At 50.1% G+C, this 121,896-nt stretch overlaps 4 protein-coding genes and 1 long non-coding RNA gene across 16 annotated transcripts in view; 3 read left to right on the top strand and 2 right to left on the bottom strand.

The window, feature by feature from the left end:
* Positions 1-20,790, top strand: part of DAP3 (death associated protein 3) — a 33,218-nt gene extending 12,428 nt beyond the window's left edge. For 2 of the 5 annotated variants that reach the window (XM_019431285.2, XM_053908792.1), the window contains exons 2-14: positions 5,081-5,159; positions 5,280-5,333; positions 8,768-8,890; positions 10,725-10,826; positions 12,865-12,973; positions 13,289-13,381; positions 14,357-14,487; positions 15,679-15,759; positions 15,848-16,006; positions 16,499-16,558; positions 17,352-17,441; positions 19,604-19,721; positions 20,467-20,790. In XM_019431285.2, the coding sequence (XP_019286830.1) occupies positions 5,082-5,159; positions 5,280-5,333; positions 8,768-8,890; positions 10,725-10,826; positions 12,865-12,973; positions 13,289-13,381; positions 14,357-14,487; positions 15,679-15,759; positions 15,848-16,006; positions 16,499-16,558; positions 17,352-17,441; positions 19,604-19,721; positions 20,467-20,552 (1,284 nt within the window). In that variant the 5' untranslated portion in view covers position 5,081 and the 3' untranslated portion in view covers positions 20,553-20,790. The remainder of the gene's footprint in view (positions 1-5,080; positions 5,160-5,279; positions 5,334-8,767; positions 8,891-10,724; positions 10,827-12,864; positions 12,974-13,288; positions 13,382-14,356; positions 14,488-15,678; positions 15,760-15,847; positions 16,007-16,498; positions 16,559-17,351; positions 17,442-19,603; positions 19,722-20,466) is intronic. The other 3 variants (XM_019431289.2, XM_019431287.2, XM_019431288.2) reach the window with 2 other exon arrangements.
* Positions 4,662-12,868, bottom strand: LOC128778799 (uncharacterized). Its single transcript, XR_008424500.1, has 2 exons — positions 12,292-12,868; positions 4,662-5,580 (listed from the first exon to the last, which is right to left on the bottom strand). It is a non-coding gene; the product is annotated as an uncharacterized LOC128778799 (long non-coding RNA).
* Positions 20,791-26,073: 5,283 nt separating the features above from the next.
* Positions 26,074-29,897, top strand: MSTO1 (misato mitochondrial distribution and morphology regulator 1). Its single transcript, XM_019431281.2, has 14 exons — positions 26,074-26,207; positions 26,296-26,431; positions 26,736-26,805; positions 26,918-26,993; positions 27,236-27,290; positions 27,372-27,510; positions 27,675-27,792; positions 27,865-27,999; positions 28,088-28,240; positions 28,464-28,595; positions 28,667-28,851; positions 29,088-29,192; positions 29,266-29,378; positions 29,628-29,897. The coding sequence occupies exons 1-14, from the start codon at positions 26,124-26,126 to the stop codon at positions 29,840-29,842; spliced, it is 1,716 nt and encodes a 571-aa protein (XP_019286826.2). The 5' UTR covers positions 26,074-26,123; the 3' UTR covers positions 29,843-29,897.
* Positions 29,450-104,133, bottom strand: GON4L (gon-4 like). 8 transcript variants are annotated; one of them, XM_019431271.2, is made up of 32 exons: positions 104,052-104,133; positions 98,665-99,195; positions 92,637-92,822; positions 76,602-76,795; positions 75,833-75,907; positions 75,599-75,649; positions 72,852-72,902; positions 72,434-72,529; positions 71,352-71,471; positions 70,609-70,779; positions 66,880-67,072; positions 58,872-58,973; positions 53,553-53,593; positions 52,938-53,041; positions 50,428-50,626; positions 49,840-49,926; positions 48,955-49,126; positions 47,415-47,559; positions 45,752-45,902; positions 41,114-41,230; positions 39,080-40,741; positions 38,350-38,605; positions 37,606-37,790; positions 36,662-36,859; positions 34,982-35,125; positions 34,350-34,493; positions 34,128-34,247; positions 32,975-33,088; positions 32,038-32,236; positions 30,976-31,591; positions 30,778-30,880; positions 29,450-30,397 (listed from the first exon to the last, which is right to left on the bottom strand). In XM_019431271.2, exons 2-32 carry the CDS (start codon positions 99,167-99,169, stop codon positions 30,248-30,250), a joined length of 6,651 nt encoding a protein of 2,216 aa, XP_019286816.2. In that variant the 5' UTR covers positions 99,170-99,195; positions 104,052-104,133; the 3' UTR covers positions 29,450-30,247. The 8 variants fall into 8 exon arrangements, with proteins under 8 accessions (XP_019286816.2, XP_019286817.2, XP_019286819.2 ...); XM_019431272.2 differs by lacking the exon at positions 104,052-104,133 and adding an exon at positions 102,862-102,975; XM_019431274.2 differs by lacking the exon at positions 104,052-104,133 and adding an exon at positions 101,361-101,449 and having other exon boundaries at positions 47,415-47,556.
* On the top strand, positions 103,081-121,605 carry SYT11 (synaptotagmin 11). The gene is made up of 4 exons (XM_019431290.2): positions 103,081-103,337; positions 109,152-109,978; positions 117,817-117,940; positions 118,492-121,605. The coding sequence occupies exons 1-4, from the start codon at positions 103,304-103,306 to the stop codon at positions 118,800-118,802; spliced, it is 1,296 nt and encodes a 431-aa protein (XP_019286835.1). The 5' UTR covers positions 103,081-103,303; the 3' UTR covers positions 118,803-121,605.
* Positions 121,606-121,896: the final 291 nt, after the last annotated feature.

Consider the following 121,896-nt stretch of genomic DNA (forward strand, 5'->3'; position numbering starts at 1 on the left):
CCCAGGCGCCCCATTGGCCTTACTGATTTTTTCCAGCTTATTATTATTTTTTTTAGTTGAAGTGTGGTTGATGCAATGTTACGTTGGTTTCAGGGGTACAACATCATGATTCAGCAAGTTTGTGCTGTGCTCTCCACAAGGGTAGCTGCCGCCTGTCACCGTAGCCATTAGTATCACGGACTGTCTTCCCCCCACTGTACGTTTTAGTCCCGTGATGTACTCATTCCATGACTGGAAGCCTGTACCTCCTGCTTCCCTTCACTCATTTTGCCCATCCCTTCACCCCACCCCCAGCAGACATCAGTTCTATTATTTATAGGTTTGTTTCTGCTTTTTGTTTATTCATTTTTGGTTTTGAGGTTCCATATATAAGTGAAATCATATGATGTTTCCGTCTTTCTCCTTCCACTTAGCATAATACACTTTAGGGTCCGTCCATGTTGTTGCAGATGACAAGATCGCATCCTATTTTGACTGACGGTCCGTTACACGTGCACACGCACGCGCACACACATGCCGCACATCTTCACCCGTCGGCCTATTGTCGGACTCTATCGTTGCTGCTGTAGTTGGCTGTTACAAGTAACGCTGCAGGAACCATGGGCAGTGCACGGATCTTGTCGTATTAATGCTTTTGTATTCTTTGGGTAAATACCCAGTTCAATTTAATTATTTTACATGGGATATCCGGCGGTCCCGGCACCGTTTGTTGAAAAGACTCTTCTTTCCCCCCACTGGATTGTCTTGGCACCTGTGTTCGGAGTCAGCTGTGCTGTAAGGGACTCTTTCTGAACTCTCGACTCTATCCCGTTGACTACAGACAGGCGTGTGGGTCAGACACGTGTAGTCTACAGACATATGCTAATAGCACACGGTCTTGCTCACTGTGGCTTTGTGGTAAGTTCTAAAGTCAGGATAACATGGACCCTCCAAGTTTGTTCCTTTTTTGCAAAGCTATTTGTGCTGTTACGGGTCCATTGCATTTCCATATGAATTTTGAGGTCAGCTTGACAATTTCTATAAAAATCGTTGCTGGGATTTTGACAGGAACAATATTTTTAAAGTTTTTGGTCATTTTAAGTAACTGCATTCTCAGTGAAACAGTGATGTGATGGAATTTTTTTGAATAGTTAATCTTAAACTCTAAAATCTAAAACTGATAGGTCAGGGGCGCCTGGGTGGCCCAGTCAGTCGAGCGTCCGCCTTCGGCTCAGGTCATGATCTCACGGTCCACGAGTTCGAGCCCCGCGTCGGGCTCTGTGCTGACAGCTCCGAGCCTGGAGCTCTCTGATTTTGGTACAGGCCTTTTCTGACTTCCTTCTCGTTACGCATTTGAGCTCTCCCTGTGAGAAGACTCAGAGAGGGGAAGAGGGCTCCAATGCTGGCGACAGAGGTGCCTCAGAACGTTGCATACGGGCGGTGAGGACGTGTCCCTTCCGGGTGCACCTGGGAGCTGAGATGGCTTAAAGAGTAAAGAAGTTCTTTGTCTCTGGGATTTGTTGTCACATTAAAACACAGAACAGGATTGGAGAGGGGACACTTCCACATTGGAAGAGCAGAAGTAGACAGTGCATGGGGTCTGGGAATGTCGGCAGTTGGACGATGCTAGGGACGTAGTTCTAGTTCAGTGATAACTTTCAGGACTTTTGTCTTCATTTTTGCTTCTAGAAGGCTTGAGATAATTACCATTTATCTTTGATTTTATCATCAGTCATTTGTGTGCATGTGTGTGGTAAAATACACAACATAAAATTCATCACCATTTTTTAAAGGTATTAAAAAAAATTTAAGTTTATTTATGTATTTTGAGAGGCAGCAAGCACAAGCAGGGGAGGGAGAGAGAGAATCCTAAGCAGGCTCCATGCTGCCAGCACGGAGCCCAACGCAGGGCTCAAACCCACAAACCGGGAGATCGTGACCTGAGCCAATATCGAGTCGGACGCTTAACCAACTGAGCCACCCAGGCAACCCCTGATTTACCATCATTTTTCAGTGCACAGTTCCGTGATCTCAAATACACTCACATGTTTGTGGGCCATCACGACCATCTAGCCACATAATTCTTTACGTTTGTATAATCAGTTGGTTTTAAAAGGAAATCTGCCCCTTACGTACTTTCCAGTCATAAGCAATGTGTTTAATTTGTGCTCATGCAGAAGACATGAAAAAAAAACTGAAAGGAGAAATCAGTACTCAAGTTTTTCATAGTACGAGTGGCTCTGAGCTTTTATCTTGCAACGCCCTGATTTGTGTATAACCTGAAAAGTAGAATGAGCAAATATTCCTCCCTTCTGCGTTCATTTGGCCTGTCGATAAAGAGTTTTGCTGCAAACAGGTATTTAAAAAGCTGGAAAATGTGGTTTAGTCCACGTTTGCTTTGAGATCAAACTTTTGAGATTCCCCATCCCCCCTTTTTAAGGCAACTTCTGTTATTCTTACCTAAGTCGTGTGTGTGTGTGTGTGTGTGTGTGTGTGTGTACGTACGTGTACATAGCCTTTTAAAAGCAGTGGGAAGGGGCACCTGGGTAGCTCAGTCAGTTAAGCACCTGACTCCTGATTTCAGCAAAGGTCATGATCTCACTGTCATGAGATTGAGCCCCGAGTCAGGCTTAGTGCAGAACCTGCTTGGGATATTCTCTCTCTCTCTCTCTCTCTCTCAATAAATAAACAAACAAACTTTAAAAAAAAGCGGTGGGGAAATACGGAAGGATTTTAAACAAGACTTCGGTGGAAAAAATGGATTGGAGAAGTTCATGGCTAGAAGCTGGTAAACCACTTGTTGTAATGTGGATACAAGATGACAGTGTCCTGGTATAGAGAGCTGGTCACATTTTCCTGACCAGCATTTCCCGTACTGTCTAAATCATGGTCAGACTAATGGCCCCAGTGACCACAGGCACACGTAGGGGAAGAACTGACCTCAGGACCATGTCATCTGCTCCTTTCTCTCCGGGACCCAGCCCCCCTCCAAAGCTGCAACCCACAGCTGTCCCTTATTGGTGGTTGTACCGGGACACATTGGGAAGACTGGGGAAGCAGGTGGCGTGGGCCAGACATTGTTGGAGTCATGTTGGGATCATAAGTGGTTTTGGAGTAGAGAAAGTCGAGGTTGAGCAGAGGGCTTAGGGCTGGGAATGAGCTGCTGTGGAAGGTTAGAATTGGCATGGAGGTTAGCTGGCATGGATGGGGGAAGGCGGTGCGAGAGGCGGACAGCTGAGGTAGTTTAGGGGAAGATCGAGGAGAGTTGAGGTTAAGAAAATGGAGCTGGTCAGAGGTGGCACTGGGTGGTGTTGGGTACCGGGTGGTGGCCAGTTGTTAGGGGGTGATGGATGCCGGGGGGTCGTAGCTGCCAAACCACTCCCAGTTTCCGATTCTCTAGGAGGACTTCAAAGTCAGCGCGTAGTAGTACTTACCGCTACGAGTTATGGCGGCGAAAGGACACAGCACTGAACGAGCAAAGGGAAAGGACGCCGGGCAAAGTGGAGGAAACCAGGCGCAGCCTCCCGGAGTCCTTTCCCAGTAGAATCACACAGGGCACGGTTACTTCCGCAACAAGGTGTGACAGCGGCGTGAGATGTTGCCGGCCAGGGACACTGATTAGATTCACAGTGCCTGGAACTTGGGGTCATGTAGCCCTTATTTTCTTAGCATTACTGAAATAACAGACTCCCAGAAGGAAAGCGGGTATTCAGCCTAAACCACGCGGGCTGTTTCTATAAATAGCGTAGACCTGGTGAGCCACTCTTAGCGTTTCTGGGGATGCTGGGGACTCTCCTGTAATCCAGGTTCCTGGATGGCCGCTCAGAGGCCAGCAGGTGAGCAGGCCTCTCTGGGGACAGCAGCCCGGGGCCTGCCCTTTCGCCCCTCTCTGTGGGGTCCTGGCCGGCAGCAGGTGGGCGGGGTGTGGGGCCGGGTGAGGCAGGGTCCAGAGCAGACAGGGTGCAGGGAACAGGGGGTGCCTCCCCTCTGCCTGTGGCGTAAACAGAACTTCGTCTTCAGGCCTGGGTGCTTGGTCACAGCCTCACTCCACCAGCATCCAGGACAGTGATACCAGTAATTTGCAACAAGATACTAAGGTTCGAAGACCAAGTGAATTTGGGTTAAAATGAAATATCTTTACCTAGTTTTTCTCAAAGACTTGAAATGTGAAATATGCTAATACGTGTTGTAATTATTCAAGAAATGAATAGCTGTTCAGCTTTTCTCCGATTTCTCAGCCATAAGAGCATCGGTGCATTTTCTGACTAGTGAGCATTCACCCAAACTCCTTTTGGGAACTGCTGCCGTACCGACCTGTGGTTTTCAGACACGGCCCAGGAGCCCTGGAACGCCACGGGTAAAAGGGACCCAAGTCAGTAGGGACCGTGCCCGTCTGGTTCGTCACAGTGCATTGTGCGCTGCGTGGGCGTGTGGCAGCACATCACATGTTTTTTGAATGACTGGATTAAAGAATGCATTGGCATCTTTATTAAACGGTAGACTTGAAACTCGTCTCTTTCCTGGGAAGCCTCCCCCCCCCCCCCCCCCGGGTCAGCTTATTCACGGGGCCTGACACACAGCAGGTGCTCTGTCTCGGTTGGATGATTGGAGCACTGCTGTGGCTTCAAAGATTTTGGCTGGAAGAAAGGTGAAAATTATTAGCCAAAAGGAAGCGAAGTGTTCCTGGAGATTCGATTTAATTATGTTATATTAAGAGTTGCATATAAGTATTTTAAATATCTTTCGGCTCCCAAGAGATTAGGGTTATTTTTCTGAGATATTTTCAACATACGATTGAATACAAAAAAACACAAGATACAAAAATAGTAAAACAGAACTCCTGTCCCCATTATCCAGATTAGAAGTAGATCATTCCCATTCTCTGTGCTTTGCACAGTCCTGCCCTTCACCTCCGCCCAGGAGTCAGCATTATTCCCAATGTGCTGATCCTTTCCCCTCCTCTGTCTCCCAGTGTCACCACGTATATGTATCTTCCCCAATGAATGAATGAACGAAGATAATTGTATCTGCTCCCGGTGACGGTGTGTCCCCAGGGCTTCCCAGCCTCTGTGACGCTCACTCTTGTCCTCCTTTTTCCCAGCATGCTGACTGAATGGCAGCTCTCTGTGCTGGTTTTACTTTACATTTCCCCGATTTGTAATGAGGATGAAAATCTTTCCGTGAGTTTAGTAGCCATTTGTTTTCCTTTGAAAAGTCTCCTGTGTCTTCTGCCCTTTCTGTACATATTCTGGGTACGGATCCATCACCCAGGTGACTTTTCCCTTTCCACTGTGTTTCAGGTCGCAGCGGCGATGCTGACCAGGACGTCGAGGCTCGTCCCTGGGGCCCGGCGGGTGAGTCCTGACTGAGCCGCAAGCTCTGTGCAGACTGTCTGTGGGAGGGTTTCTCATTTCGAGACGGGTTCGTTGTGTCCAGAACGAAGTCCTCTGGAGAGCTTCGGCCGGCCAGCGCTTCGGTGTCCAAGCTGACGCTCGGAGAGCAGCCACAATTCCTTTTCTCTGCCACGCGCTTCGCTGCAGGCCGCCCTGCCAGTCCGCAGGTAACCGGTCTCAGCAGAACGGCGGTGTTCCAGAATTCACCCTGTCGTTGGAGAATTAACATTAAAAAAATACAGATAAATAAGCTTGGTTGCGGTCCTTTAGTAACTTTTATTATTGTCTACCTGGATTAATGATTATGAAAAATAAGTTGCTGGGCGCCTGGGTGGCTCATTTGGTTGAGCATCTGACTCTTGATTTCGGTTCAGGTCATGATCTCCCCGTTCATGAGATTGAGCCCCACGTCAGGCTCTGTACTGGGTGTGGAGCCTGCTTGAGATTCTCCCTCCCTCCCTCCATCTCTCTCCCCCCCTTTCTCCTCCCCCCTCCTCCCCTCTCTCCCTCTCCCACTCCTCTTCCGCCTCTCCCCCACTCCCACTCTTTCTCTCAAAATAAATATTTTTTTAAAAGGGCCCAAGATTGGAGCGCCTGGGTGACTCAGTCGGTTAAGCGGCTGACTTCGGCTCAGGTCATGATCTCGCGGTCCGTGAGTTCGAGCCCCGCGTCGGGCTCTGTGCTGACAGCTCAGAGCCTGGAGCCTGTTTCAGATTCTGTGTCTCCCTCTCTCTGACCCTCCCCTGTTCATGCTCTGTCTCTCCCTGTCTCAAAAATAAATAAAACGTTAAAAAAAAAATTAAAAAAAAAAAAAAAAAGGGCCCAAGATGGAGTCACTTATAACAAAAATAAGTTGCTTATTTAGAGTTTCAGCATCTGATTGTTGAATAAAATAATCAATGAATCATATATAAAAAAGACCCATTATGTCGCTTTCCTCCATTCTTTCATTTATTGAGCACATATTTTCTCAGTACCTGCCATGGGGCAAGTGCACAGGACTCTAAGGGGACCCATTTCACCATCGATGGTTAATGCCGTGTTGGGCATGTCGTGTGCCGGGCACTGTGCTAAGTGCTTTATTTCTTGCGATCTTCACGGCCGGCCCGGGACGGAGAGAATATTGTTGCTTCACAGATGCAGAAATTGAGGGTTAGAAAGGCTAAGTAAGTTGCTTCAGGTGACACTGTGTGAAGCTGTGGAGCCCAGACCAGGTCCCCGGTCCGTCAGCTGCAAAGCCCGTGGCCTCAAGCGCTGTGCTGCGCCGCAGGTCGTGGCCCGTGCTCTCCGGGAGCTCAGGGCCCGGTGGCGGAGTCACGAATAGCCGGAGGCTGCGGGGCAGTGCTGGGACGCCCGGGCGGGATCAACGGGGCCCCCAGGGAGCTCCCGGGGGCGGGATCAACGGGGCCCCCAGGGAGCTCCCGGACCTGAGTGCTGATGGGTGCGAGCCGGGCCAGGAGGGCTCCACGCTTCCATCCGCCCTTTTAATTACAGCGTAGATGGTCCCGAGGGGGAGCCCTTCTTTCCGTAGGACTCCTTTTCCCAGGGGTTCGTGATGAAATGTGTGCAGGTAAAATAACCCATCGTTAGAAAATAAAATGAAAAACACAAAACCGAGGCTCAGAGGGATGGATTGTGGCCTCAGCTAATCACATTAAAGGGTAAAATTTGTTCTTCCTCAGTGGCCGACAAGAAAGACCTGAGGCTAGACTGCAGTGAGAGGTCAGTGAGTGGAATTCTGCGCTTTTTGTAGGTTGATTTCAAGTAACCTTGATCAGGGGCGTCTGTGTGGCTCAGTCGGTTGAGCGTCCGACTCTTGATTTCTGCTGGAGTCACGACCCAAGGGCCGTGGGATCGAGCCCCGTGTCCGGCTCCGGGCCGAGCATGGAGCCTGCTTGGGATTCTCTCTCTCTCCATCTGCCCCCCCTCCCCTGCTCGTGCGTGCTCCCTCTCAAAAACCGAATGTTGTTGTGCTCAGGAACCGCATGATGTTCATTCTGGAACATGCAGAGGTTGTTTTCCCTGCAAACACGACACTGTCTGGGCGGTGCCGTGTATAACATTGTAAGGAGTAAGGAATCCATTTTGCTAGGTTTTAATTTGCTGCAAAAAGCAGTTAACTAAAAAAAAAAAAAATCATAGGATTCTTGTAGAAATACCACCACCTTGTGGCCCTTGAATAGCTTTAATTTTCTATTTGCTCCTCTTAGAGACCTTGTGCTTTGTCTCCGGTTAGAATTGAGAAAACGGAGTAGTACCAATACCAGGGCGTATTATTCAGGTTGCTGTGCTGATGTAGCCGACCCTGAATTCTCATTGGCTTAACACCACACGATGCTGTTTGTGTCGTTACGTGTTTTGTTTGGTTCTTGCCGCCGCTGCGTCTCCAAGATGGTTTGCAGGCAAGTGCCGTGTGGGAAGCGGTCGCGTGGGGTGAAGGCGCCATCTCGGCACGCTGAGTTTAAGGCTGAAACGATTATTTTGTGCCACCTCATAAAAGTGGACTCATTTGGGTTCCCCGACAGCTTTCTAGCTGGTATTTTTGCCTCTAAATTGCCTCTTTGTCTTTCCTAGTCCCAAAGATCTGTCCTCCCAACGAAAATGTTTAACCTGCAGCTAATCAGAAAGCATGGCTGGTGCCCCGCCCATGTCGAATTAAGACTCAAAGCGTCTGCGTGCTGATCACGGCCACGGTGGGGGGGACTTCAGCCTACCCTTCTAGTCTCTTTCTGCGTAAACTCCATTTTCCAGCCCTACAGTGAATCTTTTCATTCCTACTAAGGCCTGTTACCCTTAAGCTCGGTTTTGGGGAGGGTTCTCCAGTCAGCATTTGCTCAGATCTGTCTCTGGAATATCACCCCCCAGCCTGACCTCTCCTCAGTTCGGGGGTGTCCGTGAGCCGTGTGCGAAGTTGCCGGCAGAGCGGATTCCTTCATTCCTCATTATACATCCTTAACCAGAGATGGTTCCAGGGCACGGCTGGCAAGAGAACTGCTGCGGAGAGTGGGATAATACCCCTCGCCCAGGAACGCTGCACTAACCCCGTCAATAACAGAGGCAACCCCGATTACTGGGCGAATGAGAAGGGGACGGTCCCGGCCGGGGCCGGGGGCACGAGGGCACCCTGCCCCTGGCCGGCTTTGGCCGTGCTGTGCTCCTGAACGGTCTCCAGATTTGTCCGCTTCCATGTGGGACAGGGCCCTGTCCCCACAACACGAGCCTCAACAGAGTCCGAGTATGAGTAACGGGCTTGGACTTGGAGAAGTATGAAAATAAGCGTTCTTTTGACGTAAAACTAAAATGTGTACCACGGTTTCCCTGTTGCGGACGTGGCTCGAAACCTCAGTTCTGTAGCAGGCATTAACTTCAAAACATGGAAACGGTTTCTTTTCTAGTTGGACCCTGGACGCCTTTTGCACACGGGGTCCCAGGCCCCCCAAAGCCTTGCCGCTCACCTGGACAACCCGGCCCCAGATGATAGTCCCAGAGCAGTTTCCCGCACCAGTGAGAAGGACCCGGTGAGTTGCTGGCGCGTATGTGGATTTTCTTCAAGTCTTACAATTTGTGTCGCTATCGTTCTGTGTATCGGGAAAACCGAAAGCGGGCGAGACCAGGCAGGTCTTTATGCGGTCACTCAAGACCGAATTCTGCGGCCCAGAGCGCCTCTTCCCCGTCCCGGGCTCTGGTGACCTAACACTCGGCTGGGCCCGTCCACACCTGTTCTGGCTTAATCCCTGCCGCAGAGGCCTGCTCGTGCCCAGGATTTTGCCGGCATAAGGCGGGTACACAGTACATGTACTGCGTGAATACTTAAGCCGGTAGTTGTCGATCTTGCTGTGCGGTGGGTCGGCAGACGTGGCCTTACGGACAAGTTAGTAAATATTTCAGGCTTATGAGCCAAAGTGGTCTCGGTCACAACTGCTTAGGTGTGCCGTAAACGAGGGGGTGTGGCTGTGTGCCAATAAAACTTTATTTACAAAAATGGGTACGCAGCCATAGTTTACCGACCCCGGTATGGAGAGTCCTAAAGAAATCAACTTGCTTGCCCAAGATCACGTAGTAGGGCACGTACAGAACGCAGTTTTCCCATTTGTCTGGTGCTATTTTCCACCTTCCTGAGTGGACTTCCTAGTGTCTGGAGGGAGAACTAACTTGATGTGCTGAGAAGAACACAGTGTGTTTGTACCCAGCAGTACCCAGGGTTGCATTTTCTGGCACGGGCCCCCTCAGGCCGGATGCTGATTTGTGCCCTTCCCCGGCGTTACGGTGGCCTCTCATAAATGCCATTAGTCGTGTGCTCTGTGCTTACATGTGAAGGGAACCACTAGCTTTTCTTCTCCGTTTTTGTACCTGGCCTGCCCCCGGAGTCTCCCCACCTTAACACACCCTGCGCACGTGGACGGGGTGGGGAAGAACTCATCACCCGAGACACCGTCTCAGTAGGGTGTTTTGTTTATGTCTCTAGCATTCACCTACTTTCAAAAGCAGAAAATAAACTGAAGAAGTGAATGAAGTCACTGAAGTGTTTTTGAGCTTTCCCTGTAACTGTAGTCCCTTTATCTCCAATTCCTCTGGGGTTTCTATGGAAACAGCGATATGCAGATGATCTTGTCACGTGACTGGAACATCTCCATACCCAGCACGGAAGAATCCAGATGGCAAGAATTGTCTCTTACCTCCACACGTAGGGTGTACGTTGCCGAGCAACTGGCTTCGTCATTTAGGCCGAGAGCAGCTTTATATACACGCTGTGGATTTGAGGACAACAGCCAGCCAGCACTTTTTGTCTAAGCTAAGAGATGAGAGACAGTGGGGTGCGTGGGGGGCTCAGTCAGTTAAGCGTCCACTGGCCCAGGTCATGATCTCACGGTTCGTTGAGTTCAAGCCCCGAATCGGGCTCCGTGCTGACAGCTCGGAGCCTGGAGCCTGCTTCGGATTCTGGGTCTCCCTCTCTCTCTGCCTCTCCCCTCCTCACACCGTCTCTCTCTCTCTCAAACACTAAAAACAATTTTAGAGGCTTCCGGGTGGCTCAGTCAGCTAAGCGTCCAACTCTTGATTTCAGCTCAGGGTATGATCTCGCAGTTCGTGCGTTCAAGCCCCACATCAGGCTCTGCGCTGACAGCGTGCAGGCCTGTTTGGGATTGTGTCTCCCGCTCAGTCTATCTCAAAAATAAATCTCTATTTCAAAAACTGAAAAAGATTTTTTTGATTCAAAAAAAAGAAGAAGAAATGAAAGCTCGTTCCCAGCCCTGAGAGATGAAGTTTCCCTAGTATGGTCTAGTGGGCCCTTTCCATTTAAGCGTCACTTTGTCTCTGGCCCCGTTCACACCTGTCTGCATTTTTGTTCCGCAGGCCAGGCATGGGGAGCAGCATGAAGGTCTCCACTACAACATCCCCCTCCAGGACATGAGGACCCTGTTCCCCCACAGCCTGCCTCCTCGCTTTTCCATGCAGGTGCTCAGGAGGGGAGGGGAAGGGAGCTGCCGGTGGCGGAGGGTGGGATTAAATGGGTAGAAAACTATAAAAGATGGAATTTGAATCTAAGACAGATGAATTCAGCTGTTGACTATCTTTTGTGAATAGTGCTGTGACTATCGTTATTTTAAGTCAGCGTTTTGTTTGCGGTTAATCATCGGGAGGGAGGCAAAAATGTTCTCAGATAAACCTGTCGCGCCGCTTTCGTGTTACCCACCTAACAGATTTCTAGAGACTTCGGCATTCAAATAACTATAATAAATTTAAAATCTGTCTTAGCAAAACACCATGAAAATGACCGCCATGCTCTAGAAAACAAAATCACGATGTAGAGCCAAACAGAAGTGATACTTGGAATAGATGCATCATTGTTCTTCGTTCTCCTGGGTTTTCAGAAAATGTAGTTTCGTGGTTGTAACTTCAACCCGAAGATGTAACCTTGGGTTGCTCTGCAGACACTGAGAGAATTCATGATTAACTGCAGGCGTGGTCTGTTGGCGTAACTGGTCCTTTGGACTAACTCCCGCTGAATTACTCTCAGCCCCAGAGATCGTTCCTTTCTGAAAAAGGCGGCTTGATGGTGCAGGTGATTTTTCGCTCAGGAGCCAGAGGACGGCTTTCCCTCTGTGTGCTCTGTTTCAAGAGAGGAGATGAGACACTAGTAAGGGAGCTCATTCTAGGCCACAGACAGCCTTGGCATCAAAACTCTTAAATGTGGAACTAGGGCACAGCCAGAAGAAGTGGCCTGTAATGGCACTTGAACCGTTTAAAGACCTTTGCCGGGAGGCCTCCAGCTGGAGGGCCGTGAGGGCCCAGCGCTAACCGTCTCCGGTTGCTCCCAGACCAGCGTGACCACCGGTGCCCTGCGGAGAATTACTCCTACGTTCTTTCCATAATTGCCATCTATGTGAAGGCCAACTCCCTCACCATTGTTTGTGTACTTTAGTTCTGTCATATTGCCTAATACGGCATTTCTGTTTTAATGTCTGTATCGTGTTCTTGAAGGTTTCACTTTCCGTTAAGTTTGAACTTGCCCGTCAAGTCCTTCTCCGGTCCAATTGCGTGGTTAGGATTTCTTCAGAAAACACCAACGCAGTTTTAATCCTTATCTGATACGCTTGTGAGTAGTACTTGTTAGATATTTGTTCTTGTCAGCAGACATCGTCGAATACTTTATGTGCACGGTGGTGTCACGCACACCTGTGCTTCCCAGATTTTTCCACCGAAGTACTCACTCCTGGTGACCAGACACAAGCAGGGACGGAACTTTCTGTGTCGGTTCTCTGGCACGTCTGTGTGCCGGTGTGTCCAGCATGGGCGGGGCAGCAGCTGGCCACACCTGCTCCTGAGCTGTCGCGTATGTATTTCCAGAGAAATGTCCAGATGGTTCCAGTAATAAGAATTAGCTAAAAATAGATTTAAAACAATTAACATTTAGAAGCACCTGGGTGGCTCGGTTTAGCGTCTGACTTCGGCTCAGGTCATGATCTTCTAGTTCGTGAATTCAAGCCCCACATCCGGGCTCTGTGCTGACGGCTCGGAGCCTGGAGCCCGCCTCGGAGTCTGTGTCTCCCTCTCTCTCTTTCCCTCTACTTGCACACCCGCTCTTTCTCTCTTAAATAGAAACATTAAAAAAAAAAAAAATAAAACAACGTTCGTTAAATACTTACCATGTGTCAGACACTTTGTTAAGGATTTTACATTCTTTTAATGCTTTTATTAATCCTAACTGGTATACATAGCTGTGTGACAAGATAGCTATAGACAGTTTGTAGATTTCAATTAACGATGTAGTATCTGCTTCACTAATAGAAATAATCAGAAGGTGACTATTGTGTTACATGGTGTGGGACGGTGCGTTTCAGATTTTAGCTAAATTATATGGGTAGATTTAAAAATTCAATACCAACCATCTCTTCAGTGACTAAATGAAAACTAGGCACTTGGATGCTCTGGCTGCTGCATCAGGCTCAGTGTGTTCCACACCCCACGCCCCCTCCTCTTCCTCATCCATTAGGTGAAAACATTCAGTGAAGCTTGTCTGATGGTAAGGAAGCCAGCCCTGGAGCTTCTGCATTACCTGAAAAACACCAATTTTGCCCACCCTGCTGTGCGGTATGTTCTCTGTATCCTTTCCGGCCTGCCCGAGCTGTCTTGGGCCAACGCGGGGAAAGAGGAAATCAAAAAGTGCTATTTGGGGGGCACCTGGGTGGCTCAGGCGGTTAAGTGTCCAACTTCAGCTCAGATCACGATCGCGCGGTTTGTGAGTTCGGGCCCCGCATCGGGCTCTGTGCTGACAGCTCGGAGCCTGGAGCCTGCTTCGGGTTCTGTGTCTCCCTCTCTCTGCCTCTCCCCTGCTCGTGTTCTCTCTCTCAAAAAGTGCCGTTTGTTGACAGAAGTGTCCTTTCCGATGACATTTTCCTTAACCACAGGTGCTTTAGACGGGGAGAAAGGGACAGGAAAAACCCTCAGTCTTTGCCATGTTATTCATTTCTGTGCAAAGCAGGACTGGCTGATCCTGCACGTTCCGGATGGTAAGAACTTCCTTTCCTCACTGTCGAGGTGGTCGGATGGGGCCCGGGGGCCACGGGGGCTCTGAAGAGGCCTCTGCTCCCGATGCAGGCCAGCGTGAGCTGCTCAGTCATGACCTCACGGTGGCCACAAGCGGGGTGCATGGTGAGGTCAGCGTAGCACCAGGAGGTTCAGTGAAAGCTTCCTGGCAACTTCTGAAGTAAGAATGGAGCATTCTGGCCCAGCAGTCCTCACTTTGATGTAGCGCCCAAGACCGTAAGCTCCCTCCTTCGAGGTCAGCACAGGCTCTGTTGCCATCAGTGAGCAGTTCTGATTAGCCGGGGGAACTCTGACACGGGCTGTTCATCAGCATTCCAGAGCCGTCAGCATGGGTCTTAGAACTCTCTTCCTTTGCATACACCCCACGTTTTATTTGGTGTTGTGTGAGCACCCGTGTTTTCTAACTACGTTTAAAAACTGCCAGGAAGCTACAGTGACCTTTCGTCCACGTGGTGTGCCTCGTGTCCCGACTGTAACCAGAAGGTCTGATCTCACATGGGCCAGCCCAAAAGTGACCCTTTGAAGCAAGGAGACTTCAAGAAATATGCAGTGGGTTCTTAAACAACACGGTTTAAACTGTGCCGGTCCACTTACACACAGAATTCTTGGAGTAAATAGTGTCTTATAGATGTACTTTCTCTTCCTTATGGTTCTCTTAGTCACATTTTCTTTTCTCCAGCTTGTTTCACTGTGAGAATACAGTTTGTAACACATATGGCATCCAAAATGTTTGTTAATCGACCCTGTGTTATCAGTAAGGCTTCTGGTCAGCAGTAGGCAATTAGTAGTTAAGTTTCGGGGGTCAGAAGTCATAGGCAGATGGTCAACTGTATACGGGAAGCTAAAGCCATTTCCCATCACTTAAAGAGGCAGAGAGGATTTTGAGTTGAATACAGTCAGCTCCTGCCTGCTTTGTTTCCACGTGTGTTTGTTTCCAGCTCATCTCTGGGTGAAGAGCTGCCGGGGTCTTCTGCCCTCCACCTACAACAAGCAGCGTTTGGACCAACCTGCAGAAGCTTCCATCTGGCTGAAGAATTTCAAAACTACAAATGAGCGTTTCTTGAGTCAGGTGACCAGATTCCCGGAAGCTTGATGCTGGACAGTCTTTATTTCATTCTGTTTTATTTTTCAGTGTACTTATTTGAGAGAGAGAATCTAAAGCAGGCTCCAGGCTCTGAGCTGTCAGCACAGCCCTATGTGGGGGTTGAACCCATGAGCCATGAGATTATGACCTGAGCTGAAGTTGGACATTTATCAACTGAGCCACCCAGGCACCCCTAATTTTTTTTATTGTTTATTTATGTTTGAGAGAGAAAGAGAGACAGAGTGCAAGTAGGAGAGAGGAAAGGAAAGAGGGAGACACAGAATCCGAAGCAGGCTCCGGGCTCCCAGCACAGAGCCCAAAGTGGGGCTCGAACCCCTGAACCGTGAGATGGTGAGCCAAGCCAAGGTCGGATGCTTAACCGACTGAGCCACCCAGGCGCCCCAATGCCGGACAGTCCTTAAATAGACTTTATCTTCTTCGTGTCTTGAGCACCAGACTATGGAAAACTAGCATTGTAGCTGGGATCGCTATGCCATTCTGTATTTCTTTCGTATGTTCTACTGGCAGCTCACAACCTGAAACCTGCTCGTCCGTGTGAAATAAAGAAGCGCCATGAGCTGTCCCCGTGCAGTCCAGATGGATTCATTGACTTTTCCAAAGCTACGGCCTCAAATTCTCTAAAGCACATTTTCAGCTACATAAGTTTCTCCAGATGAGGTCTTTCTTGAATCCAGAAATGTACTGGTAAAATGGTTCTTTGCTCTAGTGATTCTCGGATACAATCTCTAGGCCAAGAGTTTTCAACTCTGGTTATAAATCAGAGTCTCTTCGGAGCTTGTTATAAATGTGGATACCAAGGCCTCATCCCAGACCTTTTTGGTCAGAATCCCTTGTGGGTTTTGGTTTTAAGCTTTAGGCAGAAAAGGGCTAGAAAGCATTCCCTTCCATACTGAAGTCTCTTACAGGGCTTAAAATACAGGGATGCCTGGGTGGCTTGGTCGGTTAAGCCTCCAACTCTTGATCTGAGCTCAGGTCTTGATCTCAGGGTCCTGAGTTCAAGCCCTGTGCTGGGCATCGAGCCTACTTTTCAAAAAAAGAAGGAAAGAAAAATAGATTAAACCCGACTCTAAACAACCTTACCCTCCTCCCTTCTCGGATACAGATGGGTTCATCTTTAGGCTAAGGGGCCTTTTTTGGGTTTTTGTTTGCTTTTAGATAAAAGTTCAAGAGAAGTATGTCTGGAATAAGCGAGAGAGCACGGAGAAAGGCAGCCCTCTGGGAGAGGTGGTGGAACAGGTATGAAACAAGACAGCGGCCGCCCGTCCTCTGTCACAGCAGGGGAGGCCTCTTCTGGGACCGCCAGCCCCACCTCTCTCCCCTGCAGGGCATCACGCGGGTGAAGAACGCCACGGATGCAGTCGGGGTGGTTCTCAGAGAGCTCAAGGGTCAGAGTTCTTTGGGCGGGTTTCGCCTCCTGGTGGCGGTGGATGGAGTCAACGCTCTCTGGGGAAAGACCACACTGAAAAGAGAAGATAAAAGCCTGGTAGGAAAACTGGGTTTCTCTACTCAGGTTACTCTGACTCCGGCACTGGCACGCGGAGGCCGGGACTTGGCCTTGTAGCCCAGGCGGCATGTCGCCTCGCCTTAGGAGTATTTGAGTTAGGAGAGGGGTCCGCCGTCCATCGAAAAGGGAGAGCGTCTAGAAGGGCACGTCACGGCGGAAGCTGTTTTGTCAGCTTTTTCCTTCTCTTCTGTCTCCTCAGTGGGGCTGAGCGATGGCTTCTGTGTGCAGCGGTCAGACCATGCTTCCGCAGCCAAGAGCAGAAACATGGAGGGAGGCGGTGGTGTGGGCCCAGGCCGCTCTCTCCCTTGCTGACAGGTTTTAATCAGAAACCTGGCAGGGTGGGGCACGTGGCCGCAGGCACCGTGGTCACAGAGCAGTGCAGGATTTTGTAGTCATTGGTCTCGGGCGGGCACCCGCACAGAGCAAGGACTGACCTCGGCCCCGTCCCCCCCCTTCCCACTGACCCGGCAGGTGGCCCCCGAGGAGCTTGCGCTCGTGCACAACCTGAGGAAAATGGTGAAAAACGACTGGGTGAGTATGTGCGACGGCTGATAGTTTTCGGCTCCGATTTTACACCCAGAAAGTTCTTGTATCTTCCTTAATTGCCCTAGCAGTGCCGAAGTTTAAAATCTGGATATTTGGTTTCCTATCTTCCTGCTCGCCTTGGATACAAGCCACTGTACTTAAATCCTGGCATACTTTGACTCTGCAGTTGTTCAGAGTGGTTTTATATCTTACCAACTTCGGAAAAGATTTTGATAAATTGAAGATCACGTAGCAGTTTGCCGTCAGCGCCACACCAGAAGTGATAACCTACTTAGTTGCCATTCAGCTGTACTAAAAATCGACAGGTGATTAAAATGCACTTTTCTGGGGCGCCTGGGTGGCTCAGTTGGTTAAGCGTCCGACTCTTGATTTCAGCTCAGGTCGTGATCTCACGGTTCATGGGATAGAGCGCCACGTGGGGCTGAGCAAGGGGTGTGGAGCCTGCTTGGGATTCTCTCTCTCCGTCTCTCTGCCCCACCCCCATGCATGCTCACGCTCTCTAATTAAACTTCTAAAAAAATAAATAAAATGCATTTTTCTTCTTGGCATTTTTTAAAAATATTTTTTCACATCTTTATTTGAGAGACAGAGAGAGAAAGACACAGATTCCGAAGCAGGCTCCAGGCTTGGAGCTGTCAGCATAGAGCCGGACCCTGGGCTCAACCCACGAACAATGAGATCATGACCTGAGCTGATGTCCGTCGCTTAACCAGCTGAGCCACGCAGGCGCCCCACTTTTTCACCTGTTTCTGATTCAGCTTTTTGTCCTTTCTTTCAGCATGGAGGCACCATTGTGTTGACTTTGAGCCAGACTGGATCCCTCTTCAAGCCGCGGAAGGCCTATCTGCCTCAGGAGCTGCTGGGAAAGGTCCAATCTTTAGAAAATCTGGTTCCCCTTAGTCACTTTGTCAAAAGAGATCTCTTTTTCTTTTTGGACATAATTACAGACTTGGAGAACAACCATATTCACGTATGACTTCACCCAGATTCCTGAACGTTAACACTTTACCATATTGGCTTTCTTCTTCTCCATTTTTCCCCTGAATTATGTGACAGTAACCTGAGACACGATGCCTCTTTTTTCTTAAATAACATGTATTTCCTAAAATCAGAGACTTTCTAAATATAGAACCACAGCACGATTGTCAAAATCAGGAAACTGGCATCGATAGAACGCTGGTACCTAATCTGTAGGACTTCGAACTTTACCAGTCACCCCACATCCTTCACAGAGACAGAAAGTCCCGGATCGTGCGTTTGATGGTCTTGCTCTGTCGTCTCCTTCAAGGGGGGACAGTGCTTCAGTCTTTGAATATTTAGATCCGTGTGTTTGAAGCGTACTTGCCACCGTGGGTTATCTTACGGCTCGGCTGGTGTTGTCTCCTGATCATGTGCAATGGTAGCCGCAGGGCTGGGTCTCTATGGTATCCAGCCTCGGGAGGCGCCTGTGAGACCCAGTTCTCCCAGTGACTCCAGGGGTGAGGTTGGACACTTGGCTAAGGTGCTGTCCATCTGGGTTCTCGGCAGTAGTTACTATTTTCCTGGTGTAACAAGTAAGCACGAATAAATGGACACCTACTTTGAAACTAGGTAACTACCTGTCACTCCTCAAGCCTTCCCTTACTGGTTTGAGCATCCACTTGTGATTCTCCCCAGAGTCCAGCGGAGACATTTGCAAAACGGTGTTTTCTAGCTCTCTTGTGTCTTCTACACGGATCCCTTGGCTTCCTGTCACATGCAGGAACTTTCCTTCCTCACTCCTTTCTTTCCAGGTGGACATACAGGCTCCTCTTTCATGAGCTTCAAACCTTTACTGTCATTATTGATTTGGGTGCTTAATTGGTCCCAGATCTGGCCTGTAAAAGCCCCTTCAGGGTGGCTTCTGCGCCCTCTGCACATGCCCCCATCAGTCCGTAGGCCCCGATTTACTTCTTAGCAAGAAATAGGTTCCGCACTCCTCTCGTCCTTTCTATGCCCCCGTCCTAGCCATTCCTCCGGGCAGCCCTGATTCACGTTCGAGGAGAACGGTTATTTACTTACCAGGGCCCGGGAGGCGCCTGGCTGGCTGAGGTGGCGGAGCGTGCGACTCGGTCTCAGGCTCGTGGGTTCAAGCCCAACATCGTGTGTGGTGCCTGCTCTGCAGAAGTGTTTAAAATATGCTCCCTTTAAGAGGTGGACCCAAATTCCCCACCTCTTGAGCGTGAACTGGATTTTAGGTACCAAGATGTGAGTGCCAGGTGTGCTCAGAGCTGCTGGGGCATCACTGCCAGGAAGTGTGAAAAGAGACACACACGTGTGTACGATCCTCCTATCTGTCTCCGTACGGACACACCCGTACTTGTCTAACATTTGTTAGAAAACCACGTGTCCCGTGGATACGGGCTCGCATCACAGCGTCCCCTTCCCCCTTCCCGTATCCGGAACCCTCACCTCCAGCAGTAAGAAGGCTGCCCTCGGCATCCTGTGGACGTGTCCGCGCGGTCCGAGGCGGCAGAGTAAGCTGCGTGACCACTGCCCTGGACTCTGTGAGAACAGAGCCGCAGACTGGGGGCCGGTGTCTGCCCAGCGCTGCCGTGTCCGGCCGCGGGGCCCCCGGGCCAGGGCTCTGTTCGGAAGCCAGGGGAGTGTCCCTCCTCTGCCCGTGTTCGGCCTGAGATCTGGAATCCAGTTTGAGCTACTTGTTTCCGTTCACGTTCCATCGACTGGGTCTTTTTCCGCATCCTCCTCAATTCCGTTTCCTATTTTTGAACTTAAGAACAGTCAGAATGGTTGTTGACTACTGGAGTCAAAACCGTAAAAAAAATGTTTTAAATATGCACGTATATCCACATGTTGAATATCCATGTAAACCCACACGCAGAAGACTGCTGTCTTGTGCACACGGCCCAGTGGCCGTGAGCGGCCGGGCGGCCCGCGAGCGAGCAGAGGGCGGGAGAAAAACAGACCTCGCCGTCCGCAGTCCGAGTGCATTTGCTCTCTCCTCCGGCTCGTCACTTGACAGACACCGTCTTCATCCTTTTCCTTCTCCAGGAGGGATTTGATGCCTTGGATCCCTTTATTCCCATCCTGGTTTCCAACTACAGCCCGAAGGAGTTTGAAAGTTGTATTCAGTATTATCTGGAGAACAGTTGGCTTCAACATGAGAAAGGTAGGTGAATTTTTCGGGGTTTTATGTTCAGGGTCCCACTGAGTCAGAGCCATGACCTCTTCTTCCCTCGGCAGCAGCCTGTAACTTGTGTTTCCCTTTTTCCCTTTATCCTGACCCCTCTCTGGCTGGCTGCGGGGTGTGGAGAGGGGTGGGGGAGGGGAAGTTACAGTTTAATTTACAAAACAACAGGACATCTCTCCCCAGATTCTCATGGTCCAGAATCCGGTGCTCACGGAAAGAGGCGGCCAGGCCAAGGCCAGCCGGCGGGGGGGCGGGGGGCTGTCAGCTCTACCTGCTCTGTGCGCACGCACGCAAGCATTCAGCTGTTTGTTTCGGTCTTGCCCTCCCCTCTGGGCGCGGGGGGGGGGGGGTCCGGGGAGACGAAAGGCTGACCGCTCTCTAGGTGGTCGAGAACTGGCCGAGAAGGGGTGGGTTATCCGGGGAAGGGAGGGAAGGGTGTGGAGCGGCTCCCGCACGTGGCAGGCTGGGGGGCACGGCTGGGGAGATTTCCAAGGGGGTCAGCAGGTTTGACAAAGTGCTAGAGGCCAGATGTTCTTGGCTCAGAAGGAAGCAGATGCTGAGCCAGAGGAATAAACAGAAAAGGTGGTCGCTTACCGGGAGAAAGGCTCTGGAAGCGAGGCCTTGGGAGTGTCACGTGGCCGGTGCCGACAGAGTTTTTGGGGTAACAGTGCTGCAGGAGAGAACTGCCAGCTGTGTGTGTCCGCTCCCCGCCCCCCCACCTTAGCTCACACAGAAGAAGGGAAAAAGGAGCTTCTGTTCCTGAGTAACGCAAACCCTGGACAGCTGGAGCGGCTGTGCGCCCACCTTTGAGCCACGGTCGCGACGCGCGTGGACGACAGCGGACGTTTCCTTTCACAGACCCCGTCGGGCGGGGGGGCCACACGGTCCACGGACAGAGGGCCCTGCGCCGCAGCGGCTCCCCCGTGAAGTGACCATGTGGCAGTGAGGTGTCCTCTTGTTCCCGAAACTCGTGAGAGCTTTTCAGGGGTGGTTTTCGTTTTGTAAGTAATTATGGATCTGTCCTTAAAAATAAATGATCCTTCTCAAAGTGTCGCGTTAGATTTTTAAGATGGAAAGAGCCTTCCTGTGGCCAAATTGAATTTCCCCGAATTCTGCTTGTGAGGAGTCCGAAGAGACCAGATCCTACAGAAATTTCCAGGAGTTCTATCTTCCAGACTTGATGCGGCTCAGGAGCCCGAGATTCACACCGTAACTCCTCCCCCACAAGCACCTACACCGACTGCTCACGTCCTACTGACGCTGCCACCACTGCTCCCGGGAGCCTGACCGAGGCCCCTTTCTGCAGGTTCCGGACACGGTGTGGAGTGAGGAGGGAGCGCGGGGAGAGTGGTTCTGTCTACGCAGCCACCTTCAGGGGACCGGAGGACACGGTGACTCAGATCAGCCTCGGCACAGAATTCTCTGCCCCTGCCCACACCGGTGGTGTCAGAAGTTCGAGTCCCGGCTGCCACTTACTGGCGGTCTTAGGGCCTCGCAGCCGATCTGCTTCTCCAGTGTCCCCTGACCTCTGCTTCACCTGGTCTGAGGGCAAGAACGCCCCGCCGTCAGGGGGCCGTGAGGACTGAACCACACGGCATGTGGACGGGGCCTCACACGTGGCGGGCTGCTACCGTTCGGGACTTGGATTTGAGGCAGACAGTCTCCCCCTGGAGAGCCGGCTTCCCCTGCCTGACCCTCCTCCTCGAGGATTCCGTCAGAAGCGGAGCCTCACCCGACCCAGCCTCGGTCAGCGCGGCCAGACTCCGAGGCGAGTGCCCTACAGGCCTGCGGGGTCAGCCGCCACCACCGGAAGGCTCTAAGCCCTGTGACAAACCCCTTTAGTGTGGTTCTGCCCTCTGAACCCCGACTGACACCCCCCCCCGCCGGGGACGGTCACGGCCAGGTTTATCTAACCCTGAGCTCAAAGCCCTCGGCCTCTCCATCCGCTCCATCACTTCCCGCTCCAGCCCCTCTCGTCCTTTGTGCCGGCCTGCTCTCCACCCCCACCCCTGCCTCCTCTCTCCCAATGCTTCCGAGGCCCTAGTGAGCTGTGCTGCGGCCCGGGTCACCCAGGGGCCTCAGTCCACCTGTTCCTGTTGTTGCCCTGTGTGCGTTACAGTCCAAGCCACAAAAATAGATCTCATGGAAACCAGCCTCCTTCCTCTCGTTCCCCTTTTCTCGAAGCAACTTCTGTTACCAAATCCTAGACATAAAACTCTACACAAAAAACAGGCTTTTGGGGCACCTGGGTGGCTCATTCGGTTAAAAGTCCGACTTTGATTTCGGCTCAGGTCACGATCTCACGGTTAGTGGGTTCAAGCCCCGCGTCTGGGCTCTGTGCTGACAATGCAGAGCTTGCTTGGGGTTCTCTGTCTCTGCCCCTCCCCTCAAACAAATAAATTAAACTTTAAAAAAAAAATAGGCTTTTTTTTAAAGCCTTTTTTTTTTTTTTTAAGTTTATTGAGAGAGAAAATCCCAGACAGGTTCTGCGTTGTCAGCACAGAGCCCAACATGGGACTCAAACCCACGGAGCGCAAGATCATGACCTGAGCTGAAGCTGGACGTTTAACCGACTGAGCCACCCAGGCGCCCCTAAAGATTTTATTTTTAGTAAATTCTACACCCAGCGTGGGGCTTGAACGCACACATCCAATGTCCAGAGCCCCACTCTGCACCAACTGAGCCACCCCACTGCTGTAAACCCCCAGCCCCCGGCCTCTGCCACTGAGAGCAGCAACCCAGAGATGGCCGCAGCTCCTCTCCTCCCAGGGGGCGTCTGCACCCCACTGGCAGACCTGAGCCTTAGCCGCAAATGAGGCTGGGAACCCGGCTTCCATGTCTGGGTGGCTAAACCCCTCATCGATAGGCCTCATCTTCACTGACGAACGTGGAACAGTAAGCTGTACGGCTGTCCCACCCCACCACAGGTCCTACTGAAGAGTTCCCATCGTTCCTTCTGTCATTTGCTAAATGTAGACTCAATTTTTTTCCAAATCCTCTATCATAATCTGCCCCACCCGGTCCTCTTTTTCTTAAGAGCCTTCTACTATAGACTCAATCCTCATGCCCCGATTTCTACTGGCTCCTTGCTAAGCCTGCCGCATAGTCTCTTAGGGCTTCTCTTAATCACTCAATTGCATTGAGTCCAGATTCGAAAGTAAGAAGACTGTCTTAATTTTCAGATGACAGCCCTGTAGAGAGAAAATCTTAGGCTCAAAACATCTAAATATAAGTTCAGCAAGGCCACAATACAAGATGAACACACAAAAACCAATCCTATGTCTCTGTTACAGCAATGAAATAAAACTGCAATTAAGAAAGTAAATTCAAAGAGCAGGAATACAAGGTATTGGCAATTTTAACAGAGGAACTGCAAAATTATACACCAAAAACTATAAATTGTTACCGAGGGAAATTGAAGAGGATCTAAACTGGAAAGACGGTCTGTGTTCACAGGTTGGAAAACTCAATGGGGTTAAGATGTTAATTCTCCCCAGACTGGCCGATAAGTGCAATCAGTATTAAAATTTCAGCAGGCTCTTTTGCAAAAATTGGCAACTGACCCTAAAGTTCATACAGAAAAAAAAAACAAAAAACCTGGAGTAGTCAAAATGATTTTTTAAATAAGCAAACTGGGCAGACTTACTCTTCCTTTTTTCAAAACATCATCTAAAGCTACGGTAACATGGCAGCACGGTCCTGGTACAACCACAGACAACACTGAGTCCAGACAGAAGTCTCGCGTTTACGGTCAACTGATTTTTAACAAAGATGTGAAGGCAACATATTGAGGAAAATCCCCAAAAGACTGTGCTGGGATAGCTGGTTATGGACAAGCAAAATCATGGATTTGGACCACAGATTTACACACACACTCAAAATGTATCATGGGGCTAAGTGTAAGAAGTAAACTATAAAACATTGAAAAGTGGGGCGCCTGGATGGCTCAGTCGGTTAGGTGTCCGACTTTGGCTCAGGTTCACCGTTCATGAGTTCAAGCCCCACGTCGGGCTCTGTGCTGACAGCTCGGAGCCTGCAGCCTGCTTCGGATTCCGTGTCTCCCTCTCTCTCTGCTCTTCCCCCACTTGCACTGTCTCCCTCTCTCTCTCTGCTCCTCCCCTGCTCATACTCTCTCAAAAAAAAGTAAAACATTAAAAAAAATTTTTTTTAATTATAAATAAAAGAGAACAAAACCTTCATGACCTTACGTTGGACAACAATTTCTTATATATAACACCAAAGATACGGTCCATAGAAGAATACTTGATAAATTAGACTTCATGAAAATTTAAAATTTTCATTCCAGAAAAGATCCCATTGATTAAATTAAAAAAGAGGGGCGCCTGGGTGGCTCAGTTGGTTAAGCGTCTGACTTTCGTTCAGGTCATGATCTCACGGTTCGTGAGTTCGAGCCCCCGCGTTGGGCTATTTATTTACTTGCGTCACCATTTGAAAGGAAATTGCAGACAAGTCTTTTATCACATTTCTCCTAATAGGATATTCTCCTATATAATCAAAATTCCATTATCACACCAGAGAAACCCGTCATCGATATAATGTTCAATAACACTATGCTTTTTTAAATTTCTCCAGTCATCCCAACATCTTCATGGCTACCCACCAGCACCCCCCCCCACCCCCCGTTGCCAATTCGGGTTCCAATCAATGTTCACAAATCACATTAACAATGAAATATCTCTTAAGTGTCCTGTTACCTTCAGTAGACCCTCTGGGGTTTTGTTGGTGTTGTTATTTGACATTTTTGAAGACATCTGGCCAGTTGTACAGACTGTCCAACATTCTGGACTCGTCTAATTGTTCCTGCAGATACAGGTTAAAGGCTTTCGCGAGCACAGTGGGTGGGTGACGTGTTCTACTGGCCACACATCACATCACTTCGGTTGGTTCCATTACTGGTGATGCTAAATTTGATCACTTGGTTAATTTTGACATCCGTCATCATAAAAATACGCTCTCGCAATGGGATCAACAGCGTAAGTTCAGCTGTGGCATGCTTCTTTGAAATCCTGAAACCTTCCCGTTGACCAACAAATTACCACCCACTGATGATCTTCGTCTGAGTAAGTTCTTACATTGATACCTGCAATCGAAATCAAAATTCTATCCTTCCATCTACATTTACCAGCTGCTGTTCTTCTTTTTTTTTTTTTTTTTTTTTTTTTAAATCTCCTTGGGGACACTTTTTTGAAAATACGGTGTTTAAATACCCCGTGAAATTGGAACAGACCAACAGAACAGGATCGAGAGCCCGTAACATAACATAAAAAGCATTAATATTTGAAAAGGTCCATGAATGTGACTATGTTTTAAAAAGCAAAGCAAACACAAACTCTATTCTTCTAAAAACTTCCTTTAAGGCAGTGAAAAAGCAAACAGTGGTAGTAGATACTTTCAACACACACAACTGACAAACGGCTTGTATCCCGAATCCAGTACTGACTCCCACAGATCAGTAAGACAATCCAAAAGAAAGACGGGCCAGAAACTTGAACATGCACGTCACATAAATGGATGTCCAACTGGCCGATAAACGTACGAAAAAGTGCTCTCAGCCTCATTAGCAGTTAAAAGCAGTGATGAGGGCGACAATCTTTAAAGGTAACGGTGCATCAACTGAAAACGCGCCCGCACCGGTGGTGGAGGTTCACACCGGTCAAGAGTTTGAGAAGACAGGTTTGTGCTATTTACCAAGCTCGAGGACAGCCTCCACTCCGACCCAACGCGTCCACTCCAGGTGCGCGCCCCGCGGAAGCGCGTGCAGGTACAGCGGCGCAGGGGGGGCTCGGCGCACGCCCACCCGCCGCCAGCGGGGGCGACCTCGGCCCGCCGTCGGCGCACCCCTCGGCCGCGGCGCGCCCGCGCAACGGGGCCACGAGAGGAGCTGCAAGTACGCGCAAGGTTGGAGGAGAGTTTCTCAGACGACATCGAACAAAAGGCAGACGCAAAACACTGCCAAGGGCGCCTCATTCACGGGGCGTGACAGACAGGCAGTCGGGCCAGCCCGCACTACGGGAGGCGACGCCGACGCAGCGACCGCAGCCTCCTCCGCTCGGCCGCCGGCGGGACCCACGCGAGACGCCAGGCCCCGCCCACAGCGCGCCACGAGACGCCCGGCCCCCGCGCCGGCCACTTCCGGCCGCGCCGGGCCCCGCCCCCCAACGAGAGCTGGGCCCGCGCCGGCCTGGCCCGAGTGCAGGCGGGGCTTCCGAAGCCCGACGAATCGCTCGCCCTACGGGAAAGGACGTACGTGTGGACCAGTACTGCGCGGGGGCGGAGACCCCGCCCACGAGCCGACGATCCAATCGGCCCCGAGCGGCGAGTGGGCCGTCGCGCCTGCGCGACCCAGCGGAGCCGGGCGGCATGGCGGGCGGGGCCCGGGAGGTGCTCACGCTGCAGTTGGGCCACTTTGCGGGCTTCGTGGGAGCGCACTGGTGGAACCAGCAGGTGAGGCCCGCGGGCGCTGCCGCCGCGGGGCCGCCCGGGATCTCCAGCCGTCCCCGCTGAGGCCAGGCCTTCCCCTGTGCACCCCCAGGATGCTGCGCTGTGCGCCCCGACCGGTGCCGAGGAACCGCCGGGAGAGCTGTGTCCCGACGTCCTATACCGGACCGGCCGGACGCCCCACGGCCAGGAGACGTACACGCCGAGACTCATCCTCATGGATCTCAAGGGTGAGGCGGCGGCCGGGGTCGGCCAGCGCGCAGGAGCCCCCGGGCGTGCGGACCGGAGACAAGCAGCCGCAGGGACCCGGTGGACTGTGGCACTCTTGTGGGACCCCGCGGTGCTCCCCTGCTACGGCCGCACAGCTCACGCCCAGGCTGGGGATGGAGGAGAATCTGGATTCTCCCAGACGAGGGTTTTACCGGGCTCAAGTGTGTGCACGAAAGCTCGGTGGCAGCAGGCTGGCAGGAAGATCAGCCGGAGGCGGGGAGGAGCGAGGCCTCGACCCGACGCTGCCTGTTCTTTTTTGTACAGGTAGCCTGAGCTCCCTAAAACAAGAAGGTGGACTCTACAGGGACAGACAGCTGGATGCGGCAATAGCATGGTACTGGTGACGTTCGCAGTGGGAATGTGCACAGGAAGCTGGACAGCTGCGGGGAACCGTCACTGAAATCCTTCTCCGTTTTTTGTTTTTTTTGTTTTTTTTTTTTTTCCAGGCAGGGAAAGCTTACCACACACAGGGAGGAACTCTATCCCCAAATCCCTGGCCTCCAGGACCTTCTGAGTGCAGAGGTGAGGGCCTCTACTGCTAGAGCTAGAGTGGCCTCCACTGGGGCAGAGAAAAAGGATTTTGATCATTTTAAATACCTTGGGATGGCATTTTGGGAAGCAGCACTTTTTTTCCTACAGAATGTGACTGTTGGGTGAAGGCAGGCTGTAGACTTGGTCAGAATCCAAGAGAATCAGTCAACTTTTGCCTGTAGACTGCCTGGAACTAAATGCAGATTTCTCTCTGCCCCTCCCCTCCCCCCCAGGGAGTGTTGAGTAGTGATGGGATCTGGAGGGTCAAGTCCATTCCCAATGGCAAAGGTGAGACTTCACCAAGTACTACAGGGCAGGGAACCGGGCAGAACAGCAACAGGAAGAACACTTCTTTTCGTTTTCCTTCAGGTCCCCCACCGCTGACCACTGCTGCAGCCCCCAAACCATTCACCCCCACAGAGGACAGCATCAGAGTCTGGTCGGATTTCCTCCGGGTCCATCTACACCCCCGGAGCATCTGTATGATTCAGAAGTACAACCACGATGGGTACGTGGGCCCCAAAGGGTGTGAACCGAGAAACGGGATCCCCACCGACGTTGGTGAGGCTCCTGAGGCCACCTTCCCCGCCGTCCCTGCAAACGGGATCTTGCGGGGCCGGGGGGGTGAGGGCCGGGGCTCCTGCAAGTCCTGGTTGTGGTCACGTCCGGCAGGGAAGCAGGTCGCCTAGAGGCTTTCGGCCAAGGCGAGAGCATCCTGAAGGAGCCCCGGTGCCTGGAAGACGTGGAGGACAGGCTGCACTTCTACGTGGAGGAGTGTGATCACCTGCAGGTAGCCGTGTGGCCAGGCGGGGCCTAGGCAGGACCTCGGCCTGCCCCGTCTTCCATCACCGTCTCCTTCCAGGGCTTCCAGATCCTGTGCGACCTGCACAACGGCTTCTCTGGGCTGGGTGCCAAGGCCGCCGAGTTGCTACGAGACGAGTACTCAGGGCGGGGAATAATAACCTGGGGCCTGCTCCCTGGGCCCTACAGTCGTGGGGTGAGGACACCTTGGGGAAAAGTCCCGGGGCACGGAGCGAGACCGCCCAGGGAGAAAACCGCGTAACAGTCACTCTCCCTTCCCCCAGGACCCCCTGAAAAACATCTATCGTCTGCTGAACACAGCGTTGGGCCTGGTGCACATGTCCGCCCACAGCTCTCTGGTCTGCCCCTTATCCTTGGGCGGGGGCCTGGGGCTGCGACCGGAGCCACCCGTCACCTTCCCCCACCTGCACTATGACGTAAGGCTCGAGGTTCCTGTTGGGACTGCAGCCCCCCACCCCGGCCTTTCTTTGCCACCAGCCCTGTTCTCGAACCCTCCGCTTGTACTCACCCGTGACACAGCCCCTTTGGAACACACTGTCCTTTGTCAAAGCGCCTGGACGTCTCTGCCGTTAGGGTTCTGCCTTCACACTCTGCTTTCCAGACCCTGAAGGCTAAGTGCCCTTCTTGGTATCTTCACAGCCCGCCCTGCCTTTCCACTGTGGTGCCATCCTGGCCACAGCCCTGGACACCGTCACTGCTCCGTACCGCCTCCGTTCCTCGCCAGTCTTCATGGCTCACCTGGCAGACATGCTGAACTTCTCTGGGAAGAAGGTACGGAGCGCTGCACAGGTGCCGGTCGCAATGGAGAGAAAGCCGCTACTTGATCTCTCCCTTCTCTTTAGGTGGCGACCGCAGCGGCCACCATCCCCTTCCCCTTGGCCCCAGGCCAGTCCCTTCCCGACGCTCTGGTGCAGCTGGGAGGGGCTGCCGCGTGGACCCCCCTGTCTGCATGTGGGAGCCCTTCTGGAACGTGCTGCTTCGCCCAGTCCGTGGTGCTGAGGGGTCTGGACAGAGCGTGCCACACCAGGTGAGGGGGCAGGTTCAGGGAGCCTGTCGGACTTCGAACTCCCATCCTGGTCTTGCGCACACCTCTGGACATCCTGATGGCATCGCCCCACTCTTCCTTCTTCCGTCCCCCCCCCCCCCCCCCCCCCCCCCGCTTAAGAAAAGACCCTCAGTGTCCTTCCGCTGATGGCCTACAAACAGGAAAATCCCTAGTTCCCGGTCCACAGATTAATGGTGGTTTTGGCTCTGTTCCGGCAGCCACCTGGCCCCGGGGACCCCTCTGCCCTCGCCGCTGCACGCGTGCGCCACTGGGGAAGACGTCCTGGCCCAGTATTTACAACAGCAGCAGCCCACAGTCAGGAGGTCAGTGCGATGCCCACTTCCCGCGCCCAGACCTCCTTCAACTTCTCGCTCAACCCCTGCTCTTGCCCCACAGCTCTGCCCACTTGCTGCTGGCTCCCTGCATGGTGGCTCCCCCGTACCCCCAGCTCTTCTCCCCAGGCCTCAGCCAGCACGGTTTGATTGTGGATGGTCCCCCATCTGGGGCAGGTACGTGGGCAGTGAGGGTATGGGAGAGGTTTTACCGTATCCCTTCCTAGATGAAGGTTCTTAGCAAAGCCCACAGTTAAACATCCCTTTATTCACTTGGTGGCCCTGAGGGACGTGGCCTTCCTCTGGAGCACTGGTTTACCGAGGGGACGGCACACAATCCAGTGAGTTCACTCTCCCATCCAGTCTGCGCGGCAGAGCCCGGGGTAGAAAAACCATTTTCAGGCCTCCTTTTGTGTCCCTCCACAGCCGTAGAGAGCATCCCAGTGCTTGGGGCCCTCTGCTCCTCCTCGTCCTTGAACCGGACCCTGGGAGACCTGGCTAGAGAGCTCACCAAGCTCGATGTGCGGCGCTGGGCCAGCTTCCTGGCCGCCGGCGTGGAGCAGGGGGACCTGGACGAGGCCCTGCAGGAGCTGCGCAGCCTGGCCCAGTGCTACCGGAGTGGGGGTGGCCTCGTGGACTAAGGCTTCCCGAGAACAGGAAAGAGCTGGTTTACAATAAAAACTGCTGGGTATGGGAGCTCAATGTTCTGGGACTGGCTACACCGACACAAGCACTTCGTACGTCTAGAACCACTGTGGTGGGATCACAGAACAATAAATATGTGCCATCAGACCCGGGCGGGGAGGGGGGCGGGGGGAGAGGGGAGGTAGAAAGGGAGCCAAGCCCACTCCCTCGATGCTGTTCACGAGTACGTTCAGAAAGACCCAGAAGGACTCGTAGGCTAGCAGAGCCATCCGCCCCCAGTCGGCCTCAGCCCCCGCGCCTCCGGCCCTACAGCCTGAGCCCCGGGGGTGGGGCGCCAGCCAAGCACAAGCACCGCCGGCTGGGGCCAGCGGCTGACACCGCCACGCGCCCAGGGTCACGGGTCACGCGTCCAGCTCCTCCTCCGACAGGAGGTCCCCGCGGTCAGACAGCTGGTCTGTGTTGCTGGTGCTGGTCGCGTCCTCCTCCTCCTCAGAGCTGGCCTCACAGGCCGTGTGGAAGAGCCGCATGAGTTCCCGGAAGCGGTGGGAAACCTAAGGCCAGAGAGGAAGGTTCTGACGTTGACCGAGCAGTACGTGCCGATCGAGCAATCGGTCTGTCCCCCACAGGGAGGTCGGGAGGGCTGTGTCCTCCCCGCACGAGAGGGGACTCCGGTCGAGAGGCTTAGCAGCATCTGGCCCCAAATCATATGGCTCCCGAACACGACCTGGAACGTCTGTGGGCTCCTGACAGTCCACCGCCCTCTCTCGAACCAAAACCAGACTCCCTGACGAGTCGGGCCCCTCCTCGGGGCCCACCTGTACAGTCGCGCTTGGTGTCCTGTCTCTTGCTTGGCCGACCCAGCCTCTCCTCGCCAGTCCGTGTGCTTGGATCCCCTGGGGCCCGAAGCTCTGGCAGGGCTTTCGCCGCTTACCTCGGTCGGGGTCTTGTTTCCTAGCTGCTGGGAGATGACGCTGAAAGTCTGTGGCTGTGCCCCCCGCTCCTGGCACATGGTGAGAATCACGCGGTCAGCTTCCCTGGAACCCACATACCACGATTAACTCCAGATTAGCAAAATGGACACGTGCACTCATTTTCCAGATACACACGCGGCGGCCCCCCCTCCACCTACCTGGTCCACAGCACCACCTTCTCCCCGGTGGAGCTGACCTTGCTGTTGTTGGCACAAACAGTAGCTTCTGTGGTCTTCGGCTGCTGCTCTCCCACGGGGGCCTTGCCCTGCACTCCACAGTCCTTAACCAAACCTCCCCTGGGGGCTTTGGAAGAAGTCTCTGAGGTGTCCGTTCCCGACGACTCGTGGACGGGGGACATCCTGTGTGCGGTCTTCACCCCAGCTCTGCTCGACAGCAACCAGCTCCCCGGACTATCTGAGACCTCAGACAACCGTCTCCTCCCTAAGTCTCTGGTCCTTGAGGAAACGGGACTCAGAAAGGAAGCAGGGTTCTCCTCGGTTCCAGGCCGTTTCTCAGTTTCCGAAGCATCCCAGGCGGGCACGGAAGCCTCTGGCTCACCCACTGCCTCCTGGTCCTCCCCCTCATCCTGAAGTCTAGGGGACGCCTCAGGGCAGGGCAGGACCTCACGCTCAGCCTGGTTTCTCCTAACCACGCAGAGCACAACTCCAGGGCTGGAGGAAAGCTGAGGAGTCTCGGGTGAACAGGGCGGTGGGCCCCCCAGGACGAGCTGCTCTGTCAGGGTCACTTCCTGCGTGCTCCCCACTGCTGATCCTGCTTAGGAGGAAAATAAGGACCTAAGAGGACGGATGGGGTCAAGGTGCACCTGGGACGCCCAGTTACCACAGGGCCACACAGGTGGGATATTGTGATAGAGCCCCAATCTCAAAGAGTGCGGTGGGGCTGGCTGAAGTCACTTAAATGAAGACAAAAGCCCGACTGTCAAGGCCCAGAATGGCGGTCTTCAGGACGCAGATGACCAGGGTCCGGAGGGCAGGGAAGAGAATGCAGTCACGCTGCCTCGCACTCCCAATTCCTCGAGAGGACAGAGGCCACAGCAGACCAAGTTAAGGCCGGACAGAGGATCTCCTATTACTTGTCCGTAAGAGAGGGGGTTCTCCGTCCAAGAAGGACTTGCTCATCCTGGCTCAGAGACGTTCTTGGTTGAAGCACGTAAGGACATGGAAAAGGGGGGAAAGAGGCCGGGCTGGCAGAACACTCACCTGGAACAGGCAGAGCTCCCCTGCCGGCCGGGTCCTGGGCGGCCTCAACGCTTTCCCGCTCGTCTGGGACTTCCTCCTCCAGCAGGTCCTTGCCCTGCCCGGCCTCCTTAGCACCAGGCACAGGGCTGGCCTCGCGGTGGGGGCTGCCGCCCGCCGACTCATGGGGCTCCTTGCTCTTGTAGGATCTGCCGTCACAGACCTGCAGGAACAGCCTCCTTGGTCAGGGGTCTCCTGACTGCCTTTTTCTCTGGCGACCAAGCCCTGCCCCCACGTCCGGCAAGTACACCTGCTCCACCAACTTTAAACGACCTAGAAGGCGTCTGGTTCTACCCGCCGTTCTCCGAGCAAGGACCGTATCTTGGCTGCCAACCAACCCTACTCTAGAGACCCGGCATTACTTCGAGGGTCTGTTTTCTTGACACAAGTGTATCTCATTAAAAACAAGCAAGCAAGCAAGCTGAGAAATACTTGAAGCACCTCATTGTTATCCAATTCCAAAAGCTTTACCCACAGGACTTTTTTTTAAGGTGTATTTATTTTTGAGAGAGAGGAGAGTACGTGCACGTGAGCACGCAGGAGAGGGACAGAGAGGAGACAGAGGGTCTGAAGCAGGTTCCAGGCTCTGCAGTGACAACAGAGAGCCCGATGCGGGGCTCGAACTCACAAACCATGAGATTGTGACCTGAGCTGAAGTCAGACACTTAACCGACTGAGCCACCCAGGCGCCCCATCCACAGGACTGTCTTTAAAAAGCAAATCCATTGCACACGTGTACAAGATTCTATTTTGACTCAAATAGCGCGTGCACCGCCTATCGCGTGGGTGCCGTCCTTGCAGGAGCTCAGGGCGGTGCCCCGTGCGGGAGCGTACCTCACCCCAAACGGGGAGGCAATGCAGTCGCCCGCCCCTCGGTGCGGCCCGGCCCGGCCCGGCTCACCCTGCTGCTGCAGCGGCTACACCCTCTTCTCTTGCTTTTCTTCAGCTTGGGATCGGGGCCTCCTTCGTGGCAGGAGCAGGCACAGTCCCTGGCGCCATCCGGCCACTCGGCCTCCTAGGAGATACCGGGCTTGGTTAGCCGCCCAGCACGTCCGGGACCGAGAGAAAGCGGAGTCGTGAGGCCTCAGAACAGGTCGCCCCAGCACCCACACCGACCTCCTCTTTCATGAGCCCCCAACTCTCCACTCAGCCCAGGAACGCTCAATCCCAGCCTGTTCTAAATCCCCGAAACAACCCTTAAATGACCCAAAGATGGACCTCTCCCAGTTGCCCAGATGTTTCAAGAAATACTTAAGTCACATACAATCTGAGGCAAAGTCCCAAGAAAGGCCGTCACAAGGTGTGACCTGACTCGACCACCTTCGCTCCTGCCTCCCCGTGCCTTGAGCTCTGCCCCCTCCCAGCCCCATTGAGGGGGGCTTTCTTTGTGCTTTTGGAGGCCCCCACACGACACTGTGTTTAGTAATCTCGGATGCAAGTTATCCCAACCGACAAGGAAACTGAAACCGAGAGAGGTGAAGTAAGCTGCCCAAGGTCATCCAGCTAAGAAGCCGTTTTCCGCAAGGGAGAGTAAAAGACATTCAGGAAAACAGACTCCTTGGAGAGCAGCAGAGGGCAGGGGGTCTGTGCAGACCTATTCGCACCCCAGCACAGCCACTTATGGACACGAGGCCCTGGCGACAGCCTCGCCGCGAATGTCCGTTTCTGCCTCTGTGAAATGAAACGAGAGCAGTCTCTTGGGGGGACTGCCACGGGGCTCACCGAGAGAATGACCAGGTACGTGCCTCTAGGAGCCACGTGCACTTTGTCACCAATACTGCTAAAGTGGGGGCTCGCTTCTGGATCTTCATACCAACAGAAAGGAAGAAGACAAGACCCAAGAGAAATAGCTCCGAGCAAGAGAGAAGAGGGGGAAACCTCCTCCTGATGGGGCGGCTGGGGGGTGCTCTCCAGCATCCGCGCTCCTCCCGCCAGGAGCTCCGCGGCCTGACCTCGGGCTCCTGCAGCACGCATGGCACACTCGGCCAGAGAAATGCTCACGAAACTCAAGGCCTGATTCACGACCGACAGATCACGCCCAACAACCCAGGTACCTTATCGTGATTTTGGACCCCGATCTCTTTTCTCCTTTTGCTCTTTGAGGCCGTGGGCATCTTGGGGGGCTCCTCCTCCTCTTCCACATCAGGCAGGGCCACTTCTTCAAAGCCGTCAAACTGGGGGACGAGTGGGTGCTGCTCAACGCAGACCCTGGGCAGGCACCCCGCGCTCCCACGGCCATCCCGCTTCCCAAAGCCCCGCAGCCCCTGGCCCCGCACCTCGTACTCCTTCTCCTCTGTCCAGTTGATCTCTTCAAAGTCGCCCAGCCGGCTGGCCGCTGGGCGCAGGTGATCAAAGAAGACGGAGAACTCATCTTGCAGGTGGTCGTGGCCCTTGAGGAGCTGCCACATCTGTGTCTTGAGCTGAGAGGGTGTCAAGGGGCAGACACGTCCCCCGGGCTTCTCCAGGTGGCCATCCCACACCAGACCCACATACTCCCAAGGCCCACTTCCCTGGTGCCCTGAGGGACACACAGAAGCCTCTCTTTGAAGGCTAAGGGTTCTTCACTGCCCCCTCCCTGCTCGCGAGCCTGCGCTGGAAGGGTGCTAACAGTACGTACGACCCCCAATGACGACACAAATGATACGTGTGACCCCCAGCTCAGGCAGCATCACCTGCTCCCTGCACCTCCCTCCCAGGGCACTGAGGGCACCTTGAGGCAGTCAGGCTCAGGTTTCAAGGGACAAGCCCCCCCGATTCCAGGACCTTAGGCTTTAGAAAAGCCTACAAAGTCCTCCCCTTCTACGCCCCTCCAGACGTCCACGGTCCCGGCAGCCAGAGAACACGGCCCGGTCAGGGGACGGTGGGAGGCGCAGGTGCGCAGGGGGAGGAAGCAGGACGGGCAAGGTACCTCGCTGATCTCCTGGGGCAGGCAGTCCGCGCAGCTCTGCAGGACCTTGATGATCTTCTGGTGGTGCGAGGGGTTCTCTGCAAAGCAGATCTCCAGCTGCCGGAGAAACTTGCGGCTCTTCTCAAAAGCCTGCTGCTCCTCAAACTACCACAGGGGAAAGAAGGCGAGAGAGTCCCCTGCGCGGCTGAGCAAGACCAGAGTGCTCTGAGCAGAAGACAGGAAATGCGGGCCGGGGACTGAGGTTGACGGGGCTCCTTTACAACCGCGAGGTGGACTTTAAGACCTGGAGTCCAGGGCGCCCGGGTGGCTCCGTGGGTTGAGCGTCTGACTTCAGCTCATGATCTCACGGTTGGTGAGTTCGAGCCCCATATCGGGCTGTGATGACAGCATGGAACCTGCTTCGGATCCTGTATTACCCCTCCCCGCCCCACCCCCCACCGCCACCTCTCTCTGCCCCTCCCCTGCTCATTCTCTCTCAAAAATAAACATTAAAAAAAAAAAAAGAATATGCTAAAAGGGCCAGGCGTCCACCCGAGGGTTGCAATGTCAGCCAGCCCACGACACCGGGGACGTGAACAGACCCAAGAGAAGCGCACGCTGAGGTGCTGGGGTTTCATGGCCCGTGAAGTCACACACTCAAGGCCCTGTGGCACCACACGGTTTACAAAGACTCTGCACACGAGTGCTCGTCTAAGCCTCATAACCACAGGGGAAGAGCGGATGGCAGGGTGTGCAATCGCCCCGTTCCCGGGGCAGCTGGGTGGCTGTCGGTTGAGCAGCCGACTTCAGCCCGGGTCACGATCTCACGGTTCGTGAGTTCGAGCCCCACATAGGGCTGGCTCTCTGCTGTCGACACAGAGCCTGCCTTGGATCCTCTCTCCCTCTCTCTGCCCCTCCCCCACTTGTTCTCGGTCTCTCCCTCTCTCAAAAGAATAGACTTGAAAACCAAAAATCACCCCGCTCCCGTGTGACCGCCTCAAGACCATCAGAACCATCTCGCTGCACCACTCATTCCGGCGTCTCTCAACCATGACAAGACATCCAGAACTACCGGGCTATGCCCTCATGTTTACACATTTCTCTCCCAAACTTCAGATGTCACCCTACGTGCCGGCCATCCCACACCACCGTGCACGTGACACAACTGTCGTCCCCTGCCCCGTTCCACCCACAGCCCTCACTCCTCCCTCCCGACGTGTTCTTCTGTGAGGCCTTGTCACCGGGAAGCGCTATGCACATTTCCTGTTTCTGTCGGCTTTCTGATCCTCAAATCTACTTACTATATACATTTCACCGTTTATCACCTGACTCTCGCAGGAGAGTGGAAGCTCCACGTGGGCAAGGATGTCACCCTTTTGTAATGGCTGTACTCTCAGCACCTAGAGCTCTGCCCAACACGTACTAGGCACTCAGGTAAGTGTTTGTTGAACGAACGCCTGTTTTACAACAGTGAGGCGCAGAGGGCACGTGATTTACCTGAGGCCCGTGACGGCAAGCAAAGGTACGACCCCACATGGCACACATAAAGAAATGGGGAGACGAGGGGCCGGGAAGATCACCTCTTGAAAGGAAGAGGGCTCTGTGGGCCATGCCAGGGTCATCTGACCGGGGGACGGGCACAGTGTCCGTGAACCTCGCTCGGCCCCACTGTCACCGGACCCACCAACCCCATCCACTTACTAATCCACAGGCCAGAGCCTGCTCGGGCAACAGGAAAGCAGCAAAGTCCTTGAGCAGCTGAGGCCAGTCCTGGAGCAGGATCTGCAGGCTTCTGTAGAGATCCACAGCGGTCTGCCGCTGAGGACTTGACTCGAACTCATAGATAACCTGAAGGAAGTCCTCATACTTGCCAGGGGCGTGCCGCAGGGCTTCTCGCACCTGCGCAGGAGACGTGCCACCATCAGTGCTCTGTCCGCGGGCCCCAGCACAAAACAGCAGCACGGACCGAGGAGCAGGGGCCCCGCTAGAGAGCTCCGAGACCCGCCCTGCACAGGCCGCTCCCGACAGATCCCCAGATCTGTTCGTGGCGGACACCGCGCCGAGCGAGGCACAGCTCTCTTCCGGTGGCGGGTGTCCACAGACCACAGCCCTGCCCACGAGACCAGCAAGTTTCTCTAGCTCACAGTCCTACCCTGTCCCGGACTTCAGCTCCCCGCTGAAACAGAGAAGGAGCGCCCTGTGCACAGCATCCACTGAGGGTAAATAATACAGGAGTCAGGAAGGTGAGGCAGGACTGTCACTGCGAGCACACCCCCTTGCTGGGGGGGGGGGGGGGGGGGGGGCGGGACCAAGAGAATGAGACTGTGGCACAAGACAGGAACAGGCTGGCTCGTGTCTCTGGAGACCAAGGTGCTTCCCTGAGGTCCACCCTCGGGCCGATGCACAATAGGTCTTTCTTCTCAAGCTGAGAGCCCGGGAAAGGCCCTTATTAGCCAACCTGTGAAGTCCCCCTCACGATGATGGTGGGATCACCTTTCCCAGCTTTCTGAACAACAGAGGGTGATGCTCAGGGACTACGACAAGCCACGTATCACTGAGCCCTGTGCCTCGCGGCCCCTCACACAGATCCCTGGAAGAAGCAGCCGAGCTCGGAGGGACGGTAACAGGAAGCGGCATCTGCCTACCCTGGTCAGGTAAGCCTGGGCGAAGGCCAAGTCCTTCTGCTCCCTGAGTGGGTCCCGCTCCAGGATGTCCTCATCGTACAGCAGCAGGAGCTTGGAGGTGTCCTTGCTGGCCCGGGCCCGGCCTCCCCGCCGGCCGCGAGCCCGCTGGCTGCTCCGGCCCTTCCCGGCAGCCCTGCCACCCTCTCCTGGAGAAGACACCAAGCCCACGGTTGCTCTGACCCCACCGCGCCACCCTTCCGCCCCGGCTCCTCAGGAGACCCCACCCCTGCTCCGGGTCTGGGAGGGCCTCGGAAGAAGAGCTGGTGGGAAAGTGGCGGGAAGGCAAGACTGGCAGGTGAGCCCTGTGCGGGCTGCACAACCGTGCTCTCTGGGACGCTCAGGGCACCTCCGCTACTCCACTGAGAAAGGGAGTCCTGAGAGCGAGCACAGTCCTACGCTGGGCTCTCGGAGGACTACATGTCGCTGAGGAACGGCAGTGCCTTCTGAAATAAACGTAGCTCTCAGCCTCACACATGACAGACGGATTGAGCGCCACCGAAAACCCGGGATGAACCCGGTAACAAATCTAACAGCTGGTACAAACCAGCACAGGCACCGACCGGGCAAACGTGTCTGGGGAGGGCGGAGGGCAGGGGAGGTCCAGAGGATTTCCTCGGAAAACTCACACCTGGTTTCTAGACTGTTCTGCACGCCCGGTAGAAAGGAGGCCAGCTGGGCCCCGCACACGCCCGCACGCACACTCACCTGGCGGGGCGCTGCCGGCCTCCGCCTCCGGAGCTGTCCTGGGCGAGGCAAAGGTGGCCGGCGGCTTCTCAGCAGGGTCTCCGGCGGCCTCATCGGTCATCTCATCCTCCTTCTGCAGGCTTTCCATCCCTTCTGCCTCTTCCTCCTCCTCCTCCTCAGGCTCAGAGTTCTCTTCCTGGGAGTTCTCCTCCTCGGACTCGCCCTCCTGGCCCGCACGCCTCTCAGAAGCCAGCCAGGTCAGCTTCTCCATCGTCTCCTGCGACCCCCCCAAGAGCATCCCCAGGGCTGGCATCGGTTCGCCAGGAGCCACCGGCACAACCCCCCAGCACAGCCTCCGGGGTCCAACGTGGAGTCGGCACCCGGGGAGAGCTACGCTTGCAGCCTGGTGGCAAGGGACAGTGGGAAGAAGATGCGTTTTGAGAGGCCGCCCTCTACCCTGAATACGGCTCTCCTTTGCCAGGGTCCACACTCAGGACCTACACACGCAGGCGTTCAAACCGTGCACAGGTGATTCGATCTAACAGTTAAGGGACCCTGTGCCAAGCGAAACACGTAAGTACAAGTTCACCCTTTTCCTCCCCTCGCCTCCACCCCCACAGCGTGTCTTGCAACGTTTTCAAGAGTCAAACTGAAGGCAGGACTATCTAGAGGCAGCAAGCAAGCAGGTGGCCTATCCGTAAATCAGGCAAACGGCTGAGACCACAGAACACGTGAGATCCCTGGCTCTCACCTGGAGCTCGGGGACAGACAGCACAGACTCCTCCGAGGCCGACGACATCTCGTCCTCCTCATCTTGGGTGAGGTCGTCAAAGTCCTCCTCCTCCTCCTCCTCCGGCCCGTCCTTTTCCGCCCCAGCTTCCGGCCCAGCCGGGGTCCCGGCCACCTGGCGATCAGCACTAGCGAAGCCCTCAGACTTCCCGGGGGGGCTGCTGCGCGCCGCGTCGGGGTCGGCACAGTAGGAAGCGGTCCTCGGAGAGCCTTTGCTCACGGCTCCCGAGCGTCCCTCGTCCCGAGGCTCCCGAGAGGCTGAAGAGGTCCTCGCTGGCTGACTTCCCGCCTCCTCCTCCTCCTGCTGCAAGACGGGCGGCCTCCTTGGCTCCTCCCCTGGGAAGCCAGCGTCCAATCCCACAGAACACCCCGCCCTGCTGTCCTCACAGGCGTCCTCCCCGGCGTCTTTGGGCTCCATCTTGACGACGTCCTCCAAGTCCCCGGGGGGTGTGCTCAGAGACTCTCGGGAGCCCCGGGGCGGCTCCAGACCTTGCCCCCCGTCCTCTGCTTTCACAAGAGTCCAGCCACAGGCGCTGTTCTCCGACAGCTCTTCCTGGCACACACGGTCTGCTGCCGGTGGCCCTGGGCTGTGCTCCTCTTTGGGGAAGACAGGGGCACAGAGAGGAGACAGTTCCTGGGGTTCTAATTTGGGTTCTAGGCCTTGAAAGGCATTTTTCCCTTCAGCCAAAGGACAACTGATGTCCACACTCACTGGGGCCTTATCTTCAGGGGCGGGCGGGACAGGAAGACTCACAGAGTTGCCGGAGACAATCAGGGGTGGGAGAGAGGAGGCCACGAGGGGCTGACTCAGTGGGCAGGGGAAGGAAGTGGGGTTCACCAGGAGGGTGGTGATGGGAATGGCCTGTGGACTCTGGGCCACAGCCGCACTGACAGGCTGGATCACGTTGCAGCCACTGCCAAGGCTCACCACCTTGACCGTGGCAGCAGGCACGGTGAAGATAACAGGTACGGGGTGGATGAGGGAGGCTGGCTCCAGACACAGAGAGGCCTTGGCCCCCTTTCTCTTTGAGGCTCTCGGCCTCGCACACGGCTTTCGAAACTTAGACGGGGCAAGCGAGGGCAGCATCACCTTGGGCACAGGGGCAGAGGGGAGCGCAGTCTGGGGCTCAGACAGGGGGAAGCCAGTCCTGGCCTCAGGGGTCGTGGAAGGCAGTGCCGTCGGAGACTCAAAACCGTCCCCGCCAGGGGCCCCCGGCGGAGGGACACCTGGCACCGTCTGCACGACAGCAGCTGGCTGGATCACGTGAGGAATTCGGACCACCATTTTGCTTGGAGGGGCTTCTGGCGGAGTGGACCTCGCCGGTGTTTTCCCGGGGGTGGAGCCAGGCTGGAGAGAGGGGCTGGGTCTGATTAGGAGGGGCTTCAGGACTGACGGCCGCTTCTGTCTCCAGGCCTTCCTGGAAAAACAGTTGGCAACTGGCTTCAGTTTCAGGACCACACCCTTGGGCAACAGCAGTGGGTACGGAGTTTCACTCCCCAGTTCCGAGCTGCCTGTCCCCAGGCCTGGCTCTGAGCTGACCTCAGCGGCTCCCGTCACACCTCCTACCCCTCTGGCGCCGTCAGCCCTGCGCCACAGCTCCTCCTGGATGGACGGCAGGCTGGCCTATTGAGAACAAGAACACACGGATCCAGCACATGTCAGACTCTGGCAAAAAGAACAGGGCTTCCTGGATTTGAGGGGCCTTTCCCGGACAGTCTCAAGAAATCTTTCTAAGGTTTCTCCTGCAGGACACAAAATTTCTACAAAGACTACATTCAATCACAGCCTCTAGAAATGCATTTGACCCACCACTTATCGAAAGCTGTGGAGCCACCTGGGGGAAGGACAAGAAGCAGGAGAGGAAGGGTGCATGAGGAGGAGTGCCTGGGCCCCAGTCCTGCAACTCCAGCTCTGAAGGCATAAAGTGGCCCTTGACATCTCTGGCAGGGTGTGGTGTCCCCCGGCCGCATGCACACTCGGGGAGCAAGGCTGCACCTTTAACCAGAATGGAAGCCGGTGCTCCTCCCTCTCTACAGGCGGCCTCCACTGATGCGGCTGGAGCTCTTCACAGCACTTCACCAGGATGGGCAGCTGTTTGGTCTTCTTATAAAACTGAGCAAGAAGGAATGAAGCAGGAGTTACATTCTGTCCAGAAACACTGCCCTGTCAGGCTGGGGAGAGTGTGCTCTAACATACACATACACATACACACACACACAGCACATGTTAAATGCTTCTACACCTCAAATGACACTAATCTCCAATAAAGATTTTACAACACTCTGTGTCATCAGACAGGGACAAGTTTAGGTCACAGAGAAAAGGAAGCAGATGGTCAGAGCGCTCATACTTAAAACCTGCTCCTACTCAGCTGTCATGACAGTGCCTGAGCCCTCATCCGGGAGACACGGACGCTTCCTATTAAGGAAATAACGGTGCAAGGGACACCAGAAAGGAGGGAAAGAAGAAGAAAAGAGAGACGGAGACAGTTTTAAGAGTAATTTACAGGGAAAGTGAACTCACGGTGACAGTAAGCGTCCATTCAAGCAACATCTGTGCTACAGGCTGAGGGTACAAATAAGAGAAGACATTCCTGCCCCCCAGGGGCTTACAGACTAGTAGGAGACAAAGAGGTCAACAATGACATCCTCTGTGAAAGAGTACAAAAATGCACAAAACAATGACACGTATCTGACATTTGAACAATAAGGACATTTCTGCAGCAGATGCAGCTACAGATGAATCTTAAAGACACAGAGTTTGCTGAGCGAAGTGGCGGGGCGGGGTGGGGAACGGGCAGAGCAGACTTCTGGTTCCAAACCTTGAATGCATGTAAGGAACCACAGAGACTGGTCTGGCTGCAACACAGGAACGTGGAGAGACTTTCAGAGACAAGTCAGAGGTAAGACAGGGAGGGCCTTCTGTGCCACACCAGGCGGTCTGACTCGTGTCCAGAAAGGTTATCTGGAGGTGGCTATGGCAGCAACGTGAGGGACAGAATAAATGGAGCCAGAAACCGTGGGTAGAAACTAGCGTGTTCCTCACGGTGTCGCCAAGGCCAGCACTAAGCCAATGAGCAGCAGGGTAGGAAGCGGGTTAAGACAACAGAGGACTTGGTGACAGACCAGCAGGCAGAAGTGATCACGCTGCAGGGGTCAAGGAGAACTCGCAGCAACGTGGGCTGAGACAACAACCAGAAGGAGCAGATCACAGCAGGGGCGAGTGGTGTGGCGGGGGGAGGGGGGGGTCTGCTGGTGGGGGAGGTTGGTGGCAACACCTGGAAGGTGCGAAGGGACACGATTCAGACTGAGAAGTCAGCAAGGAAACCGAAAGAAGACTTCCTGGCAACAGTTGGAGACGCGACGCAGACACTTGGGAGAAAAGTCCAGACCGAAGACACAGACCCGAGGACCGTGAGGAGACAGATCGCGCCAACACGCACGAATGTGGAAGGGCCCACACGCTGCAAGGCCCCTGTGGAACACGGACACTTGAGCGGGGCAGGCAGACTTGGGGAAGCAGCCGCAGTGAGAGCAAGAGGGGGTTGCAGAAGTGAGCAAGCTGCAGGGTCGGCGGGACAGCCACCCAGAGGAGAGCCAGAGAGCAGCCCCCAGATCACTAACGGGAACACAGCCCCCGGATCTTTAGCAGGGAATGCACTGAGGTTTTGCAGGGAAGACGTCCACACTTGCAGCGGTTACACAGTAAAGGAGAAACTTACTGTTAAAACAGATTAAACACATCCATTTAGCTTTGTTCTTTTTTTTTTTTAAATGTTGATTTATTTTTGAGAGAGAGGGACACAGAGTATGAGTGGAGGAGGGGCAGAAAGAGAGGGAGACACAGAACCTGAAGCAGGCTCTAGGCTCTGAGCTCTGGGCTCTGAGCTGTCAGCACAGAGCCCGACCCAGGGCTGGAACCCACAAGCTGTGAGATCATGACCTGAGCCGAAGTCGGCCGCTTAACCGACTGAGCCACCCGGGCACCCCAGCTTTGTTCCTTCTTAAAACCCCATGAAATGGGGCGCCTGGGTGGCTCAGTTGGTTAAGCGGCCGACTTCAGCTCAGGTCACGATCTCGCGGTCCGTGAGTTCGAGCCCCGCGTCGGGCTCTGGGCTGATGGCTCAGAGCCTGGAGCCTGCTTCCGATTCTGTGTCTCCCTCTCTCTCTGCCCCTCCCCCGTTCATGCTCTGTCTCTCTCTGTCTCAAAAATAAAAAAAAAAAAAAAAACCCCATGAAAACAGAAGGGAGCTGTGGTGAGGTGAAAGCCTATATGGAGAGCAGATGGAAGAAAAGGTAAAAGCAACACAGTCTTCAAAGCTAATGAGCGGATGGATGAGTAGAGACACAGGGAAAGGAAGAGCCAGATCCCACACAGAAAGAAGTTTTAAGGACCAGCTAGACAGATGTTGGAGAAAAACACATAGAACTGGGGGTAAAGCTGGAAGCAGAACCGGGTGACGAAGAGGACAGGTGCCGCCCAAATCCCACCCCATTCGGTGTAGCCAGACGGTGGCCTCCCCCCGGCCCAACAGCAGCGGCTGGACTGAGGCTGCCGGAGACAGGTCCAGCCTCCGTCCTGTCCTGCTTCCCACGCACCCTCTGCCATCCACCATTAAAAACTATTCAATGAACAAAAAAAAGCTATCGGAAATTAAAAATATTAACAGGAAAAGCAAAGAGAAAGAAAAAGTCACAAGAAAAAGAAAAAGCTGAAGTAACATGCCAGAAAGGCCAACAGAAGATCGAGTGTTGGAAAAAGAGAAGACAGCAGGAGACCACTGCGGGGAGGCCGGGCACCTGACACGGACAGGCCCATGGTGGGGGCCGCCCAGTCCTCACAGAGCTAATGACACCAGACCCATACTAGGCATTCATATTACCATGAAATTCCAAAACAATGGAGAAAAGGAAAAAGCCTACATGCTGTAGGGGGACAGGAAGCGCAGGTGTCACACAGGTTCAAGAGGCAAAATGGCATCAAATCGCTAAAGAGGCGGAAGTAGCGACTAGAAGAAAATGGAGCGAGGTCCTTCGAAGAGCCGGACGCTTAATCAACTAAGCCACCCAGGCACCCCAGCCCTTAAACTTCCCAAGAACAAGTATCTTCAACTTTGGGGCACCTGGTGGCTCAGCCGGTTAAGCGTCTGGCTCTTGATTTCGACTCCGGTCACGACCTCACGGTTCATGAGATGAAGCCCCGCGTCGGGCACTGCACCGGGTGTGGAGCCTGCTTGGGATTCTCTCCCTCTGCTCTTCCCTGCTCGTGCACTCGCACTCCCTCTCTCAAAATTAAATACATACATAAATAATACATGATTTCCAACCTCAAATTCCAGACTTACTAAAGGTGGTGAGTAGAAAAGGGATATGTTTTTCAACGTGTTATTTTAAACAATTAGAGACGCATAAGAGACGCATAAAAAGTTGCAAAACTAGAAAGGTCTTACGTAGCTTTCCCCCAGGTTCTCCTGATGGCCAGACCTTATGTCACACGGTGACAACGGTTACACACACAAACCAAGTACACAGCACAGCAGCTAAACCAGGCACGGCCTCTGGTCCAATCCGCGGAGCGTGAATACCGTGAATACGGACAGTCTAAACGGAAACACCTGTTTCTCTGGCATTCTTCCCCAGATTGCTACGAGGCTGTGCTCCACTAAAACAGGGTGAATAAAGCAGACGAAACAGATGTGGGTTCGGGGACTAGGAGGATGCACACAGGTAAGAGGCACAAGGAAGCCCCAGGATGATGGGGAGGGCAAGCCCAAGAAGCCACTGTGCAACAAGGCGAGAGAGCAGCCTGTCCAGAGGGAACAGCCTCAGAGGCGTCAGGGATGGAACATCCACACTGTGAACACACTCAGAGGAGATCTGGAACACGGAGGTAAACTCCAGTGCCGACCGGCGAGCACACACCCTCGAGAGTGAGCTCTACCCACTCCCCCAAACGCAACTACGACCCCACAAAACACTACATGCCCACAGGAAAAGCCAAGCAACCAGGCTGGACCACACCGCTCAGCTGTGAGGAGCGTTCACAACGCGCTACCACGTTTTAACGTGAGCCCCGAACACGATCCAGCCCACTGTGGTCTCGTGGGAAAGACAGACAACAGGAGATGCCACGTGGTGACAAGGGGCTGTGGCCCGGGGAGGAGGGGAGGGCCGAGTCTCCGCCGCCCTGGCCGCGCGCCTGAGTTAAGTGACGCCTCAGGGCAAAACGTCAAGCGGTGGCAACGACCCGCGAGCCACCCGGACACGGAGGCAGACACGCCACCCCTCAAAACCGCAGCAGGAAGCGGAGAGAGAAATACCGGTTTTCACGATCAGCCTCACAGAGCTACCCGACTCTTCAAAGCTCTTATGTACCTTTCACGAAGTATGTACTTTTAACTTTGACAGAAAGAGCCAAGGACAAGGATACGGTGGAATGTCGTTCACCCTTTCAAGAAGGCTGGAGGCAAAGAAGACAGGCGGCTAGAGGGAAGCGTGAGGTCAAGAAATATTTTAAGAGTTGGGATGCTTTTATTTTTAGGAGAAATGCCCGTAAGAGGAGGACGAGGGACTTCGAGGGGAGGAAGGGCTGCCCGGGAGCCCCCAGCTGGGGCGGGAGGAGCCAGGCACTCACTTTGATGATGTTGTCGGGCGCGCGGTTCATGTTGAGGTTCTTGATCCGCACGGTCAGCTGGTGGGCGGTCTTGCAGGTGAGGAGGTACTTGCTCATCAGCAGCTTCGGAAACTTGGTCCCTTCAAAGTGCTTTAGCCCTAAAGCCAACAAACTGAGAGAGGGGCAGTGCTGACCAGCTGGGCAGTTCTCCCCAGAGAACTCCGCGGGGTACGGCCCACCGTTCCCACACCTCATCCTTGTGCGAGTCGACACAGAGTGGCCGGCCTTTCCTGAGGGCTGGTAGGTTCTAAGACCTGCTCAGTTCAAAGGAAGGCAAAGGAAGGAGAATGGGGCTCAGGGAACAAATATGAGATGAACAACGGGCGCTGTGTGACGTTAAACTCAGCACCAACCGCCTCCCCACACGACCCACTCAACTGCGGCACCTGTACGCCACAGGCCGTAAGGCAGCGGGCGGCACAAATCAAGAGCCGTGGAAGTGTTCATGACCTTCGTCAAATAACCTCACGCTTGGCAATTTACCCAAAGGGGTAAACTCAAAATACTTTCAAAAGCTCTATGCACACAGATCCTTGGGGGAAGCCTCGCTACAACAGCAAAACAAGACAGGAGAAAAAATAAGAGTGGCAAATAAAAGGACTATCATAAGGCCATTAAATATCACTTTAAAAGACAACACACAGAAACAAAGACAATGTGACAGTACAGAAGAACAATTTCAAGGCGTTAGGTAAAAACAAAACAAAATTATACTTAAATTGCCAATAAAGATTATATGGAAAATGCAAAAAGAAAAATCACTGGAGGCACCTGCTGGCTAGGTGGATAGAGCATGTGACTCTCAATCTCAGGGCTGTGAGTTCAAGCCCTACAGCAGGAGTAGAATTTTAAAAAAAAAACCCACAAAGGAAAGAAAAAAAGAAAAATCATTGTCTTAGGGTGGTTAGAATAACAGATAAAAATTTTTTGCCACTGGGGCGCCTGGGTGGCTCCATCGGTTAAGCGTCCCACTTTAGTTCAAGTCATGATCTCCGTCCGGTTCATGAGTTCGAGACCCGCATCGGGCTCTGTGCTGACAGCTCGGAGCCTGGAGCCTGCTTCGGATTCTGTGTCTCCCTCTCTCTCTCTCAAACATAAATAAAACATTAGGGTGCCTGGGTGGCTCAGTCGGTTGAGCTTCCGACTTTGGCTCAGGTCATGATCTCACGGTCCGTGAATTCCAGCCCCACGTCGGGCTCTGTGCTGACAGCTTAGAGCCTGGAGCCTGCTTCGGATTCTGTGTCTCCCTCTCTCCCGGCCCCTCCCCTGCTCACGTTCTGTCTCTCTCTCTCAAAAATAGACACTTTAAAAAAATTTTTTTTAAATTTTTTTTCCTTTGAAAAATTTCTTCTACCAGTACTATGAGACTGGTTTTTACAATAACTCAAAAACAAAACACAAGTTGAAAATGTTTCAAAACTGCACATTGTTCCCCAAAAAGAGCAGTCCCCCTGGCATTGCTGCTGCGGACACAGCACAGCAGTGGGCCCGGCGAGACCGCTTTGCTTCTGGCCTTGTGTGCCCATGTCTGATGACACACGCCCTGTCTCCCCTGAGCACAAGAGAAACAACTAGTTCTCCTCGGGTCACCCTGTGCATCTGTTCCCCCGCAGTAAACTCTTACTTGTCCTCGGCCTTCGTGAAGAAAATCTTATCCTGGGGATTCTTTGCCTTCAGAGAACACACTGGAAGTAGCTCTGGATACATGAACACCTTGCTCGTGGCCAGGATCCAAGCCACTTGCTTTGGCAAACAGGGAAATTCATCTGCTGTGAGAAAACAAAATCCTGTGGTAAATGAAATTCTAGAACAAAACAGGGCTTCACAAAAGCTTCCGAATGCATTCTCGCATTTATCTAGAGCCGTCCCTCCCTAGGGAAGCCTGCCCTCCCGCCCTCCCTCGCCCAAGGTTTCAGCCATCGTCCTCGGCCTGACACATGCCTGCCGGGAGTCCCCCGTGAGCTCCTGCCAGCCAGTCCTCTCACCCTTCCCGTGTGGGACCCCTAACCCCTAAGTAACAGGGACACTCACAACACTGATGACCGAGAACACCCGGCTCACTGTGTGCTCAAAGTCGCTACCTCCTCTCCCCCTTTAGATCCTTGGAAGATCAGTGACCTTCAACAATGCTTGCTTTCTTCCAGGGTAAGATGTGAACTTCTTCAATCTCCCTCACAAACCTGGTATTCCAAATTTTATTTGATTTGATTCTTACTTAACTTTCATGAAGTCCTCCCAGAGTCCTCCTGGGGTTGGGAACGAAAGCCATAGGAGGAGTGAGACACCTCCGTCTCACTCAGTTCTGTCCTGCTGCCTCAGCCTCTCAACTCCAGGCCTGTCTGCCTCTCCAGAGAGAGGAAACACGACTGAATTCGTGGTTCTCCCTCCACAGATGTTTTCATCTCCCCGGAAGAAACCACGGGACCCCACAGGCGGCATTTATCACCACGGTGTGCAAGTTTTCATTACCAACACAGGGCTAAGAAACTAGTTTGAGATCCCTGTGTGTGACACAGTGTACTTAAACTCAATTATATTCAACTTCACTGCAAAAGTCAGGGATTTAAAAAGAAAATCCGAAGACCAACACACCCGGAGCAAACCACAACTAATCTTCTAGACCAGGAAACAAATCAGAAGCAATCATTTCACTCAAGGGAACAGCACGCATTTTCTCACAAACTACTGAGCAATGCAAGGTAGAAAGCAACCAGCACCATCTTCAGAATATCGAACGAGGCAAATGTTCAACACGTCTGATTTGTGCCTAATCCCCAAATCAACATTTCATTCAAAATGGAGACACCACTGCAACCATGAAAGAAAAAAAGTTTCCTAATGAAAAAGAGAGTAAAACCCTAACCACAAACCAACTTAAGCACTTGACTTTCATCTTTGCCAGACCCCAGGCTGTCCCGACCTCGCGCGTGGTACTTCCCACCCTCACATCTATCTGGGACACTTCTCAGCACGGAGCGCCCATCTCTGCCCCCTGCACCGTCCTGCCCACCGCCCCGGCCCTCACGGAAGCCCAAGCACTGTCACGTCCTTCCAGAACTTAGGCGGTGGGTATAAACGTCCCATCTGCTAGGACGCCAGGTATGGGATGAGACTCCCACTTGTCAAGGCAAGTAAAGGCAGAAGTGAACAGATCTGTCCCGTACCAGTCTTCTTGACGGTTTTCCGAGGACTCCAGTCGACGCTGACATGTGTGCTGAAGGCTTCCACGAGCTGCACTGCCCCCGGCAGGTTACAGGGCTGGAACAAGGTCTGAAACCTCGGGTTGAACTGATGGCGGAGAGCGACGGAGCTCTGAGCAAAGGTTCCCAGCTCTTTCTGGGAAGACAGGGCACAAAGGAGACCTCAGTCCCAGACGACTAACACTAGTGGAGCCCCTGTCAGCCTCTGAGGGGAGACCTGCCCTCCAGCTAGAGGGTAAACACAGGTAAAAAATCAATCACTATAATTACTCCACCCAGAGCACTCTGTGGCTGAGCCCTCGGATATCCGGGGGGGGGCCGACACTCGTTCCACCGCTCAGCCTGCAGGATGCTCGGTCTGGCTCCCCGGCTAGAACTAAGGTTCTCAAGAGTGAGAACAATTACTTTTTAAACCTTTTTCTTTTGGTTTCTCTGAATAACACCTAGACAATTCAAAATTAAAACCCTTTCCTCCAAAATGCTTAAAAATGTCAGAACCGAAATTAATCCTATACACGTAGCTATTGAGCCAGATGAACTGACAATGAATTCAGTAAAAAGAACAGAAGTATGGAAGACCTAAGAAGTCACGGTAAGTCTAAAGATGAGGAAGAAAGCCCAACAAAAAAGTCACAGAACAATCCTAACAAAACTGGATGGCTCTCCGGTCTTTCTGGGGGTCAGAGCCTCATGCTCTCTTGGCAAATGCAGGAAGCCACAGGAGTAGCTGCCAACGTGTGCAGGAGACAAGAAAAAACACAGACGGTGGCGGGTGAGCGTCTCTGCGAAGCGACCTCCCAGGCTAACCGACCCCCAAGTCTGTAGAGGGAAGGACACGTGGAGCCTTACGAGAAATATCCTGGTGGTGCTGGCCTCCGAAGTGAGGTTGGGGTTGGAGGAGGCGAGAAGGTGAATCTGCGTCAAGAGCTGCACGTGCTGAGGAGGGAAAGAAAACAACACAGCAACACGTTACGAGGTTGTCACTTCAGGGACCCGGAAGGCTTTCCCAAGATGTCTGCCACTTGACCACATGCTCTGCTTTCCGGAGACGAGGAGAATGGCACCTTCTCGTGGCGTGAGTCTCTCAGAGATGTTCCTCCAGCAAAAGGACAGAGCCGGAGGAATCTCAGCCTCAAACCAGAGGGACTGAAGTTAGAAAGAAGAAAAAACTCCTCCCGGCAAGTGAGGCTGTTCAGTTCAGAACGGATTAGGAGAGACAGAAACCTGTGACCCTAATGTCAAGGGTGGCCACCTGCACGAGTGCTCTTGCCTGAGCCCCACGGGCACGAACACGGTGCCTTCCGAGGGCCCAAGCGACGAGAAGGCCGCGGCCCTCTGATTCCAAGGCACATCGAGCCACCTGCTCCGGAGATTCAGACCACCGCTTCGGTGGCGGGCCGCGGACGACCCGGCGCCGGCCTCGCCGAGGGGTCTTACCTGCTGCATCTGCTGCTGAAGCCGCCGCCTCTGCGCCGGGTCTAGAGTCAGCGTCTGGTGGACCTTCTCGTTCTGGGGCTTCGCCCTCTCGACCTCCTGCTGCTGTCTGCCCGAAGACTTCTTCACCTTCAGCTGTTCAAGCTGCTCCTTCACTGTGCGGTGCTGCTCATTTAGCAAGTTGGCCAGTGGTTCCTCAAACCTATCCCCGACAGGGAGGTGACCGCACGTGAACATTCCCTAGGTCCCCAGCACGTCCAAGTCCCCCCGACGACGGCGGGCTAAGAGTGTGCGTAACTTCCACCTTCTGCCGACTCCCACATCCCGCATCAGCCAACAAACTCCCAGTCTATCCAAGTCTGTCAGCATAAGCTGTTAGCAAAAATTCAAATAAGATGGTCCCGAACTGCACTGCCCCCTCATTCTTCCACGATTAGTCCTCTACATAATACACAAATGAAGGAGAAGTCAGACAAAAATCAAGGAACAGAGAAATGTCTGGATAACAAAGGAGTCCGGGAGCCAGCGGGAGGAGCCCCTCATCCTTGGGGCCTCCTGACATCCACAATTAACCTGGGACGTGTCCCTAACGGTGACACGGAATCTTCTCCAAACCCAGCATCTGTTCCCTCACTCACCCATGACCACACCCCAGGTCCGGCTTCTGCCCTCCTGCCGCTCCCATCCATCTAGGCTGCCCTGCCTTCCTTTCTGACCAAGACCTAGTGTGAAGGGATCCACTAAACCACAGGACAGCTGGGAAACACAGTGAGAAGCTGGTTCAAGTATCGCCCTGCCTGCCCGTGAGCACCTCCCCTTCTAGCCCAAATCCCTCCTCTCGGCTGCGGGACCGGCCCCCGCCTCCTGAGAGCGGCCATCCAGGGCTGAAGCACCCACATGCCTAGCTCCCAGGCTGGTTCTGAGGCAGAGCCCCCACACTCCAGGATTAAGGCAGGACCAGGGTTCTGTGCAGTCAGGACACAACCAGCTCCAGCAAGTATGAAATCTCTAGGTGGCAACAAGAGTAACAACAGCTACATGATAACTTTTCTGTAGCCTCTGGAGATAAACACTATGTTTCCTTTCACAGTTTTTAGCAGGCACAGGCTAAAAACCTAAAGTCATGGCACAGCCCTGGGTACAATGTTTCCTGAGATCTGAAAACTCCATTGTCTGTGCTCCTGGCAGAACAACGGAGGAGCAGAAGCAGGAGAAATGTGGATGAAGCACAAACAGCCCGCAGCTGGTTTTACAAAGTATTGCTCAGGTGGCTGACAAGGGGGACACCGACGGCTCACTTTCCCTGCGACCAAAGCATGTTCACAAATCAACTGCATTATGAACTCAGTAAGTGGGTCAAAGAAAGACTCTTAGAAATCTCGAAAATGTTTTCCCCCCCAAAAAGTAAACAGGTGAGATGATACAGCGTTCCCTAACTCGACTGGGGGGGGGGGGGGGAGGATGTTACACAATGTAAACTTTTATCATATCACCACGTCCCACACTTTCAGTATCTTACAATTTTGTCAATTATAACTGAATAAGAGGGCGCCCGGGGGGCTCATCAGAGGGTTGAGCGTCCAACTTTGGCTCAGGCCATGATCTCATGGTTCATGAGTTCGAGCCCCAACATCGGGCTCTCTGATGACAGCATGGAGCCCACTTCCCGACTCTCTGTCTCCCCTCTCTCTGTCCATCCCCCACTCACACTCTCTCAAAAAGAAACAGTAAAGAAAATTATACCTCAATAAAGGTTAAAAACAAAAAAGGGAGGGGGAGGCTATCCCGAGACTGTGTTGTAATTATATTATGGTATTTATTAAAATGGCGTGTATTTCGGGCTTTTATGGAACGGTCAGCAGACCTTGTTTCCTGTGCTAAATTGCCCGTTCCCTGAAGGCCTAGCTTTCCGATGGCTCCCAAGCTCTCCGATCAGGTCACGCTGCTAAGCTCACACACGGCACCACCCACGCACAGAGCACACCCTGACCGCCGGCCAGTCGCCTGACCACGTGTGCTGCTACGCGGAAAGAACGGACAACACACTACGGCCCAGATGGACCGTGCAGACCCGTCACACGTGGGGGTGGAGGGGCAGTGCGACTCCAAGCCCCGGGCGTGACTGCAGCTGGTTCGCGGGCTGCTCGCCTACCGCCGCAGCCACAGACCGTCACTAACGCTGACGCAACGTCAACGGCCAATGAGGAGAACAAAAGGGACACAAGGCTAGTATGGCCGGGGGTGGTTTCTGTGGCTGGCCGCCGAGTCCTCGCACCGCTCCAGCACCACTCACCTGGAGAGGCTGCTACGGACGCCAGCTACTGTTTTCTCTCCCTTCCCAAACAGACGCAGCCTGGTCTGTGGCTGTGCTGCCCCATAGCAAGGAGACTGATTCACGGGAGACCCTCCTTCCATCAGTGACAGCGGGGAGTTAGCAACGGGAAACCGGGAACCCGAGCGTCTGAAAACACGCTTTTCTCCCCTCTGCGCCTCAACGTCTCTGGCTAGCCTACCGCAGGGCTTGAGGGGTGTTGAAGCTAGGCCGGGGCTCGGCCACGCGCTCCTCCTCCTCTGGGCCGTCATCCTCCACGTTGGACAGTCCCATCTCGTCCTGGAACTGCGGGCAGAGGGGATGGGCGTGTGCGTGTCACCCAGCGGCGGGAGGGGAGGGAGGACTGCAGGCAGGAGCTTCCTCACAGGTCCTCACTTCAGAGCGCCCACGATCGTGCACACGGCTGACCGTTAGGTCAGGAACAAAGTGTCTCAATCGACCACTTGCAGTGGTGAAGACAGAGCAGTATCTTTTAAGAGACGGGTTTATGAGAAAGGCTAACTATCTGTGCCCAGAATATCCCAAAACTAATCTGCAATCTTTGAGGATGATGAATGACAGTTGGGGAGGCCACCCAAAGTCTGCAGGGGGGATCTTACTAGGAAGAACCCATATACGGGTACTCAAAGTTTATTAGTTAGCGAAACTCTCCTCCCACCATACTCTCTCCCGAGGGCCCTGCACTGGCTTGGTCAAACCACCCTCCTGGACGGAGAGCCCCGGGACCAAAGGACAGAGCTCGCTGGTGAGTCCACATCCACCACCCTGAGTCCCCACTCAAGGACCATGTACTCACAGTTTCAAACAGCTCTTCCATGAGTTCATTCACTTCCTTCTCTGGAAAAAAGCCACACAGAGTTGTTGGCTCAAGTTAGTTTTGTTTTCCAATTAGAGGGAATTCCAAGAAGACAGTATGTCTTGTTTTCAGCAAGACATTTGATAAAATCGTCATGGCTATCATTCATTCATTCATTCAAAACCGTGTCCTGAATACCAGCTATGCTCAGTCCCTGTTCCAAATGCTTGGGGACACATGACAGAACGAACGGACCCTTCGGAAAGTTCTGCTGGGAAGACATACAGGAACATAAGCTAGATGACCTTCCCGTAACGTAAATCCAGTCCTGTCCTGGCCTACTGAGTGCAGTCAAGACAGAACCTAAACCATCAAGCAACTGCATCAATGACCCAGAAGACCCAAAAAACACACTTATCACATCTGTAAATCATATAAAGCTGGAAGGGACTGCTAGACCAACTGATGACAGACTTAAAACCCCATGTGTTGTCAAATTAATCAGGTGAAACTTAACAACTTTAAAGTCTTACATTTAGGATTCTTCGAAATCAGGGTGTTTTTTAATTTTTTTTAAATGTTTACTTATTTTTAAGAGACAGAGACAGAGCGCAAGCAGGGGAGGGGCAGAGAGAGAGGGAGACACAGAACCCAAAGCAGGCTCCAGACCCTGTGCTGACAGCACAGAGCCAGACGCGGGCCTCAAACTCACCGACCGCAAGATCATGACCCGAGCCAAAGTCGGACGCTTAACCGACTGAGCCACCTAGGCACCCCAAAAATCAGTTTCTTAAATGGATGAAAAGGTGAAATGGCTCAAAACAATCTGAAAAAGATGTGAATATTTTGGTTGACCTCAAGTTTAATATGACACAGCCACTCCAAAACCATGCGACTATCCCAGAAGGCAAGCCTGTCACTGAATGAGTGCAGAGTCACAGGCCGGGTCCAGGGGACTGAGGCAGGTCTGTGACCATCTCTGTAAGAGCCCCTCGGAGATGGCAGAAAGAGCCATGCAAATCCATGAGAAGGACAATGAAATCCACTTTGACAAAAGGTCTGATAATCTAGTTCTAGGTGTGCTAGAACTAAGCACACATCTACCCTATGACCAGGGATTCATCTCCTGGACAGCTGACCCAAGACAAAGGAATCATCTGTCTTGAAACAAGAAAGTTCAGAGCACTTCATTCAACAAAGCAAAAACTCAGAAAAACCCAAGTGTCCATTAACATCTGGGAACAGATAAAAAAACAGATGACCAAAGAGGTGTATTTATACAACAGAATCCTGCACAGCGATGGAAGGAAAAAAGCAGTGATACTTGCAAACAGATGAATCTCAAAAACCGTATGCTGAGTGAAAGAAAGAAGCTCTACACAACAGCGCATATTCATGAACTTCTGAAACAGGCAAATCTAACCTGTTACTGAAAAAAATCAGAACAGCAAGTGCTTCGGGGAGGCTGGGTCGGAAGGGGCATGAGGGAGCCCCCTGGGGTGACAGTTCCATATTCCCACAGGGGATTATTACACACGTGGAAGCATGTCAAGACTCACTGAACGCTACACGAAAATTTTGTGTAATACATTGTGTATAAATTTACCTAAAAAGAGAAATTGTAGAGGGGCGCCTGGGTGGTTCAGTTGGTTAAGCGTCCAACTCTTGACTTCGGCTCAGGTCATGATCCCACAGTCGTGAGATCAAGAACCGCGGTCAGGCTCTGTGCTGACAGTACACAGCCTATTTGGGATTCTCTCTCTCTCGCTCTCTCAAAATAAATAAACTTAAAAAAAACTGTAGATAAATACTGAACTCTAATTAATGATACGCATGCTGAAATGTTTCAGAGTGAAGAATGCTGGTGTCTCCAGCCCACTTTGAAATCAGCATGAGAATAACCCACATGGATTGACAGATGGAAAGAGAACCGGATGCAGCTGCTTAGGATAAAACAGATAGATTAAAAGTGAATTACAGAACCTAGGTGGTGGGTATGTGGATGTTCAATGTACAATTCTTTCAACTTTTCTACGTATTTTTTAGAAGTTCCATAAGAAAATGCAATGGGAGAGAAGTTTATAAGAAATAAAGGCCATGGGGCACGTGGGTGGCTCAGCTGGTTGAGCGGCCGACTTCAGCTCAGGTCATGATCTCACGGTCCATGAGTTTGAGCCCCGTGTTGGGCCCTGTGCTTGACAGCTCGGAACCTGGAGCCTGCTTCGGATTCGGTGTCTCCCTCTCTCTCTGCCCCGCCCCCGCTCACGCTCTGTCTCTCTCTCTCTCTCAAAAATAAATAAACATTAAAAAAAATTTTTTTTAAAGAAATAAAGGCCAGAACGCAGAGGAAGCTGACTAGGGCAACTACGTTTGGAGAACTGAAGAAACAGTACGTTTGACACAGCAAAGAAAAAACGGAGGGAAAGGAACAACTCTTACTATGCACACTTGGGGCAAACAGAAGTACAAGGGCACACCCAGGTTCTGGAAGGAAAATGTTAGGAGGCGCTCAGCGCTCAGCACTGGGACGCGCCACCCTCACCACTGAGAAGCTCCCTGGCACTGGGTCACCCACAGATGAAAAGGCCACATCACAGGAGCTACAAACACACCCTCAAGTGGGAGGAAAATACATGACCACGTGAAGCTTTCCAAACTCTGTGATTCTACACTTAGTTTTTAAATGTTTGTCATCCGTGTAAGGACACATCCTCTTATACGGATCATACATAAGAGGATACAGGGTAGGAATAAAACCGGAATTCTACCTCAGTTTTTACTTATGGTCACAACCCTACAACAAGAGAGGACGGCCCTTCATCTAGGCATCCCAGAGATGTTCACTACTTGGCTGGCAAAACCCATGACTGCAAACAGGAGACACTCCCAAAGAAGCTACAGGCCTGGGGTAAGATGGTTAGGACCTGGGCAACCATGAGGTGGTCACTAAGGACACATAAAGTCGGGGGAATCGCAAAGCAAGAACAGTCCTAACTGGGAAGGTCTTCCTGAGAAATGGTCTGGAAACGGAAGAAAGTGACAGATGAAAAGGGAAGACAAGCATGCGCCAGGCCGGGAGCCACGCTGGAAGGAGATCTGCCCAGCACCCGGCAGAGATGTCTCCTCACCAGATACGTGGGCCAGTGGTTCCTGGAACAACTCATCCCTTGGTTTCTGACACTAGACATTCTTGGTTTTTCTCATAGTTTCCTCGACTCCCCTCCAGCTTTCTCAAAGCCTAAGTCCTCAAGCCTTTTCAGTCTACACTTTGAATCCTTTCGATTCTTCCTCTAACCTTGTCCTAACATACCAAATAAGGGAAGATCTTCCTAAAAGAAACGGCATTCCACATTTTAAAAATTTTTTTATGTTTTAAGCAGGCTTCACGCCCAGCACAGAGCCCAACGTAGGACTTGACCTCACAAACCTGAGATCAAGACCTGAGCTGAGATCAAGAATAGAAAGCTTGGGGGCCCTGACTGGCTCAGTTGGGGGAGCACCTGACTCTCCATTTTGGCTCAGGTCATAATCCCAGGGTCATGGGATTGAGCCCTACATCAGGTTCCTCGCTGAGCAAGGGGCCTGCTTGGGATCCTCTCCCTCCCTCCCTCTCTCTCTCTCTCTCTGCCTCTCCCCCACTCGTGCTCTATCTCTCTTTCTCTAAGTAAATAAGTAAATAAAAGTCAATACTTCCTGAAATATATGTTTTCTATCATCGCTAACATAGCCAACAAAATAATTTTTAAACAAACGTCTCCAGCCAAGTCATTTAACTGTTCTTCGTGCCTCTAATCTTTCTCTCTTTACCCACCAAATTAATACATTAAATTGGTGTTAAATCAAAGTAGTATTTTTCAGAGCGCCTGGGTGGCTCAGTCAGTTAAGCATCCAACTTCAGCTCAGGTCATGATCTTGCAGTTTGTGAGTTCGAGCCCTGCGTCGGGCTCTGTGCTGACAGCTTGGAGCCTGGAGCCTGCTTTGGATTCCGTGTCTGCCTCTCCCTCTGCCCCTCCCCTGCTCACGCTCTAATTCTGTCTTTCAATAATAAATAAACATTTTAAAAAAAAAAGTATTTTTCTTTTTTTGTTTTTATTTTTGGTTGGTTTTTTTTTAATTTTTTTTTTCAACGTTTATTTTTGAGACAGAGACAGAGCATGAACAGGGGAGGGGTAGAGAGAGAGGGAGACACAAAATCTGAAACAGGCTCCAGGCTCTGAGCTGTCAGCACAGAGCCTGACGCGGAGCACGAACCCACAAACTGTGAGATCATGACCTGAGCCGAAGTCAGACATCCAACTGACTGAGCCACCCAGGTGCCCCTCTTTTTTTGTTTTTAAAGGACAGAGAGTGAGCGAGCAGGGGAGAGGAGCGGAGAGAATCTTAAGCAGGCTCCACACTCAGTGCAGAGCCCGATGGGGGGCTTGATCTCACAACACTGACATTATGACCTGACCTGAAATCAAGAGTCAGATACTCACTGAACCACCCAGGCGCTCCCAAAGTAGTATTTCTAAAATCCCAATCAGTTCCTATTAGTTTCTTGTCTAAAACTCTGAGCTCTCCTTTTGAACAGATTAAAACGCAAATTCAAGGTTCTCCAGGATCTGAACACTGCTCACCTTCCACACCAAACTCCTTACTAGTTTCCAAATGCAGTTCTGTTGCTTCACAATCCTGTGGTTTGTGAACACTCTTCTGCCTATTTGCAACATCCATCGGTCCCCATTCACCCCAAATCTTTTTTATAAGATTTTATTTTTAAGCAATCTCTACACCCCATGCGGGGCTTGAACTTACAACCCTAAGATCAAGAGTCACATGCTAGGCACCTCTCACCCAAAACTTCTTACTCTTCCTTCAAAACTGAGATGAAACTTCTCATCATGTGGGTTCTTCCCCAGCCCACCCACCCTACTGCACACCGTCCACTAGGAGATTATACCCTCTCTAGGCCACTAGTAACCTTATATACAACCTATTATAGCACTTGTCATTTTGTATTGTAACTTTTTCTGTTTGCATCCACTACTGAGCTGATGTCTTACAGGGCAGAGGCCATTCCTTATTCACTGTGGCATCCTAGGAACGCTCTCTGCCAGATGTTGGCCGCAGTGCGCGACTATGAGATGTATAAACGAATGACTCATAGGCTTCCAGATATATATATGTAAATTTAAAGAGTTACAGAAATAAATGGGAAGAGTAAGCTTAAACGTCTTCACTCAGATGGGTTGCAAACATCACCCTCAAAAATCTACAAAGGAAACAAAAGTAGATGCGGAGCAGTCCAAAGCCGGTTCATAGTAAACGCAGACTCACTGGTGATTCTCACTGCCCGGTCAGTGCGGAAATCCTCTGTGTCTGGTTCATCAAGATCTTCCAAGAAGTTATATTCTGGATCGTCATCATCATCGGCCTCATCTAGGAAACAAAATTATCGCAAACACTTAGTTTCCACTCTGAACTCCCATCTCTAGTGAAAATTTAAGATTTTCAGCATTGCCAGAATCTATTCCAATAAAGCACACTTATTAAGTTTTTAAATAACTTCTTTTTCCCCCCAATGAATTGCATAGCTCATTTCCCACAGCTGACACATCTCACCTACTCTCTCCAAAAAGCCAAGTTCTTTCCTTCCTTTGAAAAAGACTTCAATCTGCCAAAACTGTAGCAAAAGCCAGAAAACTAAACATGTAATTTATCTCAGCAACCATACTTTGAGTAGTGCAACTCAAAATAACACTTTCGTAAAACTACTTACACAAAACCATGGATGGGGCACCTGTGGGGCTCAGTCCATTAAGCGTCTGACTTCGGCTCAGGTCATAATCTCACGGTTCGAGAGTTCGAGCCCCGTGTCGGGCTCCATGCTGACAGTATGGAGCCTGCTTAGGATTCTCTCTCTCTCCCCCCCTCCCTCACTTGCACTCTCTCTCAAAAATAAATAAATAAACTTTAAAAACATCATAACAGGGGTGCCTGGGTGGCTCAGTCAGTTAAGCATCTGACTTTGGCTCAGGTCATGATCTCAAAGTTCGTGGGTTTGAACCCTGTGTCGGGCTCTGTGCTGACAGCTGGGAGCCTAGAGCCTGCTTCAGATTCTGTGTCTCCCTCTCTCTCTGCCCCTCCCCTGATCATGCTCTCTCTCTCCAAAAACAAAAAAGCACAGAGAGTGATAAAAACATGACTTTGATGCCCAGTGATTAAGGAGTGACTACAGTTATGATGCCTTAGCAGAAAATAGTGTACATGTACAAAATGTAAACATGTAACCGCCTCATAAATGTTCACATATGACAAAATATAACACACATGTAATAATCCTTAGTATGAAAAAGTATGCCCCTACAATAAGACTCAAAATAACTAAAAATAGGGGCACCTGGGTGGCTCAGTTGGTTGAGCATCCGACTTTGGCTCAGGTCATGATCTCACAGTTCGTGAGTTTGAGCCTCGCGTCGGGCTCTGCACTGACAGCTCGGAGCCTGGAGCCTGCTTCAAATTCTATGTGTCTCCCCCTCTCTCTGCTCCTCCCCCACTTGCACCCTGTCTCTCTCTCAAAAAATAAAATAAACAGTAAAAATTAAAAAAAAAATTTGGGGGGCACCTGGGTGGCCAGTTAAGTGTCCGACTTCGGCTCAGGTCACGATCTCGCGGTTTATGAGTTCGAGCCCCACGTCGGGCTCTGTGGTGGCAGCTCGGAGCCTGAAGCCTGCTTCCAATTCTGTCTTTCCCTGTCTCTCTGCCCCTCTCCCTCTCGAGCTCTGTCTCTCTCTCAAAAATAACTAAACATTGAAGAAAAAGAACTAAAAATATACAAAAATAGTACACATTTTGTGATGTGAGGGCATAGGAGGAATCCTGGTGTTTCTCTCCAACATAACTTTCTCCGATGCTGATGCCACGATCGCTAAATAAAACCTGTGAAGAGTCACTGGATTACAGAATCGTCACGCGAAGGTGGTATTTTTTCCAGGACGTTAGATAAGTGCCGTCTGGCAGAACATTCGGCGACAGAGGAAACGTCCTAGTGCGCACAGCGCGGTAACGGCAGCTCCCGGCAACAGGCGGCACCCGAGAACTTGAAACGTGGCTGGTGCCACCAAGGAACTGAATTAAGAAGACGGAAAACAAACAGAGTCTGCCAAAGGGGAATAACCGAATCCCTGCCGCCGCCCCCCCCCCCGCCCCCCACACAGGCAGAGCCAAGTGCGCGTGTGCAGTGGGAAACGTCTGAACTGAAGGCCTCCGTGAAGGAAGCGAGTTTCAGACGCGGAACTCGGACTCCTTCCACCAGGAAGCAGCCAAGGGGAGGGCATGCCAGTCCTCACACACAGAACACGAGTGAAGAACAGAACTCTTCTTTTCCACTTTGTCCCCCTCCATCCCTCCATAATAGTCACTTTTTGTAAAAAATGAGTGCCTTCCACTAAAAACAAAAAAATATACACGTTTTTGATTCCTTCTCATGGGAAAATCTGTTCTGATCAACCATAATCTAAGCTGGTATTTTTTACTCCACATTTACAGTCAGGTTATATTAATTTCCATCGTCCACGACGTAACTATTTAAACGTCAAGTCTCTTCATCGATGTGTGCGTTTACGTCCCCAGTAAAAAATTCTTCAAATCCTCACACAGGGAATCCCGTCTTCCCAAACTTTCCGGGACTCTCCGAGTACATCTCCCGACAAACACGCCGAGGGGGGGAAGTCCTGTGGGAAGGGCTACGACGGGCAGGCAGCGCGGGCAGGTTCGAGCCCCCTCATGGGATGGGAGAGCCGCACCAGACACACCACACCGATGGGCCAGCCAATACTCTCCGAGCACCCATTTGGCAAACACGTTGAGAAGTCATGCACGAAGGTTTCTTCTGAGTTCTCAGCTTTTAGTTCCCCGGCTGTGGCCTCTGCCCGCTTACTCTTCTGGCTGATCAACCCCGGCACCCACCCAGCTGATCTCAGTCTGTTGTTCGCCTCCAGTGCTGCCTCTTAATTGTTTTTTGGCAAATGAGACTCAGTTTTACTACTACGCAGATCAGATGGCACAAGGAGCATGTAAAAATAGCCACGTCATGCTACAAAAACAGACCAGCATCTGGCTAAAGTTAGGGACTGGGGTCTGTATGCAGCATCATTTCCTATTCGTCAGCACTCGGTAATTCAGCTGGTGGACAGGGGGGTCCACACCTTCCCTACTCACTGGCTTCGTGTTCTCTTTTTTAATCCGTCCTAATACATAAACAATGACAAAAAATACTGAGATTTAAAGAAAGAGGCTCTCCACCCTCCCCACTAACCCATTATTCCATTTTCTCAATCCACCCTTACCATAGACGCTTACTTCTCCCAGATCAGCAGTCTCCAATCTTTAGGGTGCGTGAGAATTAGATCCCTAGACCACACCCATTGGAGATTCTGATTCAGTCAGTAAGAGGGGAGGCCCTGGAATCTGTATCTTTAACACAACCCAGCACGCACACCCTTCCATTCCTTGACTCTGACTCCAGTTCTAGAGATGATGCCATGAGCAGCACGACCTTGGACCCCAAACTCCTGACACCTGAGATTCCGGCCTTTCCTCCACAACAGCCACCAGCTCGGCTCTTATAGCCATGACGATGGAAACCAGGGAAAATCAGGGCACCAAAGCTGCCAGCACAGAGAAAGCCACGAGGTCCTGCTATGGTCAGCATTCGGCCTTAACTCTGGCCTAGGGAACGGGCAGCAGGGCTTGTTAGGGAAGAGTCCTACCCACCTAACACCTTCTGTCCTTGACACCTCCTTCAGTGGGACACGTTCCTAGAACACTGAGCTGGCCTCGAGCCCTAGAAGGACTAAAACTGGGCAATGCAATGAAATTTTGAGATTTCTGTGAAATGGAAAGGACTGTATTTGTCCCTGGTCATGGCTTTCTGCAGAGATTCTGAGCCTCGGTATCACGGAACTTGGGATAGGTTGGTAGGAAAAGGTTGTATCAATAAATGAACACCAAGAGATTTATAAATCCCGAAATAATATTCAATGAAAAAAATCCATGATCCCTATGAATCATGAACCGTCATCATGGAGAGGGGCTTTCATAGTTTTCTTTTTTTTTTGAAGTTTATTTATTTATTTTGAGGAGGGGAAGGGCAGAGAGAAAGAGAGAGGGGGAGAGAGAGAGATTTCCAAGCAGGCTCTGCACTGACAGACTGAGCCACCCAGGCATCCCTCAGTTTTCTTTTTTTTTTTTTTTAATTTTTTTTTTTTAATGTTTATTTATTTTTGAGACAGAGAGAGACAGAGCATGAACGGGGGAGGGCCAGAGAGAGAGGGAGATACAGAATCTGAAACAGGCTCCAGGCTCTGAGCAGTCAGCACAGAGCCCGAAGTGGGGCTCGAACTCACAGACCGCGAGATCATGACCTGAGCCGAAGTCGGACGCTTAACCGACTGAGCCACCCAGGCGCCCCTCAAAGTTTTCTTTATACGATGTTTGATTTCTGTCCACCAGGCGTGTATTATCACAAGCAGAGAGCAGAAGACTCCCAGGAGGACGTGTCCTACAAGACCCCTAACCCATAACGTTACCTATCCCCTCGCTCGCCCCTTCCTCACCCTAACTGGCACGACTGGCAAACATCCTTCAAAGGTCCATCTCAATTACCACCTCCTTCACAGAGCTGCCTCTGATCGTCCTAAACGGGAATTCTCTGTCCCTCTTCTAAAGCCAGTATTCATGCCACTTTGATGGCGCATCTGAGTTCATCCAACTTCATTCACCTCGGGTGCCCTGCGCATCTATGGACCAGGCACCATTCAGCGGTATCTCAATCTGGCAAAACGATCATGCTCCTTTCCCTTTCAGGATCCTAGTACAATGCGTCCTAGAAGGAAAGTACTCAATAAAATTTGCCAAGTAACGTATAATATAATTTTAACAGCTTCATAAGGTATATTCAATGAGGGGCGAATGGGTAGCTTAGTTGGTTAAGCGCCCGACTCTTGGTTTCGGCTCAGGTCATGATCTCAGGATTGAGAGGCGGAGCCCCGCATCAGGCTCCAGACTGGGCATGGGACCTGCCTGGGATTCTCTCTCCCCGTCTCCCTCTGCCCCTCTCCCCAGCTCTCAAGCAACCATGCGTGTGCGCTCTCTCTCTCTCTCTCTCTCTCTCTCTCAAAAAAAAATAAGGTATATTCAAAGACTTATTCTCTTTCATTCGTTTATCCTGACTTATTCCTAGCCTTATCTACACAAATATTTATTCGGTCTATTTCCGTTAAAGCTACACATTATTTATCTTAAAGCATTACTCCTCAACACATAAATCTTATGGTAGTTGTTCTCAGAAGACAGGGAAAGAATGAAAATGTGCTCTGCAGGTTGTCTGTAATTAGGTTTTTTTTTTTTAAAGTGTGAGTCTTCCACAACACAACCAATATGAATATTCGGGTCACTCTCCACTAAAAAGTCAAAAAGAAACAACAAGAACAAAATCTGCCTGATTCCAACCAGAAAAGACCCTGAATAGCCAAAGCAATCTTGAAAAAGAAAACCAAAGCAGGAGGCGTCACAACCCCAGACTTCAAACTGTACTACAAAGCTGTCATCATCAAGACAGTATGGTACCGGCACAAAAACAGACACTCAGATCAATGGAACAGAAGAGAGAACCCAGAAACGTATGGCCAACTAATCTTTGAAAAAGCAGGAAAGAATATCCAATGGAATAAAGACAGTCTCTTCAGCAAGTGGTGCTGGGAAAACTGGACAGCGACATGCAGAAGAATGAACCTGGACCACTTCCTTAACACCAGACACAAAAATAAACTCAAAATGGATGAAAGCCCTCAATGTTAAGACAGGAGGAGAAAGCAGGCAAAAACCTATTTGACCTCAGCCGCAGCAACTTCTTAGTCAACACGTCTCCGGAGGCAAGGGAAACAAAAGCAAAAATGAACTACTGGGACCTCATCAAAAAGCTTCTGCACAGCGAAGGAAACAATCAGCAAAACTAAAAGGCAACCGACAGAATGGGAGAAGACATTTGTAAACAACACAGCAGATAAAGGGTTAGTATCCAAAATCTATAAAGAACTTATCAAACCAACACCCAAAAAAATAAATAATGCAGTGAAGAAATGGGCAAAAGACATGAATGGACACTTCTCCAAAGAAGACATCCAGACGGCCAACTGACACATGAAAAAATGCTCAACATCACTCGTCATCAGGGAAACACAAATCAAAACCACAATGAGATACCACCTTACACCTGTCAGAATGGCTCACATTAACAACTCAGGCAACAACAGATGTTGGTGAGGATGCGGACTGCTGGTGGGAATGCAAACTGGTGCAGCCACCCTGGAAAACAGCATGGAGGTTCCTCAAAAAACTAAAACTAGAACTACCCCACGACCCAGCAATTGCACTACCAGGTATTTATCCAAGGGATACAGGTGTGCTGTTTCGAAGGGACACATGCACCCCCATGTTTACAGCAGCACTGTCGACAACAGCCAAAGGATGGAAAGAGCCCAAATGTCCATCGATGGATGAATGGATAAAGAAGATGTGGTCTATATACACAATGGAGTATTACTCGGCAATCAAAAAGAATGAAATCTTGCCGTTTGCAGCTACGTGGATGGAACTGGAGGGTATTACGCTAAGTGGAATTAGTCAGAGAAAGACAAAAATTATATGACTTTCCTCATACAAGGACTTTAAGAGACAAAACAGATGAACATAAGGGAAGGGAAGCAAAAAGAATATAAAAACAGGGAGGGGGACAAAACAGAAGAGACTCATAAATATGGAGAACAGAGGGTTACTGGGAGGGGGGATGGGCTAAATGGGTAAGGGGCACTAAGGAATCTACTCCTGAAATCATCGTTGCACTACACGCTAACTAATTTGGATGTAAATTCAAAAAATAAAATTTAAAAAAAATCTGCCGGATTCCATCAAAAGAATGTGACATCATCTGCAATCACTATAGACTAAGACAACCTCTTACATCTAAATCTACAGAAGCTTATTGCACAGAATCAGGAATGATGCCCGATTTCCACTGTAGTACACAAAGAAAATCACCAGAGACAACTTCTGTAATGTTGATTTCACTAAATTAAAGCACTAAATTTTAGTACTGTTCTAGATTAAGGGTTGCAGTAGGGATTCTCATAGCACGACTGTATGTAGTCAACACTGTTTCTGTCTAGGCACTGCTCTGTGCCCACTTCTGGCCATACTATTACATCCGGGTAACTGCTTAGCCCACGCTCACCACTGCTAGGCACTGCCAACCCCAGGACCCAGGCTCACACGGGCTTCCATCACCACCAAGAGAGCGGGCCCGTGACCAAACAAGGCCAGTCTGGGTTGTGCCTGTGCGTTTTTCAGACTGAAGCCTGCAGGCAAGGGTCCCTCTGGTGTGGATGCAAAGCAAGAAGTGAACAGTGAGCTGATGACCGCCGTGCCAGCCTTACACATAAACAGGGCTGGGCACGGGACTGACCCATGAAAAGGAGTCAAGACGCTGGCTCCAGAGATGGAAGGAGCCACAATGGGGCCTCAAAGCCACTGCCGGTTCCCTTGATCTCCCCAAGTCCAGTTCCATCCGACGTGCACTTGGCACAGCGGCAGCTAGCGCTGTCACATGCATCACACAGGTCCCCGGCTGGCACAGCAGTCCTCCAGGGGGTCAGCGCACCCTCGGGCAGTCATATGTCAAATTATTTCTGCATTTAGGTTTCAGGGGACGATTCCTAGCATTCCAAAGATCCTGAAAAGGACTCTGAACCAGCACACCATGCAGAGTACCATCCACGGAGCTGTCATAGCGCCACAGGCTGACAGACGACACCGTACACGTGCCAAGCACAGCACAACATACAAACATGTCGAATCGCCATCTTGTACAACCTGGAACGAATGCAACCAGTGCGTCAACTATACTCAAAAGATTTTTTTAATTTTTTTTTAATGTTTTTATTTATTTTTGAAGGAGAGAGAGACAGAGCATGAGCAGGGGAGGAGCAGAGAGAGAGGGAGACACAGAATCCGAAGCAGGCTCCAGGCTCTAAGCTGTCAGCACAGAGCCCGATGTGGGGCTCAAACTCACAAACCGTGAGATCATGACCTGAGCCGAGGTCGGACGCTTAACCGACTGAGCCACCCAGGCGCCTCACAAAAGAAAAGATTCTTAACCTACAAAAAGGAGGGGACTTAAGTACTGATTTAAAATTGTGAGTCCAATAAAAAATTGAGTTCGGTTAAGCTTCGGACTAATGACAATTCGACCACAGAGGGGAGAGTGCACACAAACATGACCACTTACCCTCATTCCCCACGTCGTCGTTCATGAGCCCGCCCAGCCACACTTTCCAGTCCTCGTCGTCTGCTGTATTGGGGTCATACATGTCTGGCGTGATGTCTGGAGCCCGGAGTTCTGCCTCCAGCTGCCCCAGGGGAACGTCTTTTAGAGGCATCTTAGAGCGGGTTCGGAATGCAATGAGGCTATCATCCATGGGCTTGTCAACAAAGAAGGGATGACACGGGTCACTCAATGCCTAGTGCTTCCCAATTCTCCACACCTCCTCACACCTACACCTCATACCCCTGCAATGTTCTTCTTGGCTTCAATCACAAGGTCTCCTCTCTAAACAGGTTGGGTTTCTTATTCTTTGAAAAACGTTAAGGACAATGACATCAGCTTTAAAATAAACGTTAAAAAAAAAAATTTTTTTTTAACGTTTATTTATTTTTGAGAGAGAGAGAGACTGAGCATGAGCAGGGGAGGGGCAGAGAGAGAGGAAGATACAGAATCTGAAGCAGGCTCCAGGCTCCGAGCTGTCAGCACAGAGCCCGACACGGGGCTCGAACCCACGAACGGTGAGATAGTGACCTGAGCCGAAGTCGGACGCTCAACAGACTGAGCCACCCAGGCACCCCTAAAACCAACATTTTAGTGGTGGCTCAGTCGGTTGAGTGTCCGTCTGACTGCTGACGTCTGCTCAGGTCGTGATCCCACAGTTCCTGAGTTTGCGCCCGGCATCGGGCTCTGTGCTGACTGTGGAGCCTACTTGGGATTCTCTGTCTCCCTCTCTCTCTGCCCCTCCCCCACGCACACTCTCTCCCAAAATAAATAAATATAATACAATAAGATAAAATCAACATTTTAGGAACATCTGTAACAGCTTTACTAAGATATAATTTCCATACCATAGAATTCATCCTTCTGAAATGTGTACCTGAGTGGATTTCACTGCATTCATAGAGCTGTGGGACCGTCACCGGTATCTAATTCCGGAATACTTTCTTCGCCCCTAACGGAAACCCCAATCTGATTAGCAGTCACTCTCCCCTCTCCCCCGCTCCTGGTCCCTGACACCCATGATCTATTTTGTGTCTCTACATTGGCTCATGCGGGACACATCAAATAAATGGAATCATACACTATGTGGCCTTTTGTCTCTGGCTTCTTTGACTTAGCATAATATTTTCAAAGTTCACCTGTTTTGTAGTGTAAGTCAGGACAGCATTCCTTTTCATTGCACGATAGTGTCCCATTTACACTTTGGTGTATCCACACTGCAGGGAATGAAAATCTGCTGTTTCCACTTTGGGAAAGTTTATTATGAGTAACGCCACAATGAACGTTTGTGTACTCGCTTTTTACTTGGATGTAACGTTTTCAATTCTCCTGGAGTGGACTCTCTGGGCCACACAGTCACTATGTTTAATGTTCCGAGGAACCACCAAACCATTCCCCAAAGCGGCCGCACCATTTCACATTCCCACCAGCAACGTGTGCGGGTTCTCCACCTCTCCACATCCTTGCCAACACTTGCCACTGTCCATGCGTTCACCCTAGCCGTCCTGGTGGCTGTGAAGTGCTGTCTCATCCTTTTCATTCGCATTGCCCTAATGACTAATGATGTTGAGCACCTTTTCACATGTTGACTGGCCATCTGTAGGTCTTCTCTGGAGAACTATCTATTCTTATCCTTTGCTCATTTTTGGCTATTCTGGGTCCCTCGCATTTCCTTGTGAATTTCAGGATAAGCTTATCAATGTCTGCCCAAAAAGGAAAACGCAGCTGGGATGGGGATAGCGAGGATACTGAAGCTGTAGGTTAAGTCAGGAAGTTCTCACTGGATGACTGCAGCCGTCTAGTAACTCTTCTGTCTCCTCCCTTGCTCTCCCACCTTAGCCAAAGGAGAGTTTTTAATTCTTTTTAATGTTTATTTATTTTGAGAGAGTGCAGGTGCGCATGGGCATGCTGAGCGGGGGAGAGGTAGAGACAGAAAGAGAGAGAATCCCAAGCAGGCTACGCACTGTCGGTGCAGAGCCTGACGAGGGGCTCGATCTCATAAACCATGAGCTGAGTCAAAATCAGGAGTCGGACGCTCAACTGACAGCCACCCAGCAGACACCCGGATGCACAGCTCCTTCTAATTCAGATCTGGGCTCAAAGTCAACAATCCCAAGATCAAGAATCACATGCTCCACCGACTGAGCCAGCCAGGCACCCAGGGAGGCCTTTTCTGATCATGGTATGTGAAGTACTCTGATAGGCATTACCGTATTGCTTTGCTTTTACTTAGTTCTTACTTGAAATGATTTGTTTATGGTGTCTCTCTCTCTCTCCAATAAACTATAACCTAGAAGAGGAAAGAAAGACCTTTTCTGTCTTATACTGCTATTCCCCAACTTCCATCGTTCAGCAAGTATACGAATAAACGGTTACATAAAACACTACTGCCCTCTAAACACTATGCACTCACCCCCAAAGCAGTGTGATTAAATTAAATGACCCTTGCGGGGGTGTTCCATTCAATATTCTGTTTTTAAATTTTAGAACAGACATATTTTTCATTAACCTACAAGACTGGTGGAGAAAACCTAGAGCCCTAGAAAGAACTGGCTAACCGGTGGAATTCAGAAAGTCCTCAACTGACACCAACCACAGCAATGACTGTTTCCAGCAAGAAGCAGCAACGGATGCTTACTGGCAAAAAGATGTTTGGCTTCAAAGTATATCCCATAAGATACATATGAATTTAACAATGGAAAATAGGAACACTATCATGAAGAAATCAAGCAGACACCACCATGACCATGTGATCACACCTCACACAGCAGGTGTCACGTCCCTCCGGATACGATGCACTAGAAAGGACATAATCCCTTCTGTGCTGCTTGTGCCAAAAGCGTGTAACCTGAATGCAATGATGACGAAATATCAGAAAAATCTAAATTGAGAAATATTCTGTAAAATTACAGTCCACACAGTTCAAAATGTCAAGGTTATGAAAGACAAAGAAATGCTGAGAAACTGTTCTAGACTAAAGAAGACTACAAGGGGCACCCTGGCTGAGTCAGTCAAGGGAGCAAGTGACTCTTGACCTCAGGTCATGAGTTCGAGCTCCACACTAAGCACAGAGACTACTGTAAAATAAAATAGAATAGAATAAAAATAAAATAGAATACAACAAAAATAAAATAAGATAAAATGTAATACAATGCAATACAATGCAATAACAGCGTATGAGGTAAGACGCTGTATGTGTAATCCTGGACTGGGTCCCGCATCACGGGAACTTGCTTCTTTTGCTAGAAAGGACATTACTGGGACAACTGGTAAAAATCTAAAAGAGGACTTCACTAGATTAGATAATATTACTTCTTTTCATAACAGAATGTCCTATTTTAGAGAATACACATGCAAGTGTTTAGGAGAAAAAGAGCATTGTGACTGCAACATGAAGTGACTCAGGAAAGCAAGTATGCAGACAGAGAGAAAGCGGCAGGAGTGACAGCACAGCCACGGTAAAGGTCAGGACCCGGGGGCCGGCTGAAGGGGAGGCGTCCTGTGTTCCACAGTTTGAAATGCTCTGCATCACGTACCCACTCCTTCCCCAGGGGCTACAATTCTCCCAGTAAAGCGGCCTGAACCAGAGGATCAAAGGCCTGCAATTTCACAACTTCCCTTCTCCCTTCCCAACCCGAGCAACAGCTATGTGACCCCGTCCGACGTCACCAGTGACAGACCTCCACTGCTCACCTGGAAAGAGTCCATGCACACAGGACTGGAGGCCAGCTCCTCATCTACCGCGTGCAGCTTCTCCATGAAAGTGCTGTCCCTGCTCTGCTTGGGCTTTGGGGGAGGTGGGGGCCCCATGGGCACGACCTCAGCGCTGATGTGCCTAACGGCAGGTGTGGGGACTTTCTCAGCCTGAATGAAAGAGGCAACGATGTTAAAAAGTGAAAGGGAGGGAGGAGAAGAGAAAGAGTGGGAAGGAGAGAAAAGAAACAAAAGAGGTGGGCAGAGACGGGCACATCTTTCATATGTCAGTGATCTTTCCTTTGCCATGTAGACAGAGCTACATAAAAACAGATACACTGTCAAATATATTAATCTAATTAGGTTCCATCCTATTTCCAATGAAGCCAACAGGATGCTGCCTGGGTGATCAAAAGTGGAAAATCTAACAAAAATGGCTTTAGGACAACATTAGAAAAAAGACAAAGCTAGGAGAAAAGAAACCGCTAGTCACCCATATCTGGCTGCTCGGAGGACTCAGGAAAGCACCCCCCACCCCCAACACTGAGCTCCAGTTTTCCTCTCAACTGCTGGCTGACTTAAATAAAGGACTCTGAAATCTGAAAAGTTCTGACGAGGCACAGGCAACAGCACAATCAGCGGGACTGAGTGGCGTGTGCTCAAGGGGGACGGCTCAGCATCCCACGGACAGCCAGCCTGCGGCGCAGTCCCGTCCTCGTCTCTTGTGATCGGTGCCGACTCACCTCCGATAATACGCCGCCCTCCTCGTCCGTTTCAGTCACCTCGGAAGCCTGCCTCAATCTGGATTTCTTTGCCCCACGTGGGGATGAAGCGGTGCTTTCAACATCACTTTCCAATAAACTCTACAAGACAAACCCAGTTCGTGTTCACATTTCTGCCCCTACGTCATTCCACTGAGTCTGAAGTATCTCAAGAAAATGAATCAATTTAAAGTAAGAGAAAATAAACCTTAGACAGAAGTTTAATATTCGGAAGCTAATCAGATTGGTCTTCTCATTAAAATTACAAGACATTGGCTTAAAATCCTTTTACAAACAAGTCAAAGAATGCACTAAGAAACAATATTACACAGCAATGAGAACGAACAAACTGTGGCTGTAAGCAACCGTATAGAAGAATCACAAAGGGTCAGCGATGAAACAAAAAAACAAAAAAGCCAGACATGGGGGAGTACATGTAAGTTTAGAAGCAGCACGCACAGCGCTGCCCACTTAGGCAACAGAACCACAGAGAAAGAGGACACGGGTACGCTGGTGGGGCTGCATTTAAGGACTCTGGAGAACTCTCGTGAGGACTGGCTTTATAATTATTTAAGCTGTATTTAAAAATTTTTATTCTGGGGGCGCCTGGGTGGCTCAGTTGGTTGAGCGTCTGACTTCGGCTCAGGTCATGATCTCGCGGTCCGTGAGTTCGAGCCCCGCGTCAGGCTCTGTGCTGACAGCTCAGAGCCGGGAGCCTGTTTCAGATTCTGTGTCTCCCTCTCTGACCCTCCCCCGTTCATGCTCTGTCGCTCTCTGTCTCAAAAATAAATAAATGTTAAAAAAGAATTAAAAAAAAAAATTTTTTTTCTGTGCACAGTTCTATACGTTAGATGTGTGTTCTATTTCATAAGACACGAAAACATTAAGGGAGTAGTAGGAAGAAGAGAAAATGCCCCGTAGTCTTGGATTTATGCAAAGAAATGAGCAGAAAAAAGAAACGTGCCTCGTTCCTCTCTACAGAACAGGCGACAACACTAAGGAGGCCTTACTGGGTCTCGTTTCTTCTCCATTAGCAGCTAACACTCAAGGGGGGAGCCACTGACCTCTTCAGCCGTCTCGTCCTCCTCTTCTTCATCTGGCTGGTACTCCTCATCTGAGGAGTCATCCTCTTCGAGGTGAATATCCACAAACTGAGGGGGCTGCGTTAGCACAAATTATAGAAAGAAATGAAGTTACAGGAAACACAAATCATACGTGTTTGGAAAATAAGAGGAAGAAAGCAGAGCAGGAAAGAAATAAATCCTAACAGCACAATGAGCAGCTATAGCAAGTAACAACAGGCAGCGGGTAAAGAGATTCCTAGCGTGAGAGTCAAACCTAAGAGGAGTGGAAAGGAAAAAAAACAAAGATCGAATTAAAACAAGAAGACAGATCCCCCAAAAATTAAATAGAAAGGAAGTACTTAGATTTCAAAACTGATGAAGTCTTTCTGGAAAAAAGAATTACCTCTTCCAAGTTTACCTTAATTTCATTGGCCTTCTTAATTGGTGAAATATTCCATGTTGGAATTACCTACCAACAAAGAATATAAATAATTACGTTCTCTTCACCGAAATAGACGGCTTTTCAATTTTACCTCCTCTTCACCATCACAAAGAGCCATCCATGTACCTAACATGTAGGTGTAGGGATCAAGGAATATTAATTATCTCCAAGGGTATCCTCTCAACTGTTGTCAGAGCTTATCAGATGAAAAGGAGAGAAGAATCTATTTCAATCTAGCATCTCTGCCTTAACCCTAGTGAGACTTTATTAACTGTAAGGGGAAAAAGTGTCTGTCTTGCCTACTTTATTTACTTATATATTTTAAATAAACTCTACCCCCCACTGCGGGGCTCAAACTCACGAACCTGAGATCAAGAGTCACATGCTCTTCCAGCTGAGCCAGCCAGGGACCCCTGACTTTATATCACAACTTGGGTTCACACGGATTAATGAATTTGAAAACTATCTGTGAGGCACCTGGGTGGCTCAGTAGGTTGACGGACTTTGGCTCAGGTCATGATCTCACTGTTCACAAATTCAAAAGCCACATTGAGCTCTGTGCTGACAGGTCAGAGCCCGGAGCCTGCTTCGGATTCTGGGTCTCCCTCTTTCTCTCTACCCCTCCCCCACTCATTGTCTGTCTGTCTGTCTCTCTCTCTCTCTGAAAAATAAACATTAAAAAAAAACTACTTGTAAACTATAATAATACACATACCTAATATACTAAAGGTGACAGTAGCCTTTTTGACATCAGTATTTTTTTTAATCAATCACATAAATCCAATGTAAATGTGCCTCCCAAGAGCCAGCCATGACCAGTTCTTTTGGAAGGATTTAGGGGTAAAGTATCAAATTGTCCTCAACTTATTTTCAAATAGTACAGGAAAAAAACAAGAGATAGATATAAAGATATAAAGTAAAATATGGCAAAATTTTACAGTTAAATCTAGATGGAATCTAAATTTCCTATAAAATTATTTTAACTTCTTGTATGTTTTAAAATAACAGAGTTGGAGTGAAACGTTTTTAAAGAATTTTTTTAAGGCTCTTACATGCTGCTGACAAAAAATGTCCCTGGAGTGTATAATTTCTTGAGCATTTAAGGTGACCCAGTGAAAATCGGGTTATTGAGCACAACCCAAGAGGCACTGGGTTCTATCTCCACAAGGAGCCTCAGCCTCTCCACATCTCCTCAGCCCTGCCATGTCCCAGCCCCTTCCCTTGCTCTGTTGAACTAGGCCCAGTATAGGGTAAAGGGAATGATGTGATTCTGGTCCACACTCCTTCCCGGGTGTGTTTCTAAACCAATCAGGTTCCCTACTGCCAAATCCATCCAAAAAGGCAGGGCGAGGCAGCATCCGGAAGTGTGCTGGAGTCCTGGAGTCCGTCTATTTAAGCATTAAGAAGCAGGAAACTTGGACTTCAGTCCTTGCTGTCCCACATACACTAACATCTTGGGCTGTCCAACTTATCTATTCTTATTCACGGTTGGTAAACACAACCCAGAGCCTGCTTTGGATCTCTGTTTCCAAATCAAATATGGAATTACTTTCAATTATACTTTGTATGCCAGGCAGACTTCACAGAACTCCCGTCTCACTGATGGCTGCTTTCATCAGAGCTACCACAGGCTCATGTGTGATTACTTCCCGGAGAAATGAAATTTCACTATATGCAACTGGGGTTAGCTGATGAGACAAAACCATACAATGGCTGTCAAAAACAAGCCAATGCAATCCTTGGCTGCATTAAGAGAAATACGGTACCTGAAACACGGAGGGGATAACCTAACTTTAATCCATACTAGTTAAACAACATCTGCAGCAGGAGACTCCACGCATACTTTTAAAAGGACACGGACAAAGTAGGCACATGCAGAAGAAAAGGATCAGATTAGTGTATGTACTCAAAGCCTTCTCACGTGAAGACCAATAAAAAACTGAGAGACATTTAGCAAGAAAAGAATATTACAAAACGACATCCTAGTTTTCTTCTACTAGAGGGAAGGTCACGTGGACTTATTTCTTCTATACAGCTGCAAAGAACAGAACCGGAAAAAAGACAAGAACACCAATACGCATCATGAGTCCTCAAGGCAAATCTGCCCTACACTGGAGAGAAAGTGGACCGCCTCAGGACTATCGCCCGCCTGTCACAGGTGCTGAGCACACACTGGACTTGTTGAGTAGGATTTAAATGGGTCCCAGCATCTGCGCCAGAATACTCCAGAAGTCTTCAAATGGCTCTCATCTCTCAGTGTGCAAAACAGCCAGCTGCTGTTTCCCATAATGCATGTTCCCAGGCCCTACATCCAGCTCCCTGTTCCGGGTCTGAGGCGAGCCAAGGAATACACATTTTTCATTAGCACTCCTGAGGGACCCCATGCCAAGGCGACACTGATGCAAGTGCTCCCTGGAACATACTTGGAAAAATGCTATAACGCCCCATATAACGTGAATAGGAAAACTGACCCTGCTCACGCTTTCAACCGTGCTAAATGGTTATCTACCCAGCACTTCCAAAAAGCAAGACCTCCGCATCAACTAGAATAAACTTTGATATTGATTCCGCATGTTGTCTCTATTTCTCTTTCGCAAGTATTTCAGGATGTAAACCCAGACCATAGTAAATCCTTCCTATATGTTTTTCCCCTGCAAATAACCTGTAATTAGATTTTATTTACCAAACTAAATAAAGAAAAAAAAAAAAAACAGAACACCCACCACTCCTTTTTCCACCACTTCCTTCAGTTTAGAGCGTGTCATTTTGGGCTCCTGAGGCAGGGAAAATGAGAAGAAAACAGTCAATAAAAATCATCACGTGTACCTGGGGTTTTGAGATGCTACCCTCTGCCCCCAACCACCAAGCTATTTACACAGTCCCAAGTAACATCCTACGCGCAGCCCCGTTACATAGCTCAGTTCCCTGACATTAAAGGGTAACAGTCAACTACTCACAAACATGGGCATATCTTCCGTCTCACTGATGGCTGCTTTCATCATAGCTACCACATGTTCATTTGTGATTACTTCCTGGAGAAAGATGAAATTTCACTTTATGCAACAAAGATGTGTAATCTAGACAACGCTCAGTCCTCTGTAACTCCGCTAGAGTGGACACATGTCCACTGCATGTGGACACGGAATGGACAGATGAGAGCCAGAAACTGAAACGGCTTCAGACCGGGGTAAAGCCAGTTCTGGACAGAAGCACACAGTTCAAACTGTAATAAAGCAGCAAACAGATGGATCCCATTGGCAGCTACCAAGAGCATGAATGAGATTCCGAAATAACGGACTACGTGCTTCAGAGAAGCAGTAACAAGCAACGAAGGTTTTGTAAATGGCCGTGTTGATACATATCAAAGAACAGTATCAGCAAATGTGCCCAGTAAACCGCTAACCTGGCATCTTTTCAGATCTATCAACCCACCAAAGAGCAAGTCCGCTGTGAACATTATCATCTCTGAGTCTGCCAACCACGAGGACAACCCACCAAGTCAGTGGAGGAAGCAGAGGAACAGTTTACCTTCCCAGTTAAGGTCTTTCTACATGTGTGTTCAGATTTCTAATGCGTGCTGAGCGCAATGAGAAAGCGTGTTGGGAGGGAAAAAGTTTTTTGGCGCACGCACCTCACAAAATCACCAATTCCCATACTAAGAACCAAGAATTCCCTGAGTGTTTCACGTGCTCTCCAAGAGGCGTTTCCATCGCGTTCCTTACTCACGTGGAGGATGTTGCGCACGTTGACCGCGGTCAGGTTGTGCTGCTTGGCGCCGTCCTCCAGCGTGCGGTCCAGCACGTCGTCCAGCTTCAGGTCGCAAGCCCAAGTGCCTTCTTCTTGACCCCTTCCATCTCGTTTCCTCTTGGTACCCTTTTTCTTTTTTCGCCTTTTCTCACTTTCTTCATTGCCTTGCTCTTCTGCAGATAAACCGAGAACACCATCAGAATCTCCGAAACCACCGCTCCCAGAACTTAACCCAAGAAGCCAATCGTAAATGAAAAACCAGCTGCCAGCTCACTGGCCTTGGAAATCAAAGAAGCCTACAATATGGCGACAGTGACGGTGGAGTGGGGAGAACCGTCATAGCGATAACACCCGGTATTTGCTCAACATCTGTCAGGTATTCTGCTGCACACTATGCGTATTTATTTAGTCCTCCTAACAACCACGGGAGGCAAGGACTATCATCTCTCCCACTGTACAGACGAAGAAACTGAGACAGATTACGAAACTGTCCCAAGAGCTAGTAATGACAGGGCCATGCTCTGAAACCACGTTCTCTAGCCCTGGAACCCACAGTCTTAATTCCTGCTCTGCACTGCCCAGATAGTACACCAGACACCCTGGCTTTGTGTTTCAGTTCTGGGCAACCTCGGCCAGAGTCTCATTTTCTTTCTTCTGCGAATATAGACATCTGCCTCACAGGGATGCCACCAGATTAAGTGAGATAACTATATCGAAGTGCTTCATAACCATTGGAATGTTATATGATGTAATTTAACATCATTATTAGACTCCTCCATCTAGAAAGAAAAAAAACAAGGAGCAAACAATAAAAAATTCACTCTGAGCTCTACAAGAAAAGGGGGGAAGCATCAGAGTTGTCTCCATTCTACAAGAAGGGAGCATATATACAACCAGACAAAGGGAAAATCTTCCTGATTATTAGAATCTGTTAAGTCTTGAAACAGACTATCACGTAATCCCAAAACGAAGTTCTCATCCGTCCGACGTTCTTGGCCTGCTGCCCTCTGCGAACACGTATCAGAGAGGACTCACATGAAGAGGACCTTCTCTGTTTAAAAGGATTTTGTGACCTTCAACCACAGCCTGGCAATATTTGCATCGCGAAAAATTATTAGCGATTTGTGAACACACACCAAGAATCTGATCATTGTGTATGACTCCCAACCCAGTAATTCTTATTCTTAAGGAAATAATTAGATCTGCACAGACTAATCATCACACTGTTCATTTCAACATTATTTTTCTTCTTCCCTGAAGTTCATTTATTTGAGAGTGAGAGACAGAGCACACACACAGGGAAGGGGCAGATAGAGAGGGAGAGAGAGAATCCCAAGCGGGCTCCATGCTGCCCGGCGTAGAGGCAGACGCAGGCTCGAACCCAGAAACCGCAAGATCATGACCCGAGCTGAGATCAAGAGTCAGACACCCAACCAACCGAGCCACCCATGTGTCCCAACATTAATTATTTTAGCAAAAAGATGGAAAGCACCTAAACATCCAATATTACAGGAGTGGTTAAATGAACAATGGTACATTCATACACTGGACTGTAACTGAGTCATCAAAAATTGTCTTTTTTAAGCAATTGTGGAGGGAGGAGACAGGTAAAAATGTATTTTTTTTTTTTAACGTTTAGAGAAAAAGAGAACACGCGCGCGCAGGTGTGGGGGAAGGACAGAAAGAAAGGGAGACGGAGAATCCCAAGCAGGCTCTGTGCTGACACCAGAGAGCCTGACATGGGGCTCGATCTCATGAACCGTGAGCTGGAGTTGATCACTTAACCGACTGAGCCACCTAGGCGCCCTAAAAATAAACATTTTTAAAAACCTTAAAAAAAAAAAAAAAAAGAGCTCTCAGTGAAATGGAAATTGTTCTGATAATGATTTTTAAGTGAAAAAAAAAAGAAAAGGTAGAATTCGAACACGAGCGTCTTCCAGTCGCGACACCTAAACCGAATGTGCTGCTTCAAGATGTGCTGCAAAAGGAACAGAAAACCTCAGCAAGTGTCTGAAGAGTGATGAAGCTCTTGGCTGACGCTTTTTTGAGAAAGCAACAAAGGGAGAACTACACCGCCCAACACACGACAAAACCCCCCAAAGGCCTCCGTACCCACATCTTTCCCCCAAGTCTCTCTTACCTCACCGGTTCTCCACGAATCCCAGAACTCCTCTCTCTCGAGTCTCCTGGATGCCCTCTCTCTGCGCCCCACCCTTCCTCCCCATCCTCTCTCATGCGGACCGGCTGGGCCCGGTCCGGCCCGGTCGTGGTACTGCCATCTGCCCTTGCCTCCTCATCGTCCCTGGGCTGCAGCTAACAACGACCCAGCAGTTGCAGAACAAAGATTTCTGAGACCCGAAGAAGCTCTATTCCGCCTTCCAATCCTATCCTACCATGTTATTAGTAACACTGTCAATTGCAAAGCTGATCCGGGGGGGAAAAGTTTCAAAGAAATGACAGAAGTTCAAACTATTAATACTATACTAGAAGCAACAAAGTTTGTTAACTGAGACATCACCAAAAAATGAAACCTTTATAAAATTTACACGTACAAAATGTAATCAGAATTCACTAAAATGAAGGCCAGAAAAGGAAACAGATAATGGAAGCAGCTAAATTTTATAGAATTTTATATAGTTAGTTGATGAGGAACCAAACTATCCTTTAAAAGAGAGCTTCTCAAGGCACCTGGGGGGCTCAGTCAGTTGGGTGTGTGACTCTTGATTTTGGCTCAGGTCATGATCTCACAGTTCATGGGTTGGAGCCCATCGGGCTGGCTCCGTGCTGACGGTGCGGAGCCTACTTGGGATTCTCTCTCTCCCTCTGTCTCTGCCCCTCCCCTGCCGTGCGCTCTCGCTCTCTCTCAAAATAAACTAAAAAAAGAGCTTCTCGGGAACCTGGGTGGCTCAGTTGGTTAAGCATTCATTCAACTCTTGATTTTGGCTCAGGTCATGATCTCACAGTTCGGGGGATCAAGCCCCACATTGGACTGTGCCCTGACAGCATGGAGCCTGCTTGGTATTCTCTCTCTCTCTCTCTCTCTCTCTCTCTCTCTCTGCCCCTCCCCCACTCTTGAGCACACTCTCTCTCAAAATAAATAAACATTAAAAAAAAAAAAAGAATGGGGGTGCCTGGATGGCTCAGTCAGTTAAGTGTCTAACTCTTGATTTCAGTTCAGGTCATGACCTCGAGGCCCGTGACTTTCTAAGACTCACATCCGGCTCTGTGCTGACAGTGCAGAGCCTACTTGAGATTCTGTCTCTCCTCTTCTCTCTGCCCCTCCCCACCCCTCTCAAAATAAATAAACTTAAAAAAAAAAAAAAAAAGAACGTACCCATCATGTCAAATGTTACGAAATTTCTAAACTTTCACTCTCAGTTTCCATAAATTACTTTGTTTCAAACTAGTTCTCAAACTTGGCCCTGGTTCTCAGACCACACTTTGAGTAGCACTGTCTTAGGATATACGCTGGAAAACATTTATCCCCGCTAGAAATAAAATAAAAACTGAAATACCAAAATAATTTAAATGAAGAAAAATAAAAATAACAAATGAATTGTGGTGAAAGTTTATCATGAAATTGATTTTTTACAATGTTTATTTTTAAGAAAGAGAGTGAGTGAGCTCGGGAGCCGGGAGGGTTGTTGCGGGGGGCGAGGATCCTAAGCAGGCTCCACGCTGACAGCACAGAGCCCACAGAGCCCGATGTGGAGCTCAAACTCACCAACTGTGAGACCATGACCTTCCCAAAGTCGGACGCTTAACCAACTGAGCCACCCAGGTGCCCCATCATAAAATTTAAATGCAAGTATTTTTTCATGGAAAAATCATTAGAGTTAGCATAATTACATTTAGAATATAAACACGGAATCAAAGTGGAGTTAAACCATCTCAGTGTCTAAATTACATTACGCATACATATCTCTCCTCTGATTTCTGATTGTAATGCTGAGTTTTTATTATGGAATGTATGTCTGTAAGGAAAATCTAATACACTCAAATTCCAAAACACTACACAGTCAATCCAAAAAAGAACAGATAGTTCAACTATTTGCTATTCTGTTTTAAAACTAATCCTTTATCTTCTAAAATACTGGGATACCACGGACTCTATGAATTCTAAAGAGTTGAAATTTAAAATTAGAAAAAGGAGGGGCGCCTGGGTGGCTCGGTCGGTTAAGCGTCCGACTTCGGCTCAGGTCATGATCTCACGGTCCGTGGGTTCGAGCCCCGCGTCGGGCTCTGTGCTGACAGCTCAGAGCCTGGAGCCTGTTTCAGATTCTGTGTCTCCCTCTCTCTCTCTGCCCCTCCCCTGTTCATGCTCTGTCTCTCTCTGTCTCAAAAGTAAATAAAGGTTAAAAAAAAATTTTTTTTTAATAAAAATAAAAAAATAAAATTAGAAAAAGGAAGCCCCCTTTTTTTTTTGGCTTCCAAAGACCAGACTGGAAAAGATAAAGAAGAAAATCTAATTTTTCCTTCCATGAGATAGAAGATGGCTAAAAACAAGCCATTCCCTGAAAAATAGATCCAATGATGTAACCAATAAGTTGAAAGTAAAATACACTATAAGTGTACTGGAAAGTGGATGAAGTCAGTAAAAATATAGGTGGGTTCTGTAATATCACCAAAATTGCCATGATGTATGAAAACAGTTGCTTAAGAACCTTGTCAAAAACACACCCAGGGGGCGCCTGGGTGGCGCAGTCGGTTAAGCGTCCGACTTCAGCCAGGTCACGATCTCGCGGTCCGTGAGTTCGAGCCCCGCGTCAGGCTCTGGGCTGATGGCTCGGAGCCTGGGGCCTGTTTCCGATTCTGTGTCTCCCTCTCTCTCTGCCCCTCCCCCGTTCATGCTCTGTCTCTCTCTGTCCCAAAAATAAATAAAAAACGTTGAAAAAAAAAAAAATTTAAAAAAATAAAAAAAAACACACCCAGGACCTCTGATTCTGGCCACAACTATGTTTTCTTTTTTTAACACAGGAAACCTTCCCACCAAAAACAACTGTAAAACTATGTAAAACTACAATTTACCCTCAGACAACACAAGTTTGAACTGTTCACATCCACTTATATGTGGATTTTTTTTCAATAAATACAGTATAGGCGTGCCTGGGTGGCTCAGTTGGTTAAGCATCCAACTTCGGCTCAGGTCATGTTCGTGAGTTTGAGCCCCATGTCGGGCCCTGTGCTGACAACTCAGAGCCTAGAGCCTGGAGCCTGCTATGGATTCTGTGTCTCCATCTCTCTCTCTACCCCTCCCCTCCCTCTCAAAAATGAGTAAACATTAAATATATGTATATAAATGATCCCAGATAAAAACAAAGAAAAGAATTTCAGGATGAATCAAAGCACAAGACAGGTTAGCTCTATGATCAATATAAATGAATACTGACTGGCTAACATAGTAACAATAACATCTTAGGGGTTTAAAACTTATGAAGAAGTAAAACATAACATCAATAGCACAAAAGGCAGGAATAGATATATGTAGTGAAATGGCTATAAAATTCCTGTATTGTTTTGAAAGTGGTAAAAGCACACATTTAAGGTACAATGTAATAATTTCAAAGATGTATATGTTGGGGCACTTGCCTGGCTCAGTTGGTAGAGGATGTGACTCTTGATCTCAGGGTCATGAGTTCAAGCCCCACAGTGGGCATATAGCTCACTTTAAAAAAAAAGAAAAAAAAGTTTTGGGGCACATGAGTGGCTCAGTTGGTTAAGTGTCTGACTCTTGGTTTTAGCACAGGTCATGATCTCATGGTTCATAAATTTGAGCCTCACATCTCCCTCTGCCCTGACAATGTGGAACCTGCTTGGGCTTCTCTCTCTGCCCTCTCTCTCTGCCCCTCCCCCACTTGCACTGTCTCTCAAAATAAACTTTTTTTTTTTTTTTTTCAACGTCTTTTATTTATTTTTTTTGGGACAGAGACAGAGCATGAACGGGGGAGGGGCAGAGAGAGAGGGAGACACAGAATCGGAAACAGGCTCCAGGCTCCGAGCCATCAGCCCAGAGCCTGACGCGGGGCTCGAACTCACGGACCGCGAGATCGTGACCTGGCTGAAGTCGGACGCTTAACCGACTGCGCCACCCAGGCGCCCCAGTCTCAAAATAAACTTTTAAAAAATTTTTTTAAATTTAAAAACATAAAAGCACATCAAATCTTGGACTACTTTTAAATTTTTTTTTTCAATGTTTTTTATTTATTTTTGGGACAGAGAGAGACAGAGCATGAACGGGGGAGGGGCAGAGAGAGAGGGAGACACAGAATCGGAAACAGGCTCCAGGCTCCGAGCCATCAGCCCAGAGCCTGACGCGGGGCTCGAACTCACGCACCGCGAGATCATGACCTGGCTGAAGTCGGATGCTTAACCGACTGCGCCACCCAGGCGCCCCTTGGACTACTTTTAAAAATAAAAAGATGCATATTGTTAATCTATAGAGTAACATGTGCAAGAAAAAAGAATATAAAACTAAAGAACTAATAACGAAGAAAAATAAAAGTACTTGGTTAATCAAAAGAAGGAAAGAAGAAACAAAAAAAAACAGAGGAAAATAGAAAATTCAACTTACGTTACGTTAAATATAAACTCAACTTATGTATAACGTTAAATATAGTAATACATTAAACATAAACTCAAGTTACATTAAATATAAAAAAAATATATGAGCTAATTAAAAAGCAAAAATGTTCGGACTAAGTTTTTTTAAAAAAGACTAGGCTACACATAGGAGAAACATTTAAAAACATTTTTTAATACATTTATTTATTTTTGAGAGACAGAGAACAATTCAGGGAGGGACAGAGAGAGAATGAGACACAGAATCTGAATGAAGCAGGCTCTAGGCTCCGAGCTGTCAGCACAGAGCCCAATGCAGGGCTCGAACCCACAAACCGTGAGATCGTGACCTGAGCCGAGATCAAGAGTCAGATACCCTTAATCGACTGAGCCACCCAGGCACCCTTAGGAGAAACATTTTAAAAATAAAGGCACAAAAAAGGTTGAAAGCAAAAGAATATAAATACTATATACCACGTATACACGAATATCACAAAGAAAACTTTAAGGCAAGAATATAAAAAGGAACATTTCATACTAATTGAGTTAATTCAACAGGAAGACAAAACAATTCTAAATTGGTATGCATCTGATAATAGAGCTTAAATATATAAAATAAAAGTTGACAGGGAAAAAAAGGATAAAGCCACAATCATATTTGGAGATTTTGACAAATGTCATTCAGTAACTAATACAACAGTAGACAAAGAAATCAGTAAGGACATAAGAGATCTGAACAATATAAATAATAAACTTGAACTTACAGACATATGTAGAACACAATACTTGATCTAAATGACAAGTGTCTAAATGACACCCACAAAATACATTATTTTTATGGGCACATAAAACAGACCATATGCTCACTAAGTCTCAACAATTTTCAAAGGTCAGGAATCATACGGAATATACTCTCTGACCACAGTGGAATTAGCTAGAAATAAATAAAGAAGTTTAACTGGAAAGATCCTCAAATATTTGGAAAGTAAGCAATGTATCTCTAAATAATCCATAAATCAAAGAAAAAATCATAAAGGAAATTAGAAATATTTTAAGATGAATGAAAGCAAAAATATGACATATCATAGCTTGCAGAACGCAGCGAAAGCAATGCTTCAAGGGAAAGTTACAACTGTGCATGTATATATTAGAAAACAAGTGAAAATCTTATAAGAGGCTAGAAAAGAACAAATCAAATAAGGTAAATTTCAGGAAGGAAATAATGAACAGAAACCAATAAAACAGAAAACATAAATAGAATTTAAAAAAAAAGAAAGCCTGGGGCGCCTGGGTGGCTCAGTCGGTTAAGCGTCCGACTTCGGCTCAGGTCACGAACTCGTGGTCCGTGGGTTCGAGCCCCGCGTCAGGCTCTGGGCTGATGGCTCAGAGCCTGGAGCCTGCTTCCGATTCTGTGTCTCCCTCTCTCTCTGCCCCTCCCCCGTTCATGCTCTGTCTCTCTCTGTCTCAAAAATAAATAAACGTTAAAAAAATAAAAAATAAAAAATAAAATAAAATAAAAAATAAAAAAATAAAAGCCAAAAGGTGGTTCTTTGAAAAGATTAATAAAATTGATAAACCTCAAGCCAAACTTACCAACAAAAAAAATCAGACTTCTCAACAAAAAGTTTCCAACCAGAAATAAAGAGGACAGGGGTGCCTGGGTGGCTCAGTCAGTTAAGCACCCAACTTCAGCTCAGGTCCTTATCTCATGGTTCATGAGTTCTAGCCCCTCGTTGGTCTCTGTTCTAACAGTGCAGAGCCTGCTTGGGATTCCCTCTCTCTCCTTCTCCCTCTGCCCTTCCCCAACTCACTTACTCACTCTCTCTCTCTTTCTCTCTCTCTCTCAAAATAAATAAATAAACCTAAAAAAATCTTAAAGATACCCCAAAATAGAGGCACTTGGCTGGCTCAGTTTGGTGGAGTGTGCAACTCTTAATCTGAGGGTCATGGAGTTCAATCCCTGTTGGGTATGGAGATTAGTTAAAAACTAAAACCAAAAAAAAAAAAAAAAAAAAAAAAAAAAAATCCCAAAATAAGCCTTTTATAAACAACTTTACATCAAAATATTTGACAATTTAGAGAAAACATACAAATTCCTCGAAAAACACAACTGACCAAAACTGACAGAAACAGGAAATCTGAATAGTCCTAAAATTATTAAAGAATTTACTCCATAATTTAAAATCCTTTTGACAAAGAGAACTCCAAGCCTAGGTAACTTCTTGGTGAAGTCTTACAAAATTTTGAGAAATAAATAATAGCCTTACATAAACTCTTCCAGAGAGTGGACAATGATGGGAAACTTCCCAATTCATTTTATTATTTTTTTTAATGTATGTTTATTTTTGAGAGAGACAAAGTCAGAATGCGAGTGGGTTAGAGGCAGAGAGAGAGGGGGAGACACAGAATCCGAAGCAGGCTCCAGGCTCTGAGCTGACAGCACAGAGCCCGACACGGGGCTCGAACTCACGAGCTATGAGATCATAACCTGAGGTGAAGTCGGATGCTCAACCAACTGAGCCACCCAGGTACCCCCCAATTTATTTTATAAGGCCAGTTACCAAACACCAACACATGAAAAAGACATTATAAGAAAATTAAAGCCAGTACCTCTCATAAATAAAGACACAAAACCTTGAATTATATTATCAGGAAATGGGTCCGGCAGCTCATGGAAAGTCTGATACGTCATGACCAAATAGGTTCATCCCAGAAACGCCAGTTTGCTCTAACACTCAAAACCCAATCACATTTGTCATTAGGTACATGCACCTAAACACAGAGTTTTAAAATATGTAGAGCAGGGGCACTTGGCTGGCCCCATCAGTGGAGCACACAACTCTTGATCTCAGGGTCATGAGTTTGAGCCCCACGTGGGGTATAAAGATTATTTAAGGGGCACCCGGGTGACTGAGTCTGTTAAGCATCTAACTCAGTTTCGGCTCAAGTCATGATCTCACAGTTTGTCAGTTAAAGCCCCACAATGGGCTGTGTGCTAACAGCTACAGAGCATGCTTGGGATTCTCTGTCTCCCTCTCTTTATCTTCCTCCCCTCACTCTTTCTCTCAAAATAAGTAAATATTAAAAAAAAATAATAAACAAAACCTTTTAAAATGAATAAAAGTATATAGAGCTAGGGGCGCCTGGGTGGCTCAGTCGGTTGAGCAACCGACTTCGGCTCAGGTCATGATCTCACGGTCCGTGAGTTCGAGCCCCGCATCAGGCTCTGTGCTGACAGCTCAGAGCCTGGAGCCTGTTTCAGATTCTGTGTCTCCCTCTCTCTCTGACCCTCCTCCGTTCATGCTCTGTCTCCATCTCAAAAATAAATAAACGTTAAAAAAAAAAAAATTAAAAAAAAAAAGAAATAAAACTACACACTTCTGAATAATCTGTGGGTCAAAGAAGACATCCCAAAGGAAATTAGAAAATATTGTCAACTGAAGTCCATGAAATATAACATATCAAACAAAATTTGCGGGGCACAGCTAACACAAGTGTTTAACAGGAAAGTGACACATTAAGTACTATTAAAAAATAAGAAAAGTCTCAAATCAGTGATCTAAGCTTCCACTTTAAGAAAACCAGAAAAAGACCAAATTAAACCCAAAGCAAGAAGAAAGCAGACAAAAATCAATGAAATAGAAAACAGAAAAATAGAGAAGTTAATGAAATCAAAATCTTGTCCTTTGAATTCAAAGATGAATACTGAAAACCTTCTAGCCAGAGTGGTTAAGACAGAGTGGTTAAGAAAAAGACACAAATCACCAGTATCAAGAATAAAAGAACAGACACCGCTGCAGACCCTACAGATAATAGAAAGATAACAAAGGAATATTATGAAAACACTTATGCCAATAAATGTGACAAGGTAGACGAAACAGACAAATACCTTGAAAGATACCAACTGTAGGGACACCTGGGTGGCTGTCAATTAAACATCCAACTTTGGCTCAGGTCATGATCTCACAGTTCGTGGGTTCAAGCCCCATGCACTCTGCATTAGCGGCACAGAGCCTACCAGGGGATTTTCTCTCTCTCTCTCTCTCTCTCTCTCTCTCTCTTTCTCTATCTCTGGCTCAGGTCATGATCTCACAGTTCGTGGGTTCAAGCCCCATGCACTCTGCATTAGCGGCACAGAGCCTACCAGGGGATTTTCTCTCTCTCTCTCTCTCTCTCTCTCTCTCTTTCTCTATCTCTGGCTCAGGTCATGATCTCACAGTTCGTGGGTTCGAGCCCCATGCACTCTGCATTAGCGGCACAGAGCCTACCAGGGGATTTTCTCTCTCTCTCTCTCTCTCTCTCTCTCAATCTCTCTGCCCCTCACCAGCTCATGCGTATGTACTCTCTCTTTCAAAATAAAAAAATAAATATTAATAAAAAGGAAGAAGTAATACCAATTCACACACGCTCTTCCAAAAACAAAAGCACAAAAAGGGAACACTTCCCAACTCAGCATGACCCCAATATCAAACCATACAAAGACAGTACAAGAAAACTATCGACCACAGATACAAAAATCTTTAAAATACTAGCAAATCAAATCCAGCAATATATAAAAAGGGTAATATATCATGGCCAAAAGGTGTGGCTTACTCCAGAAATGCAAAATTGCTTTCAAATTTGAAAATCAATCAATATAATTCACTATATCAACAGATCAAAAGCAAAAACAAAACAAAAGACAATCTCAATAGAGGCAGAGAAAGCTTTTCACAAAATCTAACATCAATTCACCATAAAAACTCTCAGCAACTAGGAACAGTAGAGAACTTCCTCAACCCAATACACCACAGCTATAAACCAGCTTCAGCTCCACGGTGAAAGACGGAACGTGCTTCCCGGAGACCAGGAACACAGGAAAGACGACCCCTCTCGCCACTTCCCCTCAGGGTTGTACACAGTAAAGGGGGACTGACAAATGGAAAGGAAGAGAAAGAGGGAGGGAGATATAAAGGGAAGAAGAGGAAGAAAGAGAAATGAAGGTAAAAAAAAAAAAAAACCCTTGTTCTCAGATGACATAATTATCTCTGTAAGAAATTGTTAAAGAATCTATAAAGTAAGGGTGCCTGGGTGACTCAGTCCATTAAGCGGCCGACTCAATTTCAGTTCAGGTCACGATCTCACTGCACTGTGAGCGCAGGGCCTGCTTGGGATTCTCTCTCTCCCTCTCTCTCAAAACAAATAAACTCTTCCAAAACAAAAAAGAATGGGGGCACCTGGGTGGCTCAGTTGGTTAAGCATCTGATTTCGGCTCAGGTCACATTCTCTCTCGGTTCGTGGGTTCGAGCCCCATGTCGGGCTCTGTGCTGACCGCTCAGAACCTAGAGCCTGCTTCCAATTCTACGTCTCCCCCTCTGTCTGTCCCTCCTCCGCTTGCACTCTTTCTCTCAAAAATAAATAAACGTTAAAAAATAATAATAAAATAAAAACAAAAAAGAATCTATAAAGTATATACAGCTAATAAATGAATTTATAGCAAAATCACAAGATATACTGATATACCCAAGCCTACTCTATCTGTATGTTGGCAACAAACTAGAAGTTGAAAAGAAAAACTGACATAAGCATAAAAAAAAAAAATGCATGTTTCATAAATCTAAAATATAAGTGAAAAATGTATATGGTAAAAACTACAAAATATTGCTGAGAGAAATTTTTAAACGTCTAAATAAATATATGTATCTTGCTACGGATTAGTAGACTCAGTACTGTTAAGATGACAACTTTCTTCCCAAATTGCACAGATTCATTTCCAATCAGTATTTCAGCAAGTATTTTTGAAGAAAATAACAACCCAATTCTCAAATTTACATGGAAATGCAAATGACCTAGAATAGCTCAATAACCTTGTTTTAAAAAGGCGGTGTGGGGGGGGGTGCACCTGGGTGGTTCAGTCAGTTAAGCATACAACTTCCATTCAGGTCATAATCATGTGGTTCATGAGTTCGAGCCCCACGTCGGGCTCTGTACTGACAGCTCAGAGCCTGGAGCCTGCTTCAGATTCTGTGTCTCTCTCTTTCTGCCTCTCCCCGGCTTGTGCGCACGCATTCTCTCTCTCTCTCTCTCAAAAATAACATTAAAAATAATAAAAAATAAAAATAAAAAGGACAAAGTGAAGATTCATACTACCCGACCTCGACACTCCCTGTGAAGTTATACTGATCGAGCCTGTGTGGTGTTGGTGAAAGGTTAGACACACAGATCAGTGGGACAGAACAGAGTCCAGAAAAGTCCACACTAATATGGCCAAGTGATTTTTTTACATAGGTGCAAAGGTAACTTATTTTTTCTTAATTTTTTAAATGTTTTTTTTTATTTATTTTTGAGAGAGACACAGAGTGTGAATGGGGGAGGGGCAGAGAGAGAGGGAGACACAGAATCTGAAGCAGGCTCCAGGCTCCAGGCTCCAAGCTGTCAGCACAGAGCCCAACGCAGGGCTCAAACTCATGAACTGCAAGATCATGATCTGAGCCAAAGTCGGACGACAAACTGACTGAGCCACCCAGGTGCCCTATGTGCAAAGGTAATTAAATGGAGAAAAAATATTTTCCAAAAATAGTGCTGAAATAAGTGAACATCCACATGCAAGAGAGTCTCAAACATACCTCACACATGATGGTACAAAAATTAACTCAACATGGTTCATACACCTAAATGTAATACGTAAAACCATACAACTTGCAGAAAAGAAACTCTGTGACCTCAGTTTGGGCAGAGTTCCTTTTCTTTTTTAAATCATTTTTTTTTTTTTTTAAGTCTGCTTTCCTCCCGGTGTGCAGCTCGACCTCACAACCCTCTGAGATCCCGAGTCTCGAGGTTCCCCAACTGAGCCAGCCGGGTGCCCCAGGGTTAGGCAGTGTTCCTTGATATGACACCAAAACCATATTCCACAAAAGTAAATCCTGGAGTATCTCCCTGTAGCTAAAACAACGTGAGCACGATAACGACAGTACTGCATTGTAACTCAAATAATAAAATAAGTATCTCAGTCCATACTCACATAAAAATTGAAAAAATAAATAAATAATGAAGAAGGGACAGGCCCTCTTTAAAGTTTATTTCTTTTCAGGGAAAGAGAGTGAGAGCATGTGTGAGCAAGGGAGAGGTGGGGGGAAGAGAGAGAATCCCAAGCAGGCTCCATGCTATCAGTGCAGAGCCCAACGCAGGGCCCAAACTCATGAACTCCTGAAACATGAGATGAGGACCTGTCTGAGCCAAAATCAAGAGGCGGACACTTACTTAACTGACTGAGCCACCCAGGTGCCCCAGGACAGCTCTTCTTTATAGAAAATCCCAATTAATAGAAGTAGAAGGCATGACAGAAATAAAAAATTGCCATTAGAAGAACACAGTAATGGAGCATCTGGGTGGCTCAGTCAGTTGGACATCCGACTTTGGCTCAGGTCACGATCTCATGGTTTGTGAGTTTGAGCCCCGCGATAGGCTCTCTGCTGTCAGCACAGAGCCTGCTTTGGATCCCTCCCTCTCTCTGCCCCTCCCTTGCTGGTTCTCTCTCTCTCTCTTTCAAAATAAATACATAAAGTTAAAAAAAAAAAAAAAAGCCTGTTACAGGCAATCTACCAATGGATGCTAAAATTAGTGGACAAAGATTCGAAGATGAACAGGATAGATGCATAGTTTTAAAGTATTTCCTGCAAGATATGTACTGATTACAAAAGGAATGAAGGCAAACAACAGAACAACGAACTAACATTTCACCAAAAATGATCTACAGATGGCCATAAACACATGAAAATATGCTCTGTAGCATTATTCCTTGGGGAAATGCAATTGAAAACCAGGAGGAAATACACCTACTAGAACGGATAAAATTAAGTCTGACAGCGGCTGGCTGGAGGCTATCAGCTGCAAATCTCACGTACTACAGGTGGGAGTGTAAGATGGTCCGGCCACCCTGGAACACAGTTCAGCAGTTTCTTACAAAGTTAAACATAAACCACAAGCCCCAGCAATGACACTCCTAGTTATTTACCCCAGAAAAATGAAAATTTATGTCTATCGAAGACCTACATGTGAATCTTTATAGCAGTTTCAGGCAAAACCTGGAAACAATCCAAATGCCCATCAACTGGTGAACAGGTAAACTAACTGTGGTCCTTCGTTGGAAGAGAATGAATACTACTCAGCGATGAAAGCACGAATGAATCTCAAAGGCGTCAGACTAGGTGAAAGATACCAGATGCGCAAGGCTCCGTACTGTATGACACCTCACGCGTAATAACACCGTACAAAACGGGAACCTGCCAGAACAGAAGGGAGACTGGCAGGTGCCGAGGGCGGAGGATGAAGGCCTGCAGAGGGGAGTGAGAGAACTTCTGCGGTCAGAGAGACATCCCATATGCTGATGGTGGTGGCTGTTACATAATTTTTCTTATTTTTAAAAAATGTTTGTTTATCTATTTTGAGAGATAAAGCTCGAGCAGGGGAGAGGCAGAGAGAGAGAATCTCAAGCAGGCTCCACAGTCAGCACAGGGGCTTGATCACACAACCGTGAGATCATGACCTGAGCTGAAATCAAGAGTCAGACACTTAACCGACTGGGTCACCCAGGTGCCCCTAGAAGTCTTTATTCACTTGTGTGTATGTGTTATAATTCACAATAAAAAAAATATAATATTTAGGGGCACCTGGGTGGCTCAGTCAGTTGAGCATCCAACTTCGGTTCAGGTCATGATCTCGCAGCTTGTGGGTTCAAGCCCTGCGTGGGGCTCTGTTGCTGACAGCTCAGAGCCTGGAGCTGCTTAGCATTGTGTCTCCCTCTCTCTTTGCCCCTCCCCCGCTCACACTCGCGATCTCTCTCTCTCTCTCTCAAAAATAAACGTTAAAAAAAAATTTTTTTACGTACAATATTTCAAACAAATGTAAAGAGGCCTAATCCTATGACCTAGCAATTACACCCAAGGAAAATCAGGTGCAGATGCTCACCCAGACACCTGCACCAGGAACATCCACGGCAGCACCAGTCAGAGTAGCCTGCAACTAGAAACCATCCTAATGCCCGGTAAGAGCTGAATGGATAAAGAAATAGTAGAACGCTCCAAAAGGCTACTACACAGCAATGAAAACGAGCAATCCACAAGTACGTGCAGCAACGGGGGCCAATTTCATAACACGACAACACAAGTGGAAAAAGGCAGTCACAAAACACACATACATACCATTCCACTCATAAAGTACAAAACAGGTGAACCAGGAAGTCAGAATAATGGTCCTGCAGGGGTGGGGTGTTGGTAGTAACTGAAAGGGAGGGCCCTGGGCGCAGGTAATATTCTGTTTTTGATCCAGTTCCTGCTTGCATGGGTGTTTGCAATCTCTGAAATTCAGTGAACTTGGATCTCTTAAAATACGTGCAGTTTTCTCCATATTGTGCTTCATATTACACTTCAATAGAGAGGGTTTTTAATTAAAAAAGAAAAAAAGAGAAACAAAGCCTACCCATCGGAATGAAGAGTCCGCCGTCCTCTGTCTCATCCTCAGCTTGCGGAGCCAGAGTCCCAAGTGGCTTCTCTTGGGGACAGGCACAGACATGTGACGGAGGGGACTTCCCAGGCAGGGCTCCCGGTTTGGCAGAGTGGGCGCCTAGAGGCAGTGAAGGCATCTCCCCTCCAGACTGAGGTTTTCCTGGAAGAATCACAAGGGTTGCTCCACACTGTGCCCATTTGCAATCATACCAGGTTGCAGAAATCAGCATTTTGTTATAAAGTCCTCTTCAGCTGGGTAATTTCATTAATGATGCACGTACTACATAGGTATTCCTCTCTCTTAAAGACAGTATCCTAAGAAAAATACCGAAATCAAAGCTCAGATCCAATTTGCTCATCTAATGTCAGGGAGCTGAACCAGATAATTGCTAAGGTCTTTCTACTTCTAATATGCTTTGAGTTATGCATTTTTTTCCTATGGAGAAATCAGAACCCTAATAGTGGGGTGGGGGGTGTTATACTTCTGATGACAAAGGGACATTTTATATGGACAATCATTAACACCACATTTAATCTCTATAAATGATATCCATTACAAAATGTCCTGAACTTTCTGACTCTGTAAATTTTACAGAGCAGGAGAGTAAAAACCACCATCAAATTATAAATACGTGGTTGATTCTATGGTTCACTAGACAACTTTCTCCTTTTCATCTCAACTCTTCATCGGTGCCATCGTTCCTTCTTCTGGGGAAGATGGGGTGTTCAAAAAGCAAAGCACTCATGCTGTATCAAAAGTAAACATTAGAACCAAGTTGTCACGAGGAGAAGAATACATACAGGCTTGTGTACGGGCGGAATAGCTACAGACTATACACAAGGGACTGCTGAACTGCCTGCCTGCTTCTAAGACAAAGACCTGGGGTCCAGAGGACAGAGTGAAGGGGTGCCTACCTTTTCACTATGCACCCTCTGTATTTATGAATTTCTTCCATGTCTGCATATCATAAAGTCAAAAAATTTTTAGGGGCGCCTGGGTGGCTCAGTTGCTTAAGCGTCCAACTTTGGCTCAGGTCATGATCTTGCAGTTTGTGGGTTCGAGCCCCATGTCAGGCTCTGTACTGACAGCTCAGGGCCCGCTTTGGATCCTCTGTCCCTCTCTCTCTGCCCCTCCCCGGCTCGCTCGCTCTCTCTCAAAATTAAATAAACATTTTTAAGAAATCCATTAAGAAGGAAGATCTCATGAAATAAAATTTTTTTTTTTTCAAAAAAAGATCAGGTTGTTTATCACTGAGCTCTGCCCAAAGTAGCCTCTATACTCTCGACTCCTACCTCATCAACATGGCCAGTTTCAACTGGTGTAAACAGGATTTGAAACTGGACCACCCTCCACACTCCAACAAAGAAAAGAAGTTTTAGTTTTAAATTAAGTATGAATCAATCATTGACTGCATTTACTCTTCAATCTTCCATCCTCCATTTCTGGAGCCCATGGTTACTCCACGACGTCAAAACATCTGAGGGCTTTTGCTTTTAACGGGGACTGGACAAGAAGTGAAGTCCTGAGTCCGTCAAATCAAAAGTTCCTCTCAGTCAAATACCTTAGAAAAGAGAACTTCAATCAACAGCACAGCATAGTGCTCTCATTTTTAAAAAAAATTTTTTAATGTTTATTTATTTTTGAGAGAGGGAAAGAGACAGAGCGTGTTCAGGGAGGGGCAGAGAGAGAGAGAGAAGGAGACACAGAATCCAAAGCAGGCTCCAGGTTGTCTCTGAGCTGTCAGCACAAGCCTGATGCAGGGTTCGAACTGGTGAACCAAGAGATTATGACCTGGGCCGAAGTCAGATGTTTAACCAACTGAGCCACCCAGACGCCCCAACATAGTGCTCTCATTTAGTCAACACTCTTCATAATTTTTAGATTAATGGTGTCAACATTTCAAAACTGAACCAACATAAAAGACGTTTTAAACAAACATACGAGAAGCTCACTTTGGTAGCTAGTTTCCATCGCTACTTTTACTACGGAAAACACATCTGGAACTACTCTAACACTGTCCCTACCGTTTATAGGCTGCACCAGTCTCTACATAGAGAAAACGTTCCTTTTTATTTTTCTTTTTTATTTTTTCAGTTGTATTTAAGTAATCTCTACACCCAACAAAGGACTCAAACCCGACCCCAAGATCAAGAGTCACACACTCTTCCAACTAAGGCAGCCAGACACCCCGAAAATGTTCCTTTCCTATTACCCAATCATGTTGCTTCTCAACTTAACTCTCCTCTCAGAGAACCCCACAGGACCCCCGCTTTTCCTTCCCTCTGTCCGTGTGCTGGAGGCTGAAAGCCCCTAGAAACGGAAGCTGAGAAGAGTGAGAGAGACACAGAAGGGAACGCCTCACACAGAGCACATCTGTAACTTGTTTACTGCCAGCCTAAGAACTGCGAATGGATAACATGAAAGTAATTCGCTGAGAAATGCCCAAGGCAACTAATTACGAGCTGAAATCTGCCGAAGTTAATCATTTTTACAAAACAAAGAAAAAAAAGCACGAGGAGAAATTAGATCATATAAATCAATTTTAAAAGAACAATTAAAATTCTGAAGACAAAAAAAGAGGCTGGGGGTGGGGGGAAAATTCTGTTAGAACACACACCAGTGCAGACGGAGTTTAATCCCTAGCACCTGCAGCCTAGAAACGATTTAGCAGGTGCACGGAATGCAACAACTCGCTGACCGGGTAGCCCTGGGACATGTGTTCCTAAACCCTCAGGAGATGTCTGACATGTCCCACAGTACGAACCCTTATATTCTATGTTCTTTCCCATACACACCTAGGGTAGTTTAATTTATAAATTAGGCAGGGAGGTTACCAATAACTAATCATAAAAGAGAACAATTAAAACAATATACCGTAAAAAGTTATGTGAATGTGCTCTCCCCTCTCAAAATATCTTCCTGTCCTGTCCTCACCTTTCTAGTGATGACGTGAGATGACGAAATGCCTACGTGAGGACAGGATGTGAGGTGAGTGACGCAGCCTTGTGACCCGGTGTTAGGCCACTACTGACCTTCTGACGACAGTACGTCAGGAGGATCATCTGCCTCCAGACCGAGGTTGATTGCGGATAACTGAAACTACGGATAAAGGAGAACTACTACACTTCAACCCAGACTTTTTTTGTCCTTGTTTTTGTTTTTTTATGTACTCATAATACTAAAATGTTACTTACAAGAGAACAAAACAACTAAAAGAACATACAATAAATTCTTCTTAAGATTTCTTTTTTTTTTAATGTTTATTTTTTGAGAGAGAGAGAGCACACAAGATCACGAGCAGGGGAGGGGCAGAGAGAGAGGAAACACAGGATCGGAAGCAGGCTCTGCACTGACAGCAGAGAGCCCAATGTGGGGCTTGAGCACAAGAACCATGAGATCATGACCTGTGCGAAAGCCAGACACTTCACTGACTGAGCCACCCAGGCACCTCTTTAAGATTTCATTTTTAAGTAATCTCTACACAGGGCTTGAACTCACAACCCTGAGATCAGGAGTCACATGCTCTACCGACTGAGCCAGCCAGGCACTCCTGTACTAATTTTAGTAGTAATTACTGTGGGTAGTAAGGTTGTGGGTGATTTTTTTTCTACCTTAAATTTTTCAGTATTTTTAAAAATGCATATATATGAATTTTTAGTCTTCTTTTCTGTTTTGTATGTTACATTTCTTTTTTTATGTTTTTAAGTTTATTTATTTAGAAAGAGAGCTTGTGCACACGAGAGAGAGAGAGCGAGCACACACAGGGGGAAGAAGCAGAGAGAGAGGAGAGACAGAATCCCAAGCAGGCTCTGCACTGCCAGCACAGAGCCCAAAGCGGGGCTCTCACAAACCCTGAGGTCACTACCTGAGCCAAAATCAAGAGTCAGACGCTTAACCAACTGAGCCACCCAGGCGCCCCTTGTATATTACATTTCTATTTAGCAAAAATTAAACAAAAAGTTACTCACGGGGAGAAAAAGGATTCTGGATAGACACCCTCATAAGGTCCTTCTTTTCCAGGTACTGCTTGTATACACAGCTCATTACAGTGCAAGATGGCAGAATTCACTTCTAATTATCCAGCCTCGTGAGGGGGAGTGGTATTACAGCTGACCGTAAACAACGAACGTTTATCTCATTCACCCACGCCTGGACCTCTGAAAACTAACCCCTGGAAACGTCTGTAGACCCCACTCCTCAGCAGCAGGTGACTCTGAAGCCCTGGGGATCACCCACCCCGCCCTACTTGACTCCCGGGCCCTTTCCAGATCCCCTGCCTTCGCGTCACAAACACGCCCGGGCCTGAAGGAGACATTTCAGTGGCCCTGCTGTCCCCCAGGGCCATGTCCACCCTCTTGCCATGGAGCAGACACTGCTGCCCTCCTCCTCCCTCACCACACCTCCTCGTCCCAGAAACTCCCCTGCACCCTCTCCAGTGCAGCCTTCCGTCAGGCCCCATCCTCCTCTTTCCTTAGTCACGAACTTTCAAATGAAGTGCCTCGTTCTGGACACCCCTCCTTCCTGAGATTTCTCCTATCACTTCCCCAGTTTTCCCTCTCTGCCATCTTCTTCCTCAGCCTTAGATTGTCAACTTCCTCCACGTTCCTTTCCACACAGAAGCACAACTCACACTTTGAACATTTCTGCTCCCACGTCTCACCAGACTCCAATCTCAGAGTTGTATTTTATCTTGACGGCCCCAAATCAGCTCAGGCAGCACGCGTGGAAGGACGAACTCCTCTCCAAGTGCCTCAGTGCCCGTGCCTGGAAGCTGTCCGACCCAGCACTGGGGCCAGAGAACTGAAACGATGCCAGTCTCTGAGCAAGACTCATTCTCCCTCCTGATGTCTCTAGGGTACGCCTTTTTCTGACCTCACTGCCAACATCCCAGACTGACCCTCTGTAAGGTCTCACGGGGAAGCCAGCAAGGCTCTGTGTCATCCGCACCCGCACTGCCCCTGGGAAGCCCTGCTACATGCCCGCACACACAGCACCTCAGCGGGACGGCGGAACCTCTGGGGGACCGCGGAACTTCTGCGGGACCGCGGATCCTCCGGGGGACTGCAGAACCTCTGCGGGACTGCGGAACTTCCGGGGGACCGTGGATCCTCCGGAGGACGACGGAACCTCTGCGGGACCGCGGAACTTCTGCGGGACCACAGATCCTTCGGGGGGCTGCAGAACCTCTGCGGGACGGCGGAACCTCCGGGGGACCGCGGATCCTACGCAGGGCTGCAGAATGTGCTGCTCCACCTCCTCTCCTTCCCCGCTCTATGGAACCCCACCAACCCAGCCAGTCCCAATTTCAAAAATCCGAATGACCCCTACCAGACACCCCAGCGCCTACATATTGCCTTCAACTGCTCCAAATGGATAATATGGTTATGTCTCGTCTTCCCAGCTACCCTAGAATAGAGCTTCCTGACGGGAGAACTATGCTTTCTGCTCCTCTTACTTGTGAACCAGCCATCACCTACAGGACGAGGTCCAGTGCTTGAGCATGAAAAACAAAGCCCTTCACAGTCTATACACAACCCACCACCCGGAAGTCATCTCTCACTTCTTCCAAGCAACCACCTCACCATCCTCTTCTGCCTCGGCGCCTACTACCCTTGGCCTAAGATACCCCCTGCCACCATCTGTCAAACTACGACTCCTCCCTCGAGGGTTACATCATCTCTTCAGAGCCCCGCCCAAAGTCCCAGGCAGTAGTGCCTCCTTCAAGCGGCTGCCTCTCCTCCAAAAGCCCTGCTGCACAGACACAACCGAATCACAAAAGGCCACATAGTTCACCCCTAGAAAGGAAAGGATACAGAAGAGGATCTAGGGAAAGGGAGGGAGAAGGTCTCCACCCACTCATACAGTTCACTGCCGACCCCCACGAGCTCCACAGTCCCAATCCCACACTGGGTCAGTTTCCCCTTTCAGAAACACTGCTTTGTAAGGGAATGCCACCTAGCACCGACCGAGGAAACGTGGCTTAAGCCGTTTCATATCTTACCTCCTTCTTCCTTGACTTCTTCACTAGGCTCTCCTGAAAAAGGCTCCTTTGTAACAGGATGATCTCCTCTATCTTCTTGGGGAACTGGCCCAGGCCTGAGTGCAATCTTCTTCCCTCTCCTTGAGCCAGGGGCCTGGAGCTTTCCTTTACCAGTGTGTACAACAAGAGGCTGAGAAGACTCCAAGGAAGGTAGGGCGATGCCCTGAGAGATGGCCGCGTCAACAGCTTCCAGAACTGGTGCGTTTGTGTCCTGGGTGAGCACCCTGGAGCTCAGAGGTGGATCCTCCTCACCAAGCTGATTTCCTGCCTCCTGCGCGGACTGCACTTGGAGGCCAGCCGCTCTGCCATGACTTGGACCCCCAGAGAGTGACGCTGACCCCAAGTCTTTCACCTGGTCAGTCACTGGTTTAACAGCGGACTCCAGGTCTAGGTCCTCTTCCTCCTGGCTGCCCTGGTGCTGTGGGGACCCAGTCACCGTAGTCCTTCTCTTCTTACAGGGCAACATTGTACAAGTCCCACCTGGGTTCCATCCTGAAAGGAGAAAAGCAAGTTCTTATCACCTTCATATTAATTAATGATAACAGCATTTCTTCAAGCACCTTTCCACTTATTCATGTTCAGTCAGGGACACAGTACTTTAGACCAAATGCACAACTTCCCACTTATTTTCTTTTTTTTTTTTCTTTTTTTTTTACATCTATTTATTTTTGAGAGACAGAGTGAGACAAAGTGAGAGTGGGGGAGGGGCAGAAAGAGAGGGAGACACAGGATCGGAAGCAGGCTCCAAACTCTGAGCTGTCAGCACAGAGTCCGATGTGGAGCTCCAGCCCACGGACCGTGAGATCATGACCTGAGCTGAAGTCGGACGCTCAACCAACTGAGCCACCCAGGCGCCCCCGCAACCTCCCATTAGATGGGAGAGGAGTGACCGTGGTCAGAGTGCCGGGTTCAAACCCTAACTCCACCACCGATTAGCATGTTATCTTGGCTGAGCAACTTAACCTCTCTAATCTTCAGTTTCCTCAACTGAAAACGACAGTAATTGTTCTTACCTCATAGGGTTGCTCTAAAAATCAAACAGTAAGTGATTAGTAAACGTCAGTGATCGTTACTATCAGGGAGGCAGAACAGCATGATGCCGAGAGCAAAGTGGGAGTCACACTGTCTGCATTTGTTTCCCAAGTCAGCTTCTCTCCAACTTTCTGAAACTGCATAAATTACTTAACCTGAATCTCAGTTTCTTCAGCTATAAAATGAAATACAAACAGCATCTATGTCATTAAATAGTAATTTATCACATCAATAATGTGTGCTATTGCTGTTTTCATAAACAGGTAGCCCCATCAACAGAAACAACCCAAAAGCAAAGTGTGGTTGTTTAAAAAGGTTAAGCTATATTAATAGAAATTCTGTTTTGAAAACAAGAGATTCCTATCATTCTCTATGCTATGTTACTTCTCAACTCTTGGCCTCAATTCCAGTTTTCACATCCTAAGGGCAACAACTGGAGGGCATCTTCTTTTACATTCTTATAGCACCTGTTTGTAAACCTCTTTTACAGTATTTATCACTTTTGTTATTCTCCTGTCTGTCTCCTTCCCATCCCTCCTTCCCTCGAAACTACGTGCTCTTTGAGGAAAAGGATTCTTTCAACTAGTACCCCTAGTACTTGGCAGGATGTGCCTACTGGATACTCAGTGAATGCTCCCTGAAGAAACGAAATAATGAATGAAAGCGCATGAACTTCTGAACTTCCTATCCCTAGCTTATCCTATGCACTTGGACCACGAGTTAAGCATCGTATGGAAAATGACTACATCATTCTACCCAGAAAAACTGTACTCTCATTAAAATAGGTCCAGGAATAAAATAAGTTGCCTAGTGTTATGCTAACAATGCTCAGGCAAAGTCTGAATGCCCATCTATCAGAGCACTACATGAAAGCCTGGACTAGAGGAGTAAGAAAGTTCTCTTTCAGTCTCAACTGTGATGTGATTTTAAACCTCCCTAATTCAGGAACGCCCGGTTGGCCCAGTAAGTGGAGCGCAGGACCCTTGATCTCAAGGTCATGAGTTCCAGTCCCACATTGGGGAGATTACTTAATAGAAGCAAAATAAAAACTTTTTAAAAACAAATAAAACAAGCCTCCCTAATTCAGGCACCAGGAAATCCCCACCCCAAAATCAGCTGATGGCCTTTTCTTAGTTATTAAAGACTCTGTCGACCCCTGTGAGGGGAGGGCGGTGAGGAGGTAAGAGGTGGAGTGGGAGCAGCTAGAAGAGTCCTACATTTCGGAGACGAATGACAGCTTCAAAAAAGAAAAAGGACAGAAAGAAGGCAGCTACTAGTCAAAGTCAGCAGCGCGCAGAGATGGGCTCCAGACACTTCGAACGCAGCAACCCTAAAAAGGCCCCCGCCTTGGGAACTCGAGTCACCCTTAACAGGGTGAATGAACGCGACTCCGGGGCAGCGCCAGCGCGGGCCGGTCCGGGGAACAGATTTCACCAGGGGGTCCTGAGCGCGCTTCCCACCGCGGCGCCGAGAGCCGGCCGCGGTCCCCACGCCCCGCCAGACACCTTCACGCTCCACCTCCCGTCACGCACCCCACGCCAGCCCTCAGGCCCGACCCCTCGGCCCGGACGTCCAGCTCCCACCCGCCTCTTCCCGCCCCGCCGCACGCGCCCCGCCGCCCTCACCAGCCGACCAGATCCCGCGGAAACCCAACCCCGCTCCCGCCGGAAGTCAGCCAACGGCAGCGACTGACGTGCGCGCCCCCGAGCCGCGGTGCGCGGCGCCAGCCAAGGAGCATGCGCTGACCTCCAGGCGCCATGCTAGGTGCGGGCGGACTGAAGCCGGCACGTCGGTTGTTGGCGAAATTTAAAGGAATGTCTCGCTTTGAGCTGTCCCACTCAAAACAAAGCTGCGGGTTGCAATTCAGTGGCTGAGGTTGACATCTCTCTAATCCTTCTCGCCGCGAGATACCAGGAATCGGGACCGAGAAATGGCGAACTCATAAAATTGCAGAAAGAGGACTCCTGGCTTACAAATAGTGCGGTTTTCTGAATAAAGTGAATGCGATCTGGAACTCAACCCGTAGTGATTATTGATGCTGTTTCATACTCTTCTTGATGCTGTATCATACTCTTCATTTCACAAAATGTTTTCATTTACGTTATCATAGGTGATTTGATCTTCACAAGAAACAATGTATATTATACCTTCCAATTTACACAGAAATTTCTGTCTCAGCTGGAAAGGTGGTTTCACAAAGACACACAGCTATCAAGGGGAATTGGGCATCCTCTAGCTTCTAGTGCCATGATCCAGTGCCCGGGAAGGTGCCTGGGGCAGAGAGTCGATGTTTATTAATTCAATACATGGGTTTTGAATGATTCCTAGAACCATGTTCTTTACACTTTTCTAGAAGGACAGAATGTCGGAGTTGAAAAAACACTGTCTCAATTTACAGGTGAAGCATCAACAAATATTTATGCACTTAAATAATTTGATCCTGATCCTGTCTGTAAACAAGATGAAAGCATCCACAGCCAAAGAGAGTGAAATTGAGGTAATCATGGAGATTACTGCCAGTAGTCTATAACCTGAATCACCCTACCTCTCCCAAATGCCAAGGAAGTCTCTAGAAGGTTGGAGTTTTGTCTGTCCTGTTTTTCAACCTGCAGAATACACAGATCTGTTGGTTTGCTCTTGTTCTGCCCTTATCTACTCCCTCTCTCTCTCTCTCTCTCTCTCTCTCTCTCTCTCTCTCTCCCCCTAAGCAGCCCTATGCACTTGAAGCTTTTGGAAGAGAAATACCCACTACCTTTGACACACGAGCCTTAAAAAAGAAAAAAGAAAAAACAAAACAAAACTTTAATTTACACACCACAAAATCCATCCGTAGATTGTAGAATTTTGCTTCTACAATTATTCCCAGTAACTTTTCAGAGTTATGCAACATCACCTGGTTTAGTCTTTAATCAGAGCTGTTGAAGTTTAAATAAGTTCCCATAATAACCTTTAGCGGTCTCAGAAATGCCTAACAATAATGGCAAACGATACTGAAATGCAGGCAGTATAGAATTTTCTTTTTCCAAAATTCTGGAGTCCCTGTCATCCAGAACATTCTGCCGCTATATTAAGCCCCGGAACCCGGAATCACAGGATGTATAGGACCTCAGATGAAAATGTACCTACACTTCTGGCTCGGGCCGCGGGGCTTCTCGCCTTAGGGACCCACAGCCCGCCAGTGGGCGGGGTCTCGTCCCCAAGAAATCTCGGCGACGGGAGGGGTCCCCTCGCGGAGAGCTTCCGGAAAGGGGCCGGGCCTGACTTCCGGAGCTTTTCGGACGGAGGCGGAGTCTTCTGCCGAGGGCCGTTCGGAAGAAGGCGGGGCCTACCTCGCATCAGGACCAGTCTGGCTGCACCTGCATCCTTCGCTCAGAGCATCCCTGGAGCATCTTAGGAGGCGCCCGCAGCTGGCAACCAGGGGCCCGGCCGTCGCAGGAGGCGTCCGCCAGATACCTCCCCCCCTCCCCTGAGCTAGCGCTCTACCGCGGCGGCCTCGGTGCTGGCCGGGCGTCCCCAGACTTGGCCGACCACTGAAAAAGCATTTACAGCAATAGCCTCTGATTACGACATGGCTGAGATCACCAATATCCGACCTAGCTTTGGTAAGTAGAGCCGGGAAAACTAAGCCCGGGCCAGTGGAAACGTCTGCGAAGCCAGAGGAGCCCAGTGCTGGGAGGGAGCGGAGCCCACACCCGGCCCCCAAGCGCCAGCCCCCGCCAGGATGGGGCCTGCGGCGGCGGGCGGCGCCTGAACTTGAGCTGCGGGCTGCAGAGCTGGCCAGGCCCGGGACTTGCCGGGGGTCGCGGGTCCCCACGGCCGCCGAAACCTGTGTGGGCCGCGTCCGCGCGCTGGAGGGGGATGTGGGGGAGGGCGGGGGAGCGGGACGCGGACCCCTCCCCCTCGGGGCGCGCAGGGCGGTGCCCCCTGCTCCCCCTCCCACTGCTCCTCGGGCTGCGGGGGAGGGCGGCGGCGGGGGATGGGCGCCAAGATGGCAGCTGGGGGGGACCTGGGGGAGGGGGGCTGGAGGCGGGGGGCCGGCTTCGGGGGGGGGGGGAGCCTGGGCTGCGGGGGAGCGCGCGGGGAGCCGCTGCCCGGCCGGCGGGGCGCGGGGCGCGGGGCTGGCGGCCGCCGAGGGCCCTCGAGCGCGGTTCTGCACCGTAATGGTGGGTCCGTCCGCTGCTACCAAATGGCGCTTGGCGCTGCCGAGCCGGGGATGACGTGATGTCTATTCTGGGCCTCCTGGCAGCGCCCAGGCCCCTCTCCCCGGGCCTTTGTTCCCTGTTTCCCTGGCTGGCTTTTCCGAGAGGGGGACTCACCGCGCTGGCGCTGGCGGGGGCGCGGGCCCGGCCGGGGGGGGAGGGGCGGGGGAGGCCGGGCCCGGGGGAGGCCGCTTTGTGTACCCGGGAAGGCATTACGTCACCTCGGAGCGGCTGGCCCCCGACCCGGGCCTCCGGGCTCTCGGCTCGGCTGCACGCCCAGGGGCGGAGAGTGGAGTGGAAAATGGGAGGAAGAAGGGAAAGAAAAGCTGGGCGCGCAAGTGTTTTCCTCTGTGGGGCTTCCTCCAAAATGGGCCAGGGGTGCAGACTTCCTGGGCCAAAAATCGAGGAGTTGCCCTGCTCCTCCCTCACGTCTACCCCAGCTTGGATGAGCGTTGCTGCCGGCCAAGGGGTCCTTCACATCCCCTAAGACAGCCTGTCTGTCCCTCAGACGACCCAGAAATCTCGAGCATCCAGACCACAGCTTTTAGGGTGGGGCCGTAATCCAAGTAGGAAATGGCTTTTCTCACTCCCCAGTAAGAGGTTCATGGAAACAGAAGCCAATGAGCTCTCCCACCTCACTATCAGAAAGAAGACATCCGAGCAGGGGAAGCATCCAGAAAACAGATCACACCCATTAGCTACTGGTTCCCACTGATTCCCAAAGGCTAAACCTTAGCTGTATTTCTTTCTTACACTTCATTCACCTTCTGCGTCTTTATCTTTGAGTCCCGAATTTCCGAAATAGGTGGCCCTTTTGTGGTTACATGAGCACTCCGTGATTTTCGCACTGCTGTTTTTCTTCTTACACCTTCTTTCCAACATCACTCTTCTCTAATTGCGCTTCCAGGTTCCTGAGAAAGTTAGAAGTTACGAAACATAATGCAGTAGTTTCTTTTAGGGGGAAAAGAGAAAAAAGATTTTTCAAAGACGGGGGCACCTGGGCGGCTCAGTCGGCTCAGACCATGATCCCGGGGTCATGGGATCGAGCCCCTTGTTGGGCTCGGCACTGAGTGTAGAGCCTGCTGATGAGTCTCTCTCTCTCTTTCTCTCCCTCGGCCCCCATCTCCCCTCTCTCAATTTAAAAAAAGAGAGAGCGAGAAAAGATTATTTCAGCCTTTTACGTACTCCATTTTATTTCGTCCTTACGGTATCCTCCAGTTTTAGCATTATTATATATATTTGCCAGATGAGGAAACTGAAGTTCAGTGAGATAAAGTAACTTGGGGTAAAGTCAAACAAACACGCAAGGGTAGTGCTAGGATTCAAACCAATGTCCAGTTGACGCCAAAACAAAGTCCGTTGTCATTTCACTGTGTCACCCTGGCCCACTTGACAGGGAAAGGCTGTTTGATGTTTTGGCACAGGGAGTGTCAACAGCAGGTCTGGTCAAAGGCTGAGAGAGCTGGGCACAGCCCCAATATGGCTCCCAGGTCTTTAGGCGGGTACAGAGGGTCCTACGTAGCTGCCACTTCTGACTTCCTCACATCTCACAGAGTACTTCATTTCAGATGCCTTAGCCCTCGGGAGATACACCAAGCCAACACTCAATTATCCGTGACCTTGGAGGACAAAAGGAGCAAGCAGTCACTGCAATTTACGACTACTTTAGAACGCTGGCTTCAGCCATTAGTTCCGACTTCCTTTTCCCACCAAGCTTTTGACTAAAGCAAGACAGAGGGTTCTGAGTTTCAGCATCTGATTTTTTCTAGTTCACTGCCTTGGGTGTGGGGGAGAGAGACGGGGGTTAACAGATACGAAAATGAAGAAGAAAATGGGGCAAGAGTGGGAAACCAGGTAGAGGAGAGCAGCTGGATAAGCCACGGATGGCTTCATCTGCTTGTCTTCGTTCCCTTCTCTATCCCCCTGAAAGTGGGAGTCCTTCCTCTTCTCTCTACCCATCCCACCCCCATTTTCTTTTTTATTATTATTATTTTTTTAATGTTTTTATTTATTTTTGAGACAGAGCATGAGCAGGGGAGGGGCAGAGAGAGGAGACACAGAATCGGAAGCAGGCTCCAGGCTCTGGGCTGTCAGCACAGAGCCCGACACGGGGCTCGCACTCGCAAACCGCGAGATCGTGACCCGAGCCGAAGTCGGACGCCCAACTGACTGAGCCCCCCAGGCGCGCCCCCCACCTCCATCTCCATCTTCTAACCGCAGACGTGGAGGCATTATAAGCAGTAGTGGGTTGTTGCGAGATCACAGAGTAGATCTATAGTGGAGCCAAAAGGATTACTCCAGTGTCCCCAGCCGAGGCCTTTACACCTCCCTTTCACATCATTGTCAAAAATGTGCCTGTCTTGTCGGTTTCCTGCTTTCCTCTTCTCATGGAGGCAACCGGTGTTCGCTGTCATTAGTCAGTAGCAAGCAGTTTTCAGGAATGTCCCTGGTGGGTGGTGAATGGAAAGCCACTTTTTCACATTGTGCCCATTCTGATTGACAACTGAATCCAATCAGTTGGTCAAACAAATATTTACTGAGCTCCTATTAAATGCAAAGACTCAGGCACTCAAAGATGGACAGCATGTTATTTCCACGTGCCTTCAAGGAGCTTACCACCAAGGCTGTTCCTGTTTTATGAAACCTGTCACTAACAGCTCTTATTTCACTTAATATATGAGAATAAACACTATTATTATTTAAACCTTGGTTTATTTTGTTAATGGCTTCACTCCTTAATATTATTGAAAAATGTAATGTCTCCTTTTCTTGCCTGATCCCAACTTTGATAGCATCATGGGATGTTGGAGAAAGAACTTAAGAGACATTTAGTCCAATCTCTACTGAAGAGATCTCTCTTAGAATATGCCTGACCAACGGTGATCAAACCTCCAGAAGTTTTCAGTTGGAGGTTCACTGCCTTATGAAGCAATCCGGGCCATTGTGAGGCTGAACTAATAATAATTTGACTCTTTTCACTGAGTCAGAATCTGTCTTCCTGTAGCTTGTATGCACTGGTGCTAGACGTGTCCTCTTTGTAAAGTCAAATCAGACCTTTTCCATCAAAATGCCTTGAATAATTGAAGAAAGTTGTTATTCCCAGACCCCTCAGCTCCAATTCCTTCAACTTTTCCTCATTTGATATGGTTTCCAGGGCTTTTACACTCTTGATTATCCATTAATGAAGAGGTGCTCTGTGGTCAGGCAGACCAGGGTTTGGATCCCATCACCGCCATTTGCTACCTCATGGCCTATGGCAGATTTGAGCCCCCAGGTTCCTCAGTTACAAAGTGAAGATATTAGTGGTACCTAGTCAGTGAATTCATTGATTCAGAGAGAGCTCTAGAACAAGGCAAGGACACAATAAATGCACACAGAAAAATAGCGATTTTTATTCTTGTCATTGCCGGACAGAACATTCCATATATGTTATCCCAGTGCAGATTAAATTATGCTACCCCCCAACCCTGTCATCGGGACATCATACTCCTGGTATAGGTTGGCATCAGCCTAATTATACTTCAGAATAAACAACTAGATTATTTCTGCTCAGACTTGTTAAGTAAGGCCTCCCATTGTGTATCAACAGGTTTTTGAAGGCCAATATAGAATTTTACATTTATCCCTGATGTATGTAATCATACGGACTCCTTTTTTTTTCCTGTCTGTGGAGGCTGTCGTGAATTCACTAATTCATTTCTTCAATGACTACTGACTATGTGCCGCATGGTTCTAGGACCTGGGGATATAGCAGTGATCAAAACAGACAGTCACTATTGCTAATCTTATCTAGTAAGGAGGACAGATGAATATATGTCAGGAGTACTAAGTTCTATGAGGAAAAATAAAGCAGAGTGATGGGCATATTATCTCACGTGGGGCAGCCAGGAAATGCTGCTCTGATAAGGTAAGATTGGAGCAGAGGTCTGCAGTTGGTGAGGCAGTGAGCTGGGCAGATAGCTGTGGAGGGATGTTTCAGGAAGAATCTGGAATATGTTGAAGTCACGTTTATTTCCTTAGTCCTCCCTGCCCTACGCATGGCTTCCCCAAAAAGTAATGTGGGCAACCAGAGGCCTTATCTAGACCTTTAAGGCCCAAATCCAGTTTGGCTTCAGTGCCCTTAAAGGGCAAAAGAAACCCCAAACTCGTTAGGGTCCCAGCTTGTGTGGGAAAGGACAAGAGGAGAGGAAGGGAAGGAAACGGTCTGTTTCTCTTTAGTTATCTGTTCGTGCAACAAATACGTACCAAGTACACGTTTGTGTTTTCAACATTGGGGATACAGAAATGAACCCAACAGACTAATCCCTGTTCTCGTGAAACTTACTCTTTAGTGAAGAAGTTATTTACTGTAGTAAAATTATGCACGTGTGTGTGTTCCTATATATATATATTTTTTTTTTTTGGGGGGGTGCACACACGCATGTGTTTTGCCGTGTGTGAGACAGATAAGACCTATGGAGACGATGACACAGGGTAGGACCCCGGAGGCGGGGGGTCTAGGTGGGAAGACGGTTGAGCTTTGAGGTAGGGTGGTCAGGGAAGGCCTTGCTGAGGTGATATTTGAGCAGAGAGCTGACATTGTGCACAGTCCCTGTTTCTTCCTATTTAAGATGCAAGCATTGGGAACCGGGAGCTGAAATTTGGAATGTATTTTTAAAATACTCAGATCCAGACTTCTTTTTACCACCCTTGAGCGCACTCCCCAAACCACCCAGGCTCAGCCCTGCATTCTTCTACCCCAGCTGCCAGGCGGCCCGCACAGGCCCACGGCAAACCCTGTGCTGGATGCTGTGGAATATTCTCCCGAAGCCAGACGCAGCCTGTGCCCTTGAGCGTTGTATAACAGTGGAGGTAGAGGTGACTTTGTAACACCTACGAGGTAGCTTTATGTGAATCACAAATCAGTAGGAGCGACCCAAGTCCTTAAGTGCTGCGAGAGGGCCAGGGAAAGAACGGGGAGTCGGGTGGGGCCCTTCCCGGACGGCTTCCTGGAGAAGAGAAAGACTTCACCGGGTTCGGTGGAAAGGAAAAGCCGTGGTTGGTGGGAGGGGATGGCGCGGGGCATCCCCGGGAGAGGGGAGGTTCTCAAGCCCAGACGGGCCGGATTGGCGGTGCAGGTGCCAGATTGCCTTGGCTTCGCAGAGGCCCCCAGTGGAGGAGCTGCAGACGGGGGTTGAGGTCCACCTGCCTTGACGCGTCTCTGGTCTCCACCTGCAGATGTGTCGCCAGTGGTGGCCGGCCTCGTCGGGGCGTCCGTGCTTGTGGTGTGCGTCTCGGTGACCGTCTTCGTGTGGACATGCTGCCACCAGCGGGCAGAGAAGAAGCACAAGACCCCCCCCTATAAGTTTATCCACATGCTCAAAGGCATCAGCATATACCCAGAGACCCTCAGCAACAAGAAGAAAATCATCAAAGTGCGGAGAGACAAAGACGGCCCCGGGAGGGAAGGGGGGCGTGGGAGCGTGCTGGTGGACGCGGCAGAGGCTGGCCTGCTGGGCCGAGACAAAGGCCCCGGGGGCCCCAGCTCTGGATCTTGTATGGACCAGCTCCCTATTAAAGTGGACTATGGGGAAGAACTGAGGAGCCCCGTCGCGAGCCTGACCCCTGGGGAGAGCAAAACCACTTCTCCGTCGTCTCCGGAGGAGGACGTCATGCTAGGATCCCTCACCTTCTCGGTGGACTATAACTTCCCGAAAAAAGCGCTGGTGGTGACAATCCAGGAGGCTCACGGGCTGCCGGTGATGGATGAACAGACCCAGGGCTCCGACCCCTACATCAAAATGACCATCCTTCCCGACAAGCGGCATCGGGTGAAGACCAGAGTGCTGCGGAAGACCCTGGACCCCGTGTTCGACGAGACCTTCACCTTCTACGGCATCCCGTACAGCCAGCTGCAGGACCTGGTGCTCCACTTCCTCGTCCTCAGCTTTGACCGCTTCTCCCGGGACGACGTCATCGGGGAGGTCATGGTGCCGCTGGCCGGCGTGGACCCCAGCACGGGCAAGGCACAGCTGACCAGGGACATCACCAAAAGGAACATCCAGGTGAGGAGGAAGAGCGTGTTGGCGGTGGGGGGACTGATAGGTTGGGGGAGATGAGAGCTCGGGGAACAAATGGAGGGCAGGGGGCGGACGGATGGAAGGAGGGGCTGTCAGGAGTCAGCAGTGGCCGGAGTAAAACGGAGGGCCTGTCCAGCCGAGTCTCCTCCAAAAGGCACTTGGCACGGACAGAGGCACAGGCAGCTGCTGAGATCTCGCCCAGTGCTGGGCATCCTGATGCTAAGCCGGGCTTGCTTGGAGCGGGCTGGCCCCCCGGTCCTAGACCCTCATGACATCAATGCTGTGGGGGCCGGTTTCTTCTCCAAAGTCACGTGTGACCTTCCTCTGCTGAACTGTGACGGGGCTTCGGTCATCTTGCCCTCAGCTTCCCTTTCTCAGCCCAGATCGCGGGTATAAGTAGTATCGTGTGTCTGTGTGTTCGCAGCCGTTCCATAAATGCCGTGTAGGGACTCGATTCACCGCCCAGCCCCTCTCCCGGGCCTCAGCCCCGCCACACACGCTCATCCTCGGCACCCCATTTGCACAGATCGGCCGGGGAGTCAGGGCCCACCCTCCTGCCTCCTCCCCGCTGGGCGGCTCTGGCTCTTGACCTGTAGTTTCAGGGGCGCAAGAAACGTGCCCCCCCCCCCCCCAGTTCGCCCGTTTCTCCCACAACCGGGGGAGCAGGGTGGTTCTCTGTGGAGCACTCCGGCTCTGGCCGGACTGGCTGACTCCAGGCCCAGCTCACCACCTCCCAGCCGAGTGGCCCCGGTGAGCGCCTGAACCCTCCTCAGCTCGTTTCCCCGTCTGTGAAATGGGGCCGATAATACTGTCTTCCTTGCAGTGTTGTAAGGATTAGGTGAGATAATGCGTCCGGCACGTCGTTGCCCTTGAGGGGCCTTTACTTTAGTGAAGGAGAAAGACGGTCTTGACAACAGCCAGGTGGTCAGCGTGGAAGAGGCTGTTGGCATTTTAAACGCAGAGTTTCATTCCTGTTGCAAGATACGACAGGAGTGGTTAATAACAGGGGCTTTGAAGTCGAAGCCGAGTTTGAATCCAAATCTCGCCAGCCAGCTGACCTTGGGCGAGCTGCTTAGCTCCTCTGATCTCGGTTTCTGATGGGAACTAAGCGAGATGGTACATCTACGTAGCCCCAGGCACACCGTAAACCTTCAAGAAATCGTAACCGCGACTGTTATTGCTGTCATTAGTAAGGTTTGGTCCCTGGGAGGTACGTGTGGTTAGCAGACATTTATATTTTAACAAAACGAAGGAAGGCAAGGGGTGTGCAGAAGGAGGTGGAAGGTTCAGAAAGGATGTCAGGGCCGCTGAGAACAACTGCTCACCTTCCAGAAAGAGCCGTGGCCCTGGCTGCCGTGCTTCTCTCCCGACGCCTCTTCCACCTCCAGGCCCACACTGGACTCAGCAGGGAGGCAGGAGGGCCAGGATCGGACAAGGGAGGCTTACGGGGCCAGTAGAGGCTGGGTGTGCCCTGAGCGCCGGGCACAGTTTACCCGCTGGACGAGGGCGCGTTCCTCCCTTCCATGCTGTGTCTCTGGCACCTGTCACAGCAGCCGCCCGGCCACGCCACTGCCCGGGGAGCTGCGGCTGCCGCGTGGCACACCAGCCCTGCCTCCCAGGGGCCAGAAGCCCCCGCATCTTGAAGGGCGTTAGAGGTGCTCTTCGGGTCCTAAACGCTGGTCCCCTGCCAAGACGGGGGAGACGTCCGAGAGCCCAACACAGCAGAGGCTCTTGTACCCTCAGAAGCACGGGTCGGAACTGTGGCGGTGACATGTTCTCAGCCCCCTCCACCGCGTCCCCTTCCCCGCCATCTCCTTTCCTCGGGGCTCTGTTGAGTCCTCCCTGCTCCTCCTTTCCAGCAGCCCCAGTGCTCCACTGCCTGCCTTCATCAGCGCTGCACACCGTCCTTCCCTGCAGCCCCAGCCTCGGTGAAGCCACCAGCTGGCCAGACTCCCCCAGACGGCTCGTGCTCTTGCCGCCCAAGGCTGAAAGCAGGCGATGGCTCTGTGCCAGGCTGCAGCTGGGGAGAGACTGGCCAGGAAAGGGACTGATTTGGGCTGGGAACAAAACAGCCTCAAATCCCGGACACTGGCCAGGGAGCACAGACAATGGCATTTGCTAAACCGCCGGGGGCTCTTGGCAAGAGCCACGTTTCTTTCCACTTTATTAACTCCCTTCAGGAGGGACAAGCCAGGGCGAGGATCCTGAGCAACAGGCCCCCTGGGAGAGGCGCAGACAGGACACGCAGAGCCCTCCAGCCCGCTGGACCTCCCCAGCGTGTTTCTGCAGCCAGCGCCTGTGGCCAGGGCTGCGCTCCGTCCCGAGCCACGAGTCCACACGCCTGCCTGTAGCACGGCCTCCCTGCTGTGGCCCAGAGTCTGCCCTTTCTGGGTCTCCCCTTGGCTCAGCAGTTAGAGCTGCTCTGGACCGTCCCGCACTCTATAAAGAGCTTTTTCTGGTCTGTGGAAGGCATCCGTTATAATACAGGGCCACGTTCTCTTCTCCCACCCGGAGGCTTGGGTGGGGACTGCTGGGAATTGGGTTTCCCCAGATAACCCCACACCCCTACCTGAACTTCCTTCAGCAGAAAAATCGCCTCTCATCCTTCCTTTTGCCTAGTGTGGTCTGGTTGAAGAAGCCCAGGACTGGCTGTCATCTGTGACTCCCATTTTAGTCCTCATTCGGGGCCAGCGGCCACCGTTTCTCAGCCTTGATCCTTGGCAGAGAAGGCTAATGGGATCACGGAGAGCGCTCTCAGCTCTTAGGAAAAATTAGCCCTTGATTATTAGTAAAAGAAGATCACAGTATAAATTCTATAATGCCCTAAATCTCTGAATTGGACTCTGGAACCAGCTTTTTTTGGGAGGAGCGGGGGGCAGCTATTTCTCTAATATTTCATTTGGTTAGAAATTATTATTATTGTTTTTAAGTACGCTCTATACCCAGCGTGGGGCTCGGACTCATGACCCTGAGGTCAAGAGTCTCCTGCTCTTCTAAGACAGCCAGCCACCCCTCGGATAAAAATCAAAGTGAATTAAAGTAGAGTGAAAATTCAAGTAAATTCCCATAAAAGATCACCCACGAGGGGGAGGGAGGCGGCCCAGAGGGGGCCTGGGGGCAAGAGAGGGTGGAAAGAGAAGTAACTGACAAGCGGGTCTTGCAGAGCTGTTAGATTCCCCCGAATCTCATCTCTTCGCGTCATTGTTTTCCAAATCTCTTCCCATCTTTCCTGGGCCACATCTGGTGCTGATGGCCTGGGACACTGGTCGTGGGAATGCCAGGATTCTCGAAATCTCAGACTCCTAAGGAACCTGAGAGGTCATCCAGTCGAGCCAAAAGGGACTGAAAAGAGAGAAAGAAATGAGCCACGGAGAGAGTGGCTGTGTGTGTGTACTGGGGAAAAGAAGATGTGGTTGAACATCAAGGTTTTTGTTTCTCTTGTTTTCCCATGACTGTGATTGGTGTGGAGGTGGCCCCAGAGGACCTCTGGCCCCAATAAAGTTGTACCGAGGACGCGCGGGGCCACCTGGTGCAGAGACTGTGTGGCTCGCCAGTCACTCTGGAACGGACCCTCACCCTACCGTGTCTTCCCTACCCCCACTGTTTCTGTTCCTCTTCTGCACTGTGGGAGAAAGGCGCCTGAGAGCAAAGCCTCCCCGCTCTTTCAGGCACGGAGGACACCCTTCCTCCCCCTGCACTCCTGCTTGTCTGCCCCCAGCAGGGTTTTTGCCTCACTCGGCCAGGGGGCTGGGAACCGGAGCTCACTCCCAGCCCTTGACAAAGATCCCTTGAGAAAGAGCCATTGACAATGCCACTCGCAATGGGAATTGGGTGGAAAGAGAAGGGGGGAGGGGAGGGGACGTGAGATCTGGCCTTCAGTGTGGGGGCACAGTGGCACTCGGGTGCTGTTGTGGCTGCAGACTTGACCTGGGCTTCACTGGGGGCAGCTGGACAGGGGTGGGAGTTCTGCCCAAGTAAGATGACCAGAGGTGAAGGGGGGGTGGGGGGGATCAGATGGAGAACAACTGCCTGAGGGGTGATTTTAGGGGAGAAAAGAAAGTTGTAACCAGAAGTTGTTCACTTTCTCTGAGAACTAGGGAAGGGGCATGGGGATTTAGACTGGAAAGATTTGGCTATAAGGGATGATTTACAAAACACAGTTTTAACCAAATAATTAGGAAACATAAGCTATAATTTTATAGCTAATGCTTTTTTTTTTTTTTACAAATAAAACACTTGGGTTTTTGTTTTTAACGATCAGGCTCATGTAACTTTTTTAAAGGAGGCTCCATACCCAAAATGGGGCTCGAACTCATGACCCCGAGATCAAGAGTCAGTCGCACGTTCTTCCTGCTGAGCCAGCCAGGCGCCCCCAAAAAACTCTGTTGTTTAGAGTTTCCCTTTTACGCCATCTACCCTTCTTCTGTATACAAAGTGAGAATTATATTTAATTGTATATAATTAATTTTATATAGTAATATAAGATTATATTTAAATCTTTATATTTAAAGATTGTGTGTGCAGGGGCGCCTGGGTGGCTCAGTCAGTTAAGCGTCCGACTTCGGCTCAGGTCATGGTCTCACAGTTGGTGAGTTCGAGCCCCACGTCGGGCTCTGTGCTGACAGCTCGGAGCCTGGAGCCTGTTTGGGATTCCGTCTCCCTCTCTCTGCCCCTCCCCCACTCATGCTCTACCTCCTTCAAAAATAACACTAAAAAAAAAATTAAAAAAAAAAAAAAAGATTGTGTGTGCATATTTCGTGTTTAGTGCCAGTATTCAAGGATGTTCCAGACCTCAAATCTCGTTAACATTTCTTTGGGGCTCGTGGAATGAAGTGGTGGCCCAGATCACCCAGAAGTGCCTTCTAGATCAGTGCTCGCTGCCGGAACTCTCTGTGACGGTGCAAACGTTCTGTACGTGCACCGGGACACTTGAAATATGGCTAGTGTGACTAAGGAACTAAAATTTTAATCTTACTTAATTTTAACTAATTTAAAATTAAATTTAAGCGGACACGTTTAAATTGGAGCTAGTGGCTACCGTATCGGATAGCTCAGTTCTGAATGTTCCTCTGGAAGGCGCTTAATTTCCCTTATCGCGTGGGATTACTTTCCTGACGCCATTTGGCCGTACCTAATGGTAAAAATGAGTTTACGTTCTCCGATTGCGTTCTGACTCACGTCAAAAGGAAGCAGCCCAGAAGTATACCGGTTGGCAGGGACAACCAGCCCGTGACCCTAAGCTGGCCGAGGGTGCTTCCGCGGACATCATCGAGAGCTGACAACATGTATGTTCTGGGAAAGGAAAGACCGTGGGGCTTCAGTCTAGCAGAGAAAAGCCATGAAAATCTTTTGTAAGTCTGTTCGCTTTTGGACTTTGGTTTCAAAAGCTAGCGGGTGAGTTTCAATCCTAGTCCCGTGATGCCCTACCACGGACCTTTGCGTACGTTCCCGGAATGAAATGTAGCCTCAGGAAAGGTTCTGAACCAGGCGAGCTATTACTCCAGTTTCATTCCTTGAGGGGAGTTAGGCTTCTAGTCAAAGCACAGATTTTTAGGTTTCTTTCCTCGTTTTCCACTGACGAGCTAATTAAATTACTCGCTGCTGTTCTTTCCTGCACAGGCACCCTGAGCAGGTAGCGCAGAAGTCTGCGAGCTTCTCCAGATAGGGCTTCCCGCCGCCCCCCGGCCGGCCCCAGCCGCTAGCATCACGCCTTCCCCAAGCAGGTGCACAGGACGTTGTCGTCGGGAGCGTGTGGCCCGGTTTCGCGCAGTCCGCGAACTCCTGGAGTAGGTGACATTTCTTGAGGGCTTTGAAGGACATAGGAACGAGACTTGCTAGCAAGGGAGTGGTTTCTGTCCCAAATTTACCTTATTATGTCCAGTGTTCCTTGAGCCCCACCTCCTTTTTGTTTCCTTTCTCCCAGCCCCATCCTCACTTCATAAAAAGGTAGATACACGTTAAAATGTTTAAAGATTTTTAACGAGAAAAAAAATTTTTTTTGATCATAATTTTAAAAATGAGCTAAGAAACAAGAAATTGCCCTCCACTCTCCCCTCCCACTTCCACTTTTGTCAGTTCTTCCTGACACATCTTGCCCCACACCCATCCCCGGGTCCCGGCCTCAGTGTCCCCTCCTCAGCCTCGGGGCCGCCTCTGCTCTGTCCGTCCGTCCGTCCATCAGTTGTCCAGCCTCCACTAGAACGGTAGCGGCCTTCATAAATTGTCGACGGCGGCAACGCCTGTCGCCCCTGTGCCGGCTGGCTGCCCTTGGCCTGTGTGCCGCGGCTGAGTCTGCTGTTTGGTTCCAAGGCCCTCGCCTGACCCACCCCCCAGGTTCCCTCCTCCTGGCACCTCCCCCCAACTCTGGGAACACAGGGGACCCTCTCAGGACCCAGTGCCTTCATAGCGGCCATTCCTGCCGCTCGTCCTGACCCGTCTTCCCACGGACTCACTGTCATAAACTCAGCCCGGAGGTCGTGTGGCAAACCCTCCTCCCGTGGGTCCCCCAGCAGCACTGGGACGGGTCCTGACGGCCCCCAGGAGGGCGTGTTTGTTTGCGCCTGTCTCTCTGGACATGGTAAGCTCCCTGGGAGCAAGAACCAGATCCTGGGCGCCCGGCTGGCTCTGTCCGTGGAACATGCAACTCTTGATCTCGGGGTTGTGAGTTCAAGCCCCACCTTGGGCATAGAGACTAGAAAGAAAAGAAAAATGCGGGGAGATGAAAAAGAAAGAAAGAAAAAAATAAGGATTTGGGTCCTATTTGCTCCAGATCCCCAGCACCCAGCTTGTAGTAAGTATCCAAATATTGTTTCAAGTGCCCTTAGAGGGGCGCCTGAATGGCTCAGTTGATTAAGTGTCCAGCTCTTGGTTTTGGCTCAACTCATGATCTCATGGTTTGTGAGTTCAAGCCCCACATCAGGCTCTGCGCCGACAGAGCAGAGCGTGCTTGGAATTCTCTCTGTCACCTCTCTCTCTGCCCCTCCCCTGCTCTCTCTCTCTCTCTGCCCCTCCCCCACTCATGCTGTCTCTCTCAAAATAAATAAAGTTTAAAAAAAATTTATTTTTTAATGTCCTTGGAGGACCAAGGACATTTTTCAAGCTCAAAGTAGAACCTGGCATAAAACGTAAAGAGGGGAACACGCAGACGTGAGTGGGGGAGGGGCCAGCACTCCGAAGTGCTTTCAGTGAGGCAGGAGGAGCAGGTGTGGACATCCACCTTGTGAAATGGAGGAACAGTCGCCAGAAAGTTCGGGAGCCTGCCCAAAGCCAGGTGGTGAGTAAATGGCAAAGCTAAGGCTCCAACCCAAGTTTCCTGCCTTCCAGTCTACAGTCTCCAAAACTTTCATCGCGAGAACCAAATGAGACCGTCGGAGACAATGCGCTTCTGTCTCGTGCCCCGTGTGCCAGGCACTGGCACAGGTAAACGTTTACCGATTTTAACGTATTTAATCCTCTCGATAATGCTTTGAGGTCAGTACCGTTTGTACCTTCATCTTTCAGCTGAGGAAAGTGACGCAGAGACGTCCAGGTCTTGTCCCAGGTCACGCAGACAAGCATTCGAGCAGGACTTGGATCCGGACCAACCTGGCCTCACGGTCTGCGCTCTTGAATGCTAGTCGAGGCTGCCTCTCCTTGCAGATGATTTTATTTAGTATCAGGATTGGAAGTAGAGTATTTCCGTTTTTCTCTCCCCGTTACTTTGGTAGCTACATCCCTACAGGGCGACCGTCTCCCCTGTGCCTCCCCCGGTCACTGCTGCGCACTCACTGTGCCAGGCTCTGTCCCTCGCGGCGGGACCCTCACCTGCTGTTCCTTCTCCACAGAAGTGCATTAGCAGAGGGGAGCTCCAGGTGTCTCTGTCATACCAGCCCGTGGCACAGAGAATGACAGTGGTGGTCCTCAAAGCCCGACACCTGCCGAAAATGGACATCACCGGTCTCTCAGGTAGCAGCTATTTACTCCAACCTACTTCTGTCCGTCCCAGCACCACCGCGTCCCGGCCTGGGGCCCCGACAGCGCCCGCGTTTTAGGACCCCTAGCATCCTGTTCCTCTGTCCACGCTCTCCTCGTGGCGATTGCCTGGGTTGTAGGTCTCCCTAGCGGGGGGCGGGGGTGCTGTGAGTGGGCGTATGGGGTCTTGACGTTTGGTGGGGTGTCGGGGCCGGGGTGGGTGTGCGTGCCAGGTGCTGAGCCCCCGCTCCGGGCGAGACATCTCAAAAAGACTGCGGGCTTTTGTTAGTCCCGGCGCCCTTGCAAACGCCTCCTGGTGTCACGGGGTTTCTTCAGACCTGACTTGGAGGAAGTTCTGTTAGGCTCCCGCTTGGCTCCCGTGGCACCCCCTACCCAGGCAGACAGACGCACGTAAAGTCAGAGTGGGTTTGGCGTGAGGGGCCACCAACGAGAGGAACGTCAGAGCCCCTCCCTGCCAACACGAAACCAGCAGGAGGACCGTGTCATGGGTCTGTCTCCCTCTTTTCTTGTCTCTTTGGTGGCCCCAGATCCTTACGTCAAGGTGAACGTCTACTACGGCAGAAAGCGCATCGCCAAGAAGAAAACCCACGTGAAAAAGTGCACTTTGAACCCAGTCTTCAACGAGTCTTTCGTCTACGACATCCCCCCTGACCTGCTGCCTGACATCAGCATCGAGTTTCTGGTCATCGACTTCGACCGCACCACCAAGAACGAGGCGGTGGGGAGGCTGATCCTGGGGGCACACAGCATCACCACCAGCGGGGCGGAGCACTGGAGGGAGGTGTGCGAGAGCCCCCGCAAGCCCGTGGCCAAGTGGCACAGTCTGAGCGAATACTAATCCTGTGCTCCTCGCCTGAGCCCGGGGCCGGGCAGGGCAGGCGGGGAGATGCCAGGGAGAAGCAGACTTAAAACCTCATTTTAGTTGTAGAAGAAGATTTCTTACAAAATAAACCCCACGAAGAACGCCCCGTGACCACAGCTGCAGATCAGTTCTTAGTGATGATGATTTTTCTCCTTCGCAAGGCACTAGAAATTCTTTTTTTGTTGTTTTTTTTTTTATGGGGAAAAAGAGAGGGAAAGGCCTCGCCAGTCTATATATAACAATGTAACCTTATACTTGCATGTCTAATACAAACTGAAGAAATTAGCCTAACTGCCAATATCAAGTTACAGATTTTGATCCATGAAAATTGTGTTTTGTGCCGAATTGTATTTGCTGATTACCTGAAATTGGCCTCTTTTTACCGGGCTTTGCTGGAGAGGCGCCGTCTCCCCCCCCACCTCTGCAGGTGAGACCTCACGGCTTCATCTTCCCCGTGTTCTCTGACACCCCTGCTCCTTGGCTGAGCCCAAGGTCCAGAGGTCCAGAGTGAGCCAGGAAACAGGCCGGGTGGACGAGGCAGGGTTTGCAGGGGAGAGAGGATCCGAGGCGTGGGGTCTCTGCGCCAGCGTTCCCGTGGGGAGGGGGCAGGGGCAGTCTGTGATTAATTTGTGACAAAGCACACGAACACAGCAGACTCACTAGGTAGAATTCGGGTTTATGGAACTAGATGACTGCTCTGGAGGGAGCTTTGAAGACTTCAGATCTGGCTCTCCGGTGGCACCAGTGGGCTCGTGCGGCCGGTCCCAGACGCTGTTTGTGAGCGTGGGCAGAACGGAGGTGCCCGTCACCACCTTGCAGCTACACCAGCAAGTGACAGTCATTTGTTGGTTCGAAGGATGAAACTGACCATTTTTTTTTTTTTCCAGAAATGCTCACCATGGAGAAGCTGCAGTCTTCTCAGGTAGCTTAGAGGAGGTTGGCTTTGCTTCATAAGGAAAAGGGCCTGTGGAAACTAGTCTGTATCCTTAAATTTTTCAATCGCGGCTCTTAAAAATAACGAAGTAAGTAAACGTGAGTTAAGGAATGATCGAGGTAACCTGGAATCTTCTATAACATCCCGTCCCTCGTGGTTCTTGGGCTCCAGGGGTCGAGACCAGGTGGAGGGATGGGATGGGGGCAGCCCAGGGTGCGAGGGATTCAACTTCAGGCCTCCTGACTCCGGGCGGGCGGGCGGGCCGTGGCTCTGAGGCCAAGGCCTCCCAGAGGGCAGACACCTGGTCCGCTGGCTGCAGGCGAGCGTGCAGGGCCAGCAGGCCTTTCCTCTGGCCTGCGCGGGGGCTCACGCGAGCAGCAGCCGGAACCAAGGCCCGAAGGGGCCGCCGAGGCAGGGCCACACCCGACAAGAGCCGTCCTTCCCTCTGGCCTCCGAGGAGGCCGGGTGTCCAGACAGGGCGGCGATGTTGCCTTTGACGATCCCCGAGCTCTTGCGGATTTAAAACCAGTCTGCTCCCCCTGAATCCCTTTGCTGTTCTTTCTGAAGCCTGGATTCTTGACAGTGCGGAGCAGTGCCGCGCAGGCCCGGAGCCCACGCCGCCGGCCCCCGCCCTCGTCTGACTCCCCGGCCTGGCGGTGTCCCCACTGGTCTCCAGCCTATACTCCATGGAATGTAAATACTGTATCATACGTAGAAGAAAATAATTTTTGTTTTCTAAAAATGCATTTTGAGATAGTTTAATGTAAATCGGACAGGAGCGTCCTGAAGCCCCCTTAGGAAAAAACCTGCTTCCTCTTCATCGCCTTAATGTCTGAAGATCAGAAACCGCTGAGCACCCCGCCCGTGTCCTTCCCAGAAACAGTGCAAAGCAACAGGCGAGACAGTCTGGTGTTTGCCCCGCTGAGTGCCTGTAGCCCCTCCTGCGGCCCCGTCTCCCCCCCCCCCCCCCCCCGCCCCCCGCCTCCAGGCGGCTTTCCTCCCTCATTCTTCTGGGCTGTTGAGCAGTGGGCGGTGAGGTGACAGGGCGGGGACCGTAGTTCTGGAGCCAGGAGTGGCCTCCGAGGAGGCAGACAGCACAGGGCCCCTCCCTCCTACCTCACGCCTGATCCATCATGCCCTTGGCTTTGCTGTCCCAAAGTTTCCTAGCTGCCTTCGGCTTTCACCCGTGTCCCTCCCAGAGCCACCTGAAAGGGCGGAGGAGTAGTGTCCTCCTCGGAGTCAGTTGAAAGACAAGAGAGTCGCACCCTAGCTTTTGCACAAGGCACTCGTGGTCGGGAACGGGTTAGGGAACGGTCACTTCTGATTTTCCAAGAGTCAGTCCTTCTCTGCTGATAATCTTGATTCCTTTGGGAAGACAAGAGTTTTTCGTAATAACAAAAGTCCCTCTATGAGTTATTCCTCCGTTCGGTTCTTCTCGGTGGAGCACAGGTACGTGTCCATGAACATGGCTCTAGATATGAAAACAGAGAGAACTGGTTTGTGGGACAGGAGCGGCTTGCTCAGGAGAGGGAACGGTACGCGTCCTTTTTCTTGGAAGGCTCTAATTATGGCCACGACAGTGACATCGCCCTCACCATGATCCTTCTCCGATGTGGTCGTCTTTCTTTACCTTGTGTCTTCTCTTGTAAAAATGAAACTCAAAATAAATGTGTCAAATTCAAAAAAAAAAAAAAAAAAGAAAAAACGGAAAAAAGCTAACATGAGTTGTGTGAAACTGCATAATGCTGTAATGCTAACCTACAATGTGTAACGCTATCTTGTACGTGGACTTTGTTAATGCACCACACAAGTGCAAAATAAAGACTGACTCACATTAAACACGCACAGGGACACGTGCATGGTTTTCTTGAGAGCCGGTGACTGGGAATGAGGTTGGTCCTCAGACTCCGGGATGTTCCAGGGCGCGCTTTCCAGTGTGGGCCCCACAGCACCTGATCCGTGGCCATCTGGAGCACTTGTTAGAAAAGGCAGAGTCGGGGGGGTGGGGGGGGATGGGTGCCCTGCTGGCCGAGTTGGGGGAGCCTGCAGCGTCTGCTCTCGGGGTCGTGAGCTTGAGCTCCACACCGGGTGTAGAGCTTACTTAAAAGAAAGAAAAGGGGGGGCGCCTGGGTGGCG

Source organism: Panthera pardus, unplaced genomic scaffold, assembly GCF_024362965.1.
Source record: "Panthera pardus isolate Hobbes unplaced genomic scaffold, ASM2436296v1 HiC_scaffold_21, whole genome shotgun sequence".
NCBI classification, from domain to species: Eukaryota; Metazoa; Chordata; class Mammalia; order Carnivora; family Felidae; genus Panthera; species Panthera pardus.

What these genes read in the sequence shown, in the direction of transcription:
- MSTO1 (XM_019431281.2), top strand. Translation starts at nt 26,124, where the DNA reads ATGGCGGGCGGGGCCCGGGAGGTGCTCACGCTGCAGTTGGGCCACTTT. An exon ending in GTCCATTCCCAATGGCAAAG is followed by an intron (nt 27,291 to 27,371) that starts GTGAGACTTCAC and finishes GTTTTCCTTCAG; the next exon opens with GTCCCCCACCGCTGACCACT. An exon ending in CAGAAGTACAACCACGATGG is followed by an intron (nt 27,511 to 27,674) that starts GTACGTGGGCCC and finishes CACGTCCGGCAG; the next exon opens with GGAAGCAGGTCGCCTAGAGG.
- GON4L (XM_019431271.2), bottom strand. Translation starts at nt 99,169, where the DNA reads ATGTTGCCCTGTAAGAAGAGAAGGACTACGGTGACTGGGTCCCCACAG. An exon ending in GCACCACCAGGATATTTCTC is followed by an intron (nt 49,127 to 49,839) that starts GTAAGGCTCCAC and finishes CTGTCTTCCCAG; the next exon opens with AAAGAGCTGGGAACCTTTGC. An exon ending in GGCTTCCATTCTGGTTAAAG is followed by an intron (nt 40,742 to 41,113) that starts GTGCAGCCTTGC and finishes TGTTCTCAATAG; the next exon opens with GCCAGCCTGCCGTCCATCCA.
- SYT11 (XM_019431290.2), top strand. Translation starts at nt 103,304, where the DNA reads ATGGCTGAGATCACCAATATCCGACCTAGCTTTG. An exon ending in CAATATCCGACCTAGCTTTG is followed by an intron (nt 103,338 to 109,151) that starts GTAAGTAGAGCC and finishes CTCCACCTGCAG; the next exon opens with ATGTGTCGCCAGTGGTGGCC. An exon ending in TCACCAAAAGGAACATCCAG is followed by an intron (nt 109,979 to 117,816) that starts GTGAGGAGGAAG and finishes CCTTCTCCACAG; the next exon opens with AAGTGCATTAGCAGAGGGGA.